The following is a 144,179-nucleotide window of genomic DNA, read 5'->3' on the forward strand; positions in this document are numbered from 1 at the left end:
ACGCTGGGCCGTGAGGATGCTTGCACTGTATGCATCAGATACCTTTTAAAATTTAAGGAATGTCCATCCTGGTTATACTTGTCAAGATCTTTTATTATAAATGGTGTAATGTTGCTATTCTAGTGTGTCTCTCCTTAACAATTTTCCAACAGCTAATGCAGTATAAGTTTAGTCTTATGGCATTGGAGGCCAGAAGTCTAAATGAGGTGGTTAAAGAGGTGTGCTCCTTCCGGAGGCTCTAAAAAGTACGCTTGCTTCCTTTTCCCATGGATTAGACATTACTAACGTATCTTAGCTTGCACACTAAGTGCCTCCAAGCTCCTTGTTGTTTGTCCCTTCCTGATGTTGACACTCCTGTCCTCTTCATATCACAGAGGCCTCTGAAAGACTCCACCGAGCAGGATAACAAAATATATGCTGAGATTCATAGCCAAACTTTGGGCAGAGTGCAGGGAGTCTTAGGAAAGAAAGGGGAGATAGAAAGACCTGGAGGGGACAGGAGCTTCACAGGAGACCAACAGAACCAAAAAATCTGGGCATAGGACAGGGGTCTTTTGTGAGACTGGTACTCCAAACAAGGACTATGCATGGAGATAACTTAGAACACCTGCACAGAAGTAGCCCATGGCAGCTCAGTGTCCAAGAGGGTTCCCAATAATAGGAACAGGGACGACCGATGACATGAACTCATGGGCTGGCTCTTTGATCACCTCCACCTGAGGGGGAGCAGCCTTACCAGTCCACAGAGGAAGACAATGCAGCCACTCCTGATGAGACCTGATAGACTAGGGTCAGATGGAAGGGGAGGAGGGCCTCTTTGGACTAGGGGAGGGGCATAGGAGAAGAAGAGGGAGGAGGGTGGGATTAGGAGGGGTTGGGGAAGAGGGCTGCAGCTGGGATACAAAGTGAATAAACTGTAATTAATAAAAATAAAATAAAGATAAAAAAGAACCATTGTGATTATGCTGGCCCAACCAGGATGCTGAAGGATGATGTGCCAGCTTTTAGATTCATAAACTGACCATGTCTACAGGTCTCTCTGGCTGCCTAATGAATCATATTTGTAGGTTATGGGATAACTACACACATCATCCATGGGGTGTCATTGAGCTTATCAAAGAGAGAAAACATGATAAAATCAGTTGTCAACACCTATTGAGATGCTCACAGATCATCTGTACTGTAAAGATAAAAGGGCTTCATTTCTAACATCTGTTTATTTCTGGAGTCATTTCCCCCCCCCCACACACACATGAGCACTGAGAAAGTTTACTTATTGACTTCATGTGGGAGTTGCATCCTGAACACATAACAATGGAAAACGTTGTAGGTTAAGGTACATTTAATGAACTCCCTCCCTCCGTCTCTCCCTTCCCTCCTTCTTTAGATAAGCTCTTAGACTGTGACTCAGGCTCCTCTAGAAACAACTAAATAGTTCAGGCTTTTGCCTCCATCTCACCCCAGTCTTCCCTCCTTAATTATGCAGTGTGGACTTGTGTCACCACAGCCAGCTGCAAATCTGGTCTCTGTTGCACTCCTGTCACTTCTGTACTATCACAAAATTAAGTGAATTTAAGTTGAATGACCACACATCTGCTACTGTTGGTATTTTGTTCATTATCTTGGGATCTGTTTTCCTAAGCAAATTTGCCTGTTCTCTCTCTCTCTCTCTCTCTCTCTCTCTCTCTCTCTCTCTCTTCCCATCCTTCCTTCAAGAGAATATCTTGTGATATTCTCAACCAATAAGTTGAAATGTCTGTTTTCCTTTGACCAGTATTGTCCAAGTTTCTATTTTGTATTCTCTATTTCCTTGTACCTACATTTTCATTAGCTGCTTGGAAACTTTGCAAAATACTTCTTCATCTATCCACCTCTGCCCCAACTTCTCCCAGGTGCAGTCCCCTTCCATATCCATCCAAATGTGAGTCCTCTCTTTTAAAGCTTATCGTGTTAAAGTTCTGGTGTTCATACATTCTTGGCTATGTGATCTTTCACTAGAGTGTGGTCAGCTTACCACTGGCTATACTCTTAAATAAATAAAAAATAAAAATAAAAAACCTGACTCCTCTTCTCCCAGCAACCATTAGCTACCAAATAGCTCCTTAACTGGCGATGGCACTTCATGGCCATTCCCTTCTCCATCTCCTAGCTGGAATCTGGTCTGGCTTGAGCTTGTATATGAATTTTGCGCTTGCAATTGCTTTGAGCTCATATATGCGACTCCACTGTTGTGTCCGGAAGACAGTTTCCTTGTAGTCATCCAGCACCGCTGGCTCTACAGCCTTTCTGCCTCCTCTTCTGCATGGATTCTGTAGGTTCCTAAGGACTTAATCTGCTCTTTTGTGTTCTAAGTCCTCCAGATATCCTCAGTTCAGAGAAATGGATCCTCTTTTCTGACCTGCACCCTCAACACTGAACATGCATGACCTTACCTGCAAGCAAGTGTTTTCAGGTGTGGTGCTTTCATTGTTATAACCACCAACGCAGCATAGTTAGCAGGGTTTGCTGTGCTCTTTGATTTTCCTTTTGTCCTTCAACATATTCTGATCCAGAATGCACATACATGTGTCTGTGCAGGCATCTTCCAGAGTTTGGGAACTGCAGCACTGTGTGTGTGTGTGTGTGTGTGTGTGTGTGTGTGAGTGTGTGTGTGTGAATGTGTAAACTGTGTGCGTGTGACAGTATGTAAACTGCAGGACCATTTGTATGGTTGTAGATCTGCTTTTATCAGCGTTGATGGCTTGAGCTGTTTCTAGGCTATGATTATGATTATGTATGTGTGGATCCATAAACCACCTGTGCTACCTCATGCCTCCAAGCTTTGCGTGCACACTCTGTTATATCATCTTGCACTTTCCCACTTGCCACTCACCATTAAGTATGCAGCTTTTATTAATATTGCAATAGGAAACTTCTGGCTCACTCACAAACTCCTTCACATGCCATTTTCTTTACAAAGGTAACTGCAGTTCACTTGCTCATTTTCCTAAAGGGAACTCTGTGTTTTACTCCCCTGTGTGTTATTATAAACAGTGCTTCAGCCCCCCCACATGCACACACACACACAAACACACACATGCAGTGTTTCCGTGCACAAACCACATACCAACAATGCTTCAGTTTACACACTCATGCACACACCTCTATAAACAATGGTCCAATATGCACACATATTAACACACACATATAAACAATGCTTCAAAACACATACAGAAACACACACATGCACACATAAACATGCGTTATCTCCCCCACACTCACCGTCTGTAAACAGTGCTCCAGTGCACATACAAGTGCAGTTTTACAAGATTCAGTTCTTGATGGCATGTCTCGAAGAAGAACTCTGACAGCACCATGGGTGCGCTTTTTTTCAGTCATGTTGGGTTTTGCCCAATCGCTGAACAAAATGTTTGCAGTTGTAGTTGCATTTACAACTTTCCGACCAAAGATGGATATCCTAAGTTTCTTCCTGTATTTGCCAGTGTTTCATACTGTTAGACTTCCTAAATATTTGCAACCATTTACGTAGTCTTTTGTGTGTCGTTGTGTGTGAGTGTGTGTGTACACATGACTTCAGGTGCCTGTTGAGGCCAGAAGGGGGCGTCAGATCCCCTAAAGCTAGAGTCACAGACAGTTGTGAGGCACCTAAAATAGCAACTGGACTCCAGGTCCTCTGCAAGAGCAGTTCTGGCTCTTAACCACCGAGCCACCTCTCCAACCCACGCTTTCACCTCTGTGTTTTAATTATGTGTTTTTGCTTAAATGCTGGTAAAGTATAAGTTAACATGCTTGTAAGTCTTTTCCTCTGTGAACTGCCTGCTCATGTTACACTATGGTTTTATTAAGGAACTTTCTGTCTGCACTCATAATTTTTATGTTTTTATGAGTGTTCTTGTCTGATTCTGATTTAAGGGTTATTTCTTGCCTCATAAAAAAATTGGCAGTTTTCTCCATTTTTCTGTTTGGGTAAATATTTTGTATTTACTGGCTTTTAAACGTTTGAACAAAATGAGATCTAGGAGCAGTCACGTCCTGGAATTCATTTTGTTGGAAAATAAGAAGGGAAGGTAATAATTTTGATTATAGGTTAAATTCCTTTAATAGCCATTTGTTACAGTATTTCTAGTGATCTCCATGCCAGGCTAGGCTACATAGTAAGACTCTGTCTCAAAAATAAAAACAAAAATAATAAAATAGTATTATTGTAGTCCATTAAGCTTTCAATTAGCTCTCACTGTTTGTTATAATGCTCCTGTATGACCTCAAAAATAAATACATAATAAATATATAAGTGATTATGTCATGTTTTCTCATAATCTTAACAAGTTCTCTTTTCTTACTCATTTCTTTTGGGAATGTATTATTTATTAGTTCCTTAAATAAGATATTTAGTTTGGTTTATTTAATTTGCTTTTCATACTCATTTTGAATTAATATTTTCCTTATTTATTAAGATTTCTCTCTAACATTTAAGAGTTTGTTGTTAATTCTTGCTTGATTTGAAAGCTAGTCCATTATTTTCAAATATTCTTGGTTTTTCCGGGAAGCCATGCAAGACTCTAATCTCCTAAATAAAATGCCAGTTAAACATTTCTCATCATTACTTAATGCATTTGTAGTTATTCAACTTTAAATATTTTTAAAATTTCTACAAGCAATTTAGACATGCCTTCCTAAATTTCAAACATTCTAATAGAAAGCATCTATTTACTCTTGGATTACTAATTTAATTTAATTTTGGAGAGTCAAACAACGTGGGATATATTAATGCGAGTAATGTTTCCTGAGTGCTTGGAATGAAAGTATGTTTTATATTCCTTTGTTGTAAATCCATCTCTCCCTTGCTCCCACTCTGTCCCTTCCTCCTCCTCCTCCTCCTCCTCCTCCTCTCCCTGCATTCCTCTCCCTCCTCCTCTCTCTGCTTCTGCTATCCTCTTCCCTTTTGTTCATACTTTCGCTGGGTTTGTACTTCATTCAAAATATTCACATCTTAACTGCCTTACTTGTGACTGTTCAGCTGGTGCAGTTTCTGGCAGTTGAGTTAAACTGTTCCATTATGATCCTGTGTTTGCAAATTTTGACCTTTCAGTTCTGCCAGATTTTGATTTAGAATAAGACTCAGTGTAGGTGTAGGCCAACTTCCTGTAGGCAAAGATAGAGTCGTGATTCTGATGCATATCTTGTGAATTCCATTTTTTATTATTCTTTGTTTCAATTCTACTCTCAAATAATTATTGCTCTGATTTTTACATCAGACCAATTTTTAACAACAAAAACATCCCTGAATTATTTTTTTCTATTGGTTCTTGTATGGAGTTTTTCTCTTTCTCTCTCTCACACATATGTATGTATGTGTGTATGTATGTATGCATGTATGTATTTCCAGTTTGATAAGGTAGTTTTAGCTTGGACTTTGATTAATAAACATGAGAACCATTATTGTTAGCTTGCTCTCTTACCTTTGTTGATCTGTTCAGTCTTTACTTGGGGATCTGGTGAGGATAAAATCTAGCTGGCTTTGGAAATTGCTACCTAGCACTTAGACCCTGCTTGTCTCAAATATGTAGCTATCCCTCTGCCTCTGCCCCTGCCTCTGCCTTTGCCTCCTGAGTGCTGCAAACACAGGCACGTACTACCCAGCCTGAGGGATGTATTTAGTTTTATTCAGATCACCTGACTGGGTTTTCTGTTCATATCTTTTCCATTTTTCTTTCTTCTCCTATTACAGTTTAAGTTAATAAAATTTTTAATGGTGTCTTATACCTCCCTCTGTTGGCTCACAAGCCCTCATCATATTATTTCAGTAGACACTCTGGGCTAAACGGAGCACTGCAGTTAGGAACATTGTGTAACAAATTCTCATGTGTGGGACATTTTTCTGTCCTATACAATGTAGAGTTTATTTTTAAAAATCCTTCCTTGCCTTAATTATCTCAAGCTCTCTTATTTTCAATTAAAGCTGTAATTTTACATTTAAAATATGCAAAATAGCACATTGTTTTAGCAGTCAATAAATCATTAAGTTCAGCGGCATTCTGTCAACGTGTGAGTTCATGTTTCTTATTGAAAAAAAATTAATTGTTCTTTGAGCTGAGTGTGTGAACACTGTTACTGGGTATATGCTCAAAGATCTCTTTTCTTTCGTATTTAACATATGACATAAAATCCTGCCTCACAGACATTTTGCTCAGCTTCTCCAGTCGACAACTGGGATATCTAACGCTAACGAGAATTTCCTGGAAGTTTCTAACATGTTTTTTCTTCTTCTGTACTGAATGCTTTTCTTGTAGGCTGGAAGATTGTTTCAACTCTATTTAACTCTTCCTCTCTGACTTCATCCGTTATCATCTTGTGTATTACTCAGCACATCTGACTGAGTTTCCTCAGACAGAACAAAATGGTTACTGCTCACAACTGTCAGATGCGCTTGAATCCTGAAGTTCTTTCCCATGCCGCTCCTTTCTTCCCGAAGCCTGTCTGAGTTTCTCGAGTTTCTTACGTAGTTTCTCTTGCTTGTCCAGAAGAAACTGCTTCTGCTCTTTGTGATGTGTTCTGTATGACATCATCAGTGGAACTGGCTCATTCATCATTCTTTTCCTGTGCTGTTGCCTCGTCTTTGTGGTTGTTTCATTTAATTTAGGCTCTATTATTTAGGGACCACACTTTGTTTTTAACTTCCACAGTCTTCTGAGTTAGTCTGCTGCATCTCTGCTGTAGCTTGCTTCCTCGGTGGGGATTTATGTGGAGTGGTTGCTACTGATTCCTACTCTTGCTGTATATGAGTGAGCTGTCATCGCACCTGGATCTGGTTGACTGGATCCATCTCTGCCTATCATTTTGCTTTTGATGTCTGTCTTTCTTTCTTTCTTTCTTTCTTTCTTTCTTTCTTTCTTTCTTTCTTTCTTTCTTCCTTCCTTCCTTCCTTCCTTCCTTCCTTCCTTTCTTTCTTTCTTTCTTTCTTTCCTTTTCTTTTCTTTTCCTTTGTGTGGTACTGGTGGTTGGTTGGTTGTTTTTGTTTGCTTTTTCCTGAGACAGGGTTTCTCTGAATATCCATGGCTGTCTGGGAACTAAGTTTGTAGACCAGGCTGGCCTCGAACTCAGAGATCTGCCTTCCTCTGTCTTCTGAGTGCTGGGATTAAAGGCAAGTATCACCACCACCCATCTGGTCTTTTTTTTAAAAAAAACAAAACAAAACAAAACAAAAACAATAATTTATCCTGGTAAACCTCATATCAATGTTTGGAATGCCCAAAAGCTTTTGTACCTTATCTCAATGATGTAGGGATAACTTGTGTATGCATAGTGTAAATTCTGAACTGTGGTGGCTGTCTTTGACAATTTGTTACCCTTTCATTGAAAAATTATGAATTTTTCTACTGCTAAGCCTGGTAGGAAGTTTGTTAGTTCTCCAAATAAAGCACTAATGTCTATCACTAATATCTATCTCTCTGCCAACCAAACAAAAACTCATTGCTCACAATAAGACAAGTTGGAATTAAAAAAAGGAATCCTCATTGCCATCCCCAGTCCTACAGCTGGGGAAAGCCAGTCTTGGAATGATATTCAAGACCCTCAAGTTGCCTGCCAAAAGGGACTTGTTGCAAAACAAATTAAAAAAAAATTTGGGTGGTGGATTCCAAGACTGATTTAATAAAATTTGATCACATTTTAAATTAGTGGAATTCCATGGCATATAAATATATTCTACAAGTAAAATAAACAACCTTTTTAATCAGGCAAGTTGATAATTCTGGTTAAGTAGAGAGAAATGGCTTATTTACAGTTGAAAGCTTCCAAACAATACGCTATTGGCTGACAGTCTTCCTGAAAGGACAAGTCACTTAGACACTGGAAGTATTTATCTTGAAATACGAAGTCTGAAAGGACAAGTCACTGGACATTGAAGCGTTTATTTTGAAACACAAAGTCAATGTGCAACAGGCAAACATTTATTTACCCAGAAACATTTCTCCTCTGATCTATTGATGGCTTTTGTTTCCTCCTGGGGACTAGTGTTTTGTAGAGCAAATGTTCAAACTTCAACAGTTTTAATTACAGTGTGCTGTCTAGAAGAGAATGTACATTGGACTCCACACCGCTGAATTTTGATGGCACTGTGGTAAGCTGTAAACCTAAAGTCCAGCCAGAGAAGAGAAGCCTCTGGGCACTTCGGCTCATTCCATAACCCATTAGCAGTCTGTCATAACCACCAAGAGGGGAGACTAAAGAGGGGAGATTTGGGGCTGAAGATTCCTTCGGTATTTTATGGGGTAGGATCCTCAAGCTTAGACGGAGAGAAAATAGTCCGCTAAGGAACGCAGCTTCGCGGGGTGATGATAATGGAGCCTGAAGTGCTAGCTGGTGTTTTTATGGATGTCTACTCTAACCAGTTAATTAGGCTGGATGATGCAAGGAACCCTGCTTCTTAAGAGGCAGTGTGTGCCATTTCCCTATTTTCCTCCAAAATGATGATGGACCTGAATTACAAAGAGTTTTAAACAGCACTGGTCAGCAGTCTCAATAATTACAGGACTGGAAGTCATATATATATATTCTTTTTTTTAATTAAAATGTTCCAGAGAACCAAATCTGTGCCTGCTGGTTGTATTTTTAGTCATAGAATCAAATGCATGTCGTGTCATGCTCTAATGAGCTTCAGCTGCGGTGTTACACAGGCATCTAGTCTTGTGTACCTTTAATAGGTTCCATTTCTTGTATTTTTGAGCTAATACGTGTGCTGCATCTTTCTCATGGACTGTTTTACCTCTGAATAATTTCCTGAACTCCTCTAATGTATCTTCCAGAAACTTGGCTTTTATTTCATTTTGATTGTTTGAGATGGCGACTCACACAGCCCAGGCTAGCCTCAGATGCCCTGCATCTGGGGCTGATCTTGGATTTCTGATGACCCTGCCTCCATCTCCTAAGATCTGGGGACCACAGCCACACACTACCTTAACCGCTTAAATTTGAAGTCATCCCTGAGAAACCCTTCTCGAGGGCCCTCCTGGTTTGCTGTGAAGCTTCAAGATCAGAGAAATTTTGGATGTAGGCTGAGACTTAGATTTTTCAGTCTTCAGAAATACTGTCCTTGCTGATAGTCCTTTGGACACAGAAAACAGCCAGGCCCTAGCAATAAAATTCTAAAATTGTTAAAAATTGGACTTCCAAGGTCAGTGACTTAGTATTTATGCTTTCTGGTTATAACCTGTAATAATCAATTTAAAAGATGTTTGCAGCAAGTATCATTAATTCTGCTGTTGAACTACAAGCAGTTTGCTAATTAATTAATTTCCTTTGAATTTATTTGCTTGCTGTTTGCTCCATTTATCCCTAGGCATCTGGATAACATAAAAGAAGAAATGCCTGCAGATCTATAAAAATCATTTATTTAGTTCTTCGTAATTTAACACACTCCCTACCCTCCTAGACTCTCTGAAAGATTTAAGTTATCTTAGAAAGCAATATTCTACCTTGAGCCTCCAGGATTTCACTCTTAATTGTCCCTCTAGCTGGGCCTCTCATGAATTTATATTTCAACAGGCCATGATCTTTATGCAACGGGCCAAATGATATTTGCTTGTTCTAGCTAGAAATAGCTTTTCTTCCCACTCACGGCTTCTTGTGTCTTGGACAGATAAATGATGGTGTATCTTCTATATGGATAAATTTTTTAATTTTCATAACTTTCTGTTTACCCTCAATGAGACTATCTATTATCTGAGATTTCCTGGATAGCCCTTGATGACATTTTTTACTTGATGGATGTTTTTATAGCACTGTAATAGCATCCCAGGCAGAGAAACCCTTCTGAAGTTTCCCAGTTGTATCCACTTTACATGGTTTCTCTCATTTGAAGGGAACCGCTGCTTTTGTTCTTTGTTTCTTTGCCAAACTTTGTGTGAAAGTATAGTGCTATTAGGTGAGACACAGTATGAGCTGGATGTATGAGTGCCCTCTGTGATAATTAGGGACCATCATGATTTTAAGTTCCTGTGTAAACTCCACTTAAGGACTGAAGAATAAAGCCATTGGAAGCATGGCTGGTTTATCCTATATTATATGTCTAATATCCACTTATAAGTGAGTATATACCATATGTGTCTTCCTGCTTCTGGGATACCTCCCTCGGGATGATCTTTTCTAGTTCCCACCATTTCCCTGCATATTTCATGATTTCCTTGTTTTTAATTGCTGAGTAGTATTTCATTGTGTAAATGTACCACAGTTTCAGTATCCAATCCTCCGTTGATGGACATCTGCGTTGTTTCCACATTCTGACTATTAGGAATAAAGCTGCTACAAACATGGTTGAGAAAATGTCCTTGTTGTGTACGCGATGCAGTTTGTATTACTGTTGCTCTATAGTACAGCTTGAGATCTGGGATGGAAAGAAGATCTGTTATTGTACAGGATTATGTCAGCAATTCTGGGTTTGTTTGTTTTTGGTTTTTGTTTTTTGTTTTTTGTTTTGTCTTTCATACGAAGTTTAGAATTGTTCTTTCAAGTACCGTAAAGAGTTGTGTTGGTGATTTGATGGGATTTGCATTGAATCTGTAGGTTGCTTTTGGTAGCATGGCTATTTTTACCATGTTAATGCTACCGATCCATGAGCACAGGAGATCTTTCCATCTTCTGATACCTTCTTCAATTTCTTTCTTCAGAGACTTGAAGTTTTTTCATACAAGTCTTTCACCTGCTTCTTTACACCATGCTACATGACCTTCCTGGTTCTCAGCTGTGCTCCCACCCCTGGGATGTGCTGGATCTTCAAAGCATGTCTTATCACACGCTCTCTTTGCCTAATAGGATGGTTAGCCAAATAAATAGGCCCTAGAATAAATTAAATCTTCAAAACTCAACCAAAGACAGGCTTTTCAAATTTGCTTTTCATTGAAAACTATTCTTGAAAATAGGCCAGATTCCAAACTCTCTTATATTTCCCAAAGGCAAGGATTTTTGTTTTTTCCTTAAACTTAAGTATAATTATTATTTTTACATTCATTTATTTATTTAAACTTATTTGTCAGTGATTTATTTGTTATTAATCTTAGCCTTTATTAGGCTCTGGCAACAGAAAAAAATAGCACTTAATAAATGCTCTGTCTTTGAAATGCTTATTTCTCATCCATACATCAAAGAGTAATTTGTTAATTATTATCACAATGATCTCTGTATTTTTCTGACTCAGAAGTCCCATATGTTTACTAAGAATTTATTTATAGATAAGAGATGTTTTGCTACTGATTGTGTTTGCTTCAAAGATAAAAGATATATTGACCCAAACTAATTGCAGAAAACCAAGAACATCCATTAGGCTTGTAAAAACAAAACAAAACAAAACAAAATCTCTAGTTTCTGTTCCAAATCTTTGATCTTAAAAGACTATGACCTGTTATTATTTTTATTTTTTGCTTATTTATTTTAGCATGTGTATGTGTGTGTACATGCATGCCAGAGCCCACACATGGGTGCCAGAGTCCATGTGTGAAGTCACTTTTTCCCCTCACTGGACCTGAGATGGTTCTGGGTCAGGAAATCGTACCCTTGCCAAGTCAAGGATTCTCGGCACACTTCCTAGCTGCAGCTGTTAGACCCCATATAAATTTGGAAGTCCCATAGAACCCTAGCACCAGCACCCTGGGATCTCACTGTGCCAGCAGGCAAGTGTGCTGGTAAGTGGGACCTCATAGGGACCGCAGCGTGGGGCCCCATTAATTGGATTCCTCCCCTTCCCTCGGGATACCATATCAACACACACTAAGCGTAGCTTCGAGTTTCTATGTGTTTATTTTATTTATTATTTATTTATTTATTTAGTGTGGATGTGTGTGGGCACCTGATGTCCACCACGCACACGTAAGGAAGAGAAGACAATTTGCAGAAATTCTTTCTTCCTTTCCTCCTGTGGGTTCCAGAGGCTGATATCCCAGCCTTAGTTGAAGATCTTTTTATCAGCTGGGTCATCTCACCAATCCCTCTTCCATTCTTCGTATCCACACTTTTTCTTCGCTTCTCTCACACTGTTCTCTGCAGGTTCGCTTTTTATCTGATCCTTTGCCCATAAATGAATGAAGCCTTTTCACAGCTGACCTTCTGCTAAATACATTGCGAGAGACAAATCCAATTCCTACAGTCCAGTTGGCTCCATAGAGTGTGCAAAGAGGCCAGTGACTGCTTCTTAGAAAGGGGGGGGAGCACCATGTCAGCTGTCAGATGCTCTGGTACAAAGAGGGGAGGGAAATCACAAAGGGAATCACAGATAAGAAGGGGAAGGGAGGAGCCTTTCTTGAGAAATTCTATCCCAAACCTTGTCTTCTGGAACTTTTCTGTGCGTACTCTTCAAGGTGTTACCCACAAGTCATATCTATACCTTTGATGACATCATTTGGGCTTGTTGGGTTAAAATAATAATGATGATGATAATGATAATAATAATAATAAATGTTTAGTGAAAAATAGCAAAGAATAGTGGAAGGAACCTCTAACTGCCATGCTGCCTGAGAGGAAGGTAACTTGCTTGCATCATCTATTCACAGTCCTGACCCCAGAGGGCCTGGGGCACATTGCAGAATTTGCTTCCATTGGGGTGCTAGTGAGCGTGCCCAACACAGCATCAGGGACATTGATCTGGCATAATTCCGCCACTAAGGAGCACAAGCTCACTCTGTAAAATGTGTGTTTTTATCCAATTGATTTCAGCTCTATTCCTTTCTGGATAAAAAAAAAAAAAAAGGAAGTATTTCAGTACTGTTATTGGTTGTTTTTTTCTTTTTTCTTTCTTTATTTTTTTAAATATAATTTACTTTTACTTTCTGCCCACGGTTTTGTATTATTATGGCTGTGCCCCTGACTTTATGGGAATGTGACTTCACTAGGGCAGAGTCTGTGTAAGATGGTACATTATATTTTTATGTCGGAAAGGTGGATGAGTTGACACGGTATAATGGAGGAAGAGAATCACCCTTTTACTAAGAGATGTAATAGCAGAAACAGCCGTCACTGTGGAAACTGCCATAATAATGGCGATGCTCATTTTTTATTGATGATGGATAAAATTCTCCTAATACAGTCACACGGTAACTTGCTGGAATATAGCTCCAGGCTGCCCTTGGGGCAGGCTTTATTTATGCATCCCGACTTTCACTATAGGTAATGATAGCAACAGTAATGATGATGACGATGATAAATATCAGTGTTTTCTGAATTACAACACAAACTGAAGACTTTAGCTATTTTACCTGAACCAACTCTGTAGAATCTTCTTTTAAGAATATATTGCAGGCAAAGGCATTCTCAGCCTCGTGCTTGTATGGCTTGCTTGCTAATAGACCTGTGCTAGCAATTTGGAACAGAAAGGAAAACTTGCCCAGTGTTTTTTTTTTTTTTTTTTTTTTTTCTGGTTTCACAGCTATTATTGTAGGCTTTTTAAAAATTATTAATTTATAAGGTGCCCCTGAGACTTACAGGGTGTGAGCAATGGAGCAGACTGGGGAAATGAAGTTACATAAATCGCTATTAAGTTAGTAGCACAAGCTACAGTAACCCTACAATGGCTCCATTGAATATTTTGTGGGGAGGGGGGTGTCAAAGCACAAATCATGGAATTTTAAAAGCCTGTAAGAGTATAGCCAAAAATACATAAATTCATCAAAAGACTTGCAACGATGTCTAATAGACACTTGCAAGAACTATTTTAAATGTGTTATGCAGAAAATTCTTAGTCATCTGGTGTTTTGTTGACTTCAGGGGTTTCACGAGAGTTGTCGTCAATATTTTTTTAAGGTAATCACAGCCTCCTTCAGTCTTGTGCAGCTTCTTGCAGTGCTTGCTGAGGATGCTGATTAATGAAAGGCGTACAGTGTGCCTTTGTTAGGCCCAGTGGGATGACTTCCTGTTGGACCTAGGTCCAAGGACCAGCATCATTGCCTCTGACAGTTGGTCCTTTGGGACTGTGAAGGACCAGGTTTCCTTTTCCTACTGGTCATAAAAGTGCAGAGGGCTAATTTACAGCCTTCGTTTAGCAGCAAACAGGTCTTTCAAGAAGTGTTTTCCTCATCACTCCTCAATCTACTCTGTGTCAGTGCCAAGTGTTATGGTGTTTGGTTACCTTTATGTACCTGCCTCACTTAGGTCCTTGATGTAAGAGAATAATGGTTGGGAAAGAAAAAAAAGGAGGAAGAAAATTGAAATTATAAGCTCAGGAGTAAACATCATTTTCTACAACAAATTATAGAATCCAATTCTGCCATATTTATCTTTTGAAAGGCAATTATATTCTGCTTAAGAAATATAATTGACTGTAACGCAAAATAGCCTCAATAAGTAAATGCCAGTCTTGATTTGTACCCTGTTCGTTTTGTCTCTATTTTGATGTATTCATTTGGAATGATAAAACTGGCATTAATTTATGCCATATTATTTCTCACAAGACCATTTGGCAATTCGTAGAGTCACTTTTGGTGCTCACACCTGAATAGTCATGTTACTGCAGGTATTTAGTCATGGAGGCCGTTGAGATCACACTGTGTCCTGCAGCACACAGAGCAGCCCAACAGCAAAGATAATGCTGCTTCAACTGCGAGTTTTACCTCTCAAGGGAGAAGGAAAGAAGGACACATGAACCCGGTTGAAGTCAAAATCTCTTTAACTACTTCTCATTCTAGCTGACCTCTCCCCCCAAGCTTAACAAATGAAGTAAGAAAACAAATTTTGACCCAATATAGTTTGTAGATGCCTCCAAAACTACCATTATGTGTCCATAAATATTTATACACAACTACAGACAAAAGATCATTTGCAAATGATTTGGGTTTTAGGAATCCATTTGAAGAGAATAACTGATGGGAACAACATCACAGACAGACAAGAAATATAATACCTGAAATTTCATTAGGAAAAAAAAAAGAGGATGGCTCAGACAATAGTATAATTCTTAGTAATTCAAAAGAGCTGGAAAAGAGGATCTTGACTATTGTCATTGCAAAGAGATGATACATGTTTAAGATAAAGAAGACCTAAGTATATTAGTTATTATGCAATACAAACAAGTCCTCAAACCTCATATCATACTGTATAAGGTTATGAAATTACTATCAAAAAAAAGCCGCTTGGCAGCAAGTAAGATATCAGAGCTGTTATCCAGAGCCAACATTGAGTGTGCGTGTCGTAGGCTTAAATTTTTTTTTACCAAACCTACTTTACTTAAGGTTTCTGAATGCTTCTACCTCCCTTCCATCCACTGACCAGAGGTAGGGGAGAAAGAAGGTCATTAGATAAATGAGGTTGTAGACCTTTCAGAAGTGGTTCTTTGGGATGAGTCCATTCTTCATTGTCCTGAAAAGCTCTCCGGAACATTTCTCTCTGGAAAGAAGCACTAAGATCAGTGCAGCAATGTCGACCCAAGATGCGATGTCTCACTGTCCATGGGCTTTTGTGGATCTCCTTTCCTCAGCGTCCACCATGGATGTTCTCAGCTCACCAAAGCCACGCCCTTTACACAAGCCAGCCTCGAGAAAAACATTGCAGGCCCTCTCTCAAGACAGCTTCTATGAAATCATCACATGGCTCAACTGAGCCTTCAAAGAAACCAGAAACTTCCACTTCAGAATGTGTTTTGTGCTTGTGTTTGTGAGTGTGTGTGTGTTTGTGTATCCAAAGAAACCCTTGTCTGTGCAAGTGAATGGGATTCTGCGGCGACATAACTGATAATTGTGAAAAGTAATATGCAATCCAAATAACTATAAGAAAAGAAATAGCTTGTGACAATGAGCATAAAAGTATATGCAGACCTGGCTCGAGGTCTGATAGGATAGGTTGCAATCACAACTACTAGAAAAGTCGAGGCAGAAGGAATGCAGTAAGTCCAAGGCAGGCCTGAGTTATTGAATGAATCCAAGGACAGTCTGGGAAATGTGGTGAAGTCCTGTCTCAAAAGGTAAAGAGAGGGCTGGTGATATAGCTCAATGGTAGTACACCTTCCAAGCATTCATAAAGTGTTGTGTTCAGGCATTATCCATACACACACACACACACACACACACACACATACACACACACAAACACCTATACAAGTAACATGGTAGACAGGGCACAAACAAAATATTTAGTGAAAAAAGTAAGTTTCGGAACAACTGGTTAGGATAATGGCATTTCTATGAAATTCTCCAAACCAAAGTAACACAGTAGCAGTTAGGACGGCTAGGCTACTTAAAGACAGACATTAATGGCCGTGTTCTAATCAAACAGGGGTATATATTCTTGTTCTGTTACAATGTAACTGAAGGTGGCCTACATAAAGGTGGTTTGCAGATGCCACCAGCCAGTCAGATCCGGCAAAGTGAGAGACAGTAGGTTCAGGCAATTAACTCTTTGTGAGGTCAATGGGGATCAGGGCATAAGATGTGTAGTAATGTTTAATTGGTCCATCTTTCAGACTCCAATTAACAGCCAGGGTCCCTTCCAAAGGATTCCTGACTTACTCTGCTTCTTCTCTGGTATCTTTTTATTCTGAAGACTGTAAGATAATAGTTCCTGTGCCAGACATGCCATCTTTGTTTAGACTCACAATCAGAGCATAAAACAGAAGAGTAAGTCTGAACCTGTATCCTCATATCAAGAGTACAAGCTATCTTGGAACCCCATCTTTTTTTATACTCTTTGCTTCTAGTTCCCCAGCCAAAACTAAGTTTTATCATTCCTTACCCATTACCTCACCCTTTAACTGGAGGCAACGGAGCTCAGGAGGGGAAATGAAAGGGACTTTCTGGAACATGCCAGGATTTTGACAGAATGGAAAATGGAATCATGACAATTAGAAGCAAGTAGACTTGTATGTTTCAAATACTATATATTAAGATGAACAAGTAAGCAATATAGGCAGAGGCTGAGGGTAAAGACCAAATTTGTTTGTCTCTAGGATGGAAGAATGGGAATGCAACTGAGAAAGAATATAAAGGTTTCACTTCATCTTCTATAATTTATAGGTTTCTGTTAAGAAAAAGTTTGGTGTGGGCAAGATGGCTTCCATGGTACTTGCAATATGATCCTGGTCATCTGAATTTGTTTCCTGCAACTAAGTGAAGGTGGAAGAAAACAAATGACTCCACGAAGTGTGCCCACAGGCATTGCACTCATATTAAAATACAATCATAAGAAAGAAGAAAGAATCTGGGCACAGTGGCTCACACCTCTAATTGCAGCAATAGGTGAGGCAAAGGCAGGCAGATCTCTGAGTTCAAGGCCAGCCTGGTCTACAAAGTAAGCCCAGTACAGCCAAGGCTAACAGAGAAACCCTGTCTCAAAACAAAAACAACAACAACAAAAAAAGAAAACAAAAAAAGAAATAAAAAATAAATGAGAAAGAAAGAAAAACAGAGAGGGAGAGAGAAGGAAAAATGAAGCTGCAGAGATGGTTGAGATCACTTACAGTTTTTCAGAGAACCTAGGTTCAGTTCCCAGCACCTTCACCTTTATTGGACATCTCACAACCTCCTGTACATCCATTTCCGAGGGAGCCAGTGCTCTCTTCTGGTCACTGCAGGCTCCTACACTCATATGCATGTGCCAACACAGACACATACATAATTCTAAAAAGAAAATGCTAAATTAAAATCCCCACCTTCTTCTAAACAGGTAGACATCTAAGGGAAATATGACATAATATTAAGGTTTAAGCATGGCTAATAGACACATGATTTTTTTCAAGTTTGACATTTAGTGTGTGTGTGTGTGTGTGCGTGTGTGTGTGTGTTTGCTATGGCAAACATGTGGAGGTCAGAGGACAACTTTCAGGAGTCAGTTCTCTCCTTGTAAGATGTGGGTTCTAGGGATCAAACTGAGGTCAACATGTCTGGAATCATGTGCCCTAACCCAATAAGCTCCCTCAAAGGCCAGACACATTAATCTTAGACTTTAATAAAAGTAACTTTACAATAATGCTTCAAAATTAAGAAAAACATCATTGAAGGTATTTTGATAACCTTCAAATCTTGGAGTAAGTGCTAAGTATTCTATCACCTTGGGGAGAAGCAAACTACGACGGTACCTGCGCAGATGATTAGAAGAGTGGGCTGAGAGGGAAGCACACAAAAGTGCCATCCCATCACTCCCTGAACTGGACAGAGCCTGAGCACCCCACTTCCCCGTGTCTCCCAGGTGAGCAGTCAGAAACAATTAAACTCAGATTTCAACAGTACCACGGGAGAATAATTTTCGAGTATTTCATGATTCACCTTGTTCTCTTGAAAGTCGGCATGAAAGCTTCTGTGTTCTGGGCTCCCGAACCGCGGACTGTCCTAACGCTTTCATGACAGATAGGTCGTGCAGGGTGCCCACACAAGAGGTCCTTTCATGTGAGACATTTTATCTCCCCTCCCCACCAAAAGAGGAATTGTATTGAATTATTTTCCAAAGCTGATATTTTGTTTCAGAGCATTTAGTATTTTCATGAAAGCCAATGTCACCCCAACACAGTAATGAATTCCTTTCAGAAGCCATTCTGACTTCCCAATGTCACCAATTGAGCTTTTACAGAAAGAATTATGCCAGTTTGATGAGAGAAAGCTTGGGAAGCTGAGGGAAAAAGTTCAGGAAGGAGAAGAGGCAGACCCCAGAACTGCTACAGATGCACTAAAGAGCATCATGGCAAAGACAAGCCAGTTGGATTAAGTTTTGATTTATGCAAATGTGGTTTAAGAAAAGAAGCCTGTGTTTCCTGTTCAAGTGTACTTGCAGGCAGACTCACCAAGTGTGTATGCAGGAGGGAAAGAGTTGGGAGGAAAGGGGGACTTTCTGTGTCATGGAAACTCCCAGATCTGTGGCAGAGCCACACCTACCCCCTGCCACTCTGTCCATTTCATGTGCTCTTAATTGTCCTACAAATGTGGTAAGGGCTTTAGTGTGTGAAGAAGGGAAAATTAGTTTTATTTCTTTTTCCACCTTCATTAAGTACAGAAAAGGGAGACAATCAAAAGAAAATGTTCTGACCTAATTAATCCCAGTGACACAGAAACAATGGCAAGAGTTTTCTTTGAACAAATGTGCACAATTCAAATTTTTGGTTTGAAAGAGCCAGTCAAGCTATGCTTCTCATTTTAAAGGAACATTAGAATATTCTGGGAGGTGGAAACTGGTTATAGCAAACTAGTTAATGATTTAAGGACAGAGACTATAACTCCACCTTGATCACAACCATAGATGTAATTATCATCTATGTGCCTATGTATGTGTGTATGCATAATGTACATTAATGTTGATTTTTTGCACATGTGTGTGTGTATGTGTGTTTGAGTGAATGAGTGACTAGTGGCTGGAGGTCAAAATCAAGTGTCTTTCTTGATTGTCCCTCACCTTATATTTTAAGACAGGGTCAATCACAGAACTTCTTACCCAGCTAGTCTGACTAATCAATGAGCTCAAAGGATCCAGCTGTCTTCAGCCCTGGCCCAAACTTTGTGGTTACAGATATGGGTGTGTGTGTGTGTGTGTGTGTTTCTGCTTTTATATGATGCTGATAATCCAAACTCGGGTCCTCATATTTGCAGGACAGCATTTTGCTGACTGAAAAATCCCCCTAGCTCCTGTCGTTATCTCTCTTATGAGGTACATTTGGGCCCAATTATGAGAAAAAACACATCAGCCTTGCTGGTCAAACCTAAGCCTAGAATACCCCAAATCAAAAGGTAAGGTAAATATATTTTATCTTTATTATGAAATATTTATTATATCTAATGGGCTTTTCTATGGCCTTGCTAGTTCCCCAATAATTGAGACAGAGACCTACCTATTGACTTATTTAAATGAGCTTCAAGCACAAAATCTGGGCAGGTACTAGTTAAACTAATTTTCTAAGCTAGTCTGGCTATCTCCCAGATGCATTCCTCAAGTTTCTTACCAATATGTCATCCTGTCTGGGCTGTATCTGCTCCATCAGGCCATGTCCTTCTCTACATCTTATTCTCCTTCTATCTTCTCCCTGCCTCGTGAGACCCCAGGTCTGGGAACGGAAGCTCTGCCTACTTCTCTTCTGCCCAGTTACTGGCTGTCCAACCTTCTTTATTAACCAATCAGAGATAATTGGGGCACAAAGCTTACACAGCAAAGACTGATGTTTGTGAAAATGTACTCATCTGGACTGCGTCCAGATCTTGGGGGCCAGAACTTATCACTTGTGTACATAGCAACAGACCAGGTCCCAACACATCTTGCCTGATGTTCACTTCCTTATATTTTTAACTTGCTTTCAGAGTGGTAGAAATGAAGATAAAAATATGAAATTATTGTCTAAGCTCTCATACCATGAGTAAGGATATTTCAAGGCCACCAGAGATAGGAGGTGAAAGTAAAAAATAAAAATAAAAGTGCTTAATTTTTGCTCTATTTTTGAAAATTGTCTTTGTATATAGTCCATTTTGATCTTAAATTTGCCATTCATAGGTAATGCCTGGGGTGACTGTTCTTTTAACTACCCTTTGCCAGCTTTTTAAAAACTAAGGAAATACAGTACTATAGTCTGGGTTCAATACTGTGGGAGCCCATGGTTCATAATACACCCGGAAAACCCAGTTTGTGGTGCTAAACTCTTTAGCAGGCTGCCCTTGAAAGGAAGTCAAAACATGATGCTAAAACAAAGAGCCACTTTGAAGGATCTATAGCATAGATAGATGATAGATAGATAGATAGATAGATAGATAGATAGATAGATAGATAGATAGAACAGTTTATGTTTGCTTTGATTTCTCCAAGAAGTTAGAGGCATAAAATTTGTGTTCTTTGGAAGACTGACAGAAAGAAGGGGTTATTTTTGTTTTTTGTTTTTTTAATTAAGTTTGAGAAGAGCCATAGGGCAAAAATGAATTCTCTGATAGCTGCTCAAATATTTCCTGAACATTATCCCTTTGCAGGGACTGGAGCATTGATGAATGTGGCTGTCACCCAGGAGAAGCCATGTACAGGATAATAAATGGATCAGCTCCTGGATATTCAGTCTTCTCTGGATGGAGAGTTTATTTCAGTAGGCGCTGCCTTAAAAGCAGGTATACAGTTTTAAAATCCAAATTAATATGGGGCAATGGGAGGCAATGGATCCCAAGTGCTTGTGTTGCAAATTCATGCGCACAACAGAGCCAGAGAGATACGTTAGCTCCACCCAATCTATTTTGATAATTTGTGAAGAACCAAGGTGGGCTCTGAAATACCAACCATTGCCCCCCCCTTTTTTTTTTTTGCTTTTGACTCCTAGGCGAAATTAACAGTATCCTGTGATTTGTTTTCTCCTATCCAAATTAGCAACATGCAGTTGAAAGTGCTTACCTAAAGTGCATTTATGGACACCTGCTCTTACATAGACTGACATACTCCCTAAAATTGTGTTTCTTTTAAGGCTCCTATTGCATGTGTCTCCCAAGTATAAATGTAAGCACTGTGCAAACTGATTGGAGAGCATGCTAGATGAAATTGCAATCCTCAAAATTATCTTGCTAGGATTAAGATTTCTGGATTCTAATGGCCTTGCTGTACTTCCTTTCAGAGTCTAATCCTTCTTCTGTGAAAATAAATGTCACTGATCACTCACCTGTGCCAAAACAGTATCTTGTGGCCTGGAAATCTCCCAGGAGCTTACTTTGGGCTCTTCTGAAGGTGCATACGATGCTTTTAAGTCTTCCGTGGTGTTTGCACATGAATGGCCTTTTGACTTTGAGTGTGGAACCATGGCTGAGTTCAGACAGACTCCTTAGCCAGAAGAGCTACATACCTCTAAAAAGAAGACTATAGATCATTGCCAAAGTGACAATCCCAAAATGAGATTCTGCAACGTGGAGGGAACCAACAGTGGCCATACCACAGAAAATCAACTGCCGTCAATCTACAAAAATGTGTTTTCAAAACAAACAACTTTCATCTCTTTCAAACCAGCTTCCTTAGATCTCCTTTCTTGTTTGCCTCCCCTCTCATGTTTCAAAGTGCACAGAAGCAAATCCAGGAACGTCAGATTCTATACAAAACCCACAGAGGACCAAAGGGAGTCCTTTCTGGGAATGAAGATGAGTAGCACAGAGTAAAGCTTACGGGCCTATAGTGGCTGTTTTTAAAGAGCACTGATATAACTCTCCCCAAAGCAACGGAAATGTCTTATTTGTTTGTGCATTCCTCACATGGTGGTCAAGGGCTTATATAATCTTCAAAGATTTTTGTTGATGTCATTGATCATTCAGAAAGAATATATTTTCTCCACTTAACATGACAGTGTCCACAGGATATAGATTATGAATAAAATAAAGCTTCAATTCTTCCAGTGTACACCGTTTAGTCACAGCTTCAAATTCACAAAGTTCTAAGACATTTTTCACTTTTCTCAATGAGGTTATGATTGTCTTCAGAGAAAAATATTAAGAAGATTGAGAGCTGAAGTTTTCCAGAATGCAAATTTAAGCCATACTTCTCTCCAGTTCTTGCCATGTGATGCAATTATGTCTTTAAAAATAGCAATATATTAACTCATTTCTGTCTATTACAGCTATCATGTATATTTAATAATTCACAAAATAATTACCACTCAATTACTAATAATGAACATTGTAACAAGGTAGAATTTGAGATAATTTCGCTCTGTTCTTTGTGTTTGTACACATGCCTGAAATCTGGGCAATGACCATGTTACCAACGGAATCCAAGAAATGCAACTGTGTTAACTATAAAATAAGATCAGGATTATTAGAATTCAACAAGCACGTGGAGAAAGTTAACTAAAGAGGAGCCCTAACACTGAGCTGAAATGACTAGAAGGAGGATATTTCTGCTGACAAAAATGTAGCAAAGTCAAGAAAAGAAATGGATTTGGAAAAGGATTTGAATCAATGTTCACATGAGGTGTGCATGTAGAAATATAGAAGAGAAGTTTGAGAGAAAGGTGGTGATGATGGTGAATGGCTCCTCAATAAGACAGAGAGGGGACAGGAAAGAAGAGCATCACCCAGGTAGATAAGATAGGACTTGTGTTTTCTGAGGATGAAGGAGCAGCCAGACCTATCAAGGTGGAGGAGATGATGCTGATACTGAGATAATGTGAGGAGTGGAAAGTGATGGTTCTCAGATCACCTTGGGAAATGCAAGGAGGCAACAAAGAAAGGGCAGGGAACTGAGGAAGGTTTAAGGGTGGAAAAGCCTGCAGTTTCACTGATTGGCTTTTTTCTATGTTCACACTCAAGAATAGAGTGGATAGGAGTAGATGCTTTTAAGAAAAAAAAAAGAAGCAAGATAATTCACATTAGGAAATACACAATGATAACACATTAATGTATTCACACACACACACACAAACACACACACACACATATATATGTGTGTGTATATATATATATATATACATAAAGTATGATTCTCATTCTATGAAAGAATTATTGTATACATGAGCACAGTCAACACAATGCCACTATGAATAAGCTTGCCAATGGACAAAGATGAACAAGACAGATGCTCTTGATCTTCACATTTTTATTGTAGGTAAGTTGGACACTACAAACACATTAAGCAAGAAACCTTGACTTGTGAAAACATTGGGGAAGGAAATAAAGATAAATGCAGTCATTAAATGAAAACCATGAAAATCCCAGCTGGTGAGGGAACCGACAGCGGCCATGTCAGACAGGAATGCCTTCCTACGGGCTGTTAAACAGGGAGGCTTCAGAACTCTCCCAGGCAATACAAGGTAGCACCACTGTGCTTGGCTACCCACAAGAACTATATGGTAAGACTGCTCCTGAAGTTGCCACATGCTTCAGTTGCAAAAGAAACCAAACTAGAACTTAGTTGGAAACTTCCTCTCTGCTGACTTTCTTCACAATGCTGGAAGGTGCTGGGGAGTCTGCTGGGAGGGAGCAGTCAGCAAGGAACTTGCCCAGCTGTGGACTTTATGTGCTACAAAAATAATAACACGTCAGGCAAGATAGGTCCACAGATGAATTAGTGGTGTAACTGTTATATGTATAACCAGCCACTTTTTGATTGCATTTGAGGCCTGTTTTACAGGGAGAAGCTTATATCTAGTACTGTAAGAACCCAGTCAAAAGCCTATGGCTGGGGGGGAGTCATAGGCAAGAGTCAACTACTGCCATTTTGCTGAATGGAATTGGTGTCAAAAGCTTTCTAAATGCTTATGTTTATACACAGATCTGTACTGCTCTCAGCCTCGGCAAGAGAAGCTTCTGTTTGCACTGGACAGATGTTAATGCAGAGACTCATAATGACTCAACGTGTTGAGAGTGAGTGACTGTTCAGTGCTTAGACCTAAACAACATATTTCTATCACACCCCTCCCCCACTGGAACACAGGAAACACCGAGGAAAGGGGGAAGGGTGGAATGTAGGGAGAAGCGCTGTGGTAAGCTATCTTCTGCATGTGTCATGGCCGTTGCAGTCGGGAACTCACTTCAGCTGTGGTTATCTTCCCAAGACTGAGCCCATCAACTGTCTGTCATTAAAGGATCCCGAGGCCTCTTCTGTGCCCATGGGGGCTATAGGCAGTCGTTGTTTTCTGGGTTGGGGGTGAGATTACATTCCTGATTGGTGTAACTGCTAGAAAGGTGCTTTTACTTTAGTGAATAAATCCCATCCATGGTCATGCAAGTGGCCACACCAGTATGCACACACACACACACACACACACACACACACACACACACACGCAGGGATACTTGTTGAGAAGAAGAGAGGGATCATTCAGAGTGAAAGTAGAGCAAGATAAGAGAGAATAATGGGGATTTATTATAATCTATGTATCTATCACCTGTCCATCTAGCGATATCATCTACATCTCTAGCATCTATGTATCTATCAATCCATCCATCTACCTATTAAGTTATCTAACTATCTAATATATATTAAATATATATAATATATATATTTGACAATAAATCTATAATACAAATGCAAGTGAGACTATGGGGAAAAAGAAATGTGATGCCTCCCCAAGGATCTTGCTTGTGAAGTGCAGTCAAATGAGAAGCAGCTGGCTCAGAGTGGGAGAGACTGGGGCAGAGACATCTCAAGAAGTACTTGAAAGTTAAAAAAAATCCTCATAGATTCTGGGAACAGAATTCTTGGTTATTATAAGGGAATATAAAATATAAGCTGTGGCCTCAAGGCAGCTGTGAGGCTGACAGCGGAGATAGAGTCATAATTACACTGTCACAGTACAGATGATGAGGATGGAGGTGGAGGAAAGTCCAGCACGCTACAGACCACAGCGAAGGCAGAGCAGGAAAGAGCTGTGTTGGAGTGAAGCCTGCAGAAGCTTTTGCAGAGGGTGGTGCCAACACACTGATAAACCTCAAGTGAAAACCGCTTTGGAAGAACTCACTGTATGTCTCAATGAAAAAGTCAACATAAAACCAGACACACTAAATCTGTTAGAAGAAAAAGTGGGGAAGAGCTTTGACCTCGTTGGCACAGGAGACAACTTCCTGAACAGAACACCAACAGCACAGGCTCTAAGATCAACAATCAATAAATGGGACTGCATGAAACTGAAAAGATTCTCTAAAGCAAAGGACACTGTCATCAGAACAAAACAACAGCCTACAGATTGAAAAAGGATCTTCACCAACCCGATATCTGACAGAGGGCTAATATCCAGACTATATAAAGAACTTAAGAAGTTAAACACCAACAAAACAATTGGTAATCCAATTAAAAAATGGGGTACAGAGCTACACAGAGAATTCTCAATAGAGGAATATCAAATGGCAGAGAAACACTTAAAGAAATGCTCAATGTTCTTAGTCATCAGGGAGATGCAAATCAAAACAACCCTGAGATTTCACCTTACACCCATAATATTGGAGAACATAAAAAAATTCAAGTGACAACATATGCTGGAGAGGATGTAGAGAAAGGGGAACCCTCCTCCATTACTGATAGGAATGTACAACCGCCTTGAAAATCAATCTGGTGCTTTCTCAGACAATTAGGAACAGTGCTACCTCAAGATCCAGCTATACCACTCCTAGGCATATATCCAAAATATGCTCAAGTACTCAAAAAGGACACTTGCTTAAACATTTCTTAGCAGCTCTATTTGTAATAACCAGAATCTGGACACAACCCAGATGTCCCTCAATGGAGGGATGGATACAGAGATTGTAGTACAATGGAATTCTACTCAGCAATTAAAAACAAGGAAATCATGAAATTTGCAGGCATATGGTGGGAACTAGAAAAAATCATCCTGAGTGAGGTATCCCAGAAACAGAAAGACACACATGGTATATACTCACTTATAAGTGGATATATAATATAGGATAAACATACTAAAATCTATACACCTAAAGAAGCTAAACAACAAAGAAGACCCTAGGGAAGATGCTCAATCCTCATTCAGAAGGGCAAATGCAATAAACATCAGGAGAATAAGACAGGGAACAGAACAGAAGCCTACCACACACGGCCTCTGAAATACTCTACTAATCTAATCAAGCAGAGGCTAAAACCTATAGCCAAACTTTGGGCAGAATACATGGAATTTTATGAAGTAAGGGGGAGATAGAAAGACCTGGAGGGGATAGGAGCTCCAAAAGAAGACCAACAGAGAAAACAAACAAACAAACAAACAAAAAAACTGAAGCCTGGGGGCCCTGAAGAGAATGATACCCCAACCAAGGACAATGCATGGAGAGGACCTAAAACCCTGACTCAGATGTAGCCCATAGATTCAGTCTCCAAGTAGGTTCCCTAGTAAGGGGTACAGGGGCTCTCTCTAACATGAACTCAGTGGCAGGCCCTCTGATCACCTCCCTTGAGGGGTGCAGCCTTGCCAGGCCACAGAGGAAGGCAATACAACTAGTCCTGATGAGACCTGATAGGCTAGGATCAGATAGAAGGGGAGGAGGACCTCCCCTATCAGTGGACTAGGGGAGGGGCATAGGGGAAGGAGAAGGAGGGAGGGTGGAGTTGGGAGGAGAAGAAGAAGGGGCCACAGCTGGGATGCAGATTGAATAAACTGTAATAAATGATAATAATAATAAAATAATAAAAGATAAAAAAGAAGAAACATAAGCAGAAAACAGCAACAAAAACAACTTGCAGAACTAAGGGCTGCTTAGGAAGAAGATGCAGGGGCCAAGGACAAAGCTGATTCTGCATGGGTGTCTGAACAGGAGAAACACTGAGTTCTTCTTGTAGAATACACACGTTGCATCTTGATACATATAGATCAACTGGCGAGACAGCAAACACAGCATCTATTAAAAAGTAAATAAAATGTTGACTTAGATAAACCAGTAAAATCCACTAGTCATCTGAACCAGTTGAAACCCAGACAGCTGATGACATAATTTCAGCTCTTGACTCAGCTATTAGCTGTCGCTCAGGTCACATGGAAACCCTTAAATAATAGAGTACCCAGAGGAAGGGACAGCCCCCACACACCAGAACCACAGCTATCAGAATTTTCCAGCCACACTATTGGCAGGAGCCATTATTCTCCACTGAGAAAACATATCTGCTTTACAGATCCAACTTTTCTTGGCCCAGATTCTTCATTGGATATAAAGTCTATATGGTATCTGACGTATGGTTGGCTTAGGAATTTTTGTTTTGCTCTATGATTTGATCATATTTGCATATGACCCATTAGATCATGCACCACAACTCATTGTATATTTAGTAAATATTTGGCAAAACCTAAAATGGCTGCATAGACAAATTAGATGGGCTGTGAAAATGAACTTGGAAATGAACACGGTGATTCTTTTACAAGTATGCAACCACCCACCCCCAAGGCTCCATTCAATTCCCAGACTCTCTTCAGAAAATAAGTTTGGCTATATAATTCATAGCTAAATTTCTGTATGGTTTGTTTTGGTGCCTCCGTAAATCTCAGAGAATAAGACTTTGTCAGACTGGCAATTACAATCCAATCTTTGTGATGCTTATCCATCAGGGCCCAGCGAATCCTTTAGTCAGTTTGATTTTCTGAGCTATTATAGATGTACTCATGATTTCATTTCTCATGTATTCAATGCTTTATGAGGCAAACAGAATTTGACATGGCCTAAGCCCTTGATTTATCAAGTGTCTCATGGAATTTTTCTTGGTTACAATCGTAAGATCTTTATTTTCCTGCGTTAAAAAGAAATGATTGCTACTTTATTCATAAAATGATACCAAAGTTTCTGTACAAGAGAGCAGATTCATGTAAAGTTTGTAAGGTAACAAGATTTCCTCTTACTGACAATTGCCTTTTTAAGTATTAAGAGGTAATCTGTCAATTTGTATAACCCAAACTATATAAATAAAAAAAACAACAACAAACAAACATAAAAACAAGCCAAAGAGATGGCTCATCTATCATGAGTCCTTGCTGCTCTTGCAGGGCACAAGGTTTGGTTCCCAAGGCCCATCTGGAACTTTAGTTCCATGGGGTCTGACACCCTCCTCTGGCCTCCAAGGCACTGCATGCACACCACGCACAAAAACATACACGGAGGCAAATAAACCACACACTTGGTAAAGAGAAATACCTTTTAATAAAGGCGTAAACAGCATGAGAGCACATCGGAATCAGAAATAACCATGATCTTTGAAAGTTTAGCATCCTCCATGCTTAATAGCCACTTGCGAAGGTGTTGACAGCACAGACAGAGCAACACACTAGCTTGCAGCCATCCTTAGTTTTAACGAATTCTCTGAGCCAGTGGCTCTCAACCTTTCTAATACTGAAACCCATTAAAATGTTTCTTCATGTCGTGGTGACCCCCTATCATGAAATTATTTCCACTGCTATTTTATAATTATAACTCTGCTCCTGCTATGAATTGTATGGTATAGCTGATCTTCCGGTTGTTTTAGGCAAATCCATCTGAAAGGGTTGTTCCACCCCTAACGGTCATAACCACAGGCTGAGAACCACCGCTCTGTGTGACTGTTCCTTTCAGTGATCTTAGATCAATCTCTCTCAGACTGATAGGGGATCATGTTCCTATTGCTTGCTCACTGCCCCAGGGCCTGCCTGCTCTCACAGTTTGCAAACATACACTCACAGAATGGTTTCTTAGATGTTGACTTGCTAGATCAGAGCTCAAAGGTTAATTTTCCCCTGTTGCCAAACTGTACTGGTGTGTACCCTCACTACTCATGGAAAGTGGTACCTACTTCTCCAAGCTTCCTTCTACTGTAGCACCTTAAAAAAAAAAGTGTGGGCTTTTTTTTTCTGTACAGCACGTGCAAAGTGAATACCTGGAGTTTAGTTTTCATTTGGTGAATGGCATTTTGTTGTGGTTTATCTCATTACTTTATTCACTCTACATTGATATACGACTATAGTTAAGTCTTTTGCTTAGGTTTTGAGTTTCAATGGCATTTTACTTGTATTTTTCCTTGTTTAAGGGAGCTTAGGAAAACTCATGATTAGGTATACTTGTGGCAAACCCATCCACCCGGCTTATTGCTTTATTATTCTATTGACCTAGTTTGTTGTTCAGCTTTCTTTGCTTATAATGTTCTTTTGATGCGTAATTTTCCATGAGCTGCTGTGTGAATCTCCTCCGCATCCTTATTTTATGTCTTATTAAAAAGTCATTCTTGCCACTTCAAGTACAAAAGCAACATTTTCTTTCTTTTTTTAATTTTAAATCTTTAATCACTTGATCCATCTGGAAGTGTTTTTAACATATGGATTGAAGTAGTGATCCAATTTAATATTTTACAAAACCTAAACTATTCATATTATTCTACTCCTAGCCTGTGATTTATCATCTAACCGAATCCTTTATGTAGTTCAGCATATTTATTGACTTTATTCCATTCAGATTTTTGGCTTGCTTATTCATATAACAAAATCAAATTCTCCGGCCTATTGTAACTGTGTAATGTAGTTAAATATACTTAAAGTGCTCTCTCTCATTTGCCTTTTTAAAGCATGTTCCAGCTATTCTTTTGTGCTTATTTCATTATAAAATATTTTAGAATCAAAAGTAGTCACTAGAACATAAAACCTGTTGTTAGAATCAATAATAATCAGTAGAAATTAAAGACTTGGAACTGGGTCATTGTCCATTGGGTAAGGCAGTGCCCTGTAAGTATGGAGAAGAGAATTCAAATCCCCCGGATTCATGTACATGCTTTGCTGCAAGGCAAGATACAGATAATCCCAGTGCTGGGAGGCAGAGACAGGCAAGCTGGCTGACTAGACTGACTGAGTTAGTGAGCTCTGGATTCATGAAGAGAGCCTCCTGCCTTAGTCAATAAAGTGTGGAAAGCAACTGACATCTCTGAAGGCTTTCACACATGCTCACAAATTAACACACATACATGCATGAATAACAAACACATGCACACATGCAAACAGGATCTCTTTAATAACATGATGGAGATGATTTCAGATCAATCTATAGATGAATTTAGGAGAACTTGGCACTTTTAAATTTTAAGTGTCTCTTATTACCTTCCACTATATGTCTGCTTCGTAACTTACTCATTTACGTTGCTCAACATCATTTGAAATTTTCCTTACAATTCTGAAGTTTAAACTTACACATCTTGAGGTCTTAATTCATATTGTAGAAAAAAAATTGTTCAGAAATGTATTACATATTGATTGCTCATACATGCTATCAAGATTATTTATTTTCAAGATAGCGTTAAATTGCTACTTAGGTCTTAGTAATTTCTAGATGTTCAAACTTTTATGCACAAACACACCCTTTGTCTCTCCCTTCCCAATATCTACCCTTCTTCTCACTCTTGACTACACTAGCCTTTTGGTTTTCCCCAACTGGTATGTTCACGACACCTTTTACCACTCATAAACATCAAGCATCCATATAGAAAAAGCTGCCATCACTTGCTTCCGAGTTTCAGGACTCGCTTTGGAGAACTTTGCCCACCCCCACCGCACCCCCAATGGAGACACATTGCGTATTTCCATCCGATATTTATAGTTTTCATTTTACAGTGAGGTTTAATCCATCTGGAATTTATTTCTATAGATTTCATGAGATAAAAATCCCACTTTATGTTTTCCAGATGGATAGCAACATTTTCCAGCATCATTTATAAAACTGGTCATTCTTTGCTTGCTGTTTGGAAATGCCACTTTAATCATGCTCTAAATAGATCAGTTTTACTTATTAAGCCAGAGCTTAAAATCCATGAAGGAAATGAGTAGAGAAGAGACATACAAAAAAGTCGGCAGAAAAATAAAATAAAATAAGGCATTGGGACAAAGCTTTATACAAGTAGTTAATGTCCCTAATAAAACAAAAAAAAAAAAAGCCAGCCGCAGCAAAATCTAGAAATATTCACAGAAAATACGCTCACGTGTTATTTCAGTAAGAGAGCCCTCAGAGATAAAAACTGATAAGGTAGGAGGCCTTGGTGGCTCATTCTTTAATCACTGTTTAGCTGCTCTCACGATCCTGAAAGTTCTGTGGAGCCTCCAGCTGCCTGGCATAACTCTAATCAGATATGTCTGAGAGCAGATCAAAAGTCCTCCTAAGTGAAAACCAAAGCCTAGAATTAAGGAACAGTAAAAGAACTAACAGTGTCTTTTTATCTTGTAATTCAAGGCTGTTTGATCTGTGAGCCTGCGCACTCTCTTTCAGCGAATCTTAGAGTGGAATGGAGGTGGACAGGCCGCGTCTCAACACTTCTCTCCTTTCACTGCCGAAGAGTTCCTGATACTAAATCCCCGAGATAGAGTCTATGCTGAACTCGGGAACCATGGCAATCCTAATGGGTTCGCAAGTCACGCTCCTGTTGAACAAAGCGGTATGTTGATAGCAGCGAACCCCATCCTCACATGGACCCATCTTCATGGCTTCAAGGTCTTGTGGTCGGACAAAAAAACCAAAACAAACTAACAAACAAAAAAAAACAGCAGAATTGTCTTAGGTTTCTCCCTGGAAGTTTCCAATGTTATCGACCAGTCCACCCTTTACAACAGCAATAAAACTCTGTAGAATAACCAAGGACAGAGCGGTATGTTGGTCTTCAGAGCAGTGTTGTGGTGTTTAAGACTTCATTCGGTATGTATAAGGCCTAAGGAGGATCCTGAGGTCCACACAGCGTGATGTAAACATGGACACCAGGCTTCCTCAGGAGTGGAAGAGCATCTTTTGGGAAGAAGATTTGACTGAGCTTTAATTAAACAGCAACAGTTCCCGCAACTGCAAGGGAAGCCCGGTCCTTGGGGGTTGGGGCTTGGCGTGCTCTGTGGCTGGGGCCGGAGGGTGGAGCCTGTGTCCTGCGTGAGGAAGATATTTCACTACAATTAAAATGTAAACAAGTCTCAAAGTGCCAATGGTTTGGAGATAACTGATACTCTGTTCAGTTTATGACAAACGCTTGGATATCTAGAAACATTACAATACAAGCACAGTTTTTAAAGGGTAAAATGGTAGTAATGATTATAAACATACAGCTAGCTGAATCAATTTTTAACTTTTCTCCAGAGATAAAACCTAGACTAAGCAAACAGACGTTTTTCCCAGGATCAAAGCAGCCAGCATAAGGAAATGGAAACACTGGCACTGAGGTTAAACACTCTCTTGAGCAGATTTTCCTGGAAAAGCCTTGAAGACCGTGTGTCTATTTTTGGCCATCCATTAATTACCAAGCTGGTCCTGGGTGCTCTCTGACTTCCTGGCATTCTAAGTTAAGCCAGATTTTGGACGGGCCTGAGGAGGAGGAGGGCTAATTACGAAATATTTCATTTAAGCATTAGAAAGTCTTTCACGGAATCAAGCCAAGACTCAGATTTGAAAGCACGTAAAAATATCCTTGCAACAGTCACACTACTTCACCCTCTGTTTTTAGAGGCTTGCTGTTTTGTTTTTCTGCACGTACACAATCACAAAAGTGCTGGGAGCAAACGGGCAGTAAGGAGTGGCAGGTAGACCTCACGGGAGAAGGTATTCAACACAAGGCAGGCAGCACCACAAGAGAAGGCTGAGGCAGTTGATAAATAGCTTTTTTTTTCCTTCTCATTACTGAGTATTTTATTTCAAAATATTTTTGTTATTTTTTTAATTTTACCTTTGTGGTGTGTGTGTGTGTGTGTGTGTGTGTGTGTGTGTGTGTGTGCCTGCAAGTGCAGGAGTGTAGTCTGTGCCCACAGAGGCCAGAAGAGGGTATTAAATCCCCCAAAGCTGGAACTACAAATGGTTGTAGGCCCTGGAGAGTGTTGGGAAGAACTCAAGTCCTCTGCAAGAGAAGTGCATGCTCTTAACCATGAGACATCTTCCCACGTCCCATTGCTAAGAATTTTAAATAACACACCTTTAAGAACTGTCACATTCTTCACTTTATATAAATAATAAATCTTGACCTTTACTTGCATACAAATATTATGAAAATTTTTTAAATGCTCTCCATTTGCTTCCTGCACATTTTACAGCCATAACATTGTTAAAATGAAAGGCACAAGGAATAAAAGAAGTGGAAATTCCTGGAAGACAGTCATGGCTTTGTATAAAATAGAATTTGCTTATAAAAGTTATCAAACATGTTGGATAAATACCATCCTATACCAGAAATTCATAGATTAAAAAAAAAAAGTCCCAACTGATTGTCTAATGGTTGCATCCAATTTAGGAAGATCCCTGAATAAATGTCTCTGAAGGCTTGGGAATGCTAGCACGGGCTGACCGATACCCTAAACTCTAACAATAGCAGTTTTAGAGATGTTTGCTAGATTGCCAAGTCCAGTTTTCACCATGTAATTAAAAGGAAGAGCCTCTTTCAAAGGTTTGGAATCATTTCTACCCAGAATGCACAGAGATGTGCAAAGTGAGAGGAAGACTGTTTCATGCAGGGGAACCAAGGCCATCATGATTCCCAGGAGGCGATAGGGTGACATGTGGTGACTCGACGTTGATGAGGCCCTGTGAATGAGGCTGGTGCCACCTTCCACCAACTGTTCTTGAAACCAAGCTGCAGCCAATGATGGCATTTCCCGGGACCGGTGGGAATCTCTGTTACTGTTGCTGCTCCTGCAGCAGCTGCTGGCAGCCACCAGGAAACATGGTAACACCGAGGGCCTTCAGACTCCTTCATCGCAGCCTGCCAGCCTGCAACCTCATCATGGGATGCACCTTGACAATGCAGGAAAATATAACTAACTCAGCGTTCCAATACCAATGATCCTGTGAACTGTATTAGGAGGAAAGCGTGTCTTGTTCATATCTCCTCGCTTTGAAGTTTTGTAGAACCGAAATGGCTTGCTGGGATCTTTGTGCTACCCAAGCTCAAAGCCATCGTGATTCTCAAGAACATAGGCACCATGTCAGAATGCCATCTTGGTCCAGATGAATGAGGTTCCGGGAAAGGCCTGTACAACCACCACAGCTATTTTCTGCGTTGAGGAAGCTGGTGGCACTAGTTCCCAGCTTCCAGCCCATGGCAAGTTGATGTTAAAAGTATTTCCCTCTCATTTGTTCTGCATTCACTGAATATACTTTTTTTTTTAATGTTAGAGGGACATTACAGAAAACATCAGATGAGAGAGTGTGACAGTCCAACCACTTACTAGGTAGTTCTTGAGGGTGAGGTGTGAAGATGGTAAATGTCAGCGCTAAATCTTTGGCGGGTGTGCTACTACAGCTATGCCTGCGACATAACAGCTCAGTAAGAACCAGTCACTCAGAGCGTTTCTCCGAGCTGTGTCAAGTCTGCCATCTTCGCAGGAGGTTGTAGAGACAGCCACTTGTCAAAGTTCTTTCCATTCAGATGAAACAAACAAACAAGAATACCTTGGCTTTGTTTCAAGATCATGTTTACGTGTTGTTTCCTTCGAAGCTGCTGCACTCAAACATTTCCTGGGGGAGGTAAGATGAGAACCGGTCTACAAGAAGCAAATGAGTCAAGCCTCCCAGTTGCATGATGGGAATGGGTAGCTAAGGTACGGGGTAGGACTCCTCAGAGGTGACAGGCGAGGCTTGCAGAGGCAGGGCCTCCCTGGAGGCGTCCTCCCACTCACTGGGCCCACTCTCAGAGGGTTGGTCTGGGCTACTGGGCCGCGTTTTGGGGCTTTCTGGATGGTCTTCCATGGCAGCCCGGGTGGCAAGGATCAAAGCCACAAGCCGGTAGAAGTGCAGAGCCATGACCAGTGAATTCTTCACAGCAAAGAATACCAGCATGTGGTTGATCACTTGGAAATAGATCATCAGGACTAGGCGCACAACCAGGAAGGGACCATCTTGGATGAAAAAGCTGAGGCCAATGGCCCATAGATCCGCACCATACTGGCTCAGGAACAACCTGAGGAAGCCCCTGGCTTTCACCGAAGAGGGGCATACCAGTTTCAACTGGACTGGGGGGAAAAATGAGAGAAAAGACAGTTAACATTCTGAAACCCAAACTGGAAAGGGACATAGGACAAATCATTGTGGGTGGTCTGGTTCTGGCGGCCCGAGAATGACTGTGCAGCTTGACTGGGAAGACCAGGGGAGATTTCTCCACCTCAGCCCTGATACTGGCACCGTGGTTCCATGCACTTCAAAGATTTTGCACCACTTACCAGCCTCCCTGTAGGGAACAGCTGATTAAACAGACTAGAGAGAGTGGGGTGTGAAGGAAACTGCTGTCTGTGTGTGTTTTGGGGGGTGTCCTTACAGAGTGGTGTACTCAGGGTTTCCAGTCAGAGAGCCCAGTGCTCCTGGTACTCCGTGCGAGTGCATTGGGGAGGGTGAGTGATTTTCTTGACTGCTAAGTGCAGCAAATGAATGACAGAGTCCAGAACACCATCGGACCATCACAAATGCTTTCTCTAGATTGTCCCCATTTATTGCTTTACTCAACCACGTGGGTGAGTTTGCTCCGAGAACTCAAGCGCTTAGTATTCAAATTCAAGTATAAGTCACACTAAACATACTTTTCTTATGTTGGTGTTGGTGTGTGTATGTGTGGGAGCCCAAATAAAAGCCATTACTTTATCCTGTTCTGACTCCTTCTCCTTTTGTCTCCCACTTTATAAGAAAGACTGGGCATACTTGCATAGTTTTGTTCCCGATTGAACAAAGGTAGACTCCGTTGACAGATGAAACTTTTGTTTTAATATCTAAGAAATAAATTTAATTCAGGGTCAAGGGTAGAAAATATTCCGTTTTGTAGTAATAAAGCCTTCCATTTGGAGTTTTCCAACAAAGGATGTCTCAATCCAGCAAGCGTATGCAAATATCATGAAGTGGCTTTGATATGGGTGAACATAATGTACTGTTTGTTAGACAATACAATAGCGGCTTAGTCAGAAGTGACATTTGGTCTTTGTTTTTCAAACAGCTGCATAGCATTATCACCTCTGAATGTTTACAAAAATCTCTTTTTTTAAATACAAACTTTCTTAGCAAGTCTGTAAACCACAAGATAGGAGAGGGCGAGTGAATGACAAAGGAAAGACAAATATGAGGTCAAAAAGTGCCCTTCTTAAGAAGCCACGCTCAGGAAGTCCCTCCTGGCAGCCTCCCCCCCTCCCCATGGGTAATATTACTCAGTGTAGAAAGGATGGAGCCTGAGAGTCTAACAGGACAGCAGCTGGCTGGCTTCTAGCTGGGTAACGAGTACCATGTATGTCCTAGGGCACACTTCAGCAAAACCTCTATATGCTGTCTGCATCTTTCTTTCTTTCTTTCTTTCTTTCTTTCTTTCTTTCTTTCTTTCTTTCTTTTATTTTATTTTTGAGAAAAGATCTCAATATGTAGCTGTGGCTGGCCTGGAACCTACAAAGTAGAACAGGCTGGCCTCAGACTCAGAGATCTGCCTGCCTCTGTCTTCGGGCTTCTGGGATTGAAAGAGAGCACTGCAATATATCCAACCTGTTTTTTTTTTTTTTTTTTTTGCTGTTTGTTTCTTGTTGTTCTACTTTGAAAAAATCCGGACAACTCTTTCCATCTGAAAGTGTGTGCTGAAAACCCGGAAGGTTCTCAGCGGAGCCCCAGAATTACTTATTCTGACTTCTAGCCCTGAAGCCAGCAGGAAGAGCGTCATAAAGAATAAAGTAGATGAAGAAAGAGAATGAGTGAGTTCTGGGCCTTCTCAAATTCTTAAAAGTCACATTTCCAGCAAGCCAGACATTACGGTGTGATTCTAAGCTGACAGCACTCACTAAGACTCTATATGATAGTGAGATGGTTTCATATCTTTGTTGTCCAACACGGGAGCCACATGTGCCAAAGGAGTGGGTAAAATATGGCCAGTGTCACTGAGGAGTTGCTCCCTTGGTTTTACTGAAGATAAATGCATCCAGCTGTGAGTGTCTGGTAGGCACCATTCTGCAGGACAATACAGCTGTAGGAAATCGCTAGTATGGAACGCCAGCCAAACAGTTTTCTTCTTGCCAACCCTTGAAGATTTCATTAAGGTTAGAGCTGCCATTAAGGGAAATCTTAATTTTCCGCACTGGGGTGTGAACCTGCTTCTCTCACCTTATATGTGGGTCTCACCATGTTCCTGGCAGAAGATATGGAGACTACAGACTGGCAGGTCACTGGGTACTCACCAATTAACTACTGTGAGTGTCATCCCATTTCATAGATGAAAAATCAAGGCACCTATATCTCAGCTGCTTTTGGCAGAATTACAGATGAGAAGTAACAGATGTATTAATTCAGTTGAGTAGAAAGCAGCGTAGTTAACTTCTCTAGTCCTTATTGCTATTAATTTGGGGGGGCGCTTTTTGGAAGCAGAACCCGACATAGACCTGGCTGATCTCAAACTTGTTATGTAGCCAGGGATGAGCTCCTCATGCCTTTCCCATCAGAGTACTGGGATTAAAGGCACACACCAACTTGCCTGGCTACACTCATGTACTTAAGTTCACCACACACCCAAAATGGGTCCACACTTGATTTTCCTGTGTCTCAAACCACCTTCTTTCTAGGTTGGAGTAGAGCTAATACTAGGATATCAAAACTTAGGTCCAACCAACTACCTCCTTTGTCCTAGTATGATTTATATTTAAGAGTCATAATTTTGTTTCTTTACACAAATATAAAAACATTTACCTGCCAAGTCGAGGGGAAACTGCAGCATACTCCATGTCCAGACCACGAGGATGCCAGAGACCAGGGCAGGGTTATTTCTAGAAGACAATAACATCTTAAATTAGCATTAAAACACATGACCACATGCAGAGAAGAGAGAACAGCAAAATCAGCTTGCTATGGACCAAATTCAGTGATGATTTCATAAAGCTTTTGGGAGTTGGCAAATATCTTGTGTTATAATAAATTCATGAAAGAATGACCACGAAGAGTAATGGAAGCATACAAAGACTTGGTCATTGGCTGCATAGCAAGTTTGAGGCCAACCTGGTCTACATTTGATCTTTTCTCTAAAAACAAATGATGATAATAAATCATAATAGGCATATACTGACCCCACATTTTTCTCTAATTTGCTAACACCTTAGGAACACTGCAGGAGAGAACTGCTATGAGAAACAGTTAGACATAAACGTAAAAATTCAGACTCCCCATTCAATAATGATCTTCCACAAAAGCTGATGACAGCACCAACGCTCCTAGACTCCGTTGAAAAGACAATCCAAAACACTGGAGGGATGGCTTAGTGGTTCGGGTCCCTTGTTGCTATTGCAGAGGACCTGGTTTTGGTTTGTAACCCAAGGGGCAGCTTTCAGTGCACAGGGATCTGGCGGTCTCTTTTGACCTCTACTACCAGGTCCTTGCATCAACACAGGGGAATATTTATGTACATAAAATTAAAAAACAAAACTTAAAGAGACAACTCAAAAGGGCAAGCTCATCTACCCAAAGCTCAGCATAATAAAAGAAAATTACCTGTAAGTGGGGGAAATTCAGTGATGATTTCATTAAGCAAATACTTACAGCAGAGCATAGACTACGGGGCAAAGGATGTGGGCTGTGTGTGTGTGTGTGTGTGTGTGTGTGTGTGTGTTTAACTATTATATCCTTTTCCCTAGAACAGTACCTGAAAATGATAGATATTCAGTATATATTTATAGAAAATTTTGATTGGATGCACAAAAGAAGGCTCTGTGTTTAAAGAAACTCCCAAATATCACAGACCTAGGAGAACAATCAAAAAAAGGTAGGTGTGGAACTAGTGCACAGATACTAGAGAAACAACAAACAAACAAACAAACAAACAATTGTTAGATCACACAATCTAACAACAAATTCTGTTTCCATCTTTTCCCAAGTGGGAGCTTTGACTGGACATGGTTACATAGGCCTCAGGAAGTGTGATGACAAGCAAAGCAGATGAGGTGAATTCAAGGGGTGTTGGTAGATGCTTCAAGTGTGAGGACCTTGAGAAATCAAAGCTCAAGACACAGAATTCGTGAAGGAAATTTCTCAGCTGTTATTTTCTGCCTCAGCCGTGATATGGTGAAGGGTTGGTGACAAATTAAAAAAAAAAAAAATTCTCCACTTTCAAAATGAAGCAAAGATGGATTTCAAAGTACAGAAGGCAAGCTACCATTAACACCTACTTAGATTATGTGAGTCTTCAGAAGGTTTCTGAGAGCCCTCAGAGAAGGCAATAATTACCAAAGTCATGTGGGTATCTGAGAATAACTTGCTCTCTAATAAGCTTATTTTATCTTTATTTTAAAAAAAAAGACCTGAGATTGCCAGGCAGGTAATGCTATAAATTGATAATAGACATTTGGATCTAGATAATCCTCCCTCAAATATCTCCCATGGTATCTTATTAACAAAATTAAGAGTGAGTATGGTTAGGTGGATTTCTGACTGAGCCAATGACTTCCCAAATGGAGTATTCTAACTGATTGCTACAGGCTCAGCCTCTGGCCGAGCCACTTGATCAGTGACCTTGTTGATTATGGTCACGGAAAGCTTCTCATATGCATGTAGTACATGGAGACAGAGATCAGTTCTCTAGAAACCCAACCATGGGTCCAAACAATGTGACCGAATAATCTAAAATGGGATGGAACAGAATAGAAAAAGATTCCATTTCCCAGAAGCACTGCATGGGTTTTCCCTTGGTATCTAATTATGAGCCCATGGTGTGACATGATTTATGGCTTTCCGGAGTCAAATGCAACCATAGGTCGGTCAATTCACAAGAAATGTGGAATCGAATTTTAAGTGGACGTCCCTTGAGAATGTAGATTAAACCACTTCTTTACCACGTCAATGTCCATACGTAGTGAACCTTCCACCTTTAACTACTGTTATATACAGTTTCTGATTTTAGGCTTATACAGCAGGCAGTTTGCTCTGTGTCTAACTCCTTGATTATACTTAATCCTCTAGTAACTCAACAAAGGAGACACATGTATTACTCATGTTTGATCAAGATGGAAACTGAGACAGCAAGTTGGGGGAAATATGCCCAAATACATTTTCTTGGAAGAATAATGCCCAATAGCTGATTTCGGCATCTATCCTCTTAGAAGAGGTATTTTCAATGTTTTAATTTTTGTGTATATATGTGTATCTCTGTGTGTAGGTGTGTATGCAGATTCACAAAGAGGTAACGGAGCCCCTGGAGCTAAATCACAGGCAGTTGTGAGCTGCCTGATGTTCAGAAGTTCCCTCACAGATATTTGCAGACGTGTCTTCTAGGTGAGGTGATTCTAAAGCCCATCAAGTTGACAACCCAGGACGGTCATTACACCAGCATCCTATACCATTTCCAGGAATTACATGGAAAGTCTTAGTCCTCTTGCATCTCAGAATGCTCAGCACACATCTGAAACACGCATCATGCTTCATGTTTGAAGAGAGCAACGTGTAAGTTAACTTCCACAAAAGCACAGAGCCTATGATTGCCAGGAAACTTCGGGCAATGTTATATAGGGAGTAGATCAAGGATCCCTTTTGTGCTTAAAGAGATCCAGTGAGGAAAATAAAATAAACTTCTGTCTTGTGCGTTTAGAGCAAAAGCTCAGGCTCAAAGCATTTTAGATGCATCTATTATTTCTAATAACTTCACCGAAGGACAGAATACATCACTTCCAGGGCAGATAGCCTCTGTTAGGATTAATCCCACAGAGCTTGCAAAAAAAAATCATTGATATTTTAAAGGGGATTTTTCAAATAAATGCAAAGAGAGTTCTTCTAAGATGACCATGTTTTGAAGTTACTTGCAATCTCTAATTTCAATGACTCAACCAAATACATTTGTCCATATGACAATGGAACGCAATGGCAGCGCACAGTCTCTGGTCCCTGGGACAGGAATGCCAACACCAGCTCCACAATACCCCATGAAAAGCAGATTCAAGCCTTTCATGCTGGCCTGATGCTTAGAGGTTACAGCCACACGCCATTTATCATCTGCCTGCTTTTGCTCACTCCTCTGCAGCATGACGGTGACAATCACTATAGCTACTGGATTGCATAGGTTTGTTTCAATGTATTATTTTATTATGAAACGTATCTTGATACAGCACCAGACTCAGGCTGTGTATGGGAAGGCAATGTGAGTCAGTTACTTTTATTTTATCACATATAATCCTGAGACGATGTTTCTAACGCTCATATCTGTAAGATAATCATGACAGCTTCTGCCTCATTATGAACATAAAATTAAATAACTTATTAACCTAGAGACCTTAGAACAATTTCATTACACATCATGAAAAATAAGCAATAACAAGGACTGTTACTTATCTAATGCATATGTTACCTTTATGCTACCTTCTGTCTAAAATTTTTGTCTCAATTTCATCTTCTACTTATGTAAATGGTAAACTACCCTTAGACCTAAATAGTCCAAGTGTAACCATATAGCTTTATATATTCGTTACTTTTTCTGTTGATGTGACAAAAGCAACCTAAGGAAGGAAATGAGGGTTGACGTAGGCTCACAGTTTGAGGGTGTGGTCCACTCTCTTGGAGAATTACAGATGTTGGAGCAGGAGATGGCAGGTCGCATTGTATCCACAGTCAGGGTGCAGAGATAGAGGAAAGTCAGTGCTGGGCTTAATCTTTCAGTTCTGGTTATTCAGTTTCAGAACTCAGCCAGGCAAATGGTGCCTTCAAAGCTTAGGAAGGGTGTTCCCTCCTTCCCTCCTGTTATAAATCTCTCTGGAAAGACTCTCACACCCAAAGATGTATTTCCTAGGTAATTTCAAATCTCATCAAGTTGATAGTAGAGGTTAAGAATCACAAATCGTGCTTGCAAAGTTTTATATATACACACATTATCTGTGAATACTGATAAATAAAATTACCAAAAAAAATAACTTTGGAAAGATACATCTGAAAAAAAGAATCTAAAGAGGAATAATGGATTATTAGATAAGAGAGTGAACCCTAGAAGAAGGTTAATGTTGGAAAATAAATAATCAGCGAGCTTAAGTGGCAGTCGAGAATCTGGAAAGACTGTGGGATGGATTTATCTACTACCATTGTAATACTGGTCAACCTTTAGAAATATTTTCTGAAAGGCATGACTTGCAATGGGCTTCATAGTGTATCCAGTCAGGAAACAGAGGCAGATGAATGCTATGGCTCAGCATCTTGTCTCATTGTTTGTTTGTTTCTCTTTTCTGGTTAGTGTCAGATCTCAGCCCATGGAATGGTTCCATCTACATTCAGGATGGGTTTTCTCACCAAGAAATCAAAGATCTTCAAGAGTAAAAGTACTGGTGTGAGTATATGCTTTTTGGTTTGGGTAACTGGGAACATAAATTACTAGCCTTGGATGGATCCATCACCACTAACCGAGTAAGTGAAAAAAAGAAATATTGGCTGGGCATGGTGGCACATACAGCATTCTGGGAAGCAGAAGTAGATGGATCAATGTGAATTTGAGGTCAGCCTGGTCTACAAAGTGAGTCCAAGACCGGCAAGGCTATGTGGAGAAACCTTGTCTCGAAAAACCAAAGGGGTTAATAAAAGGAAACCACAATCACAAAATCACAGGAGCTGGAGTGATTTCTCAGTGACCAAGAACACTAGCTGCTCTTCCATTCCTGGCACCCACGTGGACACTCAGAACCATCAGTATCTCTAGTGCTAGGAGAGCTGACACTTTCTTCTGTCCAAGTGGATATGAGGCACACACATAGTACATAGATACACATGCAAGCCAAACACCCGCCTACAAAAACAATAAGTTAAAAAGATGTAAAAAAGAAACCACACTTTGATTATTTTTTTAAATAGCTATTTTTGGAATATAAAGGTTTTTTTTAGGTGAAAGAGATAGTCAGTGAATAGGATTCATGAACATTTAAAAATGTGGCAAACACATTAAGACCATAAGGAAGAGAAAGGGAGGAAGCATGGGTACAAAGTACAAAAGCTTTATTTATTTATTGGTTTTGGTTTTTTTGAGACAGGGTTTCTCTGTGTGGTTCTGACTGTTGTGGAACTTTCTCTGTAGACTAGGTTGGCCTCAAAATCACAGAGATCAGCCTGTCTTTGTCTCTTATGTACTGGGACTGTAGGCATGTGCCACCACTGCCAAGCTCACAAAGGTTTTAAAACGAAGATTTCATTGAGAAAACTGTAGCATAGAGAGACTGAACACAGGAGAAACTCAGGGAGGGCCTCCTCTGCATTGTCAAATATTCTGAGATAAAGTAATGCTGTGGGAAAGAGCTTTTCCTTTGTAATGAATAATCTGTGTTCAGAAATCACACAGTGTTTCCCAGAGGTGATGATCTATTTCTCCCGAATATGCTGAATTTAGATTCACGAACATTTTGAAAGAGAAGCTACAGCAAATGGAAAGGTCAACAGATGCCTCTCCCCTCCTTAACAAACATGGGTTATATTTGACATACTGTCAGAGATCACCATCCGCGCTGTGGAAATTAACCAGAGACAAGCAACAAATTCAGTAATGTCGACCCTCCCTAATGTAGCAGTATTTCAGGGAAGAGCAGCGAGACAGGGCAGCGCCCATGCTCATGTCCCAGCTGCATGCCAGAAGAACGGCAGAGGATAGAGTCAAAGGGATTGAGAAGAATTTATTCCAGAAGATTGCAGGTGGTGTGAAGCCCAACTCTTAATATGCTGCCACAGAAGGTGAGGGAGCTCTTAAACTGAAGAAAGCAAGCACTAGAGAACACTTGGGCGGCAGCTGATGGACGTGGATGGGGGCATTTCTGTTTGCTAATTGAGATTTAAAGGGAGGCTCCTATGTTCCCACAAATACTTCAAGGCGGAGAGCCACCTTTCTCTATGATATTGCCTCCTTATTAGATTCTTTAGCACATCTGCAAGACATGAATCTCATGTCCCTGAGAAAGACAAGAGCTGGGAGAAGATTACAACCCAACAGGACAGAGAAGCAAAGGGCCATTTCAGATTTCCTAAAAGAAACGCTCTAAGTGAGAGAAGGCCAGGGCTGACAGTGATTTAAATATGAAATGTCCCCTGTAGGCCCATGTATTTGAACACCTGATCCCCAGCTGGTGGTGCTGCTAGAGGGATTATAGGACCTTGAGGAGGTGGAGACTAGCTAGAGGAAGTATGTCGATGGGTTTATAGCCGGGCCTGGCTTGTCTTCTCTCTGTTTCCTGATTGACAGTTTCCTGTTCCTGCAGTCATGCCTTCCCTAGAATGATGGGCAATGTCTCGGCAGGAACTGTGAGCCAAATAAAACTGCCTTGCCCCTAAGTTGCTTTCTGTTGGAGTATTTCACTCTACTACACCAACAGAAAATAATGCTAACTTGAAAGAGAGAGATTTATAAACTTTATTCAAATGGGAAACGTGCTAGGGCTGTCTCGTTCAATCAGAGTAGAATGTTTACAGGAGCTGACTTGGTCTTGAAAGTAAGAGATTCCTTGTGGCTGGGAGGAGCCGAACTAACTTAGAATTCACTATGAAAATTCACACTCAGGCTAGGCATGTTGGTACATGTCTTTAACCCCAGCATTAAGGATGCAGAGCCAGGTGGAGTTCTGTGAGTTCAATGCCAGCCTAGTTTATATAGTAAATTGCAGAATATCCAAAGCTACAGAGACCCTGTCTCCAAAAAAAATGAAAGAAAGAAGGAAGGAAGGAAGGAAGGAAGGAAGGAAGGAAGGAAGGAAGGAAGGAGATAGGGAGAAAGAGAGTGAATGCAAGCATGCAAGATCACCCTTAGAATTGTGGTGGCATGATGGGTTTGTTTAGAGATAAAGGGGGTAATTTACAACATCAAGGTTGTAAGCTACTTATGTGAGTTATGAATAGATTTCAAATTTATTAAAGAACTTCTAAAAACAAGGAAGTTATAGAGGGACATGATAAATCCTCCTGTGTGCTCAGCTGACTAAGAAATTACAGGAATGTTCAGAGAAGGCCCAGCAGGGCCCTGATTAACTGGAAATCCGAGAAACACATGAACATTCCTTGAGCCCAAATGTGAGACTCAAGACATTGCATGTCTTCAGTGGGTACAGCTGTAGGAGCTAAAAGGTTTCCTCAACATCTCTGTTCAAAGTATAGACTGGCCAAGAACTACATCATTTTACTGGAATTCTGTAGGACTGAAGCTAGAAGTAACACTAAAAATTAAATGAACAAACAAACAAATAAATCAGCCAAGGCATCAGTCAGCGTCATGAAAAAGTTGATGGAGTCCTCATATTAGGAAAACAAAGGCAGAGGTCTGGAGGAATGTCTCAGTTGTTAAGAGTACTTGCTCCTCTTTTAGGGAACCCTGGTTCAGTTCCCAGCACCTACCTGTAACTCCAGCTCCATGGACCACCTTCTGGTCTCTGTAGGCACTGAACATATGTGAAGCACATACATATGCGCAGGCAAGCTCATATGCATAAAATAAAAACATTTTAAGATGGCAAACAAAGAAGCTTGTGGTGGTGGAGATGTATGGAAAATACCCAGTTATCAACAAAGTATATGACCTGTCAAAAGCAGAAATGAGGAGCCTATAAGCAGATTTAAATCAAATGATTTAGCAAAAAAATGAGGGTATCAAAGCAGCTAATGTTATCAAAACTGAAAAAAAAAAAAACAGTTCTGTGCATAAGTCAAAGAAAAATGGAATGTAAAAGACACAACAACTTAGTCCATGATCTAAGTAAAGATGTAGCAAGTGAATGAAATGAGTATAGAGACCCTCACAGTCAGCAGTACAAGGATTGGGTTTTAAAAATCAACTAAAAAATGACTCCACACTTTGACTGTATCTAGATTTGAGATAGCAAAAGAAATAATGATGATCTAGAAGACAGATGCAGAGAAAAAAATCTTAGCCCACACCCAAAGAGTCTAATATGTTCAAGAAGAGGCCAAGATCTCTAAAAACACCCAAACATTGTTCAACAACAATCTCAGAAAAGTGAGGAGACCACAAAAGCAGAGCAAGTATTTAGCCATGATGGTGGAGGTATGTGCCTAGATGCAGCTCAGCCCAAGGGCTGGTAGGCAGAGAAAAGAAATCCTTGAAGGTAGAAAGAGGAAACTGATTCTTCATGTGCAGGGCAACTGTGAATAAGCAAGGACTAATATCTAATAGGAGACGATGGTGATGGTCAGAAAACAATTGGATGACTGAATTACATATATAAAATATAGATGTTTGTATCTTATATGTGTGTTAAAAAGGAAAGCTTGTCAACCAAGTACTCTTTCTAAAGCAAAACTATTCTTCAAACACAGAGACAAAATAAACATTTTTTTCCAGTTAAAGAAAGACTTGGAAAGTCTCTTGCTAGCAGGTTTGTCTTAGGAAGAAAAAAAAATGATTTTGCCAAGCAGGAGGGAATGCATCTCACCCTTTTGTTAAATGAAAATATTATAAAGGACAAAACCATATTGTGTGCTATAATATACCAAGGCATAATATATGTATTGCTGTAATAGCACACAGGAGGAGATTGAGATGAAGTTATGGTCCATGAAGCAGATGGAGCCAGGAGTGATGATTAAGTGGAATAATGCTGCTGCAGGTTTACTATAACTGCATCAGTATTAACCTATTGTGGAATATGAACAAGAACACATCCTTCTTAAGCAACCAGAACACTCTCCAGAGGAAACCGTACCCTCTCCCAAGCAAGCCTCAATAAATTTAAAAGTCATGAGCCACTTTAAATTATAATAACAGACTTCAATAAATTAAAATTAAAACAAAGGAAAGAAATTTGAGGACTCTTCATCTACTTAGAAGTGAAAACACCTCACTTACAAATAATCATGAACCAAGGAGAAATGACAGGAGTAACTGGAGGATTGAATTATATTAAATAAAAGGATAACACAACAGAATATATAGGATATTAAGATAGCAGTGCTGAGAAGGAAATGTATAGTTCTGGATGCTTATGCTAGAGAAGAAAGACTGGTGATCTTTATTTTAATAGTAAAGGACAACCAATATAAAATCACATTAAAGAAGGCAGACTTCGTAATAGTCAATACACATAAAAAAAAACATTTTCAGTAACATGAAAATAAAAATACCTTTCCTCAAGCTTCTAATGACGGTCTGTGCCAGCAAAATGTGAACCACATACTTAACAGAGAAAGACAAATTGTTTCTCTTAGGGTTGAGTTGTTCAGTTCAACTGCTTCTGTCTAACACAGAAGAAAGCAACTAGATAGTAGAATGACGCCAGAAAAAGAAATTCATAGAGCACACATTGGCAACAACCAGAAGCGTCTTTATTTATAAATGTCATGACCTAGCCTGAGATTAAACCTGGAAATAAAACAAACTAAACAAATTTTGTGGTCATTACTGGGCACAAAATCATTCTGTAGGTAAGTTATGTCCCAACTAAAGCAACTAAAAATAATAAAAGGAAAGTTTTAAAAAATCCATTAGAAAGAATTTAAGAAGTAAAAACTAGTACTAAGAGACTCAAGAAAAAGACTCATGTAGAAAAGCAGAGAAAAGACTTGAAAAGCATAGGTGAACTATAGACTATTTAGCTGAGACATTTTTCCCTTTTAAAAATATTTTTATTAATTTGCTCTCTCATCTATTACATCCCAGCTTCAGTTTCCTCTCCCTCCCTCCAGCCCGTCCTTCTCCACCTCCTCACGTCCTCCCTCCCCATCCACTCCCCCTTAGTTTCCCTTCAGAAAAGGGCCGGCCTCCCATGGATACCAACCAAACAAGTTGCAATTGTACTGGACACCTCCCCTCACATTAGGGCTGGACGGGGCAAGCCAGTAGGAGGACCCGGCTCTCAAAAGCAGGCAAAAGTCAGAAACAAGCTCAGACATTTCACGTTCACGTATGTGAGAGCTTCAGAATTCTGAATCTTCCCAACTAAGCCTTTCAGCTACCTCACCTCCTACACAGGTTTTCTTTTGTTTGCTTGCTTGTTATTCCGTTTTGTAAATAAGCTTGGAAAGGTAATCACAGCCACGTAAGGGTCCTAGGCTACCAGAAGCAATGCTTTTAGAAGGCAGGGCTATATTGTCTACAGTACCCTACCACAAACATCACTGTAAGTGTGACAAACACATCCCTCATTGGAGCTCTTACACCTGTAGTCAATTGATTTTGAATAAATACGCCAGCTGAACTTGGAAAGAGTATTTTCAACAAATATTTTTTTTGAGACAATTAGTGTCCAAGCTGGTTCAACAAATAATTGTGGGTCAATGCCAAAAATGCTGAAACTTGAAAGTTTGTTTTGCAGTGCACACAAAATTAAAGCAAATGAAAACACACAGAGAAAGAGAGAGAGAGAGCTAAAGAGTTCCATAGGTAGAAAAGGGAAGACAGTTCTGATTTTAGATTTGTTTTTATTTCTTATATATGACACCATGATATTACGTAGAACTATAATAAGACTTCATCGTGAGGCTGGAAAGATGACTCAGCAGTCAAGGACCTGGGTTCCCTTACAGGCACCACATAACGGCTAACCACCACCTGTAACCATACTTCCATGGGGTCCAATCCCTTCTTCTGAAAACACTCATGGACACGCACACACACGCACATGCTTGACATTTTTGGTATCGTTTCTTACAACACAGGTGAGACCTGGGACAGGAACTTAGAACTCGGAAGCCAACTTTTTGAAGAGAGGAAAAGCTCTCCAGAGATGTCCTGGGACTTGACCACAGGCTGAGGTGCACTTGAGTTGAGGAGGTGCAAAGTGGGGTAGATGGGAGACTGCAAAAGGCCACGGGCAGAATCCGGGCGTACTGAAACAACGTAACTTCCATTTGAGGGAGTACGATTGAAAACGATATTTAAAGATATTTTAAAATAGGATCCGTAACAAAATCCTATATCATCTATGGGAGGGAATTTGTAGGATCCTCATCGCCTTATAAAACATTGTATAACGTTAACATGTAATCCGCACATTTCTTATAATAAACTTGGAGTTATTTCTGGAATGCTTTCTATCCATGAATGAGAAGCCTGTAGATACAAGGGCCAGTTCTAATTTATTCAGCCCCATTAAGCATTATCTTGTATGAAATGCAAGTTTCAGATTTCCAAAATATATACTCAGTGGCAGAAAAATTGGGGGGATTGATGAGTGCTCCCCTAAATTCTTGCTGGACAAAACAACCCTGTTTTGGCTGAACTCTGTGCTCTTTGGTTCATAATTTGTTTATGGTTCCGCTCCCATAGCACAGTACCTGGCACATGTTACACAACATCCCTTAGTCAATTAAACAGTGCCTGGTGACTTCCAAGGGTGCTTTTTTATGGGTCAAGCAATTAAATAAACGTATTTAATAATCAACATTTATTGGTAAACATGGGATACATTACTCTTTGATGATACTTCTGGATGGGACTCATAGAAGCCATTAAGATAACTGGGTTTGGCATTTCTCTCATTTTACGACTAGCTCCATAAAACATAGCCCTCCCCAAGCCCTGTTATGACACTGTGCCGCCTCTGTTCTCTGTAGATATTTAGCATACATGCATCCATTTACAGATAGGAGTAACTTATCATTACGATGTCATGTCTCCGTAACTATCCGCGTTCATTATTTTATGGGCTCCATCATGATCCAGTCCTGTTCTTCCAGTAACGGCATCATAGTATAATCACCTCAAACACATTTGAAAGCTTTGTGCAATGTAAAATGCTGATCAACTGTAAGGCATTGAAACCAAAGACTAAAATAAACACGGTGACTGCAGTGACCCAATTCATATTTGGTTCCTCAAAGAATAATGTCAAGCTAATAAACTAAAGGAAAAATTAGCATGCACAAAATGATGAGTGTTCTTGTAAAAATATCTCTTGCTTATAAATAATGATTCACACTGTAATTGAGAAATTAAGTTAATTTAATAAGTTGGTGTATTTTGCTTGGGCTTTATGTTTTGTTGTTTGAGGAGTGTGGGATAAAGTAAACTGTAGCATTAAAAGCCAGCCTCATTCCAATTTATTTTTATAGCATCGTACAAAACAACCCAAGCTTAAAGTACATTCAGGCACGGAGACTCAAATCCCTAATGGGAAGAAAGCAGTTCCATAAACAGATGTGATCATGGATTCTGAGTTTATTTGCTTGTGGCGAAAATAAAAGTACCAACTCAATAAGTTTTAATTTATAGGCATCTCCACCAGAAAGCCTTTGGGCGCTTTGAACAAAACTGACTAAAAATAAAATTTCATACAATAAAACTTTATCTGTTCCATTCTCCCTTCTCACCAGGAAATGTAAATTCTTCAGCTGAAGAAAGGGACACTTTCTCTATAGCTTTTGTTATTATGCTGTGATCTAAGAGAAAATATTGCCATTGGCTATACTCCTGATGCCCGGCTGGAGAGGAAAAAGACACCCCAAGGGTCTCCAGATATCTGTAGTCACTGTCTTTGTGCCCTGACCTCCCTGAACTGATGGTGCCACTGTGTGGCTGCCTTGTGCTTTATCCTGGGTGGGCGCACCTTGTCCCTTTCTCAGGGAGAGCGGCATTCCTGCATCTTCTTTTCTACGGTATAGATCGGTCCCTAGCATGTATTTAAATATACGTGTGTGTGTGTGTGTGTGTGTGTGTGTGTGTGTGTGTAGTAGAAGTGGTATGTATGTGAATACATGATCATGGGTGTGCATATGTGTGTTGATGTGCGTGCATATGTATGCGGGCACATACGGAGCCCAGAGGCTTGATACGGGGTGTCTTCAAATATCACCCTGAACCTTACTCTCTGCTTCTCTCACTGAACATGGGCTTTACTGATCCGCCCTGAAAGGCTGGCCAGTGAGCCCTGGAGATTCTCCTGTCTGCACATCTCTAGTGCCGGGATCATAAACACACGCAAACAGCCATGCCTGGTTTTGACGTGGGAATTGGGGATTTGAACTCAGGTCCTGATTCCTGCACAGCAAACAATTCACTAAGTAAGTCATCTCTCCAGCCCTGACATAAGGCTCTCTCTAAAAATCTTAGGCGAAGTACAAATAATGGAACAATGAGACAGACACGTGGTGCAGACACTGGACCGGGCCTTACCTGACGTTATTTTCTTTCAGAGTCTCAGTAGTGAATTCCAGTATGTCAGCCGCTGTCCCCACAAACATCAGAAGAAGTTCTGAGAGCTGGTCTCTAGTAATGGTGCCTCCAATGGGGAGAAGCCATCGTCCAATGATCAGTATTAAGAGCAGAGTTTGGTGGAGTCCTAAGGTCCAGACCGGATCACATACCATGGATAAGTTATCTACAAAGCCCCTGGCCTGTTGAACAGAGACATCCCGCAGATGTCAGGATGAGGGACCATCAGTGTAGAGGATTATCTGCTTCAACACGGCTTTCAGTCAACACTGTGCTTTTGTGGATACTTTCCAAAAGTCATTCTTTATTTACTAAGGAAAATAAGTCCTTTTAGCTGAACATTCTAATGAGGTTCCTAAGACAGGACTTACTTAGCATATGGCTAATTGAAATGCTAGTAAGGTGACACGCTGTGACATTTAAAGAGCCAATTTAAGACTGTTTTAAAGATCTTTAGGAGTTTTATTATACTCCATATTAAATAATAACACATGGCAAACTTTGATAAGTTCCATATTAAAATTGTAGAAAAATCCAATATTTTTCTTTTACTGATTTTAAAATCTGAAGTTATTAGCATTGGAATTTTTAGCATAATACAATTTTCCTTTTGTTCATCGTTGCCTTAAAAGTCTAGTCAGAAAAAAATTACTGTTTATCTGTTTACTTAATGAAAGAGAACAAGTGAAATGTTTCCTCTCTTTGCTCTGAATACATGGCATATTATTCAATAATCCATAATTCAGCAAGGAAAGTTTAGTCTGCCTTTAGTCTTAAGTTTGAGATAAAGTCCATAGACTCCATATGTTCTGCCATATATCCTGAAGGAAATATCCTTCCCATTTAATTTCTCAGTAAATTTCAAGGTATGTTAGTATTGACTTAAGATAAATTATTTAAAGACTACAAGATCTGTGTCACAAGTAGGCAGGATGATTCCAGGTGACCTATGCAAATGGTGTAGTTACCTTGGTTCAAAATTGACTCATATCTCTTGATCGGTTATCCACACCAAATACATAAGGACAAGGAAGAGAAATGACCAAGGGAGAAGAGGACTGATTGAATCTATGCACGAAGATCAAGACTATTTTTGTCACTTTCTTCTTGATGATTCTCCTGTGAGGCTTCATAAAAGTCATTTAACTTTCAGGGGCAACACATTATCATGCTAAATGTTATTGTTTCAGTCAAGGTGAAAAGGGAAGTGAGCTGTCCATAGTGACATAGGTAAGCTCGAGCTAAATTTGGATAGTAATTCATGGACCACGCTATTCTACTCTGGAACTTATTTTAGAAAACACCATTCAGTGGTAGAGACCTTTGTTTATCCCGAGTCCCTTCTGTAAACTGTTTTCAAAGACATCATTATCATCTTACTAAATACAAGATGTGTAAAGAAATAGAGCTACCCTAGCACTCTAGTTTGGCAAACATCCTTTCCTATTAGGTATTATGTATAACGAATATATATTCACTCTGCACATTCATTATATCTGCTGAATATATATATATATATGTATATATATTTCAACAAAATAAGAAAAAAATAAAGGTTATACTCATAGAAAAGGAAGAATAGGACTATCTTTGTTCAGCTATCACATTCTTTTATATGTAGAAAGTCCTAAAGAATTGGTGGCAGAAATAAGAAACACTTTCCCAGAACTAAAAAACAAATTACAGATATAAAATTGGTTATACAAGAGTCAATCTTCTTTCTACCTACTGGAAAAGAAATAGATATTGAAGCTAAAATTCAGTATCACTTACAGCACCACTGTGGAAAATAAAATACTTGGTTATGAATCTAACAAAATGTTAAATACAAATACATTATATGTACATTTACATTAAAATACATGTTCTATTGGTACACATATGTCAGGTGTATGTGTTTATATATATGAAAATAGATATACATAATAAGCATATATATGTATATATATATATATGACAAAGCATATATATGATAAAACTACTAAATACTTAGGAGTTAAATCAGTCTCTCTCTGTTCTAGATGGTATTTGGAATCAAACATCTCAAAAATGAGACCTTGCATCTTTAAAGCATGTGCGGTAGCTCTGAGCTATGTCCACAGACCCTAAAGGCTGAAATCAGAGATTGCCCAATTGGTGAGAGATCTCATATTCATGTATAAAGAAACCCAACATGTCAGTGATCAATGACTTGACATGCATTTGAGAAGGGCAGGTAGAAGAAAGAGGAAGAAGAAGGGAAGATAGGGAGAAAAGAAGAGAGGAAGATGGAGTGAGAGAGAGAGAAAGGGAGGGAGAGGGGAGTTTCTTTTTAAAACGTAGTTGAGGCAGGTAGAGAAGATAATCAAACATGAATTTTGGTTAGACTCTATAGTACTATAATGTGCCTAAATGCATAGAACATGCAATACCCAAAATGAACTCTAATAAAAACAATGACATTTAGTGACAATGACACATTCATGGAGGCACATCAATTTTTGGTTCAAAACATTGAGACTCGGGATATATCACAGTTGGTAGAGTGACATGCATGAGGCCCTGGGTCCAATCCACAGCATCACATATACCTGGCACATGCCTATAATCCTAGCAGGAGGAGACAGGAAGATTAGAATCCAAGGTCATGCTCACCTACATAGTGAGCTCTTAGCCAACCTGGGCTGTGTGATACCCTGCCTCAAATCTACACAGATGTTGGACTGATATATCACCAGGTGTAAGATGTGATGAGGGCAGGTTGTGCATGAATGAGAGACAGAGGTTTATGGGTAATATTGCTACCTTCCTCTCAGCTGTGTTGCAAATTCAAATTTATTCTTGTTAAAGGAAGATGTCATTATACATAGCTATATTTAAAAAGTATAGGCATATAATCAGAGCAAAGAAACTTGTATACAATGAATATGCTGTATTATGATACACTTCAGCTTATGTTTCCATACACATGTTGTGAAAGTGTGATCCTAATGCTTATATTTACTGATGGAGAGCGCATCATCTTGTAGGTGATAAGATTTAATAAGTGCAGTACAAAAGCTCTTACCAGCTCAAGGATATTTTCCATTCCATTGGCTTGTCTGTGGGACGTCATGGTTTGGTTGATATCTCCTCTTCTGCTAACGTTCTGTGCCATTTTCTCAGACTGGGCACTGCAATACTAAGAATTGAGAGTGGGTGTGAAAAAACCATCACAACTAAGGGACCTCAAGGCAGCTTCACTCCATGCAAGAGATTATGAAGATGTGTGACATTTACAGAGACCGTGTGACCATTCCTGGGACCAGGATATGAGGTAGAAAATACTGGAAAACAGTGCTCACTGCCTGACTCCTTTCCCAACAGCCTAGGAGTCTCAGCTGTTGAGCCATCACAGAGAGCTGTAAATTCTCTGGTGCAGTAGCTGGGTTCCCTTTGTTGAACCTTTGTTAGAACAATTGGGATACAAACTCTGAGAATACATAGGACCCTGTCAAAGTATTTATTTTAGGAGTTTGTTTCTTACAAAGAAAGCTCTCTATCTAAAAATGCCATTCTAGTTAAATAAATAAGCCAATTACTTTTCACCCTTCAGGCCAAGCATTGACATAAACAGAAAGTCAACAGTCCAGTGTCCCAGACTCCAGTGTTGTTACCGAGGCCAACTTAGGGTTGTGGGACCTTGGATAATTGACCTAAAAGACAATTTCTTTCTTTCCTTTCTTCTGCAGTTTCTGCAGATGAATGTGTATAATTTATGTAGCCAGATACTTGGAAACTGAGATAAATAAGAGGCAGAAAATTTTATAAGAAAACAGAGACAACACTTGGCAATGCAGCCACCGTGGGCGCATACTTTACAAACTTGCCGGAGAGACTGGTTGACGTTTTCTCTGCCTCTGCAGCGCTCACATGTTTTTGAAACACACACACACACAGAGAGAGAGAGAGAAAGAGAGAGAGAGAGAGAGAGAGAGACAGAGAGAGAGAAGACAGAGAGACAGAGACACAGACAGACAGAAAGAGAGCTACTACCAATAACCAGAAACAGGTCCACCACTATTACCACAATCACCAACACCCCATGATCACACATTTCTTTAGGGAGAAACTATCGGGGGGGGGGGGGTGGAAGAGCTCAACCATAAAATATGAGGTTTTTTTTCTTAATTATTCTAAATACCATGGAGTGTATTCCATGAGCCATTTGACAAATAGACGAATACTCTGCCAAGAAGCCATTATTTTCCGCTCTCAAGCCAAGTGACTAGTGCTGTAAGTGAAATAACACAAATAATTATGAATGCGCACACTCTGTGTGTGTGCGCCTGTGTGTGCCCGTGTTTGTATGTGAGTACACACAAGGGCCAGGGCAAGTTAGCGTAAGCGTATGCGTTCATCCACATGTGTGCGCATTACTGCATTTCTGGGTATACGTTCGTGTATGCAGGTGTGTGTGAATGTCTGTATGTATGTGTATGTTCATGCTCTCGTGAGTGTATGTGCATATGTGTGAATCTGGGTGAATGTGTATGTATGTGTGCAGGGTGTGTGTGCGCATGCGTATACATGCAAACGTGTATACATTCATGCCACTAAGGTTTAAAGAGGAGGTGATGGAGATAAAAACTTAATCGTTGATGATCCAAACCCCATATCACCCTTTGGAGAGTACTTCTGTGAGCTTAAGAACAGAAAGAAAATGTTGACCACCTTTTTTCATAGGTAGGAAAATACACTGTGTGCTAAAATTGGTGAGATGATACGTCCCGATACCTTTATCTCCAAAACTCCATAAACATCCTGCTGTTTAAGGAAAATGTCGCCCTGGAGTGAAGTGCTTCCCAATTTAGAAGCAAATGGCTTTTCATGGGCATCATGGTGGCGATTGAGCTCCTCTCCTCTCCTGTTACTCAGTTTTAGATTAATGGAACTTTCCATTTCAGGACATTAAGGCTACCACAAACACGGGATTTAAATCCTTAACCATAATTTGACTTGGTCTGCTTTTGTGTCTGTCGTTTTAGTAATCATCACGCAAGGGATTTTATGAAGGTCATTTTGGTACCAGCATGTTACTTATTTATGTCTGTGTTATTAAAACCTAATGCATCTCTTCGGCTCAAAGATAACAAGGACTTCACAAAGAGCTGGGTTTTTTCATCACATTCAGCGTGCTCTGTCACAAGAAGAGCTCGCACGTGGTTAGAATTGCAATCCTTCAGAAAGTTTGGTTTACGTGTGTAGGTCATATCATTTCAGGAATGAAGGTCTGAAGCCTGTCATCTAGAAGAACCCGGGCGTGAATAAATGGAGAATGTTGAAAACTAAGATTTATGTTTTAGTTTTAATTATGTGTATGTCTTTCTGTGTTGCTATGCCACGTGCCTGCAGGGGACTGAAGAAGCCAGAAAGGATGTCAGAGTTTCTGAAGCTGGAGGTGCAGGAGGTTGTGGGGCCAGGGAGTGACAGGACTTGAACTTAGGTTCCCTCCAAGAGCCACAGGTGTTCTTAACCATGGATCCATCTCTCAAGTCTGTTAATGGGAAGTAAATGACTCTTTTTCCATCACGGAAAAATTCGCATGATTCTTATGTAAGCTCCCTGGAAATCCTGGAGAGTGTGTTCTGGGCCAGGTGTTGCTTCCGTATTTAAGCCTTCTAAACCCCAGGGTTCATGTCTATAAAACGGAAATGTCCGTACCATGCCTTATATATGGGGTCCTTAAATCTATAAGTGAGGAAAGCCAACTGAAAACTCTCCAAATATTAGGTACTATGCAACAGAAGAATTATCACAGTGAGAGGAGAGATTTGATGTCCACATACCCCTCAATGCCAAAATGCCACTTAATTGTTGAAACATAATCCCAATATTTTTCTCTCCCTCTCCTTCTCGGCTTCTGTCTCCATTTGCCCTGCCTGCTTCAGTCTCTGGGCATTCATTTTAATTTTCAGTGTCAAGTCCCAGCACTAAAAGTTTGATTTCTTTTGTTGTATGAAAAATCACAGAAGTTCTGCCTGAGGCTAAAACTCTCTCGCTCCCTCTCTCTCTCTTTTTTATTAAAAAGAGAGTTTTTGGTTGCATGCTATTGGTTGTAATGGGATTTGACCTGTATATAAATTAACTGCGTAATACATTTGTATTATTAAAGCATTTGGGGGAAATGAATTGTTATTGTGGTTGATAGCCATGTCTTAGAATTGGATGTGTAGAGGAGAAATTGATTCAAATCACTTCAGCTTATTTTTGTATTCCTGAAAGAAGACTCAAGTGGTCTTCTAGCTCTTTGTGGTCTTTCCATCAAAGCTATGGTGACTTGAATCAACCAATCTACAGTTACAAAAATGCTTTAATGCAGACATTGCCTCAGAAGTTAATGAATTTTGTCAAGAGAGTTGAGGGGGAGAAATGTTTTCTTTGTTGCTACAGGGTTGATATTTGCTTGGGGGTTCCTTCAAAAGGGATCCACAAAGGTAAACTACTCTTGTGTGCCTCAAGTTCGCAGAAGGCATTTTCAGATAAAGTTATTTATAACCTGGAGACTCAGCCTTGATAGAAAATAACAGCTGTAGCAAAGAAATGTATACAGGGTCAATTCTGAGCAGATCTTGCCTAAGGCATTTTATCAATGAAGAACCTCCTAGGCTTCTATGGGAGAGTTAACAAAACAAATGACAGGCTCAGTATTGAGCCCATGAGTCAGACAAGTCCACAGAGGAAGTAGGTCAATATTTAAACCGTCATATAAGCCAGGTAAGCTGGGGAATGTCTGAACTCAGGAAGGTGAGGCAAGAGGATTACTCCAGTTCAGGGCCAACCTGGGCTACCAGGTTAGACTGTGACTCAAGAAAAAAAGCAAACAAACCAGAGTGACTAGAAACAGGGAACTGGTTATAACTGGGGATTTGTATTGGAAGACATGGTCATGTGTGTTTAGATACTTATGATATCTTTCCCTGTGACGGGCTTCATAATATCACTCCCATAGATTTAATATCAGGGCTTTGAAAGAATATTTTATTTTTATATTTAATTCTCTCTCTCTCTCTCTCTCTCTCTCTCTGTGTGTGTGTGTGTGTGTGTGTGTGTGTATACCCACATGCATACTGGTAGCTCTTGACGCCAGAAGATGGCACTAGAGATCCTTTTAAGTGTTACAGCCAGTTGTGGGTGTTGGGATCTGACCTCCAGTCCTCTACAATAGCAGCGAGTGCTTCTAACTGCTGAGCTTTCTGTCTAACCCACAGACTTCTGTTTCACTACCATGTTTCAGCCAGCTCCAAAGTGTGTCTCCTGGATTCCACTTTACCTGTGTTTTGAATGCTCTCTAAAAGTTTGAATACATTCATGCAGCCACAGAAGATAAAGAAATTTTTTTTAATGTCGGTTCATTTTTACTTTTATGTCTCTTAAAAATGTCTTGTCAGATGATGCTGGCATGAGGCCTGAGCATAGTGAGACTCGTAGCATAATTTCTTGGAGCTCACTGAAGCTGCAAGAATTAAATCACATTCACAGAGATAGAGAGATGGCTCGGTGAGTAAGAGTGGTTGCTGTGCAAAATAAGGACCTGAGTTCAAATCCCCAACACCCATATGAAAGTTAAGCTTTGCTGCATGATTCTGTGGCCCCAAAACTGGCAGAGACAGACACAGGAGACTCATTGACAGAATTCAGCAACAAACAGACCTTGCATTGAGGGAATTCAGCAGAGTGACAGAGAACATCCTATGTCTTCCATTGGCTTCTGCAGGAAGAACACAGTCACAGATATGTATGTGCACATATACCGGACATGTATACATACACCACATGCACACATATACATACACACATAAATGGGTAAATATATCATTTTCACATTTGCCTATGGACTATCACTAGCATGTTGTGGGGGTGTATCTTAGAAGATTACTGTCCAGACTCATGTGAGAAGAGAGAAACTCAATTGAGAAAATGGCCCATCAGACCAGCCTGCAGGCAAGCTTGTGAGGCATTTTCTTAATTGATGATTGATGTAGAAGAACCCAGTTCCCTATGGACAGTGTTGTCCCTGGGCTGGAGGCCTGGGTTGTATAAAAAAGCAGGCTGAGCAAGCCATGAGCGAGCAAGCCAGTAAGCAGTACTCCTCCATGGCCTCTGTATTAGCTCCTGTCTCTAGGCTCCTGCTTTGCTTGGGTTTCTGCCTTGGCTCCCCTCAATGAACTGTGATCAGCCATATCATAAGCCACACCAACCCTTTCTTCCCCAAGTTGTTCTTGGCCACAGTTTTAATCACAGCACTGCATTGCTAAGCAAAGTAAGATGTCACCAACAAGGATCGTTAGTTAAGTAATCATTACTCAGAAGTAGTTGTGGTTATTTCATTTATTTTTTTAATAGTTTGTGGAGTCACTTTCTTTTGCACCTGGACTCTTACTTTTTCAATTCTAGGCAATTCCAACCCCATGGAAAAACTCATAACTAAAACAACTCATGTTCTATTCTGAAAGTGGATTGCTGCTTAACAAAGTCACCATCATTTGCTTTTTTTAAAGAAATGAGTACCTGGTTTCCGTGGTGCATTTCAAGGAGCCACAGGGACGGTATGATGTTGATGAGGTATAGAAAGATGGCTGGAGAAAACCTGCAAGGGGAGAGAGAGAGAGAGCTTAGCTTTCATTTTTAAAATTTCAAGAGAGAAAATTTAGGAAGGGGCGGGCCAAGGAGCTGGCCCCGCAGGTATCCTGTTTGCTCTACGACCTGAGAACCTAAGGTCAGATTCGAAGAACTCCTGTAAATGCCAGGGGATGCAGAAGGAGGAAGCAGAGAATGCCTGGGCAGACTGACTGACTAGGCTAGCTGAGTGGGCAAATTCTAGGTTCAAGTGTGATATCATACCGTGCCTCAGTGTAAACAGAGGTAGAGGAAGGTGTCCTTCCTTGCCTCCACGAACACGTGTGCCCTTGAACACATGAGCTCTTAACACTGAGAATGCATGTCTACATCACACACACACACACACACACACACACACACACACACACACGTTCATGCCTCCCTAAAGGAAGAAAAAGAAATGCCCGAGCCCAATCACAGTCACCCCTGCTATTGTTTCGTAATTTCTCCTACAGGGATTACAGAGGCCCACAGTAACGGGAAAACTGCAACCAGCTGCCATCCTCGCCGAATCCCTAATCCAATTAATAGAAGCTGGCTGTAATATGGCATCCTGGGACCCCGCCAATGAGATTCAGGCATAGCACTGCTTATTTAGTATTTAAGATGTTTTACAGAAAGCAAATGCAGCCGGAGCAAATCCAGGATTTGTTTCAACATTGCAATTTCAGGGAAACTGATGGCAATTTCCCCCCCAATCATCCACCTAGAATTCTGAGGTCTCAGATGATAACCTCTTGCTAAATCACAAAACCCAAATCATGGGGGCAAGGAGGGAGAATGTTTCTTTGATCTCCTGTGGTTTTGCTAAGCCTGGAAAATTGAAAGAAAAATGGCAGCTGGAGGTCGGGGACTCTTCTAGAGGTTGGTACGGTATTTGTTCTTTCCTTTGAATTTCCAAAATTCAGAGGGAGAGCTATGGAGCGGCGCTAAGAGAGACCTGCTTTGGTTCAAATGGCCTGTGCAGGTGACCTCCTAATTTGTTTGTCAGTGTGAACAAACATGGTAACTGTCAACTCTTTTTTTTTTCATTACAATTTATTTACTGTATATCTCGATTGAAGACCCCTCCCTCAACTCTCCCAGTCTCACTCTCCCTCCCTCTTCCCCTCATCCCCTTCCCCTAGTCCACTGAAAAGGGGAGTTCTCCACTATTGCCATCTGCCCATAGCTTGTTAAGTCTCATCAGGACTGCCTGGATCCTCTTCCTCCATGGCCTGGCAAGGCTGCATCATCAGGGGTGAGTGACCAAAGAGCAGTCAACTGAGTTCATGATAGAGACAGCCCCTGATCCCCTCCCTCAGAGGTCCACAGGGAGCTTGAGCCTGTGAAACTGTCAACCGTTCATGTCAAGGGTCAATTTGCATGGCTTTGCCAATGGAATTGACATCCTCTGAATCCTAGAACTTGAACATCACCATAGGGGGCCTGCCTGGTGGGGTTCAGGTGAGTCTCCGGTTCTGGCTCCTACTTGAGAACTTCTGAGTGTTGGTTTTGCATAGCCTTGTCTCTGGGCACATGCTTGGAAGAGCCCTCTCACTCCTCTCCTCTTTTAAAAGTGGTTTTGTTGGATTAGGAAGCACTTGGATAATACAATCTAATCTCCAAATCCTGCCCCATGTGTGAATATGGATCTGGAGGAGAGCCACGGTAGCACACAGTAGCAGCACTGACCTGGCAGGGCCCAGTATACCTCAGCATTTGGCAGGCAGAAGCGCTCAGAAGCGCTCAATGGACAGTGGATTACACCCATGTTTATTGTGGGATTTTGCCTGTCCTCTTTATTTCACAATCTAGAATCACCGGGGAATAGACTCTTTTAAATTATTTATTTATTTGTTTGTTTGTTTACTTCACATCCTACAGGAATAGACTCTTAGTGAGGAATCGTCTGGATTGGGTTGCCTGTGGGCGTGGGCGAAAGAGATCGTTCTAGCTGGGGTAAATGAGATGGGAAGATCTACTCTGAAGGTGGGAGGCAGCGCCCTCTAGGCTGGTCTCTGAAGGGCGTCAGCGTGAAGGCAGCTCACAGTAAGACATGTAAAAACTCATGCATTTATTCTTCCTCACTTCTAACTGTGGATTTGAAGCGTTCAGTTCTTGCCTTGACTCCCTTACAATAATGGACTCTATTTTGGAACCGGAAACCAAATAAACAGATAAACTTTCTTCTCCAAGTTGCCTCTGGATCAACTTGCTTCACCACAGCAACAGAAACAAAACTAGTACAGTGGCTGCAATGAAGGAGCATCTTCAAAATTTTGACATTTTGGGCACACCTGTAATCTCAGGACACTGGAGGTTGAGATGCAGGAGAATTGCAAACCTATGGACAATTTGTGATGCATAGCAAGATTTTTTTTTACCAAACAGTAATAATAATAATAATAATTAAAATAAGAGGTAAGTAATACTCTTTCCAAATGTATCTCTTCAAATTGGTTTTGGATTAAACTCTTCCTTAATAGAGTATCTTGAAGTCAAATTTGTAACTTAATTCATTTTATTAAAAATGTTTTTAGTACACATTTGTATTTGTGAGATTAAACATTACTCAAACTGTACTATGATAAGCCAGAGTTCACAAAAAAAATAAATAAAAGGAAAAAAGAAAAAAAAATTAGATGGGGTCTTAAACGGCTATTAACCCTTTTGTTATCTTCTTTAATCTTCTGAGAGAAAAACAAGGGAGAAAGGGCAAGGAGGGAAAAAAGAGGTTTTTACAAAAATCAATATTTAATATAGACACTCTCCTACTTTTGATTTCTTGCCAAAACCAATTTTGAAGCAAAAGGTTATGGGTCAAGATATTATTAAAATCTAACTTGGAAGATGTCAGAGCTGCAGAGAAATGTCAAAAAGCCATGTTGAGCACACTCTTAAAAGAAAGAAACCATCAACTCTTTGACCTTATGTATCACAGGAAACATGAGGAAGAGTTACTATGTGACATGAGGAAGGAAGTCAGTTCTGGTCAGAGGGCAAGCTACGCTATGTCGCTATGTCGATTTTCTTTGTTTGGATACACTGAAAGTTGGCTGAAATAAAAAACCCGTTAACCTGAAACTGATTTGGAGATTAACATCCCTTGTAATGCTGTTACAGTAATAATCTGGCAGTGTTAGGCACAGCATACAGCACATCTTAAAGAAAGTTGAAAATAAAACAATGACCTTGCTATCTTTGATGCATTAGACTCATTTCTATAATTAGAAAAGATATTACTATCCCGTTTGAGTGTATTTCACCTAGTTAGGAGACTGGCTTTGCACTTGCGTGCACTGGAGCACGCGAGCGCGCGCGCGCACACACACACACACACACACACACACGCACGCACGCATCTCAGTATTCGAGAATGTGTTGTGCAATGCAGAAAGTCTAACCTCGTTCAGCTGGTGGTCCAGCACTCCACCATCTGTCTTAGTGTGGCTTTCCTTACCCTTACCTTATCCTATCAAGACTAACAATTTCAGCAGGTTTGCTGTGGGGCTAAACAAAACAAACAAAAATGCGGACTAGATTAGTGATATGATGCCTGGATGGATCCTTGAGTTCCAGCTCCAATGATGCTAAAGCAAAAACAGTTCTGGAAAGTTTTCTTTCCTTCAACTCTTCTTTATTAGGGATGTGTGACATAGGAAGAAAGGTGAGGAGAAAGAATCAAGAGGGTGAATAACTTACATTGCATCCTGTCCATAGCTTTCTCTAACAAACCATGGGTCCCTGTTCAGAACAGCATGCCCAATTTGGCTGAGCGGCGAAGAGAGGACTTAAAATGTCTTTAAGTGTGAACATCTCCCACGAACAATGGAAGTTTCTTTGTAATGCCATTCTGTTGTCTGCCCATTCCATTGGCATCCAACTTATACTTTTAGGACATGGCAGATGGTGTTCAAAACCTGCATTGCTCTTGGAACCCAAAGAATATTGTGCTTTTTTTTTTTATCATGTGGATGTAAGATCAGCTTTCTGGATACTAGCTCTCTGGAGGCAGACATTGTCTCCTGATCTTTCCCTTTCCCTGATTTTCCATATCCTCATCTCCAAGATACCACATTATCTTGTTTAGTTTATGTTCATTCAGCAAATGTTTAATTGCCTAAATGTTTATATTTGTGAATCAAGAATGACTGGATGAATAAAAAAGGATGAATCTATAAACAGGAACATGGACCTTTTATTTCTAGAAGTCTAGTACATTAGATTTTTTTTTGAGCTGTGGCCATCAAAGAATTACCATTCACCATTTATTTTTTAAAGATTAATATGTATTTTTATGTATGTGCGTATGCGTGAACCACATGAGTGCAGGTGTCCACAGAGGCCAGACGCTGGCATCAGCTCTCCCGGATCTGCAGTTACAAATGGTTGTGAGCTGCCTGAAGTGGGAGGTAGGGACAAAGTTGGGACCTCTGGAAGAGCAGCAAGTATCCTGACTATTGAGCCACTTCTCCAATCCAGTCACTCATTATGCCTAAGGCAGAATGGTCAGCAGACATGGTCACACTTGGAAGACCTGGATTGGAATACCACCCTTTTCTTTCCTTCATATTTGGATATTCCTTACCTTTTGAGACATAAGGTTGGTTAAGAGCATTAGGAGAAGCAATGTGACCCACGTGACCAACATTTCAGATACCCAGTTACATAGTTTCTGCCTGCCCTGGTTCAGCTCTAAAATTTTACCCGTGGCTCCGTGCTTGGTAACGATGTGTAACAATTACTTACTTATGTTAGAGGAGTCCTTCTTCAGATATCCTAAGGCCAGTCCTGTGTTTAAACCATGAGTGTCACAGCCAAACTGTTTAAAGTTTCAGGGGCTGCTGTTAGCACAGCTGAGAACACCACAACCCACAACCGCCAGCTTCACACTTGACCTTTGCAAGGTGGAGAACTGTGTAGGCCACTTGGCTGTTGCAGGCTCTAAGAGGCAGCCCAGTCTGGGCCCTGAGTGTCTCTGTGCCGTTACCACAGCCAGCTTCTGCAGTATTCTGCCAGTGCCTTCATGGTTCAGGCCTCCACGAATGTGTCTGCCGGATTACTTCCTTCTCCTGGTTTATGTCAGCAGCATAAAGAATCTCCTACGAAACTTCCCGCAAGCTTTCCTTTCATGCATTTTCACCATATATTTTAAAAATTTATAATTTTGAGTGTGTTAGTGTGTATGTGTGTATTAGAGATCAATTAGTTATGTTCCCCCAAGTCATCCTAAATTTTAGTGCACACACAGTTTTGACTATCTGCTCCTGATTAAATGATACTCTCTGCTCCTTCCCAGTTCCTGGAACATGTGGGGTCCCCACAAACACTTAGTGATTTGATAAAGGCTCTGACTTGATTAGGAATGTCTTCTTGAAATAAAACCATAAGTTAATAATTTTATTAGCAATTTTATTGAGTGAAACTAATAGCTTTTGTTTTGGTTTTTGCTCTTATGAAAGTCCACTGTCTCCCTCTGAGAAGACAGCCATGATGTATCAGTTTGAAGGACTGGCGCATCCTTTAAAACCCTTTTATTTATTATTTATACAACATTCTGCCTGCATACCAGATCTTACTATAGATGGTTGTGAGCCACCATGTGGTTGCTGGGAATTGAACTCAGAACCTTTGAAAGAACAGTGACTATTCTTAACCTCAGACTTGGGCAGGGGCATGCATGCAGAGGGTGGAGGAAGGGAAAGATTGGGACGGGAGGAGGGAGAGAACCACAGAAGGGATACAAAGTGAATGAAGTGTAATTAATAAAGAATAAAAAAAACAAAAAAAGATGAGGCTGGGAGGGATGAGGGAGTGGGATACAGCTGGGACACAAAGTTAATAAACTGTAACATTAAAAAATAAAAATTTAATTAAAAATAAAAAATAAAATAAAAGATGAGGGAGGGAGGGTGGGGTTGGGAGGGATACAGCTGGGACACAAAGTTAATAAACTGTAACTATTATTAAAAAAATAAAAATTTAATTAAAAAACCCTTTTATAATTTATTTATTCTGTGTATGGTGCACGCATGCATGGTACAACACGTGCTTGCAAATCAAAAGATAACGTTCTTGAGTTGGTGCTCTTCACCTATCCTGTGGGTTCTAAGATTTGAACTCAGGTCTTCGGGCGTGGCAGCAAGTGCCTTTACTGACTGAGCCATCCTGCTGTCCCCGGTCTGTAGTAGTATAGATTTTTGTATCATCAATACTATTCAGTTTTGGAACCAAGGAGAGTTTGCATTTTAAAAATTAATAAATTAAACTTCTCACATGTTTGGCTGTGTAGCTAATCAATTCACATGACCTTTTGAGGAGCTACCAGACAATTGCACTTTGTTTTTCATTGTTGTTGTTTGTTTGTTTGTCTGTTTACTTTGATGGCTTTAGGAATAATTAGGCTGCAAGCAACTTGCTAAATGACTAAAGCCACACAGAAGAGGACAGAACCAGCTCTGAAGTTAAATGAGTTGTGTTTCTGGACCTTTATTTAAATAAATACCACACATTATATTGCTACACACTGACATCTATCATTCTGTGACTATGGTACACCCAAGTAGGGAATTTTTGCAACACCGACAATAGCGCATCACAGTGAGCTGCTGGAAGGAACTCAAATGTATTATAATCTCTATTATCCTTCTCTGGTCAGGAAATTAAAGTTGCTGGGTGCATCTTTTGTAAGAGCAAATTATTTTACTCAGCTTTGTTTTCTAAATAAAAGTTTCCTTTGAAGATTATTTCCTACATACCAGTTCTCTCCAAATTAATACCTCCTAGCCTTTTTCTATGAAAACTAATGTAATCATTTGCCTGTTAACAAATTTATTTATTTACTTTTGTTTCTTGAATGTATGAGGCTCTATGTCTCGCTCAACATCACTCTGAGCTCTCTCACTTCCTATTTTATTTTCTCTTTTAAGGCAGTGTCTTAGAGAGTTCAGTTTGACCTTGAACTCCTGAGCCTTCATCCTCCACGTTGCTCATGTCGAGGTTGTAAGCATTCACCACCATATAAAGCTTAGTGCTGAGTTCTTCAAAAGATGTACTTGCTGAATTTTGTCTCTTCATTTCATACTAAAACTACAATGCTATTTGTCACACAAAGCAGTCATTTCAACAAATTATAATGTTTTTCATAAAATGATTATGTCATGACATTTAGCACGTTAGTGCTCAAGTTGGTTTTATTTATTTCAATTCAGCACTAGTCTAGAATTAGGATTCCATTTTGCTGTTTCTACAAAATGACAATTATTGCTCTTTTCTTATTGAAAATGTAACACCCATTCATTTTTAGACATATAACATTATATGTACACATATAGAGGAAAATTAACCATAATATAGCTTGTTACATTAGTTTTTTTTTTTCTGGTTTCTAATCACGTATACAAATGTGAACATGGGTAATATTTAAATGAAGCAAAAACAAATGTGCAAAATTACTTCCATATGAATACAGATTTAATTTCTATTTCACTTAGTGGCATTTTACACTCTACAGAACAGAATGGAATAGCTAGGATCACATACTCCAGTTTCAAATTCTGATGTTAAAGCCCCTTAAATATGCCTAATATAATTTCTGGAAGCGTTGTTTTCTTGGACATTAAGAAACTATGTCAAGTTGCCCTTGTGTGAGGCCCTAAGCTCTGTTTCAAGGGTTTCTTGGCTTCTTTCTAGATGGGCTGGTTTCGCTGAGTGGAGTTCAGCTTGGGTGATTTCCATCTTGGCTCCTTAACAAGGGGATTTGTAGTTGTCAGGGGATTTATAGTTGTCAACACCTCGGCCTCTGGTCCTTTACCTGCCCGTCTGTAACATCTCAAAATGAGCCCAATTCTACAGAGCCACAGCCTCTGAATTCCTAGGAACTCACTGTCTTAACCCCAGCCAGAATCCTTTTATATTCTAAGTAACATATCACTATCTGCTACCCCTGTTCCCAGACCTCTTTTGTATGTGCCTTCAATAACCAAAGGAGGTCATTACTGTGTGGCCATAGCTCATGGGAAGCCCCCCTCTCCCCAAAGAAATAGACCAGACATATTTTAATCACTGTCAATTTTTTTTTTCAGTTATTGAATAGAGTTCTATGAAACAGGCACAAGTGAGAAAGGGGAGAGGAATTTTGAAGATAGACTACGTTGGATAGATAGGATCACTCAACAGAATCATTCACCGCACTTGAGGTTCCTTGAGGACTGTTCACTCGTAGGTTTTCTCAAAAGAGATAATTCTGAAGGTGAACATTAAAATTCTTGATTCTAAATTTTGTTGTTATTAATAATTTTTAAATAAAAAATCACACTCCCAAATTATGAAGTAAATGGGAAGGGAAACTTGCTCTCTACATACAGCACTCAATCTGCAAATTCCCAAGAGCATGTTTGAAGGACAGGCAACTTTATCACAAACAGATAGCTGGTATTTGAACTCCAGGATCTTACCTTACAACTAAACAAGTGACCAGGGGAAAGCATGAATCAATCGGGGGCACATGTATAATTCTCTCTCTCTTTATCAAGATAGGGTTTCTTTGTGTAGCCTTGGCTGTCCTGGACTCACTTTGTAGGCCTGGCTGGCCTCAGTCTCACAGAGATCAGCCTGATTCTGCCTCTGCCTCTGCCTCTGCCTCTGGTTTCCCGAGTGCTGGGATCGCAGGCATGCATCACCATGCCTTGCCCCATGTATAATTCTTAACATAAAAAAAAAAAATTCTGAGCAGAGGAAACCATGATATCTTTCTCCATGAACTGATTCTGAGCAAAACCTTCCTGTCTTATAATTCCCCAATGTGTGTCATTGTGGTTCTTCTTTTCCTTTGGAGAGCAGCCAACTTTGCTGTTGTTTCTTGGCCATCCAGTCCTCCAGCACCCTGGACATGCTTTGTTGGAGCATTTTCATTTTTCCATGTCTCACTTTGCATGTACATACATAGAGCTGCACAAACCTCATATTCCTTCAAGAACATGACAACCTATTGTATGAGGAATGCTTGTTTGTTTATTGAGAATAAACGGTTGTTTAATAATGCATACGTGAAATTTAATTGGTCATGATTATAGTATTTTTGTGGTTCCTGGTAACACAGACCATATTATGAATGCTATTTATGTAATACTATAATTTATGTCATTATACATAAAGATAATAGTATGTGTTTATTCTTTTCTGTAGAAAAAGTTGATTCTTTGCTTGGAGATCCAAACTAAAGCTGTCTAGAATTTCTCTCTCTCTCTCTCTCTCTCTCTCTCTCTCTCTCTCTCTCTAACCTGTTTAGTTTTTTCAAGGACATCTGCTTACACATGAATGCCTGAGTGATGTATTTAGCATGAACTTTTCTGCCTTATGGAAAACACCCTGTTCCTCATAGCAGGAAGAGACAATGAGATCGAAATCTTGGCTTGTTGTCGCTGTTTGTGACCTTAGACAAGTCACTTTTCTGCGCATCAGTATAGTCACACTAAGAGGGCATTTAAAAACAAACTTAAAAGATCATATGAGGATTATGGGAGATAATGGATATGTAAAAAGTTTGGTATGTCCTCAGTGTTCCAGGACTGGTGACTGTTATAAGCCTCCATTATAAGCCTGTAATAATCACCTTTATCGTCCTTGTTAGTATCACCAGAGACTGCCAAGTTATCAGGTGGCTAATCTAGGTGAACAGAAATAATATATAAGACAATAAGGATAGCTAGGAAAATAGAAAGCAGAGAAATGACAAATAACTCAGCCAGGGCCAGTAGTATATGTTAGAGGAGAAATTTCATTCCCTTAAGAATTACTAATTTTTAATACATACACGAGTTAAATCAATTACATATCATCTACCTTTTTGAGGTCCAAAACACATAAATCATAGTTAAAATATAACACCCTTCATATATATATATATCACATATAAAAGACATATATGCATTTCATATAGAAAAATATGTGTGTATTTATATGTGTAGTATAAATAATACATATATTTGGGTAATAAGTTTACATTCAGAGAAATGGAGCAAAGCCACTTTGCATGAGAAATTTCCTGCGTCCTGAAGATCATTTCTATGTGACCTTCAAACAAGTAATTTTTATGGCACATACATTATGATTTTTAAAAGGACAAAAAACACTGATTTTTCCATAACAAATGTAGCTGATACAGCTGGGGCTTCAGCCCCTCAACACTAATACTTCAGATGAACTGATAAAGTAGTTTGGGGCACCCACACAAGGAGCTTAGCCTTGATGTAAATGTGAATTCTCTACTGCGCAAGAAAAACTAAGCATTTCACACTTGTTCCAATTCTGTGTACATAATAATGTCACTGCTGTGAGGAGAAACATGGCTAATTTAAAAGTAGGAATAATTTTTGTTGCTCCCAACATTGGTTTCTGCTTTTAATTTTTTTTTTGTGTGTCTAAAATAAAGATGTCACTTCTAGATTCCACTTCTAGAAGTTATCAGTTGTATATTCTCATGGACAAAGTTTGGTAGTCAGCCAGTACCTCTATTTCCTTGATATCCTATTCCAATTCAAGTGTAATTATTATATTTGTCTCCAGTCCACCGTGAAATAAAAGGAGAAAACAGTGACTACACCTTGAGAGTCCTCCACGGAAGCAACATAAGGAGAAAACCAGGATTGAGCCTTGACAAGAATGACACAAACCAAATCATTAGAAGGGAGGTATTCACTGTGTGCTTCCAAAATCACTACAACCTTAAGTGGACTTTCTATACTGAGACTGAAGCTCAGGATACAGAACACATATCTCTGCAAGCACACTAGAAGATACAGAAAACACAGAAGATAATGCTGTGAGACTTGAGATATAGGTTGACTCACTGCAGACAGGATGGAAAACCTGGTTAACAGTGGAAATGTTACTGGAATAACAGAATCCAGAGAACTTTCTGAAAATATGAGCAGCAAGTGAGATCAGGCAGAGCATATGCAATCTTCTGAAAGAACTTTCATGGCCCAAGTTGGTCACAAGGAAGTCTCTGGGTCTCCCTTCAAATGACCCTCTATTTCATCCTATCTGGAGTTTCAAATATCAGTGGAATTGAAAACAAACAATCTGATTGTGTTTAAGGCCCACTCCATGAAATGGAACCCATGCCTAACACTGCTTGGGTGGTCAAGAAGCTGAGATTAGGTAGGCCATAGACAAGGAGAAAAGACAAATACTATTGCTTTGCTCATGCAACGTAGCAATAAAATGACTCAGTCATTTGAGGATGTGTGTTAGTACCTCAAGATACATAAGGATTATTCCCTAAGTTACCTCTTCTCTCTGGATGATTTTAATGTGTCTGGGCCCATGTGATGGTTTAAATAAAAATAAATAAATAAATAAATAAATAAACATCTCCCATGGTCTGAAATATCTGAAAACATGTTCCCCAGTTGATGCAGCTGTTTGGGGGTGGTTTAAGAGCTGTGGCCCTTTTGGAGGAAGTATGGCATAGAAGATAGGCTTTGAGATTAAAAGCCTTGTACCATTTCCAGCTTACTCTCACTATTTGTTTATGGTTCAAGATGTGAGCTCCCTTGATACTCAACTTCCTGTGGGGGCGGGGAGACCAGAATTGCAAAAACAATCCTGTGCAATAAAAGAACTTCTGGAAGTATCTCTATCCCTGATTTCAAGTAATAGCAAAAAACCTCATGGTATTGGCATAAAAACAGGATTATCAATGGAATCAAATTGAAGACCCAGAAATAATCCCACACACCTATGGACATTTGATTTTTTTATAAAAAAGCCAAAAGCATACAATGGAAAAAAGAAAGCATCTTCAACAAATAGTGCTGATCTAACTGGATGTCTGCATGTAGAAGAATGAAAATAAATCTTTATTTATGACTCTGCACAAAACTCAAGTACAAATGGATCAAAGACCTCAACATTAAACTGGATACACTATATCTAGTAGATGAGAAAGTGTGCAATAACCTTGGATGCAATGATACAGGAGACTGCATTCTGAACAGAACACCTACAGCTCAGGCACTAAGATCAACAATTAATAAATGGAAGCTCATGAAACTGAAAAGGTTCTGCAAGGCAAAGGATACTGTCAACAGGATAAAATGGTAGTCTACAGAATGGGGAAAAAACTTCACTAACCATACATTTGACAGAGGGCTAGTATCCAAAACATATAAAGAACTCAAGAAATTAAACACCAACAAACCAAATAACCCAATAACACAAAAGGAAGTACAGAACTAAAAAGAGAATTCTCAACAGAGGAACCTCAAATGGCGAAAAGTACTTAAAGAAATGTTCAATGTCCTTAGTCATCAGGGAAATGCAAATTAAACAACTCTGAGATTCCATCTTACACTTGTCATAATGGCTAAGATCAAAAACTCAAGGGAGAGGCTATGCTGGTAAGGATGTGGAGCAAGGGGAACACTCCTCCATTGCTGGTGGGAGTGCAAACTTGTACAACCATTTTGGAAATCAATCTGGCGCTTTCTCAGAAAAGTGGGAATAGTGATACCTCAAGACCCAGCTATACCATTCCTGGGCATATGCCCAAAATATGAACCACAATACAACAAGGACACTTACTCAACAATGTTCAGAGCAGCTTTATTTGTAATAGCTAGAAACAGGGAAACAACCTAGATGTCCCTCAACCGAAGAATGAATAAAGAAACTGGTACATTTACACAATGGAATACTTCCTCAGCTGTTGAAAACAAAAACATCATACAGATGGATGGAACTAGAAAATATCACCTTGAGTGCAGTAACCCAGACCCAGAAAGACACACATAGTATGCACTCACTTATAAGTGGATGTTAGCCATAAAACAGAGGATAGCCATGCTGCAATCCACAGACTCCCGAGAAGCTAACTAACAAGGAAGGACCAATGGAGGATATTTGAATCTCTCTCAGAAGGGGAAATAAAATAGACATCTGAAGTAGATGGAAGAAGGGAACTGGGTGGGAGAGGGAGGGGGACTGGTTTGGGGATCAGATGTTAGGATAGTGGGGTGGGGGAGGACTGAGAGAGAATGGAAATCAGTATGTGGGGTGCATCTCTGGGACCCTATGGAGAATCTATGGAGATGACCCTAGCTAAGACTCCCAGCAGTGGGGGATAAGGAGACTGATGTTGCCACCTCCTATAGCGGGGGGGGGGGGGGAGGAAGGTGTGAGCTTTCAGCTTGTTGCTCCTGCCACCATGCCCATAGCTTCCTGCCATGCTGTCCCCACCACATGGAATCTAACCCTCTGGGATCAGCTGCTAAACTCTTGTGTGAGTTGCCTTGGCCCCGGTGTTTCTGCACAGCAACAGAGAAGTAATGAAAACAGACAGACCCTTCCCCAGCTGAAACCTCCACCCAGATATCCTGTCCTCTACAGAGCCCATCCAGTGACCAACCAGAACCTGCCGCTTCTCATTCTGTAAGCCACATCACACAAGCACTCACTGTCTATAGCAATCATTTGCCGGCTTGATATTTAGCTCATTGGTTTATTAATTGCAAACTTCTTTAGTGTTTTTCTGATCCCCTTGATTAAAAGCCTGAGGTGTGTCTGAGGGCAGGAACCTATCTCTTCTATATTTCCCACACTTGCATACCTGCCTCATGTAATGAGTATTGAAGTTCATTGTGCTTGAATGAAGGGTGAAGCTGGGTGCTTCCACCTCAGATATCTGGTCAGGTTTCTGTGCTCTGCCCACTGGCAGTGTCCTCTCATTAGCTGGGCTCTGCGTTCCTGCCTCTAGCTGCAGCTCTCACCTCCCTTTATCATGTTGCAGCTCCAATCCTGTGAGGTTCCCTCTCCTCCCTACCATTGCTCATCCCACTGTGACCGCGCTGGAATGTTAAAGAGGGCAGCAGACTAGAGCTTGCAATCTCCCTGACTCTCTTACTCCTCCTTTGCAACTCTATGAGCCTGAGTGAAAAGATTAGCAGCTCCCTGCCTCAGTTTCCCACATGAAAAACAGAAAAAAAAAATAGAACAGTTGCAGTGGTTGCTGGATTAGATGGGATTGCCTGTGTGGAATCTGGCAGCCCTTGAAACTTGGCAAATGCTAAAGGGTCACAACGATTCTCACTCCACACATTTGCACACTTCATCAAAATACTACCTTTTATTTAACATTTCAGCCATTTGGGTTTTTTTTTCCCCCTCTGCTACTTCTGTCAGGTTACTTGTATGATATTGTTGTTACTTGTCACTCAAATAATTGTCAAGCCAGGCTTAATAGCATCTATTTATAATCACAACACTCCGGAGGAAGAAAGAATGCCACAGGTTAAAGGCCATTGGGATGGCACAGGACTGTCTAGAAAACAAAACAGAAAAAATAGTTTTTGCCCAATCAAACAGAAAGGAAAGAGAAAGAAGAGACAGCAAAGCTAATTATCTACTAACCCCAAATTTCAATAAAACAAAATTCCTTTGCATTGTTGATGTTCTGATGAAGAAAGATCTGTGCTTAAAATTCTGTACTTTTGACACTAAATTCAACTTGAATTTTTTGTTTTTCTAATTCTCAGATACTGCCTCCTTCCAAGTGAACAGGCTTCAAACTTGTCACAATCTTGAGTAATTTTTCTATCCCTTGAGGAGTATTTTATCTGGAAGGAGTATTGGCTGGGAAGAAACTGAAATATTGTCTTGTATTTGAGTTTTTACCTAAAGGATAATTCTCAGATCCATTGGATTGTTGCCCAGGCAACTGAAAATAAAAATCTTGAAAAGTTAAACTAAGTGATGCTGATTTCCATCTTGGAGAAACATAAGTGAAGATCCAGGTAGTGTGAACGCTAGCGGAAATGGAGAGCAAGCTCCCCAGCATCCCTTATGGGTTTCACATGGGTGTGTCACTGATCCACCCTCTGGATTCTATAGAATTCCACCATTAATTGCTCCAGCTGGCAAGTCAGTTGGGGTGCTGTAATGCTCCTTGTCCCTGGGCAGCTGAGCTCAGCATTTAGTTCTACTTTTCCCTTCCAAAGGGTTGGGAAAGTGTCCTTGGAAACAAGTGCACGCTTGCTACATTAAGAAATTGAATCCCTGCTGTCTTTTATAGTCCTGGGACTTGTGCCATTCCCTCGCTTAGTTTTTTCAGGGTCCAGGCTTAAATTTTAACAAAATTTTAACAAAATAAAGAATATTCATCTTAGCCTTGCCAGCCAGAGGAAGTTCATGGTGGTAAGAGTTACTGCAAAGGGATATCTTTGCCCTGTGTGCGCATGCTTACTTCTGCCTGCAGGGGTGAGCTGTTCTCTTTGCTCTGCTCTGTCATATCTGTTGATTGGGTTCTACCGGATTAGATCAGATTTTAACATGGGAGAGCTGCAGCAGCTGAGATGGCCTCTTCCTCCCTAGCATGATTGGCTGCAAAGCAACTGAAAAACTGTCTTGTGTGCTTTGACTTTACCTAAGTGATAATTCGTAGACCCATTGGACTGTTTCCCAGATAATGGGGAAAAATCAAGTAAAATCTGAATTAGGTGAAATCTCTCTTCCTCCTCCCCCGTCTCTTCTTCCTCGTTCTTCTTCTTTTCTGTAATTGTTCTCACTGAGGGACTTGTTTTCTTTCTTTTTCCTTGGGTGGGTAAAACAAGTGTTTCCAATTGGAAAATGTACAGTTCTCCTCCAAGTCCATCCTTGTAGCAAATGAGCTACAACACAGAGTCCTGTCACTGCAGTGTCCTGATGACACACCATGGATAGCCCCCGTGGAGAGTGGTTAAAAACCTACCACATCCTTTTCAATAGTATCAAAATAAACATACCGTAATTCTTCAATGAGTTCTTTAATATAAATCAGGATATTTTCACATTCATTTTCCTTCAATATGACAGGATGTTATTTTTTTTTTGCTCATTTCTTTACATACAGAAACTTTTGGTTCTGTGGGCAGGTTCCAAAATATAAGACCCATAGTTCAAAATTTACTACCTATTTTACTATCTCAGTCCATGTGAATCTATACATACAACTAAATAAAGCTAGCATTTTCCCATATATATATATGAATATATATATACATATATATAATATGTTATACTTCACTGTATATGGTTAACATAGATATTACTGTACTGTTGGGTTTTTCTCTCTCCTTGATTCTATCAGCTGGTAATTTTGGATAGAAAACTGTTCTTAACACTTTCAAATAGCAAATGATTGTGCTGTGTTTTTCTGAGAAAACTACAACCTAGAATGAATTCAGTCCCAAATCAAAACCTTTCTCATTGTCATGATATTTCAAGGATAATTGTGTGTCTGTTTTCAGAAGCCCATTATCTTACTTTTCCTCACACTTGTTTGTGGTTTTATCTGCAGTGGAAATGACTCTCTCTGCAGACTGACTTATGGCGTATGTTCTGTAACATCAAAGTGTAGGATGGGTAATGGGGGGACTAGAGAAGACCCTTTGCACCACTTTGCAAACTCTCATTTGTTCCCAAACTTTTCTAATAAGCCAGACATATCAAAGTTTTTCTCTGTTTACCTTCAAATACTGGTTGGGATGGATATCAAGCCAGCAAACTTTCTCTTGAGCCACTGCTCAAATATACAACACATGGCACAGGTCTGTGGTTCAAAATAGAAGATTTTTCCTCATTTCTGTACCCTGAACCAAGTGTTTTTTTCTTTTTTCTAATCTCTCTGTTAAAGTTCTTTGACTTACACAAGAATAAAATGCGTCTCGTTGATATTTTTATATAGAATATTCTAATATGAAAGAAATTTAACAAATCAGGATATAATGAAAGCCTCTTATGATTCATTAACCATCAACAACTATGTAAGCTCACAGAATTCTTCAACAACCTGTGAAACACACATTCACAGATCTGAAACTGAAGCTGGCGGACACTAAGTAAGCATGAGGCCACACAGCGAGTAAGAAGAAATGCCCACAATCTACCCCAGTTTAAGTCGAATTCTGCAGCTCACACCTTTAAAGCCCGCGTGGCTCTTATTACCCAGTAATCTGACTCACGGACCCGCGTACGTTTCTCCTTCTTGGGTCTAAGTGCCACGACAGCCTGACTCAGCAGTCAGTCACCATCCACAGGAAAGGCTAATATTCCACCAGCCCAAAATGGCTTTGGCCTACTCTTGGGGACAAAAGGGTTACTTCAGGCTTTGCTGAGCTGGCTTTTCTCTGAGTCTGAGGTTGACATTTGTCCCAGAAGCACTCATGATTGGTGTCAGGACTACTTTACATAGGACAGTTTTGGGCCTCAGACTTCCTCCTGCGATGGAAGATATGTCTACTTTAGAGCATTACAACTGTGCAATTAAAAAAATACTCAAATTTATCTGTTGCAGGATGTTGCTTCTCCCCTTCACGAGTCAGTCTTCTGGGAGGAGAAGAGCATTTTTCTTTGTGCTATCAAGAAGCCAGATTAGAAATTACCTCAAATGCCTTATGCTTAATAAACTGTCCGTGGGAAGGATATTGGGAAGTATCATTATCCCAAGCCCTCCAATGACTTAGCATTGACAATTCTAGATTCTCTTCAAAAGCAGAGCTTTTTCATATATTTCTTTAAAAAAATTTTTTATTACAATTTATTCACTTTTTATCCCGGGCTGTAGCCCCCTCTCTCAGAGCTTTTTAAGTGGAGTTCACATCACTTTCAAAGATAGCCCATTTTCTTCTATTGTGCCTTCGAAATGTTCGACCCTTCTGCACTGTGTTGCTGAGGGGCTTCTCTGCACGCAGTAAATAAATGAACTAACGCTATCTTCTCTTTCCTTGCCGGGGGGCGGGGGGAGGCCTAACCTGGAGAAGTTTGGGATGAAACAGCCCTGGAAGGTGAAGATGGGCGACTGGGGGTGCTCTTGGCAAACAGGCAGGCAGTCTTTGCTTTAGTCCTCCCTCTTGTATTAGGTCTATAAGAGGAATTACAGCCTCCAGGGAAACCTGAGTTGCAATGCTGAGGTTAAGACAACCACCCCCATCCTCCCAACACCCGCTACCTGCTGGTCCCTCCTCCAGTGTGGCTGGCACAAAACCTGTGCCTGTCTGGATAGGCTGACAAGCTCCCAAGCCGCCAAACCCAGATACCTGAAACTGGTTCCACACTGGAGAGCCAGGGACGTTTGGGTTGGAAGAAATTGGAAGTGGCTAAAACCGCGGGCACACTGAGGGTTGCAGAGAAGGGAAGAGGCTAAAACCAAAGGCATGGGCGTGGGGAGGAATGGGGAGCCACTGTGCGGTGGACACGTCGGGAGCGCTCAGCTGTGCAAGGATCACAGGTGCCCGGCAAAGCATCCCCACCCTGGCCAGTGCATCCAGGACTGGTCTAGGGCTCAAGCCCCAACTTAGAAAGCAGGGCACCCAGCAATCAGCTCCACTCCTCTAGCGAAGACAGTTTGAACTGATCAGCCACGTAGGTGCTCTGGATTCCAGCCTCCCCAGCGCAGCGCTGGGACCTAAGGTACCACTGGTGTGCCCAAAAAGATTGCACCCGCACCCCACGTGCCTGCTAAACTCCACGGAGCAGAACCAAACCGGCCCGAAGGCCAGAGAGGAAACCACAGAGGACAAGAACAACAGCTTTGGTGCCTCCTGTTAGGACCCTGAGGAACAATGCCTGGGACCCTGTGCGCTCTCCCTTCCCGGGGCGCTCTTACCATTTGTAGCCTCTGCCGCGCTTGAACTTGAGGGTGAGCACCGTCTCCAGGACCAGCAAGAGGTTCAGTAGGGCCAGCAGCCAGTACCGGTGCTCTTCCTTCACCCAGGTCACTCGCCAGACGGCGACCAGAGAGTGCAACACGAACAGCAGCCGGGTGGCCAGGGCCTTGAGCAAGACCAGCCCCCCTATTCTGCCCCTGCGCTCTGCCATCCCGGCGCCTGCGCCCTGTCGACCCCCGTAGGCAGCACCCGGTGTCCACCTCTGCTCAAGAGCGGAACGGGAGCGGGACAACACTGGGAATGAGACTGCGGGGCCCCGAGTTCCTCCTCACACTCCCGCGCAGGACTCCGGTAGGACAGGAGAGCGCCGCTCGCCCCGCCCCTCCAACTTCCAGAGAACTCTTCAAAGACTGAGTCCAAAGCCAGCTTCTCCTGGCTGCTGGGCTCTGCAGGCATCTGGGGCTGCACCACCCAGGCTCCCTCGGGTGTTATTCTGCAGCGCTGCCCAGCCTCCTGCGGACGCTGGGGACCAGCCTCCATCCCTGCCCTCCCCTCCCCACCCCCAGGACTCCAGAGAGTCCACAGGAATGCCCTCCACCCTGCTCCAAGGAGGTGGAGGTGAGCTGATGGATGGCCAAGATGCTGTATGGCTGAAAGGGGGAAGAGGCACAGCTCTTTCTGTTTGCTTTTCTACCCAAGCGTTCTTCAGGTCTTTCCCACGTTCGGAAGAGCACAATTGGCCCTCGTGGTGACTTGAAGCCGGGACTCAGGAGAACCAAAGAATCCGCTGTCCAAGCAGTTTTAGAACCGAAGTCCTTCACACCCCTCCCAATTTGAAGAACTGAAACTTCCCCCGAGAACTGAGGCAGACAAGACAATCTGGCCTTTCTCAGCATCTCATTCAGTGCTTGGGTAGCCCTGGTGTTCTTACTCTTAGCTGGTGGCTCCTGGTCTCCTGGGGGTGGAGGCTGGAGGATTGCTGTAAATGTGAGCCCAGCCTGCGCTACAGTGTGAAACCAAAACTCAAAAAGATTAAAGGACCGGTTGCTGCATTACTTAGCGCTTATCTAGCACGAGGGAGGGGGGAGGAAGCATGGGGGGAGGGAGACGAGAAAGGGAGGTGAACATTACCAGTAGGTGAGGTAGAGGTTTGGGATCCATAACTCTTGAGAAGATCTGTGAGTTAAGTTCCCAGCATCAGAGCCAAACTCTGATGCTGGGCTTCAAAGCTCTGCCTGATTTTTGTTTCCTTGTTTGATGTCCTCCAAGCTTCTGTTATTATTTTTATTTGACAGGTTTTTTTTTTTCTTTAAACGGATTCAACATCTCAGTGAAATCTATGTGAAAAAGCTATATGCTTTGTACCTTGAAAGGCTACGCAGCTGGGAGACAACTGTAAAAATCATTAAGTTAACGAAGTTATTGAAATCTTACTAGATTTACCGAGGGTCTTCAAAGCTCTGTGCTGCCAACCCCCTCTTCGTTTGTTTACAAAGAGGGTTTAGAAAATGATAGTTACAGTAGTATGAGGCAGGGGTACTCTCTTATCCACACAAGTAACGTGAAGAGAAAAGTCTACTCAGGAATGTTGTCAGAAACCCACATAAAACACCCATCAGGTCATAGACTGTGTGTTAAGTTTGTACAGCAAAGTTACATGACAGGTTCACAAATCATGCCACGTGACTGGTTCCACATGGGTGGTTTATTAAGGGAAGGGAGAAGGGGTCACAGAGACCATCTCTGGGTAGGGCAAGGCAGGTGTGTGTGTGTGTGTGTGTGTGTGAGAGAGAGAGAGAGAGAGAGAGAGAGAGAGTTCTCTTATAAGGTGACCCAGAGCACACCCAGGTGATTTCAGGTGGTCTGCAGGTGGTCCAAAGGTGGCCCACAGGTGGCCTCACAGATGCCTGATGTCCCCTCTGTCAGGAACCTCGGAGCTGGCAGTAGAGATGCCTGCTTAAGGATCCCAATACTGTGAACATGGAGATTCTTGATAGGACCAAAGAAGTCACTGTTCTTTAGTGATTGAGAAATAAATAAATAAGTAAGTAAATAAATAAATAAATAAAATCAGAAAGGGTGGAAGAGCCGAAGCATTCCTAAGGCCTGTCAAACCCTTCAACAGAAACCTAGTTAATCTCCCTGGGGCCAAATAAATTGGATTTGCTATGGTGTCAAAGAGAAAGACACTCCAAGGACACTAGACCAGATTGGTAAGAGTACTGGAAAAGTTTTTAAATGTCGGGAATGACTTATTAGGAAGCATTTGGGCTTGATGTAGGTGATCTTAGGGCTTAAAGATTATGAGACTTTAAATTGGATCCCATAGAGAGATGGAATTAATTTCATGATTTCGCTGTCTTGGTAAGTCTAACTTGGATATGGCAGTTTTCAATAATTCGTCTTGACTGTGTTCACACCTGAATGTAAAGGGATAATGTTTGTATCCTGATCTACAGGGACAAAGAATTGGCCTTCTCTGGTGTGAAGTTTTCTTTATTCTAGAGGAGGATGTAAAGGCATGGCCGACAGAGACACATCTGTCTCTCACTGGCAGGGACCTCTCTGTCCTCCTTCATGAATCCCAGCAAGGTTCTCCAAAAATGGACATACAACAAGGGACATCCATCCAGTGTCTTCTAAACATTGCTCTTGGCTCCAGATTTTGAAAGTCTGAATTGGGTGTAGTCCCTTGTCTGGATCTGAAAGACAAAATTTCATTAAAGACACTTTAAACATTCTCTTTCCTTTCTTCTACATCCATTTAAATAGAGAAGGGGCTTTGGGAATTATATGGGACTCTCCAGTAATGTATATAACTGCATAAAAAGTACTGAAAACATCAAGCAATTTAACATGGCCACACTGCTTGGCAAGTAGTCTCAGTGTGAATACCCAGACCTTTTGGTGCCAGCTGGGGTCATACACAAAATGCAGACGCCACCTCCCATTCACTCCCCTGTAGCCACAGCAGACCTCTCTCTCCTGAATGTAAAGTGAACACCATTCTTTCTCAGGCTTCTTTTTAAAATACTGTGATTTGGGTTTCAGGTAAAAGGATTAGCTGCTGGGAGGGGATACATGTTCTAAAGAGGCAGTAGACTTCCTGAGAACCAAAAAGAGGCAATGAGGGCAGGGGCCAGCTGCAGACTTAAGTGGCAGCAGTGATCTCAGAGTTACTGTGTGTGGATCTTTACCCAGCAACTCTGACCTTGGTTGGTTTCCAGCCAAACGTTTCAAGTTGGAAAAAGGTTCTAGTAACTTCCTTTAACTTCATATAACAGGAGTTATGGGTTGTGTCTGGAACATTCTATAGAGGCTTGTGTGTTGAAAGCCCAGTCCCTTGATGATGGTGTTGCTGAGAAAGTGAGTGGTTCCAAGTGACTCTTACTGAAATGATGGGTTGATTTGTGTATGGACTCTCTTGACTGGGTTGAACATTGGAAGGCAGTGTAGATGGCAGAAAGTTGGGCCTGATTTGAAGAAGTGGCACAGGACATGAGAATTTGCAGGTGTACCTTGTCTCCAGACATCCCACCCTCTGTTTTCTGGCATCTATTTGTGAGTATTAATATTTACTAATCATATATCTTTTAGGTAAGCAGCAGCTATTCCTAAAGAGCTGTATACCCAAATCACCACCCAGAGACTGGGATTTATTTAATTAACCTAGAGCTCAATGCTGGGCAATAGTGATTCCATCCTAAACCTCCAAGCCTGCATAGTTTCCTACCATTCAGATTTCACCCATTATACTTGCTTTTAGTGATCTCTCAGGTCTGGTTCATTTCTCCACATGATTCCAAGACCTCTCCTCTGGATTCTCCTCCTCTCTTTCCACTCTCTTCTTTCGTCTTCCTCCCACTCTGGACAAGGATGTCCCACCCAATCCTCTCCATTGCTCAGCATTGTGGCAGGTTGTTTTAACTGATAATACAGAGGACAAATGGTGGCATATTTACAAAAACTTGAGAATGCAATGTCTGGATTGAAACCAGATAGTGGAGCAGAGAAATAAGCATTTGAATGAACAAGGGTAAATTGTATGCATTCCAAAAGAACATTATACCAACAGTGGCATGAACCTACTTTATTCTGCTTTCATCATGACATTCTTGCCATGGGCCCAGACAGCTGAAGTCAGTCAAGCATGAGTGAAAACTCTGAAATCATGAGCCAAAATATGTCACTCCTCCCTTACATTGTTCATGTTGACTATCTTATTACAATAATGAGAAGTTGACTCACCAGGCCACTTCACCAGCCACTGCACAGATTGATTACCAGATGACTGCATTTCAGTCACTGGCCATGCTTACACAATGAGTGCTTAAGTGACACTTTCCTAGTCCTCCAACATGGAATCCTGGGCAGAGCAGCGGTGGAACAGAGGAGGGCAGGTATATTGACAGACACATGTAGAACCATTCGTATCTGTGTTTACAGGCTAGCATAGAATACTTGCCATGATCCAGGTATGCCTGCCTCACACCTCCTGCAGTCCAGCATATGATTGTGAAGACATCTATGTGTTTACAGTGGGGTACAGTCCAAGGTTACATCTCCATGCAGGGGTTACCAGAGTGGCAGAGTGATCTCAGAAGTCACGCTCTGCTAGGCTGATAATTTCCATTCCTCCTTAACTACATGTACATATCATTTAGATATCGTTTTAATACATAAATGTGTATCTGTGTGTGCAAGACAATGATAGAAAAAGTCAATTACTATATAACAGTGTGTATCTATTCCCCCAGAGGAAATAGTCTCAATCAACGCTCTTTATTATTACTTTTCTGTTGGCTACAGTGACACATTTAAATATATTTGTGTTCCTCCACTGCAGCTGAGTCTAATCTTCTGATGTTATTTGTTAATTTCTCTATTATATCTACTGCCTACTGAGGGCAGTGCCATCCCTGGGCAGGTGGACCCAGCCTATGTAAGAAAGATAACTGAGTAATCTAAGAGAAGCAAACTATTAAGCATATTAAGCAGTGTTCCTCCATGGTTTCTGCTTCAGTTCCTGTCTCTAGGTTCCTGCCTTGAGTCTTTGCTTCTTTCCATGGAATGTGTCTAACCTGAAAGCCAAATAAAGCCTTTCCTTCTCAAGAGCCTTTTACCACAGCAACAAAAAGCAGAAGTGCTTTCTTTCCATTTTGTCTTTTTCATCTATATTCTGGTGGTGTGTCTGAAGTTTATCTCCCATATGTCTCTACCTTTGTCTTTTGATTATTATTAGGCTTCAGCAGTGAGTTCTGTTAAGTTATTTCAAATTGTGAAAAGCTATTTAATTGTGAATTGATATCTTATTTTCTTCTTCGCACTGGCTTATTCTTGCTTGGTGTATACTAACACCTTTTAAACTATCTTTAATAATCTGATTTACAGCTTTTAAATAATTCTGTTCCCCTGGCTTATTTCTTTTGATTGCTTACATTGCTCAATTCCATGTTTCACTGTCAGTATTTTGTGGTTGATAAACAACTGAAAATGTTCTCTTTTCACATTTGAAAATCTCTGTCTGGGTTGACTGAACGATGAAATAAAATGTGATAGCACGTTTTTTTTTGTTTGTTTGTTTGTTTGTTTTTTTGTGGGTTTTTTTGTTTTTTTTTTACCATCAATTTAAGTGGGTTTAGAAACATCTAGGAAACACACCTTTGAGTGTATGTGTTAGGGCATTTTCAGAGCAGTTTAAGAAAAGAGGGAAGACCCACTTTGATTGTAGGAAAATCATAGGCTGCAATCCAAGACTGAAAAGACATGGGAAAAAGAAGACAATGAGTGAGCACTGGCCTTCCTCTTTCTGTTCCTGGCAACTCTCTCATGTTCCTCTGCTAGAGTCCCTCCACCTTGATGGACTATACCTCCCCCTAACTGTGAGGGGTTTTTTCTTCATTAAGCTGCATATGTCAGGTGTTTTATCACATATATAATATGTGTGTGTGTGTGTATTAAACTGTGACACACATACATTTGCTGTTTGTCCATTACATGAGCTATAGTTCTAGACAGGAGGGCATGGAACACTTGTCAGATCTATTTCCTTTCAGAGCACAGTGAGGAGGAGCAGGCAACAATGGCTAGCATGGGTGCTTCACCAATGTGATCCAAGCCACGGTTCACTTTTATACTTCTCACATGAGCTGTGGCTCCAGAGCACATCTGCATTGACCCACTGTGGCACTTCTATTTGGTGCCCTCTATAGCTTAACTTAATTGAAGATCTATCGTCCTGCCCCTTCCTTTAGAGAACTGCTCATATAAGTTTGAGGCAATCATTGATGACACCCTTGAGGATGGAGGCAGACATGATTGGCAGCCATTTCCACCACCTGATACCAATGCTGAGCAAACGGACTGTGACTGCTCTATGTTCTTGCTGGAGGTTATATAGTGACAGCTTCTCTGGTGTCCTCAGGAAAGGAGCTGGGCCCCTTTGCTGTCTCAGGTTGTATTATTTGCCCTGCTTTTTCCACTTAACGGTACTACTACCCACATTGTGTCTGCCTCGAAGTTCTTAGAATCCCTTTCCTGTGCTTTCCACATGGCTTCTATTCTGTTCTTCTGGGTTTAAAAACCTTTTAAAAACTAGAGTCTTAGTTTTGGTTCACAAACTAGAACATAAAACTCACGGATTTGTTTACTATCTTAAAATGTGTGGCTTAGATGGGCGCGGTGGCTCACACTTGTAATCCCAGCACTCAGGGAGGCAGAGACAAGCAGAACTCTTTGAGTTCAAGGAGTCCAAAACAGTCAAGTGTACACAAAGAAACCCTGTCTTGAAAAACAAAACAAAACAAACAAACAAAAATGTGTGGCTTAAACACAAGACATAACCGCACCTCTCCCAGTCCCAGGAAATTTATAATCCAGGAGAATGGAGCAGGGTTACAATTAACTGTAGTGATGATCTTTCTTTCTTTCTTTCTTTCTTTCTTTCTTTCTTTCTTTCTTTCTTTCTTTCTTTTTCTAAAGGAAATGTAATTATCAATATGAGGATACTTTGTGAAAGCTAGTATAAGAGAAAAAGCTAAAGTCCAGAGAAGTATCTAGATGTGTCTAACTGCTACTTGCCTGCTGTCAAGCTGCTTCCTTTGGGGTTGTGATGGTACCTTCTTGTAAATGGTTAGGGTCTAAACTGGTTAGTATTTTAAAAGACGCTTAGAAAAATTCCTGGAATGTAGGCACTTAGCAAAAATTTGCTAAATAAACAAATGGAGTTATCAGAGGGGTTGAATGAACAGCAAGCAAGAAACGCCTACAAGCCATCCCCCAGAAGGTGTTATGCCTGAATTTTCCTCCTTAATAGTCCTCTCCATTCATAAAGCAATCTTTTTAACTTTTTTTACATTCAGCAGTTGTGAGGACACTTGTGATGACTGTCCTGAGCCTGGCTTATAAAGCTCTCCAGTTCCATGATTTGTCCTGAAAATGTCCTTGTTTAGTTCTTCCTCCCTGTGAGTAGGCCTCTGCAGTCTGTAGTTATGTAGTCTACTCCATGTGTTCCTCATCCATTCATCTGTGGGTGGCCACCTGAGATGATTCTGTAACTTGGCTACTGTCCACTGTGCCATGACCAGCATGGGTGAGCAGTTGCTTTCATCACGTGGTGCATTTGATGCCTTCGGGGATATACTCAGAAGTGGCTAAGCTGGGCTTCACGGTCCTTTTAGGATTTGGAGAAACCACTATCTTGATTTTTTCATAGTGGCTGAACTAGTGAACAATCCTACCAACACTGCATCCTTACCAGCATTCCTCATTTATTTTATTTTTCACTCTCTTCATGGCAACTATTATGACTGAAATGAAATGGGATCATGATGTCATGTTAATTCACCTTTCCCTGAAGTCTACTGTTACTGATCATTTTTTTTTTCATGAATTCATTGGCCATTTGCTCTTTTAAAAATACCCTTTATTGGTTCTTTGTGGATTTCACATCATGCACCCCAATCCCACTCATCTCCCTCTCCCCTCATACCAGCCCTCTACCTTTGCAACCTCCCCTCCCCCAACAACAATAACAAAATCTCATTGTGGAAGCTGTAGTGTGTCACAGTGTGTCCCACAATGCACCTTTTGTCCACACCCCTTTGCTTGCAAATGTTCATTGCAATGACTTGTCGAAGTGGTATGAGGCCTCCGGCTTCTGCTGCTCTGTCGATACTAGGACCTCACTGAGGTCCATGCCTCTGGGATATCCTGTTGTTGCCCTGTGTCATGGAGATTCTGTAGTTTTGGATATGTAGGCCTGGTCTCTTCATGCACTCCAGCAGTTCATAGATGGGGTAGATATTGGGGTGGGTCCACTCACAGCCCTGGATCTGGGCCTGCGTGGTATCTGAGCTAGTCAGCCTATAGGCCTTCCTGCTTTCATGTCCTCAGGGCGGCACACCAGCAATCCCTGCAACCAGGGCCAGCTCTACCTTGCTGCCTAGGCAAGGTGCACGGCAGGCTCCCCCCGGAGTGTTGAAGCCAGTGAAGGACGTGGCCATTTCTTTTACTCTCATGACCAGGAGGCCAGTGCTTTTGCCTGCCATACATTGCTGAGGACAAGGGATGAGAGGAAGATGCCTCTGCCTTATCTGTGCCACCACACAGCAGACAAGAGGCAGTGCTGGATCTCCTACATTCTTGAATCCAAGACCAGCTCTATTGCTACATTTCCTCTGAAGTATCATTTGGTTCATTTGCCCCTTTGTTGGTTGGGTGACAGGATCTTTGTGTTTTCAATATTTTCAGTTCTTTATACAGTTCATGATATTCAGTCTGTGTTATACGAGAACCTCGTGGAGTCTCTTCCATTCTGTACCCCATTTACTCTCTGTATATCGTTTCTTCTCTTGTGCACACTTTTAATTTGACTCAACCACTTGTCAGTATTTTTTCTATTTTTTAATCTGTTAGTGTCTCATTCAAAATGTCTACATGCTGAAAAGTTTCCAAAACTTTCTACAATAATGTCAAATCCCCAGGCCTCATGTTAAGGTCTTTGTACACAGCAGGAAACAAGGGTCTATTTTCAATCCTCTACATGTGGTTTATTCTGTGACAGTTTTAAAGATGAGGTCTTTAGAAGATGATTAAGTTAGAACATGACCTTGCCTTCACCATTTGGGTTACTAAGACAAAATATTCAGACTGGTTAGTTTATACAACTGTCCATTATAATTCTGGGTGCTGGGGAAGTCCCAGGCTAGTGCAGGGTCATTAGTCGAATAAGCAGTCTACTTTCTGAAGGATGGGACAGGATATCATGGATTAACAGAGAGCAGGAGGGCAAAACAAATGAATTCCCTTGCCAAGTCATTGTGCACCTAGGTCACCTAACCCACTGATGGGAGAAGAGCGAGGCCCCATCTCTCAAACAATACCATAATTAACTCCTGAGTTTGGTAGAGAAGAAATTAGTCAGAGCAGAGCTATGACAGTCTAAACATGAAACCAATCTCACTGATGTCCTTAGGATAAAACAAAATTGGGTCCCATTAACATGGAAATTAAAATAAGCTCTCTCTCTCTCTCTCTCTCTCTCTCTCTCTCTCTCTCTCTCTCTCTCTCTCTCTCTCCAAGCTAAGAAGAAAGACCTCAGAGCAAACTAAACATGCCAGTCCTTAGTCTTTAATCTGGACCCTTAGCCTCCAGAATGTGGGGAAGTGATTTAGTGTGAGGTAAGCCTGTATCTGTGGCAACCATCTCTAACTCCAGTTCCACGAGATACAGCCCCCTCTTCTGTTCTCTGTGGGCACTTTACACACATGGTACATAGATACACATACAGGCAAGACACCCATATACATAAAATTAAAATGAGCAAACCTTTTAAAAAAGAATGAACTAGTGCAATTTCAACTACAGGTTGTTTTTAACATGAAGTGAGATCACTGAGTACAAAGCCTGGCTCCTACCAAAGGCTAGTCATATTCACTATTTTTAGTGACCAAAAGTACTAATTTTGATAACAATAAGTAATATATATATATATATATATATATATATATATATATAGTATTTATAATCACAATAATTGTTTTAATTAGAACAGTGTATAGAGATATGCAGCAAACTTCTCTGTGATTCAAATTTGAGTAGCTCTGTTACACACTCTTTTACATATCCTGTTACATGTTGTCGACTTTTGAAGCCACAAATCTCTTTTTTTAATGAGGAAATTACCTTTTAACTCATTTTTAGTGTCAGGTTAAAGAAATCGTCTACTGAAGATGGCTCAGTGGTTAAGAGCACTGGTTGTTCTTCCAGCAGGCTGGGTTTGATTTCCAACACTCACACAGTAACTCAGAACCATCTGTAATTCCAGTCCCAGGAGTTCCAATGCCCTCTTCTGGCTTCTTTGGGTATACTGCACAGGTGCACATGCAAACAAAACAATTGTAAACATAAAAAAAATAACAATCTTAAAATAATTCTATTAAAAGAGTGACCATGACCCTTAAGGCATGTAGAAGTCTGACACAAAAATAACAGCTTGAAAAAAAAAGAAATTTCATTTTTAATATGTACTTAAATCAAGATATTTAGTTGTATGGTTCACCATTTATGGCTTGGTTGGTTGACTGGATACTCTGATGTGCATTTTTCCCAAAGCTGGTTTTACAGCTACAGTGTAAATGAAACACAACCTGGATCATTGACCTCTGAATGCAGCTAATCAAGGGAGCCTAAGGATGGTTAACACTGGCAAGCACTGGAAGATACTGGTTACTCTTCTTTTATTTATAATTTCAAGGAGGTTGACCATTATTGTAAAGCACCTTATCCTGCCTCAACATTCTTTAGTTCTTTATTGTAAAGTGAAGCTGAAGGTGACAGCTTTGTTCCTCTCAAGATCCTTAAAGGAATCAAACCAGGAATAGATTAAAAAAAATTCTGTGTACACTGAGCTCAGGGGTAATCTCAGTGGTGATTAGTCATGCTGATAATGTCTATCCATGCTGCTGAATGAATGGCATTCTACCCAAAATGTGTTTCAGTCTCACCACAAGAAACACACCGAAATCAGATTTGCAGGGTATCCCTCTCAAACCTTTAAGGCACTGAAAAACAGATTCACACACACACACACACACACACACAAATGCCATAATTTATAAGAACTAGTGAAATTGATGTATGGTTGAGAGAGTTCAGTTAGCATAGTAATAACAAATCAGCGTTGGTCCCATATTGGCAGAAAATGTAGCATAATAATATAAAATGTTAACCTGAAAGAAAAGTTTGAGTAAAAGAATATAAAGAAAATGCTGTTGTTTTCACTAATTTTCTGTAAGTCTAAAATTATTATCAAAGTTAAAATTTATTCTCAAAACTACTAATTCAGTGGGACACAGAGCAAAATGAATAGACGCAAATGTCAGAGAGCTTTGTGGAGAGGAAGGAGGTGGCAGGAGAGGTAGAAAGATGGAAAAAGTCAACATGAGGTCAGTATGCATTGTGCACACGTGAAACTGTGCCAGAACATATTCAATTAATTCAAAGTGTTAAGGTGTTAAGTGGTATATAAATAAAATTGTCCATTGGTAATGCTAAAACATTGGTCCCAGGACCAGGGTTTTTAAATCCATCCCACAAAACAGTGTGGCGTTTATATTACTTATCACCTATGAATTTATGCTGTGCACTTTCCACTCTTCCCTGGGTCGCTCATAGCAACTAGTACAAGTCATATGCTCTGTGCAACATCCTTAGAGCACACACGTGGTCAAGCGGATAACGGCAAGAAGAATGGCTGCCCACGTTCAGTGCGGGTGCGGTTTTCCCATGTAGGTTCAACTACTCGGCGCTGGCACAAGCTGCAGGGCAAGGCCCGTGAAAGCGCTGAGGGAAGCTGAGGGCCGCTGACTTGGCAGGGGCACAGCAGGGACTCCTCCGCATGGCATGTCTCATGTAGACTCAGCAGCGTCCTTGGCAACAGGATATTTCAAGTTCTGCCTTGTGAAAGTTTATAAAGTCTGAAGTTTTCAGCCCACAGTGCATTGACTCCACAGACTAGGAAGCCCCGGAAAGGGAGAACCAACTGCACGTGATTTTACTTGGTTATTTCATTTTATTTAAAAATCAATTTATAAGGCAAATTCTTGTCTTTAGGAGTTGTCAAATAAGTGTTATGGAGCATCATAATTTTAGATTTTCGTATTTTTCCATGTGAAGAGTCTCTGTGTTATCATCATCATCATCATCATCATCATCATCATTGACAAAACTGGTTCCTTCATGTGGCAATGGCCACAGTCTTTATCTAACCTAACCTTCCAGCTTTGTAAAGTGAAGCACTAAGAGGACATTTGATGACAGTAAATACTTAATCTTTGGACAGCATTAGGGATGTGAATCAAAACATCTCTTCTTAACAATGCATAAAATTCTAGAAAAATAGGAATGTATCCATGTATATCTATATTTTTAATAAAACACACATTTTTTAATTTAAAATTTATAAAAAGGTATGAGAGCCTGAGACATTCCTGCTGTGGGATCCGTTCATCTTGTTTTTGTCCCTGTTTGCTTGTTTACTTGCTTGCTTCTTTGTTTGCTTGCTTGTTTGTCTGTCTGTTTGATCTCTGTCTGTTTTTTTGGTTGGAAAAGGACTCAGGATCTTGTGGGTACCACTGAAGCTCTCTAACACTGAGCTATATTCATAGCTAGTTGGTCTGCTTGGGTTCTGATTTTGGTTCAGGCTTTTAAGAGTATACAGCCAGGCTCAGTTCAAAAAGAAAGTGTGATTAATTATGTTTTTTTAAGCAGATAAGTAAAACTGTCTCTTTATGGTACAGGTTTCCCTAAGCATTGGGGGAGTGGAGTCTGGCCTTTTTACCTCACAACAGGAAACAGACAACCCAACAGATTTATGACACTGGGAGAAGGATACACTTATGTCCTGGGAAGGCCCCAAGGAGAGTCACCCAACCCAACTGTGGGACCGGCCTTATGAAACACTTTGAGAAGAACAACCATGAGAGAAGCTTTAAAAGATGAGAGAAGAGTTAAACATACCAAGAGAAGAGGGAGGGGGAACAATTCCAGACAATTCCAGGGGGAGAAGCAACTTCATGTCCTCTGAGATTTCAGGGAGGAAGGAAGGGTGTAGATTGAGATAAAGCAAAGACTGGAGAGAGACAGGAAGTTGACATGAGTCAGCCCATATGATTTCAGTCATCAGATTGAAATAGGACATGAGGTTGTTATGTAAAAGGAGGGGTAGGGGTTGAGAGTGGGAACTAGAGGAGCCTGGGTAAGATCTGAGCTTGACTCTAAGGACCAGAAAGCTGAGCCTATGCAAAAGGAAATAAGAGGCTAATGGGTGATTCTTATCTGGCACTAGCACCAAAATATAAGAATGTAGTATTTCTTCTGGCAATCTCCAGTGGTCTAAGGGTAAAGAAGGAGAAAAGGTTGGCAGCACTCCCTAGGATTTCACCTTTCTGGAGGCAGCAGAGAAGGGAAGGGTGTGACAGACCCAAAATGGCTGATGACAAAAAGTCCAATGTCAGTCACAGTATGTCAAACAAACAAACAAACAAACAAACAAACAGAGAGAGAGAGAGAGACAGCAAGGAAATCAGCTTGTCTTTATGCTGAAATAAAAGTAAGCCTGCTTAAAACTGAATTTGATAGAAGAGGATCATAAAGTCTGAGCATGGATGACTGCTTTGGAGAAGGAGTAAAGTTGAAGATGGTGCCAAGGTGACGAGAAGCAAAGACATTAAAATCTGATGCCAGGCTGAAAAAGCGGCAGTTAAACACTCTTGTTGCTCTTCCAGTGAACCTGAGTTGGGTTCCCAGCATCCACCCTGGGCAGCTCATAACCACCTGTAACTCTAGCTTTGGAGACCCTGACTCCCACTTATAGCCTCTGCAGGCACCCGCACACAAGTGGTGTGCACACACAAACAGAATATGCAGATACCCCAAAAAATTTAATTTAAAAATATCTGATGCTACTGACCCCAGGAGAAGAAAATAGCCCCAAAAGACGAGAAGATTTAGAATAGATACCTAAGAGGCGGGGAAGCTGGGTCACATAGTAGACCTACTTATGTGAAACCTCCTTATTGGCTTCCATAGTGACTGATTTACATTCCAAGCAGTAATATATTCAGGTTCCCTGTTGCCCATATCCTCACCAGCATTTGTTGTTACTTGTTTTCTTGAGGACCACCATTCCAACTTGGGTAAGTTGGAATTTTCAGTGTGATTTTTATTTGTATTTCTTCCATGGATAGTGAAGTTAAGCATCATTTTCATGTTTATTGGCCCTTGTGCTTTGTTTTTGGAGAACTATGACAATATGCTAATTTTATTAGCCCATTAGTGGGTTGCATTGTTTGATGGGTAGTTACATTGTTTTCTGAGTTCTTTGTATACTCTAGATTCATCTGCTCTGTCAGATATGCAGCTAGCAAAGTTTCCCCCATTCTGTAGGCTGTTTCTTCACTATGCAAGTTACCATCTCACAAAGATACTTGCACATAAATATTTTTTTCTGGCAGTGTAGCTAGGTGTTCATCAGCAGAGGAGCACATAAAGTTATAGTTTATGTGCACAGTGGAATGCTTTTCAGATGGGAGGAGTGAAGTGATGGCATTCCTGAGAAAATGGATACAACTGGAAGAAATCATGTTATTCCTGTTAAGTCACTCTCAGAAAGACAGCACTTTTTCTCTCATTTGGGGGCCATGGATCTTATACATGCACATAAAATGCTAATGTAGCGATGACATAAAAGTGGAAATGACACTATCTTGGAACAAAGAGGACTAATGAGAGGAAGGAAGAGAAAGGAGAGGATAAGGGAGCTCAGGAGGGGATATCACCAAGTATATCATAAACTTGCTTGGAAAAGACTTTACATAACCCAAATTAATCAATTTTTAAAAGGGGAGACACTCGATTTGAGTACCAAAAGAATATATCCTGGCATTTGGAATCACTACTAGTGCAGGACTGTACAAGACTAAGGTATGAAAAAAAATGTTCAGGAAAGATAATGAGATGACTCAGGGCATGACTTAGTGAAGATCCATCTGGACAAAGGCAAGTTTTACAAAAAACAAAAACAAGCAAACAAAAAAAGCATTTAGTTTGGGGGTTACTTTCAGTTTCAGGGACTGAATCCATGACCATTACGGCAAGAATCATGACAGAGGCAAGCAGGCATAGCTCTGGAGCAGTAGCTGGGATCCTACATCTGATTCCCTTGAGAAAGGCAGAATGACAGAGACTGTGTCTGATATGGGCTTTGTAAACCTCAAAGCCCACCCTCAGTGTCAAACCCTTTCAAAAAAGACCATTCCTCCTAGATAGTTCACAAACTGAAAACCAATGATTCAAATATATGAGCCTGTGGGGGCCATTCTTATTGAAATTACCACAGTGGATAAAAGTTTGTCAGCCAAACATCACCCTAAGTTTGATCTCTGGAATCTACTTACATGGAGGAAAGAGAGAACAGACTCTTCAAATTGTTCCCCAGCACCCCCACATGAGCACTGGCATGCTCACACAAATTAAACAAATAAATAAGAAGTCAAGGATTTGGGGTGGTGATAACTTCTGCTGAGTCATGCAAGGTTGCAAACAGAAAACTACAACTGCCCAAATGCCTGTCATGAGCAGGGAACAGAGTAACACTAGGTGATAGCCTGGTCTTGCTTTGCTTATCAAGCTGACAGGCTAATCTCAGTGTAGGCAATTATATTAATGCTTTTAAACTCCCCCCCCAAACGATTTATTTTTATCATTTTCAGTTATGTATGTGCATTTGAGTATAGGTGCCTGTGGAAGTCAGAAGCCTCAGGCTGCCCTGGAACTGAAGTTACAGGTAGTTGTGAGCTGCTGGGAACCGAATTCGAATCCTCTGCTAGAGCAGCTGTCACCCAATGAGCCTTCAGTGACCAGAAGAGTATCCATGGAGGCAATGCTGTCAAGTAAGCTCAGTTGGATTCCTGAAGTCTGTGGCCCAAGGCTTGGATGGAGTTCCTTGAGCATGGGCTGAGATCCATGGTGTCTTTAGATATCATTATGTCTCACATGCTGGCTATATTTATAAAACATAATTGTAACTACATCTGGAACCTTTACATAAGAAATTAAGGTTGACTTGCATGCCAGATCGATTTATATTCCTTGATAAGATGGCAAAGCAAAGATTTATTTTACTTTGCACTCTTACAACTAAGATTATTATTCATACTTTATTTTTGCAAATTGGTGGTAACCCAACTGCAGTCAAATCAAAGAGCTCACATGCCAAGTTTTGGTCTGAACAAGTTTTGTATCCAATACACACTTGGCCACAAAAATGAAGAGATAGAACAGTCGAAAAGAAAATGTCTCCCTTAGTCTGAGGCTAAAAACAGATATGAGTAGGGTACTTATGGAGTGTGGCTAGTTAATATCTGGTAACCCCCGATGTACTTCACTGTCTATTTGTGATTTACCCCTCATGTTTAATATCAGCAGCTGTTCAGTAACATGGTGAACTGCATGGAACAAAATTTATAGATATCCAAGACAAAGCCAGAAAATTACTCTATTCTTGGCATTCGTCCTTCCTGGGAAAGCACTACATATTTTCTTTCTCTTGATGCTGTGTTTAATAAAATTATGTGATTGGTTAGATTTAGGTTGAGCTGAGTGTGTTTTGTTTTCTTTCTTTATGACTCAGTGACAAAAAAGAAACACAAAACCTTCTGCCGGCTTTAATCAGGAAACCCTGGTTTTATTTTATTTTATTTTATTTTTCTGTGTAATTTGAACAAAAAAAAATGAGAAAATATCCTCAAAAGGATTCATGTTCATAGTGGTAAGTGGAAGTTGAGAAAGAATGGTGAAGAAAGTAGATTAATCCAGCATAGTTTCCACTCCTGGCATTTTATCTGACTGATGCTGCTCTTCCTTTCGAACCACTCTTTTCTGAGGTGTAACCTCATGGTCCAAAGAAAAAATATCCATCTTTCTGACCACTGGGGCTCAACATACTGAAAGCCACTGCTGTAAACATCTTAGAAAAGCTGATGAAGATGAAGCTATGTTCCCATTATTAACAGCCACGATTTAGACTCCATATATTTCTGACTCCATCCACACTTGTCATGGAGGAATTCTAGAACCCTTGCCGAAAAAGTGGAATCTTGCTGAATTTCCAAAGTCAACCAGGGTAGGGAATAAGAAGGAAGAGTGAACTTATCTGCCCGGGATTCAGCCAAAGGAGTCTAGGCTCCAAAGATGTTTCCTAAGTTTTAGAAACTTACAAACATTTAAAAATATTTATTTATTTGTTTGTTTGTTTCTTTTAGTGTATGAGTGTTTTTCTGCATAGAAGTATGTGTACCATGTGTATGCAGGGAATGCTGAAGCCAGAAGAGTTCATCAGGTTTCCTGGAACTGGAGTCATAGATGACTGTGAGCCACCAGGTGGGTGCTGGGAAACTGGGCCTGTTTCCTGCAAGAGCACAAGTGCTGTTCAGTGTTGAGGCATCTCCCCAGCCCCAGTTTTAGAAACGTTTAATTTGTGATAAACCCATCCTAGCAAAGTCATGTGCACGTCATGCAGTATTCCTACCACACTCTCAGATGCATGACAGACTGGTACCTTTAATGAACATGGACACGCGTTGTCCTAAGATCTGAAGAGAGTCTATGAGCTGAAAGGACAATACATTTCATTACTGTTTTACAGCAGGGATCCACATGTCACAGGAGCCAAATGATTCCCCCCCCCCCAAGCCACTTGGCGTGTGCATCAGAAAACTTTGGGATTTTTTTTCCTTAGTCATTTAAATATTGTGTAATTATTACTCAAGCTTCTGATTCACACAAGGAGTCATAAAACTAGAAACTGTAGCTGAGATTTTTCTGATTTCTAAATTTTGCGAAAACAGAATACAAACATGACTAAATAGGAAAAGACTTACAATACACCCTATTAGGTGAGGAGGAGGAGACAGCTGGACTGTTCGATTCACATCTGCATTAGTCAGAGTTCTTGAGAAAAAACAGAATCAATGGGATTCTGAAAAATCTCCAGAGTCTGGATCCAGTTTGAGGCTGAGGACTGGGAGGGATCCACAGAAACAGAAAGTAACTGTGGATCTCAGTTCCAAGACGTCCAGAAGTGAAAGGGTTTCTCTCCTCCATAAAGACTGGCAGGCAGTATTCCACCGTGTAAACGCATCCACACTTTCTGTATCCATTCCTCCGTTGAGGAACACCCAGGCTGTTTCCAGACTCTGGCTATTACGAATAGAGCTGCTACTAACATGGTTGAGCAAATTCGCCTTATTGAATGGTGGGGCATCTTTTGGGTATGTGCCTAGAAGTGGTATAGCTGGATCTTGGGGAAGCACTATTCCTAATTTTCTGAGAAAGAGCCAGATTGATTTCCAAAGTGGTTTTACAAGGCTACATTCCTACCAAAAATACAAGAAAAATCATGAAATTTGCAGGCAAATGGTGGGAACTAGAAAAGATCTCACTCATCCTGAGTGAGATAACACAGAAACAGGAAAACACATATAATATATACTCACAAGTGGATATTGGCCCTATAATATAGGATAAACATCCTAAAATCTATAGCCTTAAAGAAGCTAAACAACAAGGAGGACCCTATGGAAGATGCTTAATCCTCATTCAGAAGGGCAAACAAGATAGACATTGGAAGTAGAAGACAAGGAACAGGAGAGGAGCCTTCCACAGAGGACCTCTGAAAGACTCTACCCACCAGGGTATCGAAGGAGATAATGAGACTCATAGCCAAACTTTGGGCAGAGTGCTGGAATACTGATGGAAGAAAAGGGAGAAAGAAAGACCTGGAGGGGACAGGAACTCTATAAGGAGACCAACAGAGCCAAAATACCTGGGCCCAGGGGGCCTACAGAGACCAATACCCCAACTAAGAACCATGCATGGAGAGGACCTAGACCCCCTGTTCAAAGGAAGCCCATTGGCTGCTCAGTATCCAAGTGGGTTTCCTAGTAAGGGGTAGAGGGCCTGTCTTTGAAATTAACTCAGTGGCCGACTCTTTGATCACCTCTCCCTTGTGGGGTCTGGGTACAGCCTTGCCAGGCCACAGAAGATGATGCAGCTAGAGTTGATGAGATTTGATAAGCTGTGGTCAAATAGAAGGAGAGGAAGCCCTCCCTTATCAGGGGACTAAGGAAAGGGAATAGGGGGAGAAGATGGGGAATGGGTGGGACTGGGAGAAGATGCAGGGGGGATACAAAGTGAATAAATTATAATGAATAAATATATAAATAAAATTAAATTTTAAACAAAAGACTGGCAAGCAGGAGCAATCTATTTTTTTGGCGAAAAACTCAGCATCTTCCATATATGTCTTTGATTTGCTACAGGAGACTTTATGAGCTGTGATGCAAATCTGCCTAGTCAAATGCTAATCTCATCCAAACTCCCTGCTGAAGACATTTGTAGAACAATGTTTGACTGAATTCTTTGGTGCTCTGTGGCCCAACCAAGTTGATCTATTGACTTAACCCCTCATTATTCTCATCTTCTGACCTTACACATCATCCCCACCTTACACATACACCATGTATAATATGCAAATAAGGAAACAAAAATGCCATACTCCTGCCTCAGGCTACAACTATCTTGTGTATAATTTTAAAATAAAATTCTTTCCTCAGAAGATAATGCGAAGTCTTTGGTTGTTCTTTTATTCTCTCCTTAATTCCCCATTAGAATGTAATGTTCTGAATTGTGTCCACCACACTACATTTATATATGAAAACCTTAGCTCAAGGTGATTTTATTTGGAGACAGGGCCTTTAAGCAGGTCATTAAGATCAAATGGAAGCATAAGGAGAAAGCCTTAGCCCTATAAGATTGGCTTTCTTAAAGGAAGAAGCAGTAGGAACCTAGTTCTGTAGGAGCAGAGAGAAAGGTGGCTACATGGGGATATACCCAGAAGATAGCCCTTCACACAAAGAGAGGCCTCACCAGGATATAATCCCCTGGGACTTGATCTGGAATTTCAGGCCTCCACAACTGGACAAATAAGAATGAATGTCTGCTCTTTAAAATACCAACTCTATTATGACCTTCTGAGCCAAGAGGAAGGCTTGAGGTGTTTGCTATGGCCTCAGAAAAGGAATTTTAGTTTTAAAACATCGGTGCAATGGTGAGCAGTTGCTCGACTTTTTTTTCTCTCCAATTTACAAGCTAGACATACATCTGAAGTGTATTTCTTCTTTTAAAAAAAAATATCAACCAGATGACAAATTTTCCTGATGTTTTGAGAGTTGGATCATAAATTCCTCAATGTCTTTGGGGGAAGGTTCCATTTTATGGTTTCAAAACAGTATGGGGAAGTTGCCAGTAGCAGGGGGTGGCTGAAAAAGAATAAACAAGCAGTTTTTGAGCACTGTGATACTGTGATTAATCTCAATTGTCAAGTTTGTGAAATCTAGAAACATCTGGGAAACAGGCCACTTAGCGTGGAAGTGATGGATTATCTTGATTAGGTGGGAAGAAAAGCCCACTCTGGGTGGGACCGTCCTCAGGGCTGGGATCCTGGGTTGTATATTCTAAAAAGCAGAGAGTGGAGCAATGTGAAATGACAACAGGCATTCATTCTCTCTGTTTCTTAACTTTGCCACCATGAACTATAGCTTTGAAATATGAGCCAAAATAAGACTTTTCATAGCTTTTGTCACAGATATTTTATCAAAGCAACAGGGGAAGAAACGAAAATAAGTACCTACTGTTTACTGAGCCCTAGAGAGACAGTAGGCAGAAGGTATGTGTAGTCATATTTTAGTGAGGGCCTAGGCTACATGGTGGGTTTAAAGTATTGCTCCCTATGAATCCTCAGGATTGTTGAAACATGAGATTGATTTTCAAAAGCTTGCATGATTCTATAATACAATACAGCCGCACATATCGCCCTCACTGGAAGACAATTTTCCCTTACTGAAGAAGCTCTCATTTTCACTTAGCTCTTGGACTATTAACAAAGGTGGCAGACACCATGACCTCCTTGCATATTATGGTCTCAAAGGTCTCAAGTTGAAAGCAAGAAGAGAAGAAAATACAAGCTCTCCTGATGACTTCGAGTCTGCGCTCACTTTCGTGCCTGTGTGCCTGTGTGTGTGTGTACATACACATGAGCATGCATGCAGGCTTTAATTAATTCTACATAACCTACTTTCAGAGCTAAAATGTCTGATAGGTCCTTATTTGTAAATGTTTTCTGTTCTTTGGGTAACACTTTTTGAATAAAGCTCCTGAAATATTTTTATTGTTAATATAACATCATAACATCTTAAGTCCTAAAGAAACACCAAACAGACGGTGGTATGGAGCAATATTAAATTTCAACTTATATTTTTAAAGCTTCAGTGGTCATAGATTCTATGATGACCTGTGAAAGTGTGAAACTATTTCTAAATTCCCTGGAAAGGTGCAGGTTAGATCTGCTCATTGATGTTGCAGACATCCCGGGGAAAAACCAGGGGTGTGTTCTCACCCTTTTCGGAATCAAAGGTTGATAATGCAGAAACACTGGAGGAGGGTCATCTTTTCCTTTTATTGAACAGCAATTGTAGTCTGAAGAGTTTCTTCCTACAGAGAATTGCGGTGGCTTTAGAGCAGTAGCTGAAGCCAACTTGGACTCATCAAATTACCTAATGGAACAGGTAGGCTTTATACTTTAAACATGAACTATATGAGAGCTTTGTTGTTGTTTATTATTTCCTTTGAAGCCTCTCTCCAGCTCATAATGTTTTGTGTGGAGTATGACAGACTGCGGTTCTCACTGCTTCCTATTTTCAAAGCACCAATATAGGGCTGGAAATTGGATTTCTTTTTTCCCCAACAAGCTCCAAGTCCACAAAAAACAAAAACAAAAGACATCATAACCCCTTTATTTTTCATCAAAGCCTTACAAATGAACCAAACACAAGTGTGACTTCTAAATTGCTAATGTGTGTGTGTGTGTGTGTGTGTGTGTGTGTGTGTACAGATGAGCAAAACTCTGAGTGCCCTAGGAGACCAACAGTGAGTATCAGATCCCCTGGAGCTGTACTTACATACAGTTGTGAGCTGACCAAACATGGATGCTGAGCATCCTTGGGTCCTCCTAAGAAGTGAGCATCTTTCCAGCCCCCAGCTATGTTACTAATCCCTGCTCAGCTGGTTCCTTTCGAACATCAGTAACAAATTTCGAAAGTCATAGAGATGAAATGAATGGGTGGTAAACAGACACAGAAGGGAGTGGGTTAGCAGATGAATGTCATTTCTAACAATAGGTTTTAGAAGCTTTAAAAATCATCTCTTTCATTTACTTTTTGTTGCTGGGTCGTGGGCTTCAAGCAAGCACAGAGTTACACCCCCCAACCCTCAAAATAACTTTTGTGAGTCAGACCAACCCAAATTTGACACAGGGCACTTACGACAAAGTTTACCATTTTCTAAAATGACTAAGAGTGAACAGTTAGTCACAGATGAAAACACATCAAATGGAATCTGTTAAAACTTGATTATGATATATGAAAGCCCTGGCATGACTGATCTTATAAAACTTAGCCAGGCTTATCATAAGTTCAAGGTTAAGGCTTAGGCACATCATATGGAAGGCAGATGGCATTTTTATTCTCCTATGCTTCATTCCCTTGACTTGCCTCATACCACACTCTAAGCTCATCCCTTATAGAGTTATTGAAGCTTTGCTGCCTTCAGAGAGATGTTTTTTTTTTCCATCTTTTTTTTTTTTAAGTATCCCACTCAGCACATTCAAAACCAGAGACCTGGCCAGGCATCTCAGGATCCTCTGGGATCCATAAACATCAAAAAATTTAATTCTACTTACATTAAGAATGAGCTCACTGGGGGCTGAGGTTGAAATGGAGACTAGCGGTGTGCTGTGGTAGCACAGCTTGACCATGTAAGCTGCCTGGTGCCCTGCATCTGTGCTCTAGGCTCTTTCAGAGATGTCGTCGGGGGATCCGCAATTACCCTGCTGGCAGAGATGGCTGCCTGAGAACCCACGGCTTAGACGCATCCAGAAGTGATCAGAAATCCACAGGCTTAGCATTTCCAGAGATAACCATCTAAAACCTGACAGAAAAGGAACTTCCAAGGATGATCATCTGGAATCTAGAGTCGAGGAACTTCGGGATGTGGTTACCCAGAAATCTCAGCCCAGGAACTTTCCAGAGCTCATTTGTCTGATAATTGCCAGCCTTATCTTCTGCGGATGGTTTCCATTGGGAGACAAATGAGTCTCAAATAGAACAGATTTGGCTGTGTGCTGGACCAAGATGAGCTCTCACAGACCCCCTCAAAAAAAAAATCCCTGTAGGTGACTGTATCCAAAACGTTAAGAGAGTAAGTGGGTTACTGTGAGCTGAAACCAGATTAGCTCAAGGACTGTACAGGTTTCAGAGTATACCAAGGCTAGAGTTGCAAATGTAACTTACATCCTTATGGCCAGTTTGATGAATCGCATTTTCCCTGCTTTTGTTTGCATATTTTGTTTAGTTTGCTTCATTTTTAAACAAGAAAGAGAAAAAGTGAGATAATCTAAAGTTTTAAATTTCCTCTTTTTATAGCAAAAAAAGACTTCTTTCGAGTGCACCATTCTCATTATATGCTGTCTCTATGAATTGTTGCTTGTGCCCTCAAGTCACAACCGATATCCATAACTGAATTCTGGAAGCAGAATGGGAGGAGTGAGAACAGAGGCTGAGAAGTAAGTCTTTATTTAGGAGAGGTCACACAGGTTGGCAATGGGCAGGAGCCTAGGAGAAGCAAGAGTTAAAAGCCAGTTGGGTTACTTGAAGACTGACTATCTCATACACTGATAATCAGTCAAAAACCAACCAACCAAACAAACAAACATTGTTCTATTAACTTGGAACACAGAATCAAGTCAATGTACAAATGTGTGTATATATACATATATGTAAACTAGTTATAAATGTATCTATGACTACATTTCCATGTCTGTCCTTTTGAATTCACACACAAAACCAAATTATTGTTAGTGTAACACACTGTACGTTTATCGTTCATTCCATGAGGATTACTTCAAAGCACTTGAAGAAAAGATACCGCTATTCTACTTGTCCAAAGAAGAACTGAATGAACACAGTCATTTTTCCCCCTAAAGCTTCATCTCACACTGTAGCGGATGTTCCAGAATTTACTCAAGTGTACCTCCTCAGAGGCAATGAGCAGTAGCAGTAGTAGCAGCCGTAGTAGTTTGATGTTATAAGATTAGTATTATGAATAAACATTTTTCTATTGTTTTACAAGAGAATCACTGTGATGCGTTTCTGAAAGTAAGGTTACAAGTCATAGCACAAATTACGTGATTTTGTTAAATATTGCCAAATATAAATGAATATGGAATTTTGCTAAATATTTGTCAAATTCTTTATTTTATGGATTGTGTCTTTTTTAAAATTTCCACTGCAATATATAAAAAGGTCTATTTCTAAAAGCCAGGGAAGGTTCTTCACACATATAATCCTAGCCCTTGAATAGCAGAGGCAGGATGAAAAAAAAAAAAGGAGAGAGGAGGGAAGACAAGGAAAGAAGATTAGACAGACAGACATGGCATATCTATTGTGACCTTCGTCAGAGTGTGTGAACTCGTATCAGCTGTGGCAGCATGCACACACCCTGCACAACCTCAAGCCAGAAAGAATTCCAGCATGTGGGGGGAGGGGTACTCAGGATGGCCCACCCCTAGGTAAGGAACTATTGGCAGCTATGGCTGCTGGGAGAGGGAGAGTCAGTTTTCTTCAATGGCGTAGCTTCTCAGCAGCTATCCATGCACCAGTACATGCTCCCACACCACGTACATGCTGGCAGGGCAGAGCAGACTCAACCCCTTTTAAAACACACATAAATGAAATTGGGAGAGAATATTATATGCGTTGTGAAATTCTAAAATATATATACACACATATAGCATATACAGTATAATTTTGTAATTCTTAGTGAGTCAATAAGAAAAGAAATATAAAGATACTTTAGGATTCCTATGAACATGAATATGATAACGACTATGTCATTACTTACGAGCTGTGACTGATAATTCATGCATGATGCGGATGTAAATGAAATGGCGTTTCAAGTACATTTACAGCTTTCTGGAGTTGTTTTTGTGTGTTGCCTTGGCATCTATTCCATTATAAATGTTTTACTTTCAAAATATATCTTATACCCTAATATTTTAGAATATTCCAATGTGACCAGTCCATCCCTGCCAAGACTAAACTCTAGACAGGCTTCCAGCTGGGGTCTCTGCTTCTTGCTCTGTACAGCCTTCAGCTTCTTGTCATTTATCCAAACAAGGGCCAAAGTAATGGATCAGACAAGCAACTCAGCTATTCTTACTATGCTGCCTAAATATTCTCCAGATTCCATCACACTGGGCTAAAACTTCAGTCATCAGCCAGAAGAACACACGATTATGACCTGCTGTCTTGCTTCCCTTCCAACTAGGCTTTTCTTCACTCTCACCCTTGCTTACACTGCATAACCTAATGGTTTTTCGTGTTTCCTCAAAAACTCAAGGCCCATCCTGCCTGAGATTTTAGCACCATCCTTCTCTGCTTAGGGCTTCCAGGTCATGACTCCCTGTGGATTCAACCAGAGCTTTCCTCAAGCACATCCTTAGCAAGGTCTATGGACCACAGGCAACAATCCCTCTTCCCTCTGCCAGCTCATGTGCTTGACTTTGTCTCCTAAACATGATTTCTAGGGCCTGGCATAATCTTTACTTACTTGTTTATTTATGTCTTCCTCTAAGACTGTAAAACTCAATGACAGATGGTGATTTGGTTTGTTCAAAGACAGCCCCACCGGGCTTTGAACTATGAACAGTTATTAGAGTGGCCTAGTCCCAGGGGATGGATGTGATATGAAACGATGAAGTGATATATCGCCTTATTGATAGTTGGGTGTATTGTGAAATTTCGTTGTCACTCATGAGTTCAAAAGAATTCCTGAGGGAGACTGGGAACAACATCAGGCAAAGGCAGGAGCTAAAGAAAGGGATGACATAAGGACTTTCCCTAAGTGGAGCAAAGGTAGGGGAGATAAAGGTGGTATGGGTGCAGCCCATAGGATTTCTAACACGAGGAAGTGGGGTAGAGGTGGTTTGAGTGTGGGTTGCTGTAGAAAACTGGAGAAGACCTTCAGAGTTTGGTAATTGTATGAAATGGGAAGAAAAGGAAAGGGCAAAATAAATCTTGTTTTCACTGAATTCTGGAAAGTCTTTAATTTCTTTCTTTCTTTCTTCCCTTATTCAGGGGTCATTGAGTAGAGAGTTGTTCCGTTTCCATGAGTTTGTAGGTTTTCTCTTGTTTCTGCTGTTGTTGAAATCCAGCTTTGATCCGTGGTGGTCTGATAAGATAAAGGGGTTATTTCAAGTGTGTGAGGGAGACCAGAGAAGGGACACAGAGCAGGATACACCCTTTGCTCCGTCACTTCTGCCACCGGCTCTGCTCTGGAATAACTGCTCCTATCAGTGAGCTTTTCTGTTGTGATGAAAGCTTAGAGCAGAAGTGTTTATTTGGGCTCATGGTTTGGTTTCAGGCCTGGTCAGTGCATAATGGTGAGGAGGGCAGAGTAACCAGAGGAGAGTAGTTGATATGAGGCAGCTGTTGAAAAGCAGGAAGAGGACTTGCCTGTGGATGAGGTCTCATTAACTAGAGTTCTTTGGTCCTTTTTTTATCCTATGACCTTTGACCCTATGGCCTATAGGTAAACTGTACCTCTTCAAAATTTCAATCAAATCCTCTTGGATGTGCCAGCTGTTCCATGCTGTAGCCCTGACTACGACTTCTACGTGAAGAACTCACAAACAAATAAGAAGACCATATAAAGATGAAGAAAATAACATTTAAGAGTGTTCCCCACACAGAGAATGGCTAGTTCTTACATCCTCCTTTTTCAACCAAGCCTCCAGTGTGGGTGGTCAGAAAAAAGCCCTGCTGTGCTCTGTATAGGCTTCAAGTCCCCTCTCCTCACATCAAGACTTAAAGTTGGGTGGGTTACCATCTTCCTGTTAAGAGTCTCTTAGTACTTGTACCTGGACACCTCACACTCTTCAATATGGCTGTGAGCAGCCTTCCCCACTCACCAGGCATACAATTCCTTTGTTTATGTTTTTGTTTGGTTTGTTTGTTTTTGCCACCAGGTCTCTCTGTGTAGACTTGGCTGTCCTATACTCGCTTTGTAGACCAGGCTGGCCTCAAACTCACAGAGATTCTCCTGCCTCTGCCTCCCTGAGTGCTGGGATTACAGGCCTTCGTCCACTTTCTTACGACATAGACTTGAAATGCTTCGGCAGAGGTTCGTGCGGTGAAGGCTTGATACCCAGGTGAGGCTGAGCTTTAAGAAAGTCGCTGTCTCTCTGGTTAGGACACTGACTTAATCAATGGGTGAATCCACTGGCAGACTCATAACCTGAGAGAAACTAGGAGGCGGGGCCTACTTGGAGGAGGCAGGTTGCCAGGGTGATGCTTTCGAAGGATAAATATGTCTCAACTCCAGTCCTCCATTCTCTGTCTTTGCTTCGCAGTCACCATGAGCTGAGTGACTTTGTTCTCTCACGTTCTTTACCACAGACCGAGAGGCCATGGGGCAAGGTGACCATGAACATTTCTGAGACCATTAGTGAAATTAAACCCATTCAAGTTGCTTTTCTTATATACTTTTTTTTCTCAGGAAAAAGAAAAGTCTGAGTCACACATTTTCCAGGACTTTCACATGCTTGCTTCCATAACTCACCCCTATAATAGCAGGGAATACACCCCTCATTTTCAAACTCCTCCTTTCTGACAGTTTTAGATTCTTGATCAGATATTACTAGTTTATGCCTATAATGCCCATAATGAACTATTCAAAGAACAGTTAACATTTGTAGATGGGTAAAAATTAATTCACTTAAGCCATTTGTTCTTAATTATAAAAACCACAATACACTTCATCACTGAACAAACCCATAATAGACATTTAGCAGTTGAAAAAAAAATGAGCCAAATTATACTGATCAATTTGTTACTATTTTGGGTTTACACTGATGTAGAAGGCCATAAAGAGTTAATTGGATTTATAAATACTTCCAGTGAAGTTTCATTAGTTTTCTGTGCAGAGTCCCAGGTTGCAATAACTCCAGTTGATAAATCTGAATCAGAATAAAAGCCAAATCCAACAGGCAGTTTTTTTTTCTCTCTCTCTAAATAGAAACTGAGGGGCTGCTGAGCCAGCTCAGCTGTTAGAGCACATTTATCTCCAGCAGGTAACTTGTTTTCAGATCCCACCGGTTTACAACAACCTCTAGTTCCAGTTTCAGAGTGCCCAGTGCCGACCTCTGATCTCTACATGTACTCATCACACCCCCTACACTCACACCTACACACACACACACACACACACACTAAAAACAAAACAAGTCTTTTAAAAATATTGACCAAGAAATGAGAAAAGGGAAAGGGCAAGAGAAACAGAAAGAAACCCGGGAAAAGAGAGTGTGAAAAGATGACTTTCTTTGTAAAAAAAAAAAAAAAAAAAAAAAAGGCCATCGTCATTACAGATGAAATAAATCCCTACAGGAGATTTACGGAGGAGTCTGCCTTGGATTAGGAATTGACAGCGGATAACGTAACGGAAGTCATGCAATTTCTGTGCCATTTGTAGCCGAGTTAATAGCGTATGTTCCTGGAGGATTACAGCCAATGATTAAAGAAATCAGGTTTTGTTTGAATTTAATTTAGTCATATAAAGCTGCTACTATAATTTACAGCGTTGATATTTAATATTTAATAACCCAGATCTTAGAAGAACACTAGGTATGGCTGTATTATTATGCCTTGAAATATTATCCTCATAAGTCATTTATATTTGCCAGCTGATAAAGAGCTTCATCATCTAGATGGGTCCACGTGTGTCCACTGATAAAGCCGGAGTCCCTCTACAGTGGGCTGAATTGCCTGCATGTTTCTGCTCCGTCTTCTGTGCCTGTAACATACTGAATTGTGATTTATCTGGCTGGTCAATCATCATAATAAAGAATCATGGCTGCCTCTACCTCTGCAGCCAGCTGAGACAGCTGCTCAACTCTGCTTTTCTCTCATATTTTATGTGTCTGTAGCCTCTAATAATTTAAAAATCATAGGATTTTTTTCTGTAAATATGGCCCCCACAGTATGTTTTTTTCTGTTTTCTTTTTGTGTTTTTTTTCCTGTATGCATCTATATCCTTGACTGATTTTCCTTCAGCTTTGTTTTTTTTAGAGGCTCTGTAGTAATGAATCGAAGTTTTATTTCCTAAGTGTACCTAGTATATTTTTTCTCTGACTTAGAAAAATCGACCCTTAAGTTTCTGATCCTTTAAGTTGATTTTTTTTCTTGCTTTGAAATTATCTTTCTTTTCTTGGCGCTGGTGACTGAGCCCAGAATCATGTGTAAGCTGGTCACACACTCTGTTACTGAGCCACATCCCAGCCCTGAGGTGACTGTGTTGTGTCGAGACAGGGACTAGATGTATTCATTCCCAGGCTCTCCGCAAACTCCCAGTCATCCTGAAGCCATTTCTGGCAAGCTACAAATCTGCACCCCCACCCCTGGTTCAGATCGAGTTTTATTTCCAAACGTTTCTTCACTGTACAAATATTTGCATTATTTTAATTGTGCTTCTGAGCTAAATGTTTTGTCCCTCTAACCTACATCTTTTACCGTCCTGGCTCCTGGGAGCACTTCTGACCTGTGTATGCTCTCACATGCCTTCCCATCCTGGTTCAGAATTTCTTCGGAGACCGATCACATGAGCCCTTCAGAACGTCCACAGCTACGCCCTCCAGCTTCAAAGACTCTAGAGTCTGACAAAACGACTCACTCGGGAGCACCTCGTCTACCAACTTCTCTGCAATGCGTAAGTAGATAAGGTACATGTATTTATGGAGATATATTACTTAAAAATCAGCCAACATGAAAATTGAAATACAAGACATTTTGAGCGAATAAGCATATGCACGAGAACTAGTCTCCTTTGTGTTTCATGGTAATACTCTAAGAGTTCCAAAGACATTCAACGAGAAGACTAGAGTTGATAATTACAGTATTTATCATCTGTAAGGCAGAAGAACTAGCTCTGTGCCTGAGTAGCAAAACTGACTCCGTGCTTGATGCCTATGTGACCAAATAATTTAGTAGCCTCTCTGAGACTGAAGCCATAGACTAATAATGTGGGACACTCTTAAACAACTTATTTTTGTGTTCACACATATAGACATATATAATGTATATTTATATCATAATATATATTTATGTGTATTATACATTAGCTTAGAATTATGTCTCATATGTACTAGGCACCCAATACCAGTGAAATCATGTTTTTATTGGATTATTCTGTAAAACAAAGAAACATTTAGAAGTAATTAACAGGCCCAAACCAAAAATCAGCATAGCAAGCACAGTAGCTTACAAAATCTTTACCTTCCAACATGCTTTTTATACTTTTGAACTTGAAAATTCTTTGGCATCTTTTGGAGTCAACTCAAGCGGCCCACATTGAGGTCATTAATGTAGTATCTACAAGCAGTCCTCCAGTACAAAAGCAGACCATTTGAAGAGTTGAAAGAAACCTCGTATCAAGCATATTTGAGATGCAGAGGAAGTTTTTGTGGTATCTGAATATAATGAACTGCTTCAAATCCTGCAAAGCTGAAAGCTCTAGGGATGTTAAATATTCCAGCTTTGGAGCTAGTAAAAATCACGTTTTGTGCCAAGGTAAAAGACAGAACCACAAAGCATAGCTATACTAGATCAAGACAGCCCACATCTCAAATAAGTCTTGTAAGTTTTTGAAGAAAAAGTCATTGAGGGCTTGCTATATGGAAAATAGTGAGCCCTCCAGTGCCCTAGAGGGATGTGAAACACACAAGAAAAGAAATCATGGGAGCAATTTCAATCATCAATGTCTAGTACAAGGAGATGGTATTGTGGGGGTACTTCCATGGCGTCTAATGAATTATGAAATAAACCAGAATATATCATGAAAAAGAAAAGGAAAATTCAAACTGACCAAAGAGAAAAGCTGGATCTACTTAAAGTAAAGATGCTTTCATTTGCTCAAAAACTGGACAACACAGAAAACGAAGAATGTTAAAAGTATTTGTAGTGACTAATAAATAGAAAATAAAATAACCTATGCTCACAGAGAACACAGGCTATATCCGTGTATTTAGGAATATAGTTCCCTCAACAGTATGCAGTTTTGTTTAGTGAGGTAGAGTATGTCTAAAATCCCAGCTACTCAGCACCTAAGACACAAGAACAACTTGAACTCTGGAATCTTGGGTAAAATAGCTTTCATTAAGAAGGAGAAGAAAAGAAAGAGGAAGATGAAGAAGAGGAGGAGGAGGAGCAGGGGAAAGAAGAGGAGGAGAAGGAAGGTGAGGAGGAGTTGTAGTTTGAAAATTATCAAGGGAGGTAAGAATAGGAGCTGGTTATTCCTGCAACAATATTGCTGATAATAAGAGCTAGAGTAATACAACCATAATCAAGTCCAGGTGTATTACATTATTTTCAATTACATAATATGTTTTAAATAACCAAACAGTTATAAAGATCTAGAAATTACAGGCATATAGAGGTCAGAAAACTTGAATGCAAGTCACATTTCTGCCATGCATTAGCTTCATGATCTTGAATAATCATTACCCTTACTTACTTTCCCTAGGGAAAATGCAGTTAAGGGCATCTACATCCTGTACCTATAGACATAAGACTAGATCAATGAAATAATATTCTAAAATACAAAGAACCATTAAGATGTAAATTGTTAATAATAATTCAGCTCTTGCTTAATTTTCCATTCACAGGATATTACTACTTAACATATTATTTATGAACAGTTCTAGTTGTTATAGAGAATCTTTGTCCAATATATGAAAAAAGATCTAGCTATGACATTGGTCCTCTTCATAGCCCCAATGAATCATCAAATTAAACTTAATTTGCTGTCCAGTGGTATACTTCGAATACTTAATGATTGCTATTATAATAACTTTAAGTTTTCCATCCTATATAGCATAGCAGCAAATTCAAGGACTGAATAATTCAACATTTAATGGGTTATGTCTGGTTCTGTAATCTCCTCAAAATAAGATGTAGTTTCCAGACCCTGAAAATCCTGGCTGTTTTTCTGTACACTCTTAATTTATTAATATCATTCTGAAGATCTTGTGCCTCTGCCTGCACAGACTAGCTTGCCCAGCCCGCACACATCTCACATTACAAAAAAAGTCTGTCCTCTTCAAAGGGTATAAAGAAGTGTCCTCAAGAAAGGCAGCCACCTCCAAGAACCCAATAAGTGAATGTTGATTAATTTAAGCCAATGACAGGCAATTCTACAACCCATAAGGTATCTGATAAAGTCTTGGCTACTGAGACACAGAAAGAAGTCTACTGGCTGAATTTTTTTAAGATAACTTCCCGTTCTTATAAGAGATCAAAGACTAAGGTTCACCTCTGTCTTGCCTGTGGGATGTTTCTGTCAGACCTGGTGGGTGTTAAGCGTCCTAAAGACAACTTAAGATGAAATAGGAAAGTCAGAAACTCCCTCTTCTGGCCCTCAACAGGCCCTTGCACTCACCTGTACATCCCTACTCATAGGCACAAACAAAGACACCTAATTGAAAATAAAACTTTTTTTTTTTTTTAATAAAAGAGGTAACGTGTGTTTGTTCTTCTGTGACTGTGGCTGGGGTGGACCCAGGGCCTCCTGTATGCTAGGCACGCTCTACCACAGAACTATGCCGGCCGGTCTTATGTATGCAGAGACAGCAAACAGGAGGAAGAATGAGGGGGAGTCACGTCTCAGATTTTCCTTTGATCTCAGGGAAGATGACAGGCTTCAACAAAACTAAATGAATAAAAAGGAACAAATTATTTTTATTGAAGAACCACATTATGCTTTCAGCTAATACGGAGAAAACGACTGTCATTTCCTTCTGTTAAGGTCTCTTGTAGACTTGGGCTCATTTTCCAGTCTACTGAGCTCAGTCTTTTTGCTTTTCTGACTACAGACACAATCATTTGTTTGTGGCACCCTTTTTCATAGTTTTAGCTTGAGAAAGTTGCCTATGACATTGAGTTAAGAAGAAATGTCAGTCATTTTCATAGAAGAGGAAACACAGTTTTCAAGACCATGCCCCAGATCCTGTGGTCCTAGCACAGTGCTCACTGTCAGAGGCTGAGAGTGTTGGCCGCTGGCAGCTTGTGTCTGAGTCTTCCTTGAAGAACTATCGCAAACTTGTCCTTAAGCCCTTCCCTTTTCTGAGGCAGTCCGCATCTATTAAATGTCTGGTTGTCTGGTATGGCTCCTTTGTTTCAATGATGGTCAGTATTGAAAAGGAGCCAGATACACAGGTCCCCGGGATGGTGTGACACACCTCCACTGCCACCTCATTCCAGTTAAACTATTGGGTCAAGGGTGTGGTACCCAGGTACATTCCTAAATGAGCCAAATGGTTGCACTGCCTACAAATATCCACCTCAGGGCCTGATTTCCAGACAACCCAACATAAAATGGGTTGCAAATCAGAGTCTCAATAGCCTTTTTCTTTTCTTTTCTTTTCTTTTTTTTTTTTTTTTTGTAGCTAACTGAAACATTTTTTAGACATTATTTGAAGCATCAGGATTCTTTTAACATTTGAAAAAGATTAATGAGGATGCCTTTTTAAAAGCTCTATTAATATAATCAGCTTGGCACCGGTGCAATAATAAAGAGACAAATGAATAGATGAAAATAGATGTATCTGAAGCAAGTCTTACTATATACAGGAGTTTATTACATTATCAAAGCCATTGATATCACAGAATATGATAAAGATTAATGATGGAACAAATCAAAGAAGAAAGGAGAGATTATTCAACAAATGGTGCTGGTATAACAAGAGGGAAAATGAATTTAATCTTTCTACCTTGTACTGAAACAAATCCCAGAGAAATTAAAACTGTTACTTCAATTTCACTAACTATCAAAGAAGCTAATTTAAGACATTGGTCATGAGCTGTTTTCCCCTTATCTTGATAGAAAGATGCTTCCATGTATTGTTGATGGGAATGTAAGCCATTACAGCCTTTAAAAGGCATTATAACATTTACTCTATAAGCATAAAATATCGATATCTTTAATTATTTGAAAATAATATATATATATGTAATATTAAGAGTACTATGTAAGTTTATATGATAAATTAAAATGTTGAGCTTATTTTTCAAATATATTCATGTGTCCTCAGAAACGCTAAACTCTAAATATATGAGGTTATGTAATCATCATTCAATTAATGATTTAAAATATTTTCAGCCTTTTCCCTTTTTCCCTGTGCCTTAACCTGATTGCACTTTCCCAGTGCGTAAGTCTATGTTCAAACTCCAACGCAGTTAATGAAGGACAAATATTAGCTCAATATTAACACAAGTGATTATTTGTGAAAAAAGATTACTCAACTGCCAACAGTAGGCTAAAAGTATGAAAAGCATTTTTGTTTGCAATGGTAACACCGAGGGAGAGCAAATCTAAACCAAATTTCACATGAACAAGCAGCTGATAGCTGGGCAGAGGCTAGAAAGAGAGAGCAACCCAAGGAGGGAAATTTCCTTCAGTTGTATTGAGAAACAGGTTTAAGGTTCAGAAAAATAAACAGGTTGTGGTTTGTAGAAAAGAAGGGAGGCAGAAGTGGAGAGAAAGCAGGAACCGGGTCATGCAGAGCCTCATGATATAGCTAAGCATGTGCCTTTTAACCTAACTGTAGTGGGGAAACTCTCAATGGTTTTCAACGACAGTGCATTTCAATGACTTCTGGAGACTGTGTAAGGAGGTTGGATTGTGGAAGAGGAACTGCTGAAGATGGGAGGCTACCTACTCAGTTACCACAAGACATGGTGATGACTCAAGATGCGTTTGGGAATGATTTTACCCAGTCAATGACCAATAGAATGAGAAGTTGGAAGGCAAGGACAGTGCACCATGCTGGTAGCTGGTAATTTACATCTGTCTTGAGTGTGGTGACAAGGAAGGATTCAAGTCCAAATTCATTAAAGTCCAAATGAAAATAGTAATGATAGTACAAAAGGTATGCAAAAGCCAATAACAGTGGGAGCAGCTTAGAGCTATTAAAAAATACTGTGGTTTCACCTGCAATCTATTGTATTGTTTAATAGAAATAAAGGAAATAATAGAGAAGATAATCATTAATTTGTTTCCTAAGATAATTTACTACAATGAGAGATAGTAATTCTAGCTAAAAGGAAAAAAAGAAGCTCGAGGAAGTTTTACCATGACAATGAATGAATGGAGATAGTCTGTCTATTAAAGTTCATTGTTAGTGATATATACAGTTTTTCATACTGATCCATAGTTTAAAATGGAGTAAATAGAAATATTTAATAGATACTACAGTCAAGAAAATGGGAGCAAAATCCTTGTTGCCTTCTTGAGAATATGAATATTGTAATTCATAGACGGCCAATAAATACAGTCTGTGCAGGGTGAGGGGTACAAACAGTAGCAAATGGGAAGGGACCAGAATTGGAGCTACTCCGGGCCTGAAAATGGGACAAGATGGTACACATCATTAGATATTTTATTTCCCCCGACTTGGATTTCATCTCTAGGATACTGGTCTACAGAAATGAGCCAGAAAGCATAAAAAAAGAAACCTTCCTGCCTACAGGCTTTCCTCACAGCCATTATCAGTACATGAGTTGGGAAAATACAAAGTGCGAGAGTGAATGACTTTACCAATTATGGCTTATCTGTGACCACCGTATAGTCATTTAAATTTTCACAGAGCAGTTACTGAGCTCTGACTGCACGTGAACCTGTGAATTTATGTCAGCTCCTTTAAACCATAACTGTGTCCGTTGCAGAGCCCCCTTTCCATACCAATGTCAGAACTTGAACTTCATTACAGTCCACCCTGCATTTCCATCAAGCCAATCCTCCACAGGTTCACTTTCACACTGTCTCCCGATTTGGACTTCTCTCTCTCTCTCTCTCTCTCTCAGCCCTTCAACCACTGTGTTCATGAACCCACCGAACACACCTCAGACTGCTGAAATCAGTGACTCTGTGTATCTGGAACATGTTCCAGAGTAAAACTAAGAACAAACATAAAATCAAAAGGCTGAAAAGCTATTAAGCATCAAAAAAGGTAAAGCTATGTTGATGGCCCTCATAAAGATAACACCAAAGGGGTCTGCACCTTTCTGTACCCAGTTCTGAGCCCTATGTGTGATGAGTACCCTGAACATCATTTGGTAGTGGCTATATTTTCAGTGAGCTTTGCCTTTCCATGAGAAGAGAAAGTATTAAAGACTAAGCTGCTAACTTACTTGTATAGAAACTCACACTATGTTTTCTGTGGTTTAGCTCTAAACTGTATACATTTTATTTCTAAACTGTCTAGAATGGAGAGGAAAAGAATGAAAAGATCACAAACTCTGGAAAATGAGGTTGAGGTGGATGAAGGAAGATGTTTTCTATTTATTCATTTTTCGATATCATAATTTTGTTATTTTGACATTGTATATAATTGATTTATATTTTCCTTAGATCAAACTCATGAAACATATCACTGTGTCTCACTTTATATTTCAGGGTTTTTTATTACATGGATGAGAGAATATAAAAATTGGGGCATGCATGTCCGTCTATGGAGTTTACATATTTCTCCCATTCAAATTCAGAATAAGAAAAAGATGAGACCTGATAGGCTAGGGTCAGATAGTAGGGGAGGAGGACTTCCTCTATCAGGGAGAGATGTGGGGGAGGGAAGGTGGGACCTGGAGGAGATGAGGAAGGGGGCTACAACAGGGATACAAAGTAAATAACTTGTAAATAATAATAATAAAGAAAAAGTTGCCAGGGCTCAGAAGAGTTACCAGTGAGCCAAAACCGACTATGTAAGCAAGAGGACCTGATTCTAAATCTCTAGAACCCATTGAAAGCCAAACCTGACGGTAGACCTCTGAACTTTGACCATTCCTGCAGCAAATTGCATCTGTGATGTTCTCATGACGTTTCCACTTCAGTAAAGGGAAAGTGATCAAGTATCTGCGTAACAGACACTAGAGCCAATTCAAACATCTGCCATTGATTACTGGATCAGTTTCAGCTTTGCCATATTTCTAGGTACATTTAATGATAATCAGGCAATGTACATAACCAAGGGGCACTGCCAATATTTGGAGCAGCTGTGTGTTATCTTCTAGGGGATGCTGTGATTCTCAATATGTAAAAACTATACCAGGAATAAATAAATCTGATGGTAACAGCAATGACTATAGGACTATGTGCTTTTTTTTTTTTAATTTGTCTTTCCAAGTGACACCGCTCTTGATAAAACTGGAACCTTTTCTAAATCAGAATGTCTTTGAGATAACATAATAATTTTGAAGAGGCTTTGAGTTAGAAGCGATCTATTATAGCACCCAGAGGTGAAGATGTTGTGCACAGTCCTGTGTCCTGCCCTACAAAATCCTATGCTCAATATAAACTGTATATGACTTAGTACCTCATAGAAACTTGTGCTAACAGCCACAGCTTTCCTAAATTTTGTGGAAAGATGACAATAAATATCACCAAAGTCCTATTAGCAATTAACAGATTTGTTTTCCATTAAACTGTGAGCCTGAACCTGAAACAAGACTTTCTATTGATGTTCATGTGTGAGTCTGCCATTTTGGAATTGTAGGTATTAACGGTCAGGAAGGCTAGTAGATTATTATTCTTTTGTTGCTGCAAGTCATATTTGAAAAGACATTTCCACTTAGTTTTCCTGTTATTCCCACAGCTCTGCTATACTCTGGCGGTCACAATTAACACTCTTGTTGTTCCCATAGTGGGAACTGTAGCCTTCTGACTCGGGCCACAATCATCAGCCCATTTATTTAATCATGTGCTTTCTCCACATTATGCTTTAGAGATGACCTGCATATTTCCTTTTGAAGAATAAAATTAACTTCCAGTGAAACCTTGAATATTATATTTTTTCTCTGAATTATTTCCATGGCAATTATAGCTGGATTATTTTATTTTATTGCATCTGTGGATAACACTCTCCCTTTGGATTGCTATGCCATGAATGTAATTGGTGATGATGAATGTGATACTCATGCTGGTTCTGAAACTCCATCGAGTGAATAACACCTGTGCTATGAATTAAATGTGCGCAGAAGGATAAGAAAGCAAATTGAGAGGAACCACGTGAACAAGAAATTGTTTAGACTCCATAAATTCCTTCCAGCATAGGACCTTCCAGAAGGAATAGCATAAGCTAAGAGAAGCATCTTTTCTTTTAACTTATTTATATGGCATATCCTATTTTTGAATTATTTTATTTTTCTACTTAGTCTAGCACTGGGGAGAAGTCATTATACAGCAATAACTCTTTCAAGAATTTCATAATATCTCACTCAAACATCACAGTCTTTAAAGATAAATTGTATCAGCCTCATGTTCTAGATGAAAAAGACAAGGCTTAGAGAATATAAATAATGTATGGAAATTAAATATTTACTGGGAAGAAAGAGTCAAGATTTAGTTTTTAAAAAATTCTGCCTTTTGGCAGAACCCAAACTTCTTGTCTGGTTTGGAGCACAGGTTCCACTATAATCTGTCAATCTGGGTCCCAGATTGGCTAATGTTCAGTAGGAGATCTTAAGGCATACATTGCCTCAATCACACAGCTGGTTAAGCACAGCTTTTGTACGGGGCATTCTGCAGTTGTCATCATTAAAGTTCTGGCATGTGGTTATAAGAAAGGGAAAAAAAAGCTAAGCAGAAAGGAAATTTTTAAAGTGGGATCTAAGGAAATGAAGCGACACTTGATGGGATAAGGACCAACTGGCTAGGCATAAATGAGATGAACATGGCCACAGACTATCCAGAAGAGCAAGGTGTTCAGTGTTCTCAGTGTTGTTTGAAAATTAGGTTTGTATGAAGCTACAGTCACCTTGATACCTAAACCACACAAAGACCCAACAAAAAAAGAAAACTTCAGACCTATCTCTCTTATGAACATTGATGTAAAAATACTCGATGAAATACTTGCAAACCGAATCCAAGAACACGTCAAAGATATCATCCACCATGATCAAGTAGGCTTCATCCCAGGCATGCAAAGGTGGTTCAATACATGGAAATCCATAAATGTAATCCATCACATAAACAAACTGAAGGAGAAAAGCCACATGATCATCTCCTTAGATGCTGAAAAAGCATTTGACAAAGTCCAACATCCATTCATGTTTAAAGTCTTGGAGAGATCAGGGACACAAGGCACATACCTAAACATAGTAAAGGCAATATACAGCAAACCTATAGCCAACATCAAACTCAATGGAGAGAAACTCAGACCAATCCCACTGAAATCAGGGACAAGACAAGGCTGCCCACTATCTTCATATCTCTTCAATTTAGTACTTGAAGTCCTAGCTAGAGCAATAAGAAAACTAAAGGAGATTGAAGGAATATAAATTGGAACAGAAGAGGTCAAAGTTTCACTATTCACAGATGATATGATAGTATACATGAGCGAATCCAAAAAAATTCAACCAGAGAACTCCTTTAGCTGATAAACATCTTCAGCAAAGTGGCTGGATACAAAATCAACTCAAAAAATTCAGAAGCCCTCCTGCATACCAAAGACAAAAGGGACAAGAAAGAAATTACAGAAACAACACCCTTCACAATAGCCACTAATAACATAAAGTACCTTGGTGTGACTCTAACCAAGCAAGTGAAAGACCTGTATGAGAAAAACTTCAAGGCTCTGAAGAAAGAAATTAAGAAGATATCAGAAGATGGAAAGACCTCTCGTGCTCATAGATAGGCAGGATTAACATAGTGAAAATGGCTATTCTGCCAAAAGCAATCTACAGATTCAATGCAATTCTCATCAAAATACCATCACAATTCTTCATAGATCTTGAGAGAAAAATTATCAACTTCATATGGAGAAACAAAAAACCCAGAATTTCCAAAACGATCCTGTACAACAACAGATTGTCTGGAGGCATCTCCATCCCTGATCTCAAGCTGTACTACAGAGCAGTAGTAATAAAAACGGCATGGTATTGGCATAGAAATAGAATAGTGGATCAATGGAACTGAAGAGAAGACCCAAAAATAAACCCACATACCTATGGATATTTGATTTTTGACAAAGAAGCCAAAACCATTCAGTGGAAAAAAGAAAACATCTTCAACAAATGGTGCTGGCCCAACTGGATGTCTACATGCAGAAAAATGAAAATAGATCCATACTTATCACCCTGCACAAAACTAAAGTCCAAGTGGATCAAAGACCTCAACATAAAACCAGACACACTAAATCGCTTAGAAGAAAAAGTGGGGAATACCCTTGAACTCATTGGCACGGGAAACAACTTCCTGAACAGAACACCAACAGCACAGGTTCTAAAAGCAATAATCAATAAATGGGACCTCATGAAACTGAAAAGCTTCTGTAAAGCAAAGGACATAGTTATCAAAACAAAACAGCCTATAGATTGGGAAAGGATCTTCACCAACCCTATATCTGACAGAGGGCTGATATCCAGACTATAAAGAACTAAAGAAGTTAAAAAGCAACAAATCAAGCAATCCAATTAAAAAATGGACTACAGAGCTAAACAGAGAATTCTCAGTAGAAGAATACAGAATGGCAGAGAAATGCTTAAATGCTCAACTTCCTTAGCCATGAGAGAGATGCAAATCAAAATGACCCTGAGATTTCACCTGACACCCACCAGAATGGCTAAGATCAAAAACTCAATGGACAACACATGCTGGAGAGGTTGTGGAGAAAGGGGAACCCTCCTCCATTGCTGGTGGGAATGCAAACTTGTACAACCACTTTGGAAATCAATCTGGCGCTTTCTCAGAAAATTAGGAATTTTTTCTAATTTTCAAGATCCAGCTATACCACTCCTATGCATACATCCAAAAGAGGCTCAAGTACACAACAAAGACATTTGCTCAACCATGTTTGTAGCAGCTTTATTTGTAATAGCCAGAACCTGGAAACAATCTAGATGTTCCTCAGTTGAGGAATGGATACAGAAATTGTGGTACTTTTACACAATAGAATACTACTCAGCAATTAAAAATGAGGAAATCATGAAATTTGCAGGTAAATGGTGGGACCTAGAAAAGATCATCCTGAGTGAGGTATCCCAGAAGCAGAAAGACACACATGGTATATACTCACTTATATAGACCTATAAGATAGGATAAACATACTGAAATCTATACACCAAAAGAAGATAAACAAGAAAGAGGACCAGGGGTACGATGATCAATCCTCACTTAGAAATACAAATGGGATGTGCATTGGACGTAGGAGAAAAAAATAACAGGACAGGAGCCTACAGCAGAGGGCCTCTGAAAGACTCTAACTAGCAGTGTATCAAAGCAGATATTAAGACTCATAACCAAACCTTTGGCAGAGTGCAGGGAATCAAAAAGGAGAGGGGGCAGTTAATATGACCTGGAGAGGACAGGAGTTCCACAAGGACCAAATATATCTGGGCACAGGGGTCTTTTATGAGACTGTTTCTCCAAACAAGGACCGTGTATGGATGCAACCTAGACTCTGCTCAGATGTAGACTTTGGTAGCTCGGTATCCAAGTGTGTACCCAAATAATGGGAACAGGGACTGTTTCTGACATGAACTCAGTGGCTGGCTCTTTGTTTGCCTTTCCCCACACTCCCAAGTGAGAAGCAGCCCTGCTAGGCCACAGAGGAGGACTTTGCAGCCAGTCCTGAAGATACCTGATAAACCAGTATCACATGAAAGGGGAGGAGGTTCTCCCCTATCAGTGGACTTGGAAAGGGGCAGGGAGGAGATGAGGGTGGGAGAGTGGGATTGGGAGGGAAAGAGGGAACAGGATACAGCAGGGATACAAAGTTAACAAACTGTAACTAATATTAAAAAAAGAAAATTTAAAAGAAGAAAATTAGGTTTGTAGCAACTGCAAACGAGGCTGCCTTTGTGTTTTGAACTGGCTCAATTTGTCTGAGCACAAGTTGTCACATTGAGGCCATGTCATAGGAGAGGTATGGGAAGCACGGACAGGGTCCAGAGGTCTTGAAGAAAATAATTAAAGAGTAAGGCAAGAAATCCTTTAGGAAACAAGTAGAAATTTAGGTTGTAATTTTTCCTGAAGAAAGGAAAGACATGAGCAAGGAAAGCCTTAATAACTACTCAAACATATAGAGAGAAAATGTCAAAGTTATCAAATACTTGTCCCCGTTTGCAGCTAAAGGAGAGCAAAAGCATCTGTGTTCCTCAGAATGTAATGCCTTAAACATAACAAAGAGACTATTCTTTCTTTTTTAAGATTTATTTATTATGTATATAGTGTTCTGTCCACTTGTGTGCCTACACGCCAGAAAAGGGCACCAGATCTCATCAGAGATGGCTATGTGGTTGCTAGGAATTGAATTCAGGACCTCTGGAAGAGAAACCAGTGCTCTTGACCACTGAGCCATCTCTCCAGCCCCAAGCAGGCTATTCTTACACTGTCCATCAGAAAGAATCTTTTATTTGAGGCCGGCTTTCTGTTCACCCAGACAGGCCCTGAACCTCCTATGCAGCCAAGGATGGATGACCTTGAACATCTTTGATCATCTGGTCTCAACCTCCCAAGAGCTGAGATAGGAACAGCTTCTAAATTCATTTCTTAGGATTTGGAAGTAGGTAGAAACAAAATTCTTATTAAAATCAGAAGATAAAACTTACTCTTCTCAAATATTTTTGGCACAATTAGTATCAAAGGACACTCATTTGCCAACCAAAGACAGAGAATGGTACAACACATTTGATGTGCCCTCTACTGGAAAGTTTTATATGGTATCAAGGATGTGACCCTTGGCTTTCATGATGGATGGCTAACATCTGTTAAACCTCTTTTTAGGACACACTGTCATGTTATGTTTGCTTTCTTGTCCTGTTTGGAAAACAGGTTTTATTAGATTCAATCAATGATGTGACTTTATTTTAGGAAACTTAATTATTTATCGAAATGTAAATGTTTGTTTTAGCTAATAATCCATTTTTCTCTCTCTCTCAGATTGTTTTTTTTTTTTAAGAAATCAGAGTATATGGCAACCTGGCCCTATTCTTCCTGGATTGGAGGGATCTCCCCAAAATGAGCTAGAAAGTGCCCCTTCCAGGCACTGCCCCTCCACTGCTTATCCAGTATGTATCTCTAATCTAATTTCACTCATTTCCACACATTTTCAAATACAGCTGTTTTGGTATAAGCTCAAAGGAACATAGAAAAAGCTAGCCATGATTATGTTAGCTACAGGATTTCTTCTGAACTTTGATACTTAACGTTCTATTTAAAAGTTTACAGCCAGGCTTGAGTTGCCACAGTGTCTTTGAGCAATAATGTATAAAAGGACAAAGGAGTCATTTTTCCATTTATCTCCCTAAAGTGTTCTATAGCAAAACTTGGAATAAGGCACCAGGAACCATGTCAAGTCATGGGGTCTATGACAGCTGCATCTCCCTGGAAGGAAATTCTTACTCAAAGATCAGCCATTCAAAATTTAATTTTTGCAATCAAATGGCATAATGCCAGCACATGGAATTCAGAAACATTTGTTTCCACCCCCCCAAAAAAAAGGAAGAAAAGATATTTCATAGATGTTAGCCATCTCTAAGGGGAGCCAAGGCCCACATCCTTGGTACCACTGCTAAGCATTTTGTCAGGTAAGCCTGCAGAATGTTACTAGGTTTCTTCTGACTAGCCCCAGAGCTTCATCTGCTCCCAAGACTCATCTCAGACATCTTGGAAACACAAGGCTATTTGTATAACGCAAGGGCAGACCTTAAGATTATTCTCACCAACAGGAAGAAATACTTCATTGGTTTTGAGATACAGTTCCACTGAGGCCCCCCTTTCAGAGTGCCTTGACTCAGGACACACAGATACTGCTCTGTTGGGGGCCCCTTTCTGCATAATGTCTTAACATAGGACACACCCCTAGTTCGAGTGTCTAAATTCTGCTGCTGAATAGGCTAGGCGTGTGATCTTGAATGAGCAGCTTAATCTTTATAGTCTCCTGTTTCATCACAAGCCCTTCACAAGATCATTAAGCCATTTAAAGGTGCCCAACTTTCTAAGGCATATGGAATAGCACCTAGGGTACATGAGCTTCAACACATTACTGCAGAGACAACCAAAGTATTATTTTCCTAGAGGTTACTCTCCAGGTGGAAGGAATCTGAGTACTCTCACAAAGAGCCTCCTATTCTCTGATCTAGACAGTAACCACAAGTGGATAAGCTACAGCCCACCGTCCAAAGATCAGCCTTCAGGTTTACATTATAAGTGAGAACAAAGGACCCAAAAATTAGAAGAAGATTTGGATTCTGAGTTATCAACATGTGATTTGATGTCTCAAAAACCAACAGAAAAATCTATGATGAGCAGAAGCCTTGCCAGACAGCATTGATTCCAGAAGGTGAGAGATTTCATCTCCACATTTTATTTGAAGATAGGACTCTAAATAAAAGAACAGATATTTAATTCATCCTGAAGACAAGGTTTCACACAAGCCAAGTCTTCAAGTTCACTATGTGGCCATGGATGACTTTCAACTTTTGATCCTCCTGTGTGAACCTCCTGAGTGCTGGCATGACAGACTTGGGCCACCACAACTGGGTTCTGTAGAGCAAGAACAGAACTCAGGACTTTATTCATGCAAGGCAAGCAACCTTCTGACTGAGCTTTGCCTTCAGCCTGGAATTTAAGTCAGATCAATTATACATACTTACAGATTTTATTTTCTGAAAGAAGCTAAAAGCACAGGTCTGGTCTAAATAGTTTATCCAACTAGATGACAGAAATCTATTCCAAGAATAAGGAACCATGATGTACTTTATAATTAAAATGCAGTAAGAGAGCCAGCAATCCGGTATTCATTTTATCATTGCCTAGTTGTTTTGAAGTGTTTTTCCATTTTAAAGATCTCATTATTTTATGATTCAAAATGGTCAATACTTCTATTAAATAGAATACAGATTCCCTTGGACATTCTGATCTCAGGACTTCTTGACAATCTTGAAAACTATTAAGAACATCAAGGAGCTTTTGGTCCTGTAGATATGCTTATATTACATAATTAAAATTTAAACTAAGAGATTAAAAAATGTTTCTTTTGATGCCTTTAGTATAACATTGAACGAAATGCATGCTAGAATAAATCAAACACTTGTACGAAAAAAAAAAAGATTATTTCCCCAAATCTAATCATGAGTGGCCTTGACTTACGGGCTGCTAAGTCTCTGTCACATCTGAGGGGATACAGATGAGATTTCCCTCCCTCTGTTGCCTTCAGTGTATTGCGTTTTGTTGTGTTGAGTGCATCAGAAGTGTGGTGTGAGAGCAATCTGGTCATCACAGATACATATTTTGGAAGCATACAAGTTTTTAATATAGGTTCTTGCTGTTTGGAAACGAGGAAGCTCTCAGATAGTCTAGGCTGGACTCTGTCTCTCTATGGGGATGAGAGTGATCCCCATCCTTAGTGATCTTTCTTCCTCCCAAGTGCTTGGGACTGCAGCTATGCACCAGCATGCCCAGTTTTTGCGGTGCTGGGCATCACACCCAGGGTCTCATGGGTGCTAAGCCAGCACTCTAAATTTAGCTATATTCTCCAGCCTTTACCAAGAATTTTACAGGTCAACTTAGGTGCAACAGTTGAGAGTCTAGCAATTTAAAAGGTCTTGGTGTCTTTATTTATATGGTTAAAGGCCACCCTGGGGCTTAGGTTTTCTTCTGCACCAGGATATATAAGCCGCTGACCTTCAAGACTTGGTATCTTTTGGTCTACTACTCAAACATGACAAGCTACAGTTTCTTTAAGTTAAATTGTGTGTAAACCTAGACCACACGTTGGAGGAGGCATTTCTCTGTGTTGTTTGAACCATCTATACGTCTGTCTCCCACTTTCAATGGATTTTCACCCATGAACGTTTTGTAGTTATCTCGATTTAGCCTTTTGGAAAACCTGACTCACTAAATTATTTAAACAATTCAAAGAAAGACACGGATATAAAAAAGTATATTGGTTAACACACCACAAAGTTTTGTCGGCCAAACTTTTCAGCTGTATGTGGTGACGCATGCCTATAGTGTCAGCACTTGACAGGCTGGTGAGTTCTAGCTCAGCATGGACCACATGATGAGACCCCGTCTCTGAAACAAACACAGCAAAACCCGAAAAGCCTTTAAGAATTGAAATGCCAAGCTTGAAAGCCCAGATGCCATCACCTAGAATGAAAATTATCACTATCTTTGTCTGGATGAGGTTCAATTTGAAGAAAGTATCTAAACACCCAGGTCAGAACAACCAGCCTGTCCGCTATTCTTTCAAGCAGGAAATGTGTTCTGTGGAAAAGACAGCTGGCCATGTAGGCTTGTTCTCCCATAGCTATACGAACATGATGCAAACATGATGCTTTTTTCTCGTGAGAGGAGTTGTGTAGCAGAAGGTGCTAACCTGACATGGCACATTAGAAAAGCATCAACAAAACCCAGAGTTGAGGTTTCCAGCAACCAACAGTTTTAATCTAGATATTTTTGTTTGATTTTGATTGTGGAGGTAAAAAAATCTCTTTCTGTGATTAAACTTCTCTGACTCTGGGCTCTCCTGCTGCAGCCTCTGGAGTGCTGAGCTCACAGCTTCAGACAATACAAACGGCATCTTAGTGTTTTTGAAAACAGTTTTTCCTTCCTGGTCTTGGGAGAGAAAAGGTGTCAGGTCAAACTGCAGACCACATTCTTGAGGATTTGTAAGGTTTGTTTTCAAGAACTTTCTCTTCTTCGCAGTGTGTTTGACATTTGCTCTTTCTACAAGCCTTTGTGCTCTCATTTTCTTCACTATGGCCATCCTTCCTCACGCTTGATATGGCTCCTCAATTGATGGTGCAATGCATTGCTGCTGATCAGAGTGTGGTCCATGGGTCAGCAGCATCAACATCACCTTGATAAAAATACAGGATTTCAGGCTGGAGAGATGGCTGGCCCATTCAGAACATTGGCTGTCCTTCCGGAGGACCCAGGGTTGGTTCCCAGAAACCACATGGCAGCTCACAACCATCTGTAACTCCAGTCCCAGGAAATCCAACACACTTTTTTGACCTCTAAGTGCACCAGGCACACCTGTGGTGCATTTAAGCAAAACACTCATATACATAACATTTTAAAATAAAGACAAAAAAAATGTGTGTGTGTGTGTATGTGTGTGTGTGTGTGTGTGTGTATCTGTGTGTGGATTTGAGTCCAGGAATGTGGTTGCTTTCACAAATTTCAATAAAATTAATTACACCACAATCAGCCTAGTCCATGTACTACTTTTCCTATTGCTGTGACAAAACGCCCGACCAAAGCAATGGAAACAGAGAATTTACCCTGGCTCACTGTTTGAAGGGATACAGACTGTTGTGCTGACAGGGGCGTGAGACAGCTGGTACCACTGCATCTACAGCTGAGAAGCAGGGAGAGACAAATGTGGAATCTTAGCTCACTGTGCCCTCCTGGACCTGAGGCAAGGAGATGTTGGGTCCTCCCTCCATGGAAATGCCCTCATAGAGCCCTATGGAGGGGAGATTCCTGGTTGATTCCAAATCCAGGAACCTTAGCAATGAAGGTTAGCTATTATGAGCTGTAAGAGCTCAAAAATACCTTTCATCTTCATGTTCCCAGCCTAAATATAGAGCCCTATTTCACTGTGAATTCTTTATTGTAGAATTAATTATTAAATAAAGTACTAAAGCCAAAAAGAGCCAAAGCTAAAATCTTAGCCATTGCCCACATCATTGCCATTAACCCATAACCTTTGTTAAACTAATTACACACCAAAGACACTGCCTTTCTTTCTCTATAAAATTAGGATCGTGGGGCTGTAGAGAGGGCTCGGTAGTTAAGAACACTTGTTGCTTTCCAGAAGACCAGAATTCAGTTTCCAGTACCCACAAGGAGGCTCACAACCATCTATCACACCAGGGAATCGCATGCCCTCCTCTGACATCCCTCGCATGCCCTCCTCTGACGTCCCTGGGCTCTGCAGGTACACTGTTCACAGACACATGAAGGCTGACTCTGACACAGATAAAATAAAAATGAATCTTTAAAACTAACACAGTGATGGCAGAAATAAGCAGAAAAATGGACTTTTCTGGCCACAAAATTGTGTGAAGCTGATTCCCGGCAACCTCTGTTGTGTTACAGGACAAATGAACGTAGTTTCATAATGAAGTGTCTAAATATGGTTATGGGAAGATTGCCCTAGGTTCCTGGGGTGAGCCTGATCCAATCAAGTGAGCAATTGAGAAGAGAGAAGAGCCTAAGCTGCAACACCTGAAGGGATTTGGTCTTCACTTCTGGCTTCATACACGGACAGAGGAGGCAGTTAGTCAGCAGGCACAGGGAGCCTGCACCCATTGTGAAAAAAAATAAAATAATATAAAATGTTCACATCGTACCCAGGAAGGATAGGGCTCTGACAACATGTAGAAAGACTCAGAGAGGAAGACAGCCCCAGAGCCTCTTGAAGACAGTAACACCCTGTCCAGCTTTGAATCCAGCTGTGGAGATGGAGCCGAGAGGCTGCCAAGCCGAGCCGAGCCCAGACTATTGACCTACAGAACTGTAACGTGCGAAATAGGTATGGTATTAAACCATCGAGTTTTTGGTAATTAGTGTAGGAAAATGAATACGTATGTAATGTATTCACTTATGAATACATATGCATTTATAAATGAAAAATGTCAGGTAAAAATATGTGCTTTCATAATTCGATACTGTGATCTCACGGAGACTTTGTGTTATAGGATGTACTGAGCTAATGTCGCATCTATTATAAGAATGATAAGGGTGACAGGGAAAAGGGAAGCAATACCCAGCTCATGAATTTAGTTCGCTTTTCAAATGCTTAACTTTCAGGCTGTCTCCAGGTCCCTAGAGACTTGGGCCTCCCTGAATACAGAAAGGTTTGATTAAAGCTCAAGCCCTTCTAAAAGCTTTTAATAGCTTTCTTTAAAAAAAAAAAATTATCCCAACTCTCTTCTCTGTGCTGTTTCCCCTAAATGCAAGAAAGCACAAAGATACTAAAGAAACAAAGGAGATAAAATTGAATCAGGGTCCCTTCTACCTTTTCCATTCTTCAAAGCACTTAGTGAGTTATAAATGATTTAAGAGTGATACAGCCAGGCTTCTTTGGGTAAATAGTTTTCATCTTCGTGATTGCTAAGCAGGAGAAAGAAGAGTCCATGTTCCCATTAGTGAAGACTTTGAACTACCTTTTGCCAAATAACATCTTTCTTCCTGTCTAGTCTATTCTTTAATATGGAGGCAAATCAAGAGAAAAGCCACACCACTTCAATACTGCTTTCATTGGACGGCTGCATTATGCCAGCAAGCCACCAGGTATTACATAAAATACAGAAATAACACCCTGATTACATGAACCATGATGTAAGTGAAGCCAGTGAGCATCAGATACTATGAGGCTCCAACCAGATCCTTAGTGTTTGCTCATAACTGCACATAGCATTATGTAGGTCTAGACTTATAATGAGCTTCATAAACATTCATTAATTATACTAGGCTAGAATTTGATTCCTCTCATGTATAAAACAGACCTAAAGAAGATGGGTGAGCCAGCCAGTGCTCACTCTAGCTCAGGATTGGGGATGACAGAATGAGAGACCCAGGAATAGCTGGCACTTGTCATTTTTCAAAATATCCTGCAAGTATTTATTAGTCAACCATTCCACCATACTGTAGGAAACACAAACATTGTGTTTCTCCTGAAGAGCCTGAGAGATTGTAGCTTCAAATGCCATCATTTTTTTCCCAGGAGTCTCCCGTTAAAATCTCAACTGGACAGTAAAGAATTAGAGTTCTGTGAAGACTGAAAATGTTTCCAACAAGTCTGTGGATGGGGGATGAATAGAAGTTGGAGGGAGATGTGGTGATAGGGGATCTGAGGGGAGATGGATATGACGGTGGTGGATTGGACTGAAACAGTGTACACATTCCCAAAATTCCCAAAGAATAAACTTAAACTTTAAAAAGTTTGAAGGGGCACAGGAAAGATGGTTCGCTGGTTAAGAGCACTCTTTCCTTGGTGATGGTTCTCAAAACCAACATGACAGCTCACAACAGCCTCAGAACAGTTTTAGGGTGTCCAGAACCCTCCCCTCTAATCACCTAGAAAAAAACCTCAGATGCATAAAATAAAATAAAATAATAAAATAAAATAAAATATAAAATAACTAAATGTCCAATCAAAGAAGGAAGGGACTGACAAGTGGAAGGAAAACTGACAGCGTCCTGAGAGAACTCTACTGGTCAGGAGTTTTCTTCAACCATTGTGTGTATTTTCTCTGTTACTCCAGATCATTGTTTCCTCAGATAGTTAACAAAGAGATTTTTATAGGAACCAATGACACTAGAGACCTAATAGATATATGGTTCTGGTCCGGATGGTGTTTAGTTTTATTGAACATATGTAAGGTGCAGCGTTCTCGCTCACACTCTGTTGGATATGACACAAGGTGCTGGGCATCACTGGTTATTAAATATGCCGCCCACCATGGAGAGATTCTTTCAGAGCCCCGGAAAGAGCAGCTCTCTTTCTGCCTATCTCGACACCAGGTGTCAGAAGCGGGATTGGAGAACACGATGATATTTAGGCTTCCTGCATGAACAGAATGCTGTTCCATCTCCTTCTAACCTATTCTGCTTCATCCACAGCCCTTCCCTTCCTAGGAGCCTCCACCTCTGGTGAAGAACTCAGAACTCAGAGCATCCAGGCTGACTTTCTTGTCATTACCATGACAAGGTGAGTGTTCACTTCCAGAGCCACGTGGGACACTAATGTCCCCAGAAGTATCTGACGGAATGTCGTTCACACCCCACGCTGGCCTGCTTTATGCTTCTTCCTGGCAATTATTGATCCTAAAATGACTTTTAATATTTATTTAGTTTTTAGTTAAATATAAGTGTCAAGGGGCTGGCTGGCAAAGTGTCTAATTCAGAACTCATGACCTAAGAAACATACAACAATATTTAGTGGAAGAATTAAAAATTGTTGTGAATCTTCTCACATATTGTGTGACTTTTCTTATCTTAGTAACTGTATAATATTCCACTAAGATCCAAATGCACTAAACACAATTTTTATTAGTTTGGGGAATTGACGCTCCCACCTTTAAAATTGAGGCCAAAAAAAAAAAAAAAAAAATCAGCCTGTAAGCAGATGGTAGTTTGCTGCCTACAGTGGAGTTAGTTCTGGCGACAGCTCTTTAAAAGGTGTGTCACAGCCTTCCCGGACCCTTTCTAATTTAGTTCCCAAGTGTGGTTATCTGGGCTCTGGTCCTGCTTACAGCTGATGAAATGCAGAACCAACCTCAGGAAGCATGTTCTCTTTAAATGTGAAGCAGTACCCACCCCTCCTGATGAAAAAAGAAAGTCTGTGTTTCCTTCATCCTCTGCCTCATCCCATGCTGTCTCTCCGGGAAGCTAATCACAGCTACAGTAATCGAATTACGCTAATTTTGGACCACCGGCACACGCATTGATTTTGAGCAACCAAATACATCTGCTGAACTTCGAGCCTTTAGAGCGAGTACACAGCTCTGAGATTGAAAAACAGCTCTCGGGGGAGCTGGAGAAGTTCAGAGGCAAAGTAAGGCTGTTCATGACTATTCTCAAATGAGTCAAATTATCTAGCAAATTCAAAGCGATGGGTTCACCAAGCCATCCAGGACTGTGAACCACCCCCCCCAACCTCCCTTTTCACAAGATGAAGATTTAACTGTGAGAATATGTCCAGCCTATCCTAAATTCTGCCCTCAGTTTCCTGATAGCAACTCAGCATGGAGGCAAGTGATGGACAGATCGTGACCAGACTGCGTGTGGACTTGGCTAAGAATAGATTCTGATTTTCTATTGCTAAGATTCCTGCCCATTCCACAGTGCATACTGAAATATAGCTGTTTTATTTCCTTTATAATTATAACATGCAAGATAGCTAGGTCTATTTCCCAGAGGCAGGCAGTATTAATCTGCATACCTGAATGCTATTTCCACACATATCTTTCCAAAGCATCTATAATATTTTTCCATAAACACATAGTGTTTAAGAAAGCAATATTAATTACATGCACTTTAATACTGAAAGCACACATAACAAACTTTACCTAGAATGCATATTTTATTCATCTTGCTGAGGGGAAAAGATAGATGAAAGAAAAAGATGTGTGCTTCAGTATCTGTTTAATAGTGTGGCAGGTTGTGGGGGAAAACCTGTGGGGATGGAAAGTGAAGGCTGTAGTCATATCTGTTTGAAATAAATGAAACAGAAGACTTTGTGTTTAAAATACAAACAGTATCTCAGGAATTTGCCATAGCAAATACCAGTATTAATAACATTTTTCTGGAGGCTCACAAAAATATAATCAATTTTTCAGTTCATAAAATTTCAAAAAATTGAATTTACATTTGCTAAAGCAATTAACAAATTCAAATTTACGCAGTGTTGGTGCTTCTAATTGGCAGCCGTGCATTTTTATGAGTCTTCCTGTTAATCTCTTATGGTAATCAAACTCACAAATTTAAAATTCATTGGTGTTCTTGATACATGGAACTAGTTAAAATTCTTAATTAAATTAGGGTGACTAAAAGAGAAGTCATTTTAAAAGTAAAATCATAAAGTGTTATGACTAATGTTGTACAAATTAGCATAAAGTAGTTTTGGGGAGAATCGTTTGGAAGACTTTGTAATTCGGAACACCTGCCATTACTGCACTTGTTAAACTTTTATCAATTAATCATTACTCCCTTGAATAGCAGGAAAAATTGAATATTGTGAATATGAAGAGCGTGATTAATTGCAAATGGCAAATTGCTGACTGGTTCCATTATTACCTGTGCTTTAAGAATTTTGAGAAATAAATGTCTATTATGCATTGTATGAATACATAAATTATCCTAATGCACTCCATATTGGACAGCTTTCTGTCTTACTCATTCTGTAATAAGTGTTTTCTCCAAGGTAGAAAGATGACTTGGAGAACACGATTTTGTAATGGGATATGATTATAGCTTCATCAAAAACGTTTAATGATCACATCATTTAGTCTTATTCTCTAAATACACACTAGCCATATATTTTGTATTTCAAAGGGCTTGGGTGGATGGAACAGTTGTTTTTGCCATAGTGGGGAAATCAATCCCCATTTGAAGTGTTTAGGATTAAGCAATATAGCACTATGGCTTCAAAATGTTAATTAATTCTCAATTTGGCCTGTGGTTCTCCAGCCTAAGCATTTAGATTGCAAAGGGCACTTCAGCTAAGACTCATTTTATTACAAGTTAAAAATCTCAAAAAAATTGATTTAGAAATGTGTTTCTAAATCAATGCAGCAAGAGCAGAGTACCTAAAATCTTTGCTGAAATGTACTTTTCATTATCCGAAGATTCACACAGGGATCTCTAATGGTCCCTGAAAATTCAGAGATTATCAAGAAATGTGGCTTTAAGTACCTTGAAATTGCTACAGCTATTTATCTTAGCCGGCCCCAGACAAAACTATGAGTAGTAGAAAGAAAGTGTTCCAGATGGAAGAGCTACTTCAGCGGTGTTTTATAGTTCAGAAAACCAGAGGACATGGGGCTAAATTAGCAAGAAGTGTGGGGAGCTGATGTGGGCAGATGACCCATTCACTCAAACTTTACAAAATCCAGATCTGGTTAAAAGTAGCTCAAAGAGGATGCTGCTCTTACTTCCTAAAAAGGAGGAGGAAGAGGGGACAAAGAAGAAGAAGAAGAAATCTTAAATAGTGGTGGAGCTGCCACTGTTCACTGTTGTTCGTCAAATATTGCATTGGGCTATTATGGACTGTTTTCATTGTTATAGTAAGACTATAAGAAGCCACAGAAGAAAGGAAAGGCTTATCTTGGCTTTAAGGGGCATAAGGTCACAGTGCAACCTCAGTGGCAAAGCAAAGAGAGATGAATGCCAGTGCTCTCTTAAGCTTACCCATTTTCACCAGCCTAGACCTGGTCCCATGGATAAAGCACCTTACATTCATGGTTAGTCTTCCTTCCTCAGTTAAACTTGCCTGGAAATACCCTCAGAGGCACATCAAGAACTGGGGATTGTTAATCCAGTCAAGTGGACAAAGAGGATTAAACATGTCAGGCTCTGAGGATGTGTATCTTCATGACTACATGATCTTCAGGAAGGTTGTGGTTTAAAAATGGAATTATGTTGGCATAGGAAGAGTGGTCCAGATTCTATGATCTGGGTTTGGTCATTCTGTTTGAGAAGGGGCCTCTTTTAATGAAGCTGCTTAATAAGTAACCCTGAGCCTCTGTCCACTAGATTCCAAAGCATCCCCCGAGCTGTGACAGCTGCAAATACCAAGAGATGCTGTCAGATGTCACTGCAATCCAAATCATGGATGGCTACTACACTGCTGATTTATGTGGTAGATCATCCAGGTTTGGTTCCTAGTCAAGACATCCCTTTCAAGCAGTGAAAGTTACAATGCCTGCATTTGGGTGCTAGTTCTGCCCCTGGCTACCTCTCTGATTTTCATCTTCTCCAAAACTTAGCCTGCAAGATGATACATTCCATACTTATATTATTATTGTGGGGAATGAATGACACGATGTATATAAGTATCACATAGTGCCCAGCCCATGACTAGCAAATGTGAGTTTTTTACTTACGTATATTTTTTGCATTGATGTTCAGTCAATATAGTTTTTCTAAGTAAAATTAAGCACCTAAACACATCCTCCAGTTGCAACAAAGGCTCAAAAACAAAGATCATTTACCTGAAGAGGCTCTAAGCCAACAGTTCTCAATCTTCATAATGCTGTGACCCTTCATGTTGTGGTGACCCCAACCCTAAAATTGTTTTTGTTGCTATTCATAACAGTAATTTTCCTGCTGTTATGCATCATAATGTAAATATCTATGCTTTCTAATGGTCTTAGGTGACCCGGGTAAAAGAATCATTTGACTCCCAGAGGGGTCATGACTGAGGTTAAGAACCACTACTCTTTCTCCACAACCTCTCCAGCATGTGTTGTCACTTGAGTTTTTGATCTTAGCCATTCTGATGTGTGTAAGGTGAAATCTCAGGTTCCTTTTGATTTGCATTTCCCTGGTGGCTGAGGAAGTTAAGCATTTCTTTAAGTGTTTCTCTTCCATTTGATATTCCCTATTGAGAATTTTTTGTTTAGCTCTGTACTCCATTTTTTAATTGGATTACTTGGTTTGTTGGTGTTTAACTTCTTCAGTTCTTTATATATTCTGGATATTAGCCCTCTGTCAGATATAGGTTTGATGAAATCCTTTCCCAGTATGTAAGCTGTCATCTTGTTCTGATGACAGTATCCTTCGCTTTACAGATGCTTTTCAGTTTCATGAGGTCCCATTTATTGATTGTTGATCTTATAGCCTGTACTGTTGGTGTTCTGTTTAACAAGTTGTCTCTTGTGCCAATGAGTTCAAAGCTCTTCCCCAGTTTTTCTTCTAACATGTTTAGTGTGTCTGGTTTTATGTTGAGGTCTTTGACCCACTTGGACTTTAGTTTTGTGCAGGGTGATTATTATGGATCTATTTGCATTTTTCTACATTCATTTATCCAGTTAGACTAGCACCATTTGCTGAATATGCTGTCTTTTTCCATTATATGGTTTTGGCATCTTTGTCAAAAATCAGGTGTCCATAGGTGTGTGGGTTTATTTTTGGATCTGAACATAAACTTGTACAACCATTTTGGAAATCAATCTGGCACCTTCTCAGAATATTAGGAATAGTGCTACCCCAAGATCCAGCTATACCACTCCTTGGCATATATCCAAAATATGCTCAAGTATACAAGGACATTTGCTTAACCATGTTCATAGCAGCTTTATTCATAATAGCCAGAGTCTGGAAAACAACCCAGATGTCCCTCAACTTAGGAATGGATATAGAAATGTGGTACATTTACACAATGGAATACTACACAGCAATTAAAAACAAGGAAATAATGAAATTTGCAGGTAAATAGTGGGAACTAGAAATGATCATCCTGAGTGAGGTATCCCAGAAGCAGAAAGACATGCATGGTATATTAGACATATAATATAGGATAAACATACTAAAATCTGTACACTTAAAGAAGCTAAGCAAGAAGGAGGGCCCTGGGTAAGATGTTCAATCCTCATTAAGAAATGCAAACACCAGGATAGACATTGGAAGAGGGAGAAAACAGGACACAGGACAGGAGCCTACCGTAGAAGACCTCTGAAATACTGTACCCAGCAGGGTATTGAAGCAAATGCTGAGGCTCCTAGACAAACTTTGGGCAGAGTTCAAGGAATCTTATAAAAGAAAGGTGAGATAGAAAGACCTGGAGGGGATAAGAGCTCCACAAGGAGAGCAACAGAACCAAAAAATCTGGGCATGCGGCTCTTTTGTGAGACTGATATTCCAACCAAAGACCATGTATGGAGATAACCTAGAACCCCTGCACAGCTGTAGCCCATGCCTGCTCAGTCTCCAAGTGGATTCCCTAGTAAGGGGAACAGGGGCTGTCTCTGACAGGAACTCAGTGGCTAGCTCTGTGATCACCTCCACCTGAGGGGGAGGGGGCAGCCTTACCAGGCCATAGAGGAAGACAGTGCAGCCAGTCCTCTTGAGACCTGATAGGCTAGGGTCAGATGGAAGGGGAGGAGGACCTCCCCTATCAGTGGACTGGGGAAGGGGCATGGGAGGAAAAGATGGAGGGAGGACGGGATTGGGAGAGGATGAGGGAGGGGACTATAGCTGGGATACAATGTGAATAAATTGTAATAAAAAATAAAAAAAATTAAAAAAGAATTTTTGAAAGCAAAAAATAAAAAAAGAAAGAAAGTTCTAACTTAAAACTTCAAAGAACTTAGAACCTACTCAGAAATGGTCCTCTACACAAATGACCATGAAAGGACAATAGATAAATGACCTCAGCTTCATACATATTCACTAGCTCACACATTCAAGAATTGTAATACTGTCCTATAAACCACTTTAATTCTTCCCAACACTGGTACTTTACTCCATAAATATTTTTCCTATGGAGGAACAGAATGAATGTCAGAATTTTTTTTAAAGTGAAATTTCTTCTAAATTGCCACTGACATATTATGGAGGCTGTTGAAGTCAGTTCTGTAAGTAGGTCCTTCAATAAACAGAAAAGGTAATAATGATGTTTAATGCCTGACATATATATAGCCCCAAACAGTTTGCAGAACATTTTCATTTACATTACCCTATCTCACAGTAATATATCATCAGCACTTATGTCCTCTGGGACCTCAGCAATTTAATTGCAGCAGCTATATGATGGACTCTCCTTAGCCTCAGATGTAACAGCGTTACTAAATGAACTTGACCTGACAAGAATCTGCTTTAATAACACCAGATTGCTTTTATGATATGTAAGATTAAGTCATAAATATAAAACCCCTTAGACTCTATGGCACAAAGTCACAGATCTAGATATTGCTCCAAGATTCTATTTAAGATTCTTTCTTCTGCGAAGGGATACAGTCCAATGGGGTGAGAAAACTTCAACGGGTTCTCACTTGGTGTGTCATTGATCAAATGAGAATTTCAAGCTGATGACTCCTTGACTCCCTGGTGGTAGTAATCCTCAGAAAGACAGAACTTAAACCCCACCTAGGCTGGCCAGGCTTTCTTAGGCTCTGTGAAAATATTACATTTCTAAGAGTACATATACACTTTAGTTCTTCTTAATAAACCCAAGACAGTGATGAACACATGATTCAGCTAGCCTGCATGGAAAGCAGGAATGCCACACAGTTGACATCTCTGCATTGATCATTTGTTTGCCTTGGCCCCCAAATGGAACTTTCTTCCTTCACCTGCTGCTTTAGCATCTATCTTGCACTGGGACACTTATCTCACTTTCAGAGAAATTCCGCAGCCATCATTGAGTGAAAAGAAATTACACATTTTCAAAGCAATGTACGCATTTACCATAATCTTTTATTTATAGTTTATTCTCCCTTGATTGCAGCAAAATGCAATATTTCCCATAAACTGCATGGGTGATATGCCACTTCACAGATAAACACAATGTCACTAATACTCTGTCTGTAGACACTTAAGAAATGGCTGGCAATATTGAGAATGTTGGTGGCTGCCTGCTAGGACTTTAAAAAGCCACCAACAATCATTATACACTGGATCCTATGATCCATATTCGTGTAACTTGAGTGCTTGCAGAGTTCTTTATACAAAGAAGCTTTAATAATCTCTATGTAAAATGGAAGATGCACAGGCCAACCAACAGCAGTCAAGGAAGGCTAAGGATGTAGGAGAGTGATGTGATTATGAGTAAAATATGAGCAGAAGTGAGACTTCCTAAGAATACCTTCTGAGTCTTGAGGAACATTTCAAGATCAAGTTTGGATGGAAACAGAACATGCTCATTTATCAACTACCAAAGGACAAAGACTATGCTTTTATCCGTTTCTCTTTATATTAGCTAGCATACAGTAGGTAGTCCACATATTTCTTGCTGAATGAACTCTGTCTTTAAAAAAGTATCAACTCATCTCCTTGGTACTCATTAAAATCTAGGGAGGACTAGCTTCCAAAGGATCCCTGCTGACCCCACAGGAACACCCTGGTTTAACCAGTTACTAAGCCATGGGTGCTACCTGGCTGCTGAGTCTGCTTACAAAGCTTCTTGAAGGCATGTTTGCTAATTGCTAATTGCATTTGAGCCTCCCTACCATTAAGCCAGGGAAATCACAGCCTGATATTTAAAGAATAAATTCCATACTTTAAACCAGTGTTTAAGTGGTAAGTCTTACATCCAGAGAAACATCGTACTTAGGATTACCTGGATAAGGGCTGCCTGGGCAATCTCAGGTTAAATAGTTGGACAGAGGTAAAAGCTAATTCTCTCTCTCTCTCTCTCTCTCTCTCTCTCTCTCTCTCTCTCTCTCAATTGCATTAGTTCTTTGAGAATTCTGTTCAATGTATTTTTATTATATTTACCTGCCTAACGCCTCCCATATCTAGCCCTCTTTCTCTACCCAACACCCTTTTTGCTTTCTCTTCCCCGTCATCCTGTCATCCTCTTTAATTTAATTCAATTTGTGCTGCCCTTATATGTTTGGATGTGTGGCCTTGCACTGGAGTGTAGTTGACCCTACCAGAGGTCCTATGCTTAAAGAAAACCAGCCATCTGTCTCCCAGGAGTTATGAGTTGCCAATAGCTTCTAAGCTAGGGGCCCACCTCCCTTCTTTGTAAATGAGATCACCTGTGGAGGTCTGCTGGGTCTGTCAGTGCTTCCAAAAGGTCTCCAGGAGAAGAGATAGGCTTAGATAAGAGATGAGAATGGAGAGAACAGAGCTCCATAGTCAAGAGGCTCACTTCTTTCAATAAAAGGAGATGGCCATAGTGAGGATTCTCCAAATAGCTGTCCACATCCCAGTGAGATAAGAAGTCAGTGGCCAACAAAAATCAAATTCTCAAAAACAAACAAACAAAGAAACAAAAAAACCCTAATATTTGATGACTCTTACACAACCATAGTATTCAGATAGTTGAAAAACTTTTATCTCATCTCTTTTCAGGATTCACCTATAAAAGCCTAATCCTTCATGAAACCTTTCCAGGTTAAGTGGCTCAACCTTCCTGATGTTGTCTCTCTCAGATACACATGAAAGTCACTCAGTATTGTGTGTAGAAATACCCTAGATGAAAATTCCCATTTAGAAATATTCTCTCTAAGCAAAATGAGGCCCAACTGGACCAAGCCTAAAAAACAGCTCCCACCACAAACTGCTAGAAGGTTCTGGGTCCTCTCTTCTCTACACGAGCTCCCAAAAGTGTACTGCTTCATACATCTGATGGCCTCACTGGTGGATTCTTCCATACAGGCAAGGCTGTACATTCTGCCTCTTGACTAAGGAACTTCATCAGCAGAACTTTGTGATTATTAACAAGTTTTGCACCATAGATGGATAGCTTAGAGCATCCATTTCCTCCAGATACGGTGACGTTTGATTCGTTGTTTGTTGGGGGAGGAAATATTTCTAGAAGGCTTTGCACTCTTTCTCCTGGTATGAAAGGATTTAACAGTAGGGAAAAAAATGAGTCACTAACCAAGTTGGAGACAGTAGTCTGAAAGTCAAGGAGACGTTTGAGCCACATCTCATGCACAGAGAGCATCTCCTTAGTCTGTGGATTTATCAGCTGTGATAGGTGAAGCTTATTCCTTTTCATAGAAAACTCGTCCACCTGGGGGAGTCATTTCCAGGCTTAGCCACTTTTTTGAAATTCATTGACATTAGTGCTTAGACTACTGAAGATACTCTTATGTAAATGAATTGGGACAACATAAATCCATTTTCATTGTATTTTTTCCTTATTCCAGATGATATGAACAGGATCCCAGAATCATGAATTTATGCTGAGATTTATCACTGCTCTGATGATCTTTTGAATTTATTTATCTTTATGACCCTCTACAGAGATAATCTTCCCTGGAGGTTTGCAAGGTAATATTGATGAGGAACTCAGTGTTTCCCTACCCGAAGCTAACTGGGAATGGATTGGCCATCACTTCCCACCAAGCCTCTATTTTAGGTATAGAAAAATTAATGTAAAAAGAACATTTATCATCAAGTGTGTTCATAGAGTAAACCTGGTGCTGCCAAATGGTGGATATAAATCCAGAGAAAATATGCTTGTCCTTAGATCAAATATTCTCACACACCATTTATCATCTGGAGACATGTTTAGAAGAATGCCTCACCAACTCAGGAAAAGATTCCCCACCCGTCTTGCCTCCTTTTAACAAGGGAATGATGACTTAGACTTTGCTCCTGATGCTTTGGTTTTGATTTCACAGTAAAGGATGGTCATCTAACTGAATCCCTGACCAGATTAGTACGAAGGATATTAAATAAAAAATAAAGGCTAATTTGGAGTTGCACAAATTTCACATCTTTCTATAATACAAAATCCTGGTTCTGCCAAGATGGTGTAGGCACATCCTTTCAAATTGTCTTCTTCTCCTCCTCCTCTTCCTCCTCTCTCTTCCTCCTCCTTCTCCACCTCCTTCCTCTTCTTTTTCTCAATGAACACCATGGGTGAGCAAGCATAGAAATGATCAGGGGATAGGGGGAAAGAAGAAAGCTGGCCACAGCAGGACATCATCACTTCAATGTGGGGCTAAGATCCATGGGTTTCTTCTTGCCACCCACATGTCCAAGAGAGCTCAATGAAGAAACCTTTAATCCCAAAGTGCCAAGAGTCACAGATCAAATATGGTCCAGAAGAAGCCTGCTCATCCCAAGCCAAGAAACCATGGAATTTAAGCCTAACATTAGGAACCAGTCTTGACAACATTGGCTTCACTCCAGACAGACACTACAAGAAGAGAGACTGCCCTTCCATCCACGGAGGAGGAATTGATTTAAAACCCTATCTCCTTAGAGAAGAAACAGACAAGTAGTCCTTTGATTCTTAACATGCACATGAAGCTCTTGGTGGTGGAGAGATAATAGTCCATACCCTGCCGGATAACTGTAGAGCTTACTCCAGATTCCTCACCAGAGTAAATACACTGGATCATCACAAGAAGATCAGCCTCTACTGCCACACAGCATGAATGAAAAATCCAGGAAGTTTGATTGGAATCAGTGCCTACTAGCTTACTTTCTCCCTACCTATCTTCAAGATGCAGTTGAACTCTGAACTTTCACAACCACATAGCTTGGAGAAGGTGAAAGGAATCTGTGGGAAATGAAACATTGTGAAGTGAGTTGGTTTCTTTGCTTGTTCTGGAAGCTGGGGCCATCAGTGCCTCATAAGAATGGGTGCCTCCATGCTCATTGGCCTCATGAGCCAGGTGAAGGTACAGGAGACATGTAACACTCATAAAGACACTTAGGACTATTACACCTTACCTTGCAACCTGACAATGTCATGACCCATAGAATAAAGATGATTACGTAGGAGCCAGAGTCTCATGATACAACATCTGAAACATTTGAGCTGGCAAATACTTGAAATTATCTGTCGTGTGAACAATCAAGAAAGCCACAGCATGAGCAGGAAGAATAGCCTATTGTAGCTATGTTTTTTGTTGGTGGTGGTGGTTTGGTTGGTTGCATTTTTTGTTTGTTTGTTTGTTTGTTTGTTTGGCTACTTTTATTTGAGCTCCTACATCTACCACCCTTCTCCAACCCAATCTTTTCTAATCCCCAGACACTAGGTAGGTGAGGAAGATGGTTAGAAGGGAAAGGGGGCATAGACCACTTTAGAGTACTTCCTGCTAAATACAGGTGATGATTTCTTTAGGGCAAGTGCAATCTTTGTCACCAGAATACCACCAACCAGTAATCCAGCAATCCAGCAAACAGCAATCCAGAAATAACAAAAGCAGCAACAGGAACCAGAAGCAACAGTGGCAGCAGCAGGGGGAGCAGCAGCCAGCTCGGCAGAGTGCCTGCAGCTTTTTTAGAGGTTCTGGCATTTATAAGAGTCCCCAGACTTCCAAATGTAAACTATCCTCAGCTGGCAAAGTTATGCCCCTCCTAGAGCATAAGACAAATCATAGTTAGCAACTGTGGACAATTAGAAACAGCCCTATATTCCACACCTGGGATTAAAGCAAATCCCAGTATACCCATATAAATATATAAAATAAGAACAATTATGAGGACTATCAGGAAAGAATTATATTGACAATGTCCAGTCCATATATATATTTGCCAACCTTGGAGAAAAATGCAAAGCTGTAACTATCTAGTCTTCAACCCCATCAGAGACATGAAAAGGCCAAATTTTGCCAGAGTAAATAGGAAGTGTAGAACAAGCAGCTTTCAAAATTATAGAAATGACAGTCACCCAAGTTTCCTCTGTATTGATGGGGTATTTAATTATCAGACAACAAGCCCAGAGTATCTGACAGACTTTTCTGTGAAATGGGAATTTTGAAAGGATGGCCTACCTTGTCTCAGGAAAGTTAGGCACTCAACTTCCCAGTATCCTGCTTGTGCACAGTTTGGAAAGCAAGCTGTCAGAGTCAAGTTTTTTTTGCCCAGTAGCCAGCTTTGCCACATTTGAAGCAAACTCCGTGTAGAGCAAAAAATATGTGTTGTTATCCCTGATCAACCTCATGCTGCCCTCCCCTCAATTTTGTTCCTGATGGTCGCAAGAGATTGCCTGAGACATCTCTCTTTGACGTGAACTCATTTGTCCAACGATATCACTTGCCACCGGGTCTGAAAACCTGGGAACCCTAGGTGTTCTTTCCGAGAACCCGGAAACAGTTTGTTCAATTCTCCAGTGGAAAGAACCACATTTCTTACAGTTAATGCATGGGACATTTTGAGATCTGAGGCTTTTAGCAGCTTGGTCATAATTTCTTCGTAAATGGATGAATTCACTGCAACTAAAGCACTGGACACTTCGATACTGGAAACCTCTAGATAGAGCTTCTCCTATGATATTGGCGTAACACTCATGAGAGCCAATATCAGTCATGTCCCTCATCCACTCATCCATTAGTGCTGCGCGTGCCTTTAACGGTCTAATAACTCTGTTACATTCAGTATTCACATTCTCAAAGGCCAAGGACCCTATCAACACCTGTTTTTGTTTGTTTGTTTAACAGCTGAAACCAATCTATGCAAGAAATCTGTGAAGGCTTCCCCAGAGCTTTGTACAATCTTAGTAAACGAGGTGGACCTTTTCCTAGGTTCCTCAACTCTGTTCCAAGCTCTTGAAGCCACCAAGAGACATTGTTCTATAACAGCATCATCAAAAATCAAATCTGTCCTTGTAAATCAGAGTCTGCCCTTCAGCAAGCAATTGATATTTAGCAATATTCATTCCCTTTGCTCTTTTTCATTGTGCAATATCCACACCTTCCTTCATCCATCGCCTTAGCCATTGCGACCGCAGCTGTGCTCCCAGCACAGCTGTTACCAGACCTTTCCGGTCTTGGGAAGAAACTCTATTTTGGGTAGCCCAGTTCCTTAGTATTTCTTTTACATAAGGGAAATGCATTCCTTAGGAGCCAGTGGCCTCTTTAAAATTTGTCACATCTATCATTTGTGTAGGACACCACATTATCTCATCATAATTACAGCCAGCACCATTAGCAAGCATGTGTTGTACAATTACTGGGAAATTCTTAAAAATTAAGGACAAAGAAAAAATTCTTCAAAGCAGCCAGAAAAAAAAAATAGCACATTACTGATAAAGAAAATACCAACTTCACATCTAAAACCAGAGAGGCCAGAAATGAAGTAATGCATTTATTAAATGCTGGAAGAAAAGGCTTAAACTACAAATTCTACATCTGGTGACAAATAGTCTTTAAAAATAAGGGAAAAGCAGGGCATTCTCAGAGGAAGAACAAAGGAATGGTTGTTTCAAATGCACCTCTGGAGAATGGTTAGGAGAATGGTTAGAACAGAAGGAGGCTTGACGATTCAGGAGAAATTAACAGTGGAAAGAGTAGGATGGTGAAGATAGTAGACAGTCCCATTTCTCCGGAGTTGCTCGTGGAAGGTGATACATATGCAGAAACCATAACATCACCTAATGTGGGGGGAAATGTAAGTGAATAAACTATTTGACACAACTGCATTAAAAATGAGGGATCTGGGAGCTGCAGAGATAGCTCAGCAGTTCAGAGTACTCACTGTTCTTAAAGAGGACCTCAATTCAGCTGCCAGCGCTCATTTCAGGCAGCTCTTAAGCACCTTGTAACTTTAGCTCCAGGGACCAAGCACCCTCTTTTGGCCTTCTTGGTTGGGTACCTGTCCTCATTTACTCACAAGCGCATACCCTCATACAACACAAGTAAATAGAAAAAACTTTTTCTTTCTCTTCCTTCCTTCCTTCCTTCCTTCCTTCCTTCCTTCCTTCCTTCCTTCCTTCCTTCCTTTTCTTTTTACTCTACAAATGGAAGACCTAAAGTAGACAAACATTTAAAATGTCAGTTAAAGTAGCTAGAATCAAAATTAATATAAATAAATGCAGAGTCTTATTTTTATTGATTTGATTCTGTCAAATTCTAAAGAATGTTCAAACAACCTAAAGACACGGAGAAAAAGAAAACAGGAAAGTAAAATAAATAAAGTGAAAAGAAATATTTTCATTTACACATTTTTTTCTTAAAAAAAAATATGTGTCAGGTATCCATACATATACCTGAACTCAACACAAAGGCCTAATTACAGGGAAGAACCTCACACTTTCGGGTGTAGGTTCACATACAGTGAGTGAACAGATTATTGTTTTGAAGCTGAAATTAAATCAAGCTCTCCACAAGGTTGCTTTCTGTTTGCAGCATGGCAGTATTTATCTTA

General features: G+C 40.3%; 1 protein-coding gene and 1 long non-coding RNA gene across 2 annotated transcripts; both read right to left on the reverse strand.

Annotated features, from left to right (window-relative positions):
- Positions 1-28,538: 28,538 nt before the first annotated feature.
- On the reverse strand, positions 28,539-79,396 carry Tmem26 (transmembrane protein 26). The gene is made up of 6 exons (XM_021647059.2): positions 78,665-79,396; positions 59,929-60,007; positions 54,446-54,559; positions 51,361-51,581; positions 37,995-38,071; positions 28,539-35,305 (listed from the first exon to the last, which is right to left on the reverse strand). The coding sequence occupies exons 1-6, from the start codon at positions 78,874-78,876 to the stop codon at positions 34,890-34,892; spliced, it is 1,119 nt and encodes a 372-aa protein (XP_021502734.1). The 5' UTR covers positions 78,877-79,396; the 3' UTR covers positions 28,539-34,889.
- A 3,049-nt stretch (positions 79,397-82,445) lies between these two features.
- On the reverse strand, positions 82,446-91,773 carry LOC132648270 (uncharacterized). The gene is made up of 3 exons (XR_009586632.1): positions 91,686-91,773; positions 88,851-89,023; positions 82,446-82,592 (listed from the first exon to the last, which is right to left on the reverse strand). It is a non-coding gene; the product is annotated as an uncharacterized LOC132648270 (long non-coding RNA).
- Positions 91,774-144,179: the final 52,406 nt, after the last annotated feature.

The sequence above is a fragment of the Meriones unguiculatus genome, chromosome 16 (assembly GCF_030254825.1).
Source record: "Meriones unguiculatus strain TT.TT164.6M chromosome 16, Bangor_MerUng_6.1, whole genome shotgun sequence".
NCBI classification, from domain to species: Eukaryota; Metazoa; Chordata; class Mammalia; order Rodentia; family Muridae; genus Meriones; species Meriones unguiculatus.

Bases quoted from the DNA above. Each gene is read 5' to 3' on its own strand.
- Tmem26 (XM_021647059.2), bottom strand. From the start codon at position 78,876: ATGGCAGAGCGCAGGGGCAGAATAGGGGGGCTGGTCTTGCTCAAGGCC. The intron at 51,582-54,445 runs GTAAGAGCTTTT...TCTGTTCAACAG, and splicing joins TGGAAAATATCCTTGAGCTG to GCCAGGGGCTTTGTAGATAA. The intron at 38,072-51,360 runs GTAAGGCCCGGT...ATTGTCTTCTAG, and splicing joins CTGAAAGAAAATAACGTCAG to AAATAACCCTGCCCTGGTCT.